This window comes from Battus philenor, unplaced genomic scaffold (assembly GCF_028537555.1).
Source record: "Battus philenor isolate CCGP_79_NKW_IND1 unplaced genomic scaffold, ilBatPhil1.0.hap1 SCAF_11, whole genome shotgun sequence".
Lineage (NCBI taxonomy): Eukaryota > Metazoa > Arthropoda > Insecta > Lepidoptera > Papilionidae > Battus > Battus philenor.
This window is the reverse complement of record NW_027181673.1, coordinates 11922348-12059938: the sequence shown is the minus strand read 5'-3', so window position 1 is coordinate 12059938 and position 137591 is coordinate 11922348. Positions and strand designations below refer to the sequence as shown.

The 137591-nt window shown below is 32.3% G+C and overlaps 3 protein-coding genes across 4 annotated transcripts; 1 reads left to right on the top strand and 2 right to left on the bottom strand.

Moving 5' to 3' along the window:
* Positions 1-7042: 7042 nt before the first annotated feature.
* On the bottom strand, positions 7043-71771 carry LOC137928523 (UDP-glucosyltransferase 2-like). 2 transcript variants are annotated; one of them, XM_068771423.1, is made up of 7 exons: positions 71657-71771; positions 55131-55281; positions 14546-14688; positions 13788-13971; positions 12612-13109; positions 11662-11890; positions 7043-7749 (listed from the first exon to the last, which is right to left on the bottom strand). In XM_068771423.1, the coding sequence occupies exons 2-7, from the start codon at positions 55131-55133 to the stop codon at positions 7172-7174; spliced, it is 1635 nt and encodes a 544-aa protein (XP_068627524.1). In that variant the 5' UTR covers positions 55134-55281; positions 71657-71771; the 3' UTR covers positions 7043-7171. The 2 variants fall into 2 exon arrangements, with proteins under 2 accessions (XP_068627524.1, XP_068627525.1); XM_068771424.1 differs by lacking the exons at positions 55131-55281; positions 71657-71771 and adding an exon at positions 24927-25003.
* A 5139-nt stretch (positions 71772-76910) lies between these two features.
* On the bottom strand, positions 76911-82871 carry LOC137929207 (zinc finger protein 25-like). Its single transcript, XM_068772136.1, has 5 exons — positions 82616-82871; positions 81412-82435; positions 80636-80789; positions 79554-79700; positions 76911-77922 (listed from the first exon to the last, which is right to left on the bottom strand). Exons 1-5 carry the CDS (start codon positions 82760-82762, stop codon positions 77718-77720), a joined length of 1677 nt encoding a protein of 558 aa, XP_068628237.1. The 5' UTR covers positions 82763-82871; the 3' UTR covers positions 76911-77717.
* Positions 82872-83559: 688 nt separating this feature from the next.
* Positions 83560-137350, top strand: PCB (Pyruvate carboxylase). The gene is made up of 25 exons (XM_068776178.1): positions 83560-83640; positions 99244-99526; positions 107454-107599; positions 113714-113854; positions 115785-115900; positions 117487-117581; positions 118253-118421; positions 118517-118623; positions 121117-121241; positions 122700-122909; positions 123004-123094; positions 124029-124164; positions 124711-124893; positions 126029-126079; positions 128014-128263; positions 128766-128913; positions 129597-129856; positions 130329-130543; positions 131129-131339; positions 132209-132415; positions 133650-133758; positions 134105-134230; positions 135053-135214; positions 135352-135427; positions 136087-137350. The coding sequence occupies exons 2-25, from the start codon at positions 99437-99439 to the stop codon at positions 136257-136259; spliced, it is 3597 nt and encodes a 1198-aa protein (XP_068632279.1). The 5' UTR covers positions 83560-83640; positions 99244-99436; the 3' UTR covers positions 136260-137350.
* The last annotated feature ends 241 nt before the right edge of the window (positions 137351-137591 follow it).

Sequence of the window (137591 nt, the reverse complement as noted above, 5' to 3'; positions counted from 1 at the left end):
TACAAGTAAAAAAAAGTACATGTTAAATTCTATGTTACATTTTACGTATAAATAGGCTCGTACGACATTAAATAATTAAAGAAGCAAAAAATATAATTAAATTGAGAGTATTTATGAAATAATATTTAATAACTTGTATTTCGTTTATTAAAGTATGCACTAAAAAAAAAAAAAAACAATCACTTTATATTGCCGACACCGCCGCTTCTCAATGGTGACATACTCGGCACTGTATGTGTAATAAATGTGCCTGATATAGATTTTAATACAGTGAAATTGTTTGAATATCTTCAAAAAAAATTCTGGAAATTAATTAATATTATATTAAATTAGATTTATATTGTGCGTAAATTCAATTTTTATCAACTAATGTAGTATCAAAATACCGGTATTTTACATAAATACCGGTTTTTAATTACGGACAAAAATCGTCCGGGATTCCGGAATCCCGGTATTGTAAGTCCTAAGGTCAACAGACATGCTGAAATTCGCAGCACAACAGCGACCAGAAGCTTACCAGGCTAGGTATGATAGCATTTAAATTACTTATCCTTAACCTTTTATACAATAATTAAGTTCGAGAATTCCCTTAGGAACCGTGGTTCGGGTCGTTACATAATTTATTACTCCGGATTTCAAGGTCGTCAACCTCTTTGCTGGCTGAGCGAACGCTCCAGGGAGTAACAGGACGCTAGGAACTACAAAACAGAATCTCGGCGTAAGCTGTCAATCAAATGGCTATTTAATATTGTCATTTGAGGGTGGCCTAAACTGATGCTCATTACAATTGGTTGCTATTAGCAGAACATTGTGAAAACTTCTAAAAATAAAATACTACCAAATTTAAGTATGTTAATAGCGGGAGAAGAATGGAAAAAAGCTCTAAGAAAACTTCTATCATTAATCATAAATTCAGCTTGGTATGTAGGTTCATAAAGTGTAAGTAATATTTTAATAATTAAGGTAAAACCACCAGTAATTGACACTGTACTATTAGTTGACACTTTGAGGAAGAAAATAAAATATTAAGAAAAATACAGGTTGCCATAAATCGAGATCGTGTCTAAGGTATAGTATAGATATCTTGCAGCACCAAAACAAACTAACGTGGTGTCTTATACAACACCACTGGTTACCCCGTTTGCATGACGGCAACCGCACGTCTCGCACCATTTTTATTGTTATTTTCTTGTGAAGTTTGTTAAGAGCAAGCGAAAAGAATTTTAATGTTGGAAAGGTAATATTATTTTACATTGTCAAATAAACATTAATTTCTTTAATTATATTAAAGTTTGAAGCGTGAATGCATATTATTTAAAATCACATTCAATAAAAACTATATTAATAATTACTACTATATTATTAATTACTGAAACTCGAAATCACATAAATTTGAGTAGTTGACATGTGAGTGTCAACTTATGGATTGTAGTATAATTTGCTGATAGTGTTTTATTTATTGTAATTATGCTACTTATACGTTAAATTACTCTATTTTATCTTCTAAAATAATTTTGAACTATTTTGTTCAGTAGTTGACAGGAGGTGTCAACTATTGGAGCTGTAAGTGTCAACTATTGAATATTTAGATTAGATTTTTTTCGTTATTTAGATGCCACCGACAAAAGGAAATTTTAGAAATTATACACAAGATAGCCGTAATAGATAAAACAGATTCTGGTTGGATGACTTGTGAGGCGTTTTTTGAATTTATTGCTGACATTTTCGATCCTTGGCTAGAGAAAGAAAAGATTCCTTTGCCGGTCATTCTTTTTGTAGATGGGCATCAGTCTCACCTAAGTTTACAAGTGAGTAAGTTTTGTGAAAAAAATGGGATTATCCTCATTACTCTGCACCCCAATGCAACACATCTATTACAACCAATGGATGTTGCGGTTTTCAGAACGCTGAAAGAGCATTGGAAACAAAAGGTTCACGAATGGAGATTATCTAATTAAGAATCTCCAATCTTAAAGAAAAAAGATTTTCTAAAATTACTAAAAGAAGTTATCAACACTATACAGAACGCAACAATCTTCGAAAATGGTTTTAGGAAATGTGGGCTATTTCCATGGAACCCAGAAATTGTCTCTGTCCCACTAAACAATGAAGGTGATCAACTTACGAATGTTGAGGAACGTAAAAGATTTTTAAAAGAAGGGCTTCGGTTTCTCAATCTAAGTATTCCACAAAGCAAACTCATTACATTTCGCAATGGAGATAAAAATGAGTTGGATGAAAAAGATATGTCACTGTTTGAACTATGGAAAAATACAAAATTAGAAATAGAAAGTGGTTTGATAAATACCTCTGTTATCAACTAGCCTACCAAAGAAAGCAGTAAAGATATTAATCTGTTATTATCTACAGAAGCAAGCGGTATTACTACGCTCGCTTCTGGTGGCATCAATGAGTGCAATAACTAAATTAACGAAGATAACAACCTAGCATCTGAAAACAACATTTCTACGGTTTTTGAAGAATCTTCTGAAAATGGTACGAACCTTTGCTAAGCTGGACCTTCTTCAGTGTCAGCGGAAATCCCCAGCCCTTTCAAAAGACATTTCTATTACAATAAAAATCAAGAAGAAATAAAAAAAAATACGACCTATAAAAGAAAGAATGCCTGCCATAGTTTCGGGACATCTGTGTCAAGAATACTTTAGAAAGAAATTAGCAGAAAAGGAAGAATTAGAAAAAAAAATGTAACATGCTGCTGAAAGACAAAAGAAAAGAGAAGATAATGAAACACCAAAAAAGCGAAGATTCAGAAGTGTAAGAAAAAGACTGAAAAGAGGGTGTTAAATTTTGGTGATAGTTCTGACACATACTGATGGCATTACTCTTGACAGTGAAAATGAGTCTCAAAATGAGAGCGATGGAGAAAACATATCTGAAAACAATCTTAAAAATCCAGTACAGAGAAAGGTAGGAGAGTATGTAGTATTTTATTACGAAGAAGAGTCATTTCCAGGGGTTATTACTCATGTTACCAAAACAGCTGCTTCTATTTCGGCAATGCAGAAATGTGGAAGACTTTGGAAATGGCCTCAAAAAGTGGATCTTTTGGACTATAATTGGGAAGACGTGTTGTATCATATCAACGAGCCATTAAACACGAGTCAGACAAGACATGTGTACTCTGTCCCCGAATTAGATTTTTTTATGGAACTAGCTGATATCTTTTTTGTATACATTTTATACCTTCATATTAATTTAAGCATACCTATGTCAACTACTGAAAAAAAAAAGTGTCAACTACTGAATATTTTAGTTTCCACTAGGTGTCAACTACTCAACATAGTACTTTTATGTTATTAAAAAATAACATAAAAATACACATTAGTTTTATTGCTACAATCTTGTCACATTTTGAAAGGGGAATAATTAGCGCATCCAGTAATGACAAGCAGTTCCGTCTAAGATGATTTCATACCAAACCATCTCAATAAACATCTCGATAAATCGTTAAGGTGTCATCTACTGGGTACTTTACCTTAATAGATCATAGAGGAAAAAACTAGCGAACAAAATCAATACTTTTACACAAATCTACGAAATGATCCGTTCATTCATTTGATCATTATTATCATGGGAATTCCAAAACAGAGCTCTTCCGCACAGATTATAAAATACGAAACATTTCTACGCCGTAAAATTTCTACGCTTAATCTAGGGACGATAGCTTTTATTAGGTTAGTTACGCCTAGTAACAAGCAAGAAATTTAAAAAAGTACACAAAACAAACTATTAAGTAAATCTACTACAGTAATATAAAGCATTTAATAAATTTGAATACTGCTTTGGAACGAAATATTCAAACCGCTGTCAAAGGATATTTGTGAAAAAGACCACAAGAAAAATGAAGCTTTATCTTCTTATTTTTGTTATTTTCTTGCCTATTATTGATTTTACATCGTCAGGTAAATTTTTTTCACAATATTTTAATTTTATTCATCACTCTCCTGTCATTTCTATTTCTTAAATAATTTCCTTCTGCTTTTCACATACTCTTTCTACCCTTTTCTTTTATATCTTCTTTAAAACATTGCCTTTTTTACCTCGTTCTCATTACTAGATAACAGATTTATTACAGTATTACAGATAATTTGACTTGTATATCACTTTTATTTACATTTAATATTAATTTGTAATAATAATTTTCTGTCCGGTAAAACTCTTTTTATATCTAATCTTATTTACATTATTATATATACACAAACCTCACTTTGAATAGTGGTTACGTTCCAAAAAAACACGACGCAAATTGAAACGCCGCAAAGTGAATTAAGATTTTCTATAGCAAACCATGTAAAGATCGAAGATAGGTTCCGGGGTCACAAAAATACTACTTTTTAAAAAGAATATTGAACAAAGTAGATATTTAAAAAACAATCATAATACCACGTTGTGATCGCCAACCCGCCTGCTAAGTGTGGCGATTATGTTATATCCCCTATAGATATCTTTAGGGAAGACCTACTATGGCTTGCTTTGGGTATCGATGGGCTGAAATTTACAAGATGATGATGAAATAAATAAAAATGAATATGTCTAATTATGGCATTTTCTCACTTAATCTTCGTAAAAGAAATTCGTTATTGTATATTGACTGTAACTTGGGTGAATAGTTATATCGAGCCCGTTCTACGCCACTCACACAAAGTTCAGTACAGGCATCAATAATACGCTGACATAGTAATAAGACAGCTTGAAAAGGTCACATGCATTCTTTAAGTGAAACTAATAGCGCCTCCTTAGACATAGTACAATAAATGTATTCAACTCATATTTTATGCCCATTTTAACTTGCTGTCTTTTAAAGCTATGAACTACCTGAAGTAAATAATTTGACAACACATGTCATTGGTAAGCTTTCTGTATAAGATCAATAGGCGCTGGAAGCAACTTTGAAACAAATATCAGGAAACTGAAATAGAGTACCTTGGGAGTAGAAGGAGGTTCTCTATCCTAAATGAAGTAAATCGACTGACTATTCTGTAAAGTAGACCGCATGAATTTTACATTACTAAATGCTCATATTTGTTAAAGATGAAGGCTATTTATGCGCCTGTAGGAATAATGTCACGGAAAGGTCCCACCATCACGCAGAGAATTAGTTACAGTCCTGTTGCACATGAACCGTTGCTAGAATTCCGTCCTTTTATCAACAAAATGATTATTTTGGTGTCCGACAGGAATATGGTTAAAAAGACAACGGATTAAAATTCTTGGTTAAAGTGGCAACGACATGTGTCTTAACTACTAATATAATAGGTAAGTATTTGTAATACGTCAATGTCTAGGCTTTGGTATTTTCATGAAAATACTAACGCATCTATGTTCTGTAACAGAAAAAAAATTTCAAACCTTCTCTTGTATCATAGTAATCAAGTTAATTAAAAAATCATTAGCAAAATGTGTTGCTCATTAAAATTTGCTACTATAATTTAGTCAGGAGACAAAGTTTAATTTTCTTACCCAGAGGCTTGACTAACGCTGCTACAGAAAATGATAATAAATGTAAAAACATTAATATATTTCGTTAACTCAATTTGATACATAATAACGAAATATTTAATAAGAATTTAATCAATTGGAGGGAGCTATGTACGGTATTTCACTGCGAGATTGAATTAGAAATTTGATATAATTATTATAACATAATTGCCGAATAAAAAATATAATTCACTAGTTTTCGATAAGCTCCGAAACATCTTAGCGACGACGACCAATAAAACATATTGATCCAGACGTGATCGCTTACGAAGGACTAGTTGAAGGTCACCCAGAGAACATTGAAGAGGGCTTTGCTCGGAGTTTCGCTGCAAGATCTAATCAGAAATGAAAAAATCAGCAAAAGCTCCAAGGGCACCTGCGAAACTGTTAGAATTGCTCGTCTGATGTGGCAATGAGCGAAAAGGTTATCGAGTAGCGATCACGAGCCGGAAGACACGACGTGAGTATGTCTCTCACTAGGTGAGATAGTTCAGATCGTGGAAAATCGCTCGATGCGGGAAACCTAAGTGTGGATATCGTGGCAATTCTTAGGGGTGGCCTTACAGTGGCTGTCTTTTCGCTAAAAAGAAGAAGAGGAAGTCATCATCATAGTTTCAATCGTTGACAGCTGGACATAAACCTCTCCTATATATTTTCAATATGACCAGTAGGAAGCGGTTTGCATCCAGTGTCTTCCAATAACCTTAACAAGGTCAGCTATCCACCTCATTTATAGACGTCCTATCGTTAACCGACAAGCAAAAGAGGCAATGTCTAACCTAATCTATTGGCTCCAACCTGCTCCGGCTATTACGACTTTAAGACACGGTCTTGGACACGGTCTTCGACGTGGTCTTTTTAACAAACATCTATTTACATTAGGTGTTACAGACAGTCATTTGTGCAAGGCGAGCCTATGGAACAGCTGCTCACATACTATTTCGTTGTTGTACGGTACCTCGATGTTCGGAGATGGAAAGCCCTATAGAATGCTATCCCTATGTGCCTAGCCAAGTTCGCCGGCAACATTAAGGGTCTGCTGGGTTTTCTCGATGACTTGGCTTGAGTAAGGCCAACCCCGACGCAAAACGAGTGCAGTACCGCTTGGTTGCGGAAATCGGCCCGCAGAGACTAGACAAGTCATATAGTTCTTCAGCGAGTCTGCTCAAAGCTGATTCCGGCTCCTAGAAAATTCCTGAGCTTCTTCATGCATTCGTTAAGGAACTGCGAGTTTGCCAACAAGGATTGAATTGTAAAACCAGTTTTCAGAGCCATAAGTCACCACTGATAACACATTGATTGTAGACGTTTGTAGCAGTTATATTTCAAAATAAATACAAAATAATATAAAAATCAAACATATTTTATTGGTCATAAAACTAATTATTTACAATATTATACAACTTAACTAGATAAAACTTATATTAAGTTTTACTTTTAGTTACATATATACGTATACAATTGGTAACAATCTCGTACATGGTAACTTTCTTGATAAATTTTTGACAACATTAACGGACAATTTAGGTATATTTAACTTTAATATTTATATAATTTTGACTCGAAAATACAAACCTTAAAATAGTTATTGACTTTTTAAACCGAAAATGTTTAAACATTGTAATAAATATTCGTCATATACAAAATATTTGTTTGTATATACAATTGTAAATTATAAATTCTTCTTTACTATCGAACTGCTGTCGATGAACTTCGAACTTTTCAACAGACCGTTCGACTTGTATAGCAATTTATTCATACGTCTGCCTTGTATGTAATCCACAAACCGTTTAAAACCTAGTCTCACAGCGTAAGTTATAAGTGCTGAAGTCACGACGAGAAGAAAGACAAACGCTAGAGCAACATCCAATAAGTAATACTGGAAGAAGTTCAGATCTTTCGCTGGGGACAACAAATGGTATGCACCTTTATGTCGTATCACATATTCAGTCCAGTATATAGCCCTTTCCAACGGTGTCTCTTTCTGATCCCTCAACAATATCTGTCTTCTTTTAACTTGAATTTTGTATTTAGGCTCATCGATAACTTCTCTTATAGCTTTATATAGTTTATCTGAAGTTAAATATTGAAGGTTGAGTATTTTCGCGTAGCCATCAACCTCGGCTTTGGCAGCGTTGGCGTCATGGTCGCAAAATACCGGAATTGATACTATAGGAACACCGTGGTAAACGGTTTCGAACATACTGAGAAGTCCGCCGTGTGTTACGAATGCTTTGATCTTTGGATGACCTGAAATAAAAAAGCGCTATTAATACAATGACGAGACAAGATATGATTTTGGACATTAATATACGCCGACGACTGTTGGAGATAAAAGTTTCTCGAATGGCGATCACGAGCCAACGGAGGACTGACGATATAGTCAAGATCGTAGGACCTCGCTGGATACTGGCAGCGCAAAACTGGTATGTACTGATATTTAGGGATGACCTATCCCTTGCACCGGGCGTCTATCAACTGATATAATAGTGATAAAGCAAAACTAAGGAATTATCATTACTTCTATGAATGCCATTTATTTATTCATTTAACAGTTTTACAATCAGCGTAATGGCGGACTTAATGCCTTTTTGGCATTCCGTAACGGATGACTGGTTTGCCCTGAAGTGATACAGAGATAATTAGTAGGCTATTGCCTAAATGTTACACAAAATTTAATTAGATATGTGAATGTATGCAACATATACATATACAACATATAAAACAATACTTAATATATAATTACTCAAAAAACTTGTATTGAAATATAAATACATAATATATATGTACATAAATTGCAGATGTATATATAAGCTATGTACGTAACTCATTAAAGACAGTTATGACGAATCTTCTGCGAAAAAGTCTACCTAGGACGGAAGTCTGTTCCAAAAGGAAAACGCTCTAGTCAGGAAAAGAAGAACATTTACTTGGTTGTCTTTTAATTTTCTCTACTCTCTAAAACCTATAGTATTTATTGTAAGGCAACAAATCAATTAATAAAGTGACTTTATAATACAGTTTATTGATATTTTTTTAAAAAAATACACATTGAAAGATCGTCATTTTGACAGTTATAAATCTATGGGGCCTGTTACGCATAGAAAACTAATAAGCATATTTCTGTAAAAATTATTTTAACTATAAGTGCTATGTTATATGTCATAGTCGTATATACTAACTGCCCTACTTCCGCTTAGCGAGGTCCTCATTGCCTCTTGTGAATGTGATTTTATAGAAACTATTCCTGGTAATTTTTAGAATGCCAAAAAAATATTCTTGTATAAAATTTACCTATTAAAGTAAGTTTAATAACAATAATGAGTTCTCTTCAATCAGCCTTGATAGCGGCATTTCGTATAATCCATTTTAAGCTACTGACCTCTGAGCAGTAAAGAATTTTTAAAAAATTTCACGTCCCTAAGATTTTTGATTCAAGAGATATCGTAATGAGTCAATACGTAGGCAGTTTTACATATTTCTAGAGGTATTACATGTACAAAGTTCATCGTAAAATTCAAATCAATTAAGAAATAAGTGCTATAGATATTCATCTTGCATCACAAACTGCACTAACGGGTCGCTAAGGAAATCTACCGATTCGAATCACAGTTATGTAAGTTTACATATACATAACATAACTGTTAAATACTTTAGAACCGGTTTTTAACTGTCACAACCACATGATGTTTATTAGATAATACTATTAGTTAACGAAAATATGTCAATATTTTGAAACAGAAATATGTAAATGTTATAAATTCCTCTTTCCTACATTTAAAAGATATATAGGATAGTTAGAAATAGATCCAAAAGCTTTGTATAGCTCACTTATCAGCAAAGATATTTAAACCTTTTACATCTATTTCGAATCATCCTGCATAAAGTGGTGATCACTTTCCGAAATATGTAACATTAATTTACTTTATATATTGAAAACGACAGGCCTGACAATATAAAATTTGCAAGGGTAGATAGTAAATATTAATTAATTTTAATATGCATTAATATATAAAAATTTTCTTCCTGTTTTTTTCTCCACAACTATAACACCTTGCGAAACCGAGCAGAGTTAAAAATAAAATATAATAAAAAATAAATATATAATAAGTTGACAATCAATATGAGTTCTATTATAAGTTCCAATGCTGAATAATTGAATTTTATCTTCATAATTAATTCGTATTTACAAAACACTTTTTTTTTTCGCTATATTGTCATTACGTTGTTATTCCTGAAACTACCAACTATTTATCTAAGATATCGTTAGGTAAGGTACCATACTTAATTAACAACAAATGGGTTATACATTTGCCTTTTTTAAGCTCTTATATATATTCCAAATCACCCCGTATCAAAACTGTGTTTCATATAGTAAAGCTTAACTAGATAAGCTACTAATGCAATTCACTATTACGTGTCAAATTTAAGAACGCAACCGCAGTTCGAGACAGTATTATTTATTTCAAAAGCCTTAGGAATGGTCAATTACGAAAACCATATTCGTCACAGTGTTATGCGTATTAAAAAATAAAAAGTTAAAGAAAATGAATAAACAGGAAATAAACGCAATACATATTCGCAGCCTCATTTCTTAATTATTTTATATTTTAATCAGAGTTATATGAATACTTATTTATGGAATATAAATTATCTGATATTATCAAATCATTGCTATAAAATGTGTAATTACAATAAGTGATACCTATTATTGACGTCATTGATAAATAAAAAATATTTTATAAGAAATCTGCTGAAATCAAATTTTATCGTTATTTGCTATTTAGTTTTGGATTTACATTTATATCGTGGCTCATAAATCAGTGTCAATCCAAAATCGGTCCATAAAACAATTAGTGAATATTAAAAAACCACGTATTTTTTAGATTTTTCTAAATTTTTTATTTATTTTCTTCTAAAACCATTGAATTTTGGAAAGGGTGTAGCATACATTAATTTACATCAAATGTGCCTTATATTAACCCTTATAAAGCAAACATCCTGTATTTTATTACAGTACATTATGTTTAATAAGCTTCGAAGGAAATATATTTAATCGCTTTCATTGCATTCTATTGACATTAATATCCTAGACATATATCCGACTACAAAACAAGTTGTTGTAAACAAATCTATGATAAATCAAACGCAACGGTTTCAATGACCGCGTTACATGTAGACGCCACCGCAAGGAGGATGTATATTATGTTATTAGCTTATTAGATAAACGGGTTCAAGGCTCGCAATTAAAGATATAACAACACAAGGTTCGTAAATAAATAATTCTTTAAATGCAGACAATGCATTATGCATGATATCTTTTGGCCAACAATGTATTGGTTTTATAATCATTGTTGTGCTAATCAAGAGTATAAAGAACGTGAACAGTTTGATAATTGTTTTAAACACCTTTGCTAGTATTTAATTAGAGGATACATATTTCGGCCACATTGTACTTGTGCTCGAATAATTTGGAAGGTAAAATGGCTAAAGAAGGATTATCTACTGGATGGACTTTTGAAATTTCAAACGCATGCAACGCTGCTGTGACCATATTAGGCTGCAACCCTTAGTCATAAAGAAACGACTACGGTGAACATAACATATCATCATTGTAGTCGTTTCAGCTCATAGGTGCTGACTGCAGGGCATACGCCTCCCCCATAGATTTCCGTGGTGGCATATATTATAATCCCCACGCTTGGTAGGCGGGTTGGCAATCATAGTGCTTAGATGACGCTGTTGCACATTCTCTGGAAACTTATTTGTGTGCAGAGACAATTCTATATGCAATGCACAACGTGAATTATATAAAATTGTATCTCGGAAATCAAACCCGCTGACTACAATCGCAATTCTCAGTCCTCTATCGCTGGGATACCACTGCTCGACTCATAGATATACAGATAACAAATACAAACAAGTTGAATTAAAATACTACTATTACCTATTATGTCTGGTATGAATTTTTTTTTAATTTTGTAAAGATTTTTTTATTTGGTAGGAAACTATATGCATAATGCTAGTGACGGTAAAAATATTCATATATACTCGACTTCTAATTAGCTAAACACTTCATATTATAAATATATAAATACATATATAATATACATCTCCTAAATATTCCTTTAAACAGTTTTGCGGTAAAAGAGTCGTGCTTACCGAGCAAGTCCTGCTGTGGCAGCCATTTATACAGTCTGACGTTTGAAGGGATATCAGTCAGGTTTTGTTCAGCGTCTTGCTTCCACAGAACTCTTTGTGGTAACCGTCCAAGAGCTTTGACGATCATGTGATGGGCGGCAAGTGGCATTTTGTTAGTCCTCACCGAGGAGCCCATAGACACGTACACAAATCCAGCGTCGCCTGCACCAGCTATCCATTCCTCTATATCCTGAAAAAGTTACATTAATATTTTGGAGCGTTACAGAAATGTGATGCAGAGAGAACTAGAATGTTTCTCTAAAACGTAAAACTAAGTAATATTTTTATGAAGTTTTTTTTTTATTATCATCATCATCATAATTTCAGCTGCAAGACATCTCCTGCTTAACATAGACTTTTATCTAATGTTCCCAATAAGAACGGTAAGCGTCCACCTCCGTTCATTTGTACAACTTCAATAAGATCATCTGTCCACCTTGTGCACGGTCGTCCTGGGCAGTGCTTATCATAGCATACTCTTCAGAACCTTAAGGTCATAGAGGCCATCTCTCCTGCGCGCTATATGTCTTGTACGCTGCCATTTCAACTTGCTAAACCGCAAGGCTATGCCGATTAGTTTCATTGATGTATGGATCTCCTCATTCCTGATTCGAGATCGCGGAAAAATCACAAGCTACTGAAGCGTCTCTGAACTTGATACTGAGGCGCGAAGTGATAGTCCATATTTCAGCGCCGTAATTTTATTTGTTATAAACTATTGTCAGAAAGCTAAAGATATATGAATCTCCTAGGATCCTCGTCGCAGGTCGCTGAATTGTGTTTCATCTAATTCAGAAAGATCGAAGCGATTCATAGGATTATCTCGATGGTATGCAAAGATTTAGATCCTTTAGTTAGAAGAAACTTGTACTGCCGTTTTATCAATAAATATAAAAATAGATTATACTCACCGCATTAAGTATTTTCGGTTCTTTACAATGTATACAAGCGACTTCCGCGACGTTTGGCAAGTATGGGCGAGGGTATGACACTGAATAATGTCCATTTTGTAAAATAAAGCTTACATTCTTGGCCATGTCGTACACGTGTGGAATTTGAGGTCCGAAATGCTTTCTTAAAACACCCTGCAGTATAGTCATACTGAACCGATGAGCCGCCAGTGATCCAATCAACCAGGCAGAGTTAAGAGCTCTATCCACAAATCCCATATTATCTGTGAACGCTCTACCAAAGAATGGTGTTACGGAATAAGGCGCCGGACTTCCGGACATACTGGCCGGTCCGGAATAAAATCCGACGGTGTTTATGTACATGAAAGGTACTTTTAATCGATAGACCACTCCTAAAGCACATTCGGGGTAAGCGCCGTCAAGTATGATAAGATCAAAGGTTCTTCCGGAACGAAGGAAGGATCTTGTCTCGAAGTCTTCTAGAAACGCTTCACAGGCCTGATAACACACAAAAGTTACTTTTTTTAACTAACACAAATACAATCAGTCTAATACTAATTTAGCTAATAATAAGAATATATTGGCCATTAAAAATGTTTTACTTCATCATAGTGATAGTATATTGGTTTCAAGGTAGGTATCTGACCATTTTTGTTGCTTTCTATTAACCCTGACAGTCTGGTATGTAAAAGCTCTTACAGAGCATGTCCCAGTTTAATTTGTACCTATCTTTTGGTTATAGCATACACACGCGCGCAAGCAAGCACGCATGTACTCTTCGACTCATAAGCAGACACACATTAATCTTAATTTTCATTTACATTACTATTTATTTTTAATTTGTCGTTTAGTTTTTTATTTTTAATAATACACATTTTTTACTATTTCATTTATATTTTGTCAATAGATATAATTACTGTTATTTTTAATACATTTTACATACCTTTTAAATTAACATTTTTATTGCACCTCGCAGAATATTACATATTTAAAATGTGGCTATTATCAAGGGGGATATCCACCTTTGCCACATTGTATTGAAATGATACTAATATTGTTATGACATATAGTGTTATTTGTGTACTATTAATAATAAATATATATCTAATAATTTTTTTTCTATTCAAGCATTATTTGTAAACTACATACAATCTTTAATAAAGGTCACCTGGGTACCTCATATCCATATCGAAGAATGTCGTATAAGGGAAGAGGTTCTTCACCCCTCATCTTCGCTCCCACTAGATCAAAGGTCATGTATCCTCGCACGTATGAAGCCAGTCCCTCTGGAGCGATTTCTTCCAAACCAGGTATGTGGAAGTCAGGTGCGAATGCACTGATTAATGTGATGTTGTGTCCTCTGAAATGTCATAGATATATGTATGCTATTTTTTATTTATGTAAGCTGTATATGAATAGTTATATGTATATTTAGTTTTGCTCCGAAGATAAGAATGGTTTCGGAAATAATAAAAAACTCAATGAAAATATAATAAGAAAATGCGTTTTCGAAATTCGGATTATTACTATCATTTATTCTGTGCGCTTTGTCTGCCAACTGCCAGTTTTGACAACTTGCCAATTCACTAGACGACTTGGTTACTTTCTTTCGTCTACAGATCTCCTCATTCCTGATTTGACCTCATAGAAAAATCGTGAACACAGTTGTCTCAATGGCTTCTTAGATTTTGACTTCATTAGCATAGCTCCAAGACCATGAAATTATGCCAATGGGACCGGAAGTGAGAGACCATGTTTCTGTACGGTTGGCCAACATTGGTAATTCACATTGGTTGTACTCTTTCGTCTTTAGGCACTATTGATATTAGGTCTTATTTATGAAACTCCCGTACAGAAACAATTAAAAAAATATAATAGTTTAAAAAAATATGTAAAAGTTTTATATAAAGAAAAATATATAAAACTTGTAGTACCTTCTAATCATTCCTCTGGCGAGTTCCCAAAATGGCATTTTGTGTGATTTCGTGCCTCCCATGGTGATCATGAGGATATCGCTGCCGCATGCTGACGCTGCCAGAAGCAAAGGCAGCCAGAAGATCGGCCACCGTGACTCGTGCTGGAAGAAAAAAATATGTATTAAACTAATATCTCTTTATGTAGGTTGTACAAGGTAATTGACTATATTTTTAAAGCATTATAAAGGTGATACAAAGCTCATTTTTAACTAATGGTATGGTACTCCCTATCCATAAGTCAATGGTTTCAAAAATAATATATAACGATATGATAACACGTAGTTTAAAAAAAGCTTTTACAAAATTCGAATACAAACATATTAAAATTTATCATTGATTATTATCTGTCTCTACAGCCTTTGTTTTTTATTATTAATTCTAGTTTGTATCGCTAGTGTTTTTTACAATATTTTTTTCGCTTTTATTAAACGCAGACAGTTATGAGAGGGTTGACGCTATTTGGTACGGATCTTTCTTCTCCCAGCTGCAACGCATGACAGCTTTTATAATTATTTACAATTTTGCTTACACATTTTTTTCTTATGGGTAAATACAGCTAAAATTTATCCATATTAACAATACAATTTGAAAGTTTAACCCAATTATATATTAGTTAGTACATTATTTTATTTCAAGTCGCTGCCCAAGCGCTACAATACTAGAAGTTGATCTGTCGCATTCTGATAGAAAAAAATAAAGTAATGTAAGTATTTCAAGGTGGTCACTAAATACAGGGTGATTGGAAATGGTTGTAAAAAGCTTTTGATCACATACACACACTCCTGCATTCACCTCTTGAAGCTTTTATACTAATAACGAATCATCATATTTATGTTAATTTAGACAGAAACGCAAAAAATTTAGGTGAACAAAATGTGTTTCGTGATAATTACAGTTTTACTGCATTATAAAAGTTTCCCAAGTTTTAAACTATCTATTAACGTAGTCAGGTGTAAACCATACATTTACAACCGGTTAATAATGATTCAATAAGACAATGCGAAATAGGCATTTTCTCACAATCGGAAATTGTATAAAACACAATATTCACTTCGCACTATTGTCTAACAATTAGCTATATGATTACCTGCTTAGTTTTAACCATTGTCGAATCTTATTTAAACGTACGATATGTGATTGAATTTCATATGGTTTTATTTCATATCTAGAATGCGCTATCACTCTAAATCCACATGTCCAAGAACCATTATGCGTTTAAAGCGAAAGTTCAAATACTGTTGCATGACAAGCTGTCAGAATTTTCCCAATAATTAGATATTATTATGTTACATGTATGTATTTTTATTAAAATTAAGAAAGGATATTATACTTTATAATTATATTAATGTTGTGTTATTCTGATATTATCTCATTTTTCTGCTAATAATAATAATGTTATATGAAATTATTAGGGTTAGTAAAAAACTTTAAATCATTTTTCCTATTTAAAAACAACCTATATCAAGCGATCAAAGCGATCACTCAGAAATATGAAATATTTATGTGGAGATGCGAAAAGCCAATAACTTCCTTTAGTAAAATTTAGTAAAAAAGATTTGTTTTTAATATGTAGTAATTCGAATTTAGAATACGCTTTTTCTTCCTGCCACAATGTAAACAGACGGCCTTGTTAGATTCGTCGGAAGACGCCAGGTGCAGGCTGCTGCTCGCTGGTCCCTAAAAAAATCTTTAGGGGAGACCCTCGTCATTGTACGACTGGAATAATGATGAAGGGGATTTAAAATTCAGTGTTTGTACTATAACGCAAGTGCCAACTACTTCAGGAAGCCATAAGTTTTAGTAAATCGTAACTTTACTAAAATAATATTATAAAAATGATTTTTACATACATATGCTATATTTATAACAACTAGAATATATTTTCACAGTAGTGAGACAACTTTGACAACACCAACCCTTAGCCAGGCACATCTAAACTTTAATGATTACTTTGGTTCGAACTTCCTAGTCGGTTTAAAAAACAACGACAATCTGATTCGAAAACTTCTTCCGTTATTAGTTCTGTTTTTAACATTATGTAACGTTCAAATAAGAAATATCTTTATTATAAATATTGACCACTAATGACATCAATACGTTTTAGTGTTTATATGTTATTGTTCGTTGGAATTCAAATTCGCACGCTAATTAAAATTTGAACGTTGTTAGTGAGTAGCTGCTATTGTTGTTGCGTTAATCATCGTTGTAATATAGCATCATAATAAAAAGGTGAATTTGTTTATAAAACGTAAATTCTTTGTTTACTTTTTAAAATTGATTTTTTCTCCCGATAAAACGCACTTTTACCAACGCTTTTTCCTGTCCACTGAACAGAAGGAATAGTCTTTTTCCGGTACAGCCTTCAAGATTCGAATCGGTTTTTATCTTCTCATTCTAATCAAAATGGCGCCCCTGCGTTAGCCTTTTGAGTTTGATGAATAATCACCAAATCAGGCCAATACGATAGTTGCGAAACGGTATGAGTCAATTTTTGCCAAGAAAAAGTCACGAAAAACCCATGGAGTATGGGAAAAACCAACGGAGACTTGACGAATTCGAAACATGAAAACTTCTTGAAAATTGTTGAGCCAAACGCGACAATGCCAATTCTAACAAACAGCGAGGTCTCTAATTGTCAATCGACAATATTCAAGCACCAAAACATTTTTTAGACGTAGCTCTCGTCGTTTTTAATGACAATTTCACTATACTTGTTGATCACAGTAGTATATAAAAACTTTTATTTTCTCGCCAACGAAAAGAGAAGAAATACGTTGAGTGGTTTCCCACACGCAAAACAGTAATTTCATCTTATAAAACTATCGTCTATAAGAAGTGAAGGGAAAACATTTACGTTATAAATTCTACAAGAAAAAATATAAAAAAATATATATATGATGTTTACCGTCTCTTTGCCGTTTAACTTTTAAATAAACAAGTCATTGCTTCAAAATCATTTGCAACAAAGGGATAAGGTACAGAGTGATAACTTACTTGCGTAACTTATAAAACGTGCTGCTGGAAAATCAACGCAACACAAACGTAGTTATTGCGAAGTTTAACTACATATAAATGTTTTGCAATGTTTATAAAATAATATTGCTTTGATTGTAACTAAAAATTAATTAATAAAATAAAGAACAAATAAAAATATGTGTAGCTTGTCGTGAGCAGTTCTTTTTTGATTGTTTTTATTTTGTTGACGGAAAGTAACTATTCATCTTAGTAACATTTTCAAGTACAACTTTGTAACTACAACTAGCCTGTATTGAAATTTAAATGTGTTTTAAAAAAATCGATATTTTCGACAACATATTTTTCCGAGGTGCCATATTAAATGCCGGATACTTTAACACGGATTGAAGGTGATAGGGTATTGAAGGAACTTTACTTAAAAATTTTACCAGCATACTGATTTAACTGTATTAACCTTTTAAAGCAAGAACCAAAGCCTGCTCTCAAAGGGTACGTAAAGTTATCTACAGCGCGAGCCCATGATAAAAACACGTTCGGAATTTAGGTCTATGCAAATTAGTTTCAACATCTTTCTTCATCTTATATGGGAAGTGACAAAATATTTGCCGGGCATCGAACCTGCCTATGATCTGCGATTGCAAATTTCTTTTTCATAAGACTACCATTGCAATAAGCAGATTCGAATGCGAGATTTTTATTAGGGTACCTTCAGTGGAGGTAACAGTGTGAGCCATAATCTTGTGTAGGATGGAGATCTGCCGAAAATCAGCTCATTTCTGGACGGATTTTCGAAGAAACATTGATGAAATTATTGACGTTTGGATAGGGAGAGGATATGAGTCTAATCGGCGGAGGTGAACGCCCACGTATCGCGAGGATGCCACCTTTAAGCTGCTTAGGGGGGTCGTAAACCTCGACCACCACACCCGACTCCCGGCTCTCCCTACAATGCGATAGATCCGACACACGATGAATCCTTAGAACGCCGAGAAGTTACATGTCATCACCGCAATATTCAGCATCTACTAGTTACCACAAACAAGCGCTCGAAAGTTGATAAAATAATCCGCTTGAGTCTCCTATGGCTCTGAAGCAGATATCACGTATCGGTAAGCACAGCGTAGGACATGCACCCTCAGGGTGGGAAAAAGGCGTTCCAGATCTAGAAGGAGGGCCTGTGACCAGCAGTTAGGGCTTACAATACCGATCTAAAATCTTAAAACCGGTATTTGATATTTGAAATACCGGGATACCGGTTTAAAACCGGTATTTTTAATAAAATATTTACTAGTTATATTTTTATTTTAGAACGATTTTCCTTTATCATGGCTTCAAGCAACGATGTAAAAAGATTTAAAATAAGTTATTGATGAAGCATCAAAGGGAGTCGCACATCTAGGTCAACCAGGGCTTACAAAACCGAGCTAAAATCTGAATAGCTAATACCTAATAGTATTTGATATTTGACTAATAATATAACGAATTCAATATTAAATTCTATGTTACATTTCACTTATAATAGGCTCATATGGTATTTAATAATTGAAGAAGCAAAAAATATTATTAAGTTTAAAGTCTTTATGCAATAATATTAATAACTTGGGTTTTATTTATTAAAGTATGCTCTTTGAAAAACATAAACAATCAATCGTTAAATTTTTACTTATAAACACTATAGTTGATTTGGAAAATTAAACAATCTAATCTAAACAATTTTATAATTTTCGTGTTACATACTTTATGTATTTGTATAAACGAGATCTATTCATTAGGCAGTAGACGTGAAACAAAACCAATCGCTTTATATTGCCGACACCGTCGTTTCTCGATGGTGCTTTACTCGGCTATATATGTGTAATAAATGTGCCTGATATAGATTTTAATACAAAGAAATTGTTTGTAAACCTTAAAAAAATTCTTATAATTAATTAATATTATTTTTAATTGGATTTATATAGTGTAAAAATTCTATTTTTATCAACTCATGTAATATCGAAATACCGGTATATTTACATAAATACCGGTTTTGAATACCGGTCACAAATCGTCCGGGATTCCGGTATTCGGAATCCCGGAATCCAGGTAAGCCCTACCAGCAGTGTACGTTCTATGGCTGAAATAATGATGATATGCGCTATTTTTTAAATATTACTTTTTTCCATCAAAATTGTTGATCAAATATTTAAAATATTTAACGACTTGAAAAACTTTACTTGGTTGACCTCACCGACTATCTTAACCGCAGTAACAAGTGCTCGTTATATGTTGCAATATCTTACAATGTTTTCATCGTCGATTCATTTCGTAAAATTCCATTAATGTTGCCAATCTAGTATGATCGGTGATGTCGTAAAGTTTAATCATTTGCTCACACAGTCCGTATATATCTTTAATAAATTGACGTTAATAAATCATGTAACTTAAGACCTTATCATCTTGATAAAGGTGCACTTTTTACTTTAATGAATACAATGTATGAAGCAACCACCTGTGTTTATGTACATACAATAATTCCTTATAATACGTACGAAAGATCATAATTGACATGATTATAAGACGAGGGGGTGCACGCGGTGTAGCTAGGCCCTCGACTAAGTTGACCAACGACATAGTTATGGTCGCGGGAAGTATATGAATGTGGGCAGCGGAAGACCAATCATCGTGGCGATCATTTCAGAGAAGCCTATGCAGCAGAGGGCGTCTATCGGCTAAAAAAAAGAAGAATTAACGCACCTACTTTATTTTGTTTAAATGAACGTTTGTACTATTCTTGACGGCTTACTGTTATTTCTGATTCTTAACTCTCAAAATTCGATTTCCTATAACATATAGCATTTTCTAAATCAAAAAGTTCAAGGCACATAGTTCGTGCAGACGACTGCTGTTGGAACGCTAAGATTCTCATGTGGCGACCACGAGCAGGTAGACGCGGCGTGGGTAAGCCCCCCACTAGGTAGACCGACAACATAGTAAGTCAAGGAGTCGGATATGAGCTGCACAAGACGAGTCATTATAGAAATGTTTAGAGCAGATTTTTAACTTGCTATCGTAATCGTCCATCCGCCGACATGAACAGAAAAACTGATTTTCACATCACATGTCTTCTCGATAAACTTCAATCATTTCAGAATACTACTATTTTAGTTCTATTAAAGTAAAAGGACATCAGGTGAAAGACAATTGCAAATCCAAACTAAAATGTCGTGCCAAGATAAGGTTCGTTAAAGGTATACTCAGATGGGACCTTTTCAATATCAGACCCTTTTCACAAAACCTCTAACATAAAATAATTTATTTCATACGACTTCATTTCAAACATATTTCATACATCTTAGTAAGCCTTATATGAAATATAACAAGAGTAGATCTGTTACGTGTGTACATCTTTATAATGTAGATGCAAAATAGTTGTATATCTATGCATATGTTACTAAAAACACATTGCATATATTACTGAATATTTTGAAATAATTGGTCGACTAAAATTTAATATCAAGGACTAGCAAATCGCAGAGATCTTTAATATACATTTATTTATTCATATAATTAATGTTAAGGATAAATATGTAACCGTTCTTGATAGAGCAAGCAACTAAGAAGAATTATCTGCCCCTGACTCTTGTGCCTAATGTTTTAACCCTGGTGTGATTTTGGAATTAATGCGTGGGGATAATATTTTATAATCTGTGCACAATCTTCCTTTATCTCTTCTTACATGGGATACTCTCTCGTTGCTCTTGCATTATGCCAGACTTCTTTTTCACGCCGTTTATTTATCTACGGGGATAGTTACTTACACTACCGTAATTTTAACAGCCCCCAGCCATGAGTATGGTACGACTGCGAAAGTAACAAAAGAGTATTTCATGTAGGATTTACCCACAAAAATTGTATGGATATGAAGCGAGACTTTGTGTAAAGTAATAGAAGAATAGAAAATTAACGTTAAATCTTTGTACCAAAAACTTAAAAGGCCGCTAGTTTTTGTACAAGCATTAAACATGTACGCACTTCAACTCTGTTAAATATACATTATACAAGAATAGAGTGCGAAATATCGATAGCAATTTACAGATAATAATATACCGGAGTTTGCAATAAAAATTACGACATCGTTGCAAATAATTTCACAGCTAGTTTATCTGTTTTATTTATAATGAAATTGCAACAAATTAGTTGTCTACCTTCGAAGTGTCGCAAGTCGCTTTTTGGAAACTGTGCTAAGGAATTTCACGATTTAATCCACGGTTCTCCTTGATAGTCGGATTTTAGGAAAACTATTCATCCTTTTATTATTAGTATCATTCGCATTTAAAGCCTTTCCTTTTACCTTTTCGACAAAAGAGTCCAATAGTTTATTTATTTTACTTTTTGTTTATGTAATATTTAGTACGTATACTGCTGAAGTAATTACAAATTTTCTTCTATGAATGACAGATCATAACTGATATTATCTTATTTGGTAAATCATCATGTAGATTCCGAAACATTTGCTCAATAAAGCCGAGTGTATCTTACCCACTTTACTTCATTCAGATTACTATAGTTTATCAAAACTTGTTAATTTTCTTGTTATTTAATAATTTAAAAGAAAATAATGACACGTACACGAGTGGGAAATGTTTCTTTGACCAAAATGTTAAGGCTTTGGCAAGATAGGAACATCTCCTTCGCAACTGAAGTGAGAGTCGTGGGAACTCTAGTATTCTCAATGTTTTCATACTCCAAATCATGGCATGGATTGTAAAAGACCTGAAAAGGCTTGAAGCCCTTGAAATGCGGTGACGGCAAGTCCATTTTCGACCAATTCAGACTGAAAGATCAAGACTAGATTCTGCATAATAAGTCACCAAAGTGCATAAGTTAATTTGCCCACCTCGCCCACAGATAAGCAGATAACTTGAACAGGTTGTTGGTCAGGGAAAGCTAGCTTTTTTTGTCTATGTAAAGACTGCGCGATCGATCACCTATAGGTCTGATGAATTCACGGCATTAATTAAATCCTCTATTACTACAGCTCTTTATCGACTTCGTCAAGACGTTTCAAAGATGGACAGGCCCTTCAGTAATGAAAAAACTATTATGAAGAAGAATGTAATAATATTGTTTATATTATACATCGAGTGAATAAGCAGGTTCACCAAAATTTCTAATTGGTTATCGTCTCTTACTGTAATTATTTTAATGTATGTTACTGATTAGATCTAAAAATTCATCATTGTCTTATGTTTTAAAATCGAAAGTATTTTTACGATTTTGTCTAATTTAATATTACTTAATATTGATTTTCCGATGACTGTCCTTTTTATTATAGGTATTTCTAGCAAAGATAACAAATAACTCTTTCTCAGTATCCGTTTAAAACCCACATTCGCACGTATTTCAAATTGAATGATGTTATTACAGAAGAGCTCAATTTGATTCTCGACTGTAACTAATTGAGTTTTTCGACATTCTTTCCGAAATATACATAATTGATCGCTATAAATAATCATTTATAGATAATAATATGAATTAAAGAATTTTGTGTTAAAAAGGTAGGTATATGTTATTCACATTACATTTTAACTGACAATTCCAATTTCGAATAAGCAATAGACAGGTATTTGCACGTAATACGTTGTGTATAGTCAAATAATAGCCGAATTCAGTAAGAGCTCCGTCCATTAGGATTAGAACTCAACGTTGCGTAAATTCCCTATGCTTGGTGGTGCTTTGAAATGCATTTACTAAAATATGTCTCCTGTGCATCGCTTTTAGTGTATTAATAATTTCTATTACGTTTCGGGGAAATAATCTCTTTGACGGGGCTATTTGTACCTATCTGGTTTTGATGACATCAAAAAGGTTACATATAAAAAAGTAAGAATAAAATATATTTGTGGAGCTGTTTTTCATTTGTTTTTCTTTTTAAGTCAAAATGAGTGAATCTTTATGATATTGAAATTCGATATGTTTTAAATAATGTTTATAAAAAATTCAACGCCGGCCGAAAAACACTTGCAACGTTTATGGACATAATGTGGTGTCAGTGTCTTTGAGATTTACCAAATATTATATAAGTAATCGCATACTTTTAAATTTACTTTGCAATAGATAAGAAAATTAATATGATATTAATATTGTATGAAGATATTATTTATTTACACTTTATTGTATACCACAGATAATAACTAAAACATAAAAGAAACAATTAATAGAAGGTTACAAGAGGCGGTCTTACCGCTCGAGGCGATCACCAGACAATCTTTGGATGGAAATGAGAGACATGAAGGAGAGGGCAGCTTACGATGTACGTACATCCAAATATACACACCCATATTAACAAACATACTCACATTAATCTATATACTTGGCGACGTATACGTATGTAATATAACTTTGCTAATGGGATATATAATTAAAAATCATTGGTCATTCACTTCGTACACAAAGTACTAGCTAAGCACGCACGTGAAATAAGTCCGTTTTAAGTAACAACATGTAATTTTAATATCATTTATAGCCGATGACGTTATAACAATAGTGGTCATAGCGAAACGACCTCCAAAACTATTCAAATATAACACATTTAAATGTAAACGAATGAAACAGGTCAACGAACTTACGAATAAAATTATAAAAAATATTACTAATGTATATATAGAATACATTATATTTGTCGGGTTTAAATGACATCATTATGAAAAGTTTTGACAAGTAAATATGGTACTAAATGCACGAACCTTCCTTGTCGAAATATTTGTATAAATATTTATGATCGGAATGACATAAACGATGACTTAAATGAAACGTGACCTCGTTCTCGACAGCAAAATTGCAAAAATAATCACCATTCCGCCATATTACAGTTGTAATCGACATAAATACGTAATAACTGAATTGGCCTAAAAATTCCCACTGAATAATTTAGATTCATCGGTATACATTATTTAAGATTTTCTCAGAGGGAAATGGAAACGCCTATGCTAATGCCACAGTAGGAACAAAGTCACAACCGCTGGTCGATGTGACCGAAAGGTTTTGGATCCACGTACACAAGCTGGTAGACCCGACATGGAAGGTTCCTCGCTATGTAGACCGATCATCTAGGAGTTCTTTGGCGGAGCCTTGCAGTGAGCGCTTATCTGATGATGACGATGAGGATTTATTTCGGAAATATAACTGTGACACCTAATACTCTAAATAATGCTGAGTGTACGGCCAAGAATTTGACAAGTAATAAAAAAAAATTCAACACTTTGGATACAATTTTTTTAAAACAAACAATATTTTATAAAAATGATATAAAGAAAAATAAAAATGTGTAAATGACGTCAACAGAAACTAATTACAGCTACGACCACGTTTTAACAATACTTACATTAAACCAAAATCAAACGACCAACAGACCACGGCAAACATTTCTAATTTGGTTTTCGTAAACACGTGACGGAGTCATCACTTCAAACCACACACGTGATGTATTGGTACGTGTCGGTGGTCCGTACCGAAAAAGAATATCGATTATATTAACAAGTACATCCCTGTTATACAGAGTCGCATTCAAGCTGTTTATTATGCAAATAAATCGTTTACAAACATTAAGACGGTCGTTAGAGACTAATTCAGATATATGGTTGTTTACGATCGCAAAATAAACTCTGCAAGTTATTTAAATGCATGTCATATTCATTTTAATGATAGAGCATGCCCTTATATAGTGCATTACTGAACTAACTACGTTCTATATGAGTTTCTCGTATAATAAGCAACGCTTTATTTATTTTATTTTATTTATTTACTCTTTATGCACACAAAAATGTACAACGGCGGACTTAACGCCGTTCTATACCAGTCTACCTTAGGGCAGATATATACATATTATTATATTATTATATATTATGATGATATATTATATTATTTATATATATACGCTTTCATAGTATATTATAAATATTAAAGCATTTATTGATAGCATAATATTTTTGCTTATGGCTGTCCACAACAAAAATACGTATTAAATAGTAACCACAAAGATAAATAAATTAAAAAATGAGAAAATACTTTTTTGGATTTTGTCATAGTTACAAATTTAATTTAAACACTATTTAAATGTTAATTACATATATCTTAACATTCATCAGTGCCGTGGTCACAAAAGTATATTGCATCAGCTTCATTTATTGATCTGGAAATATATTTTAATATGTTAAAATTTAAATATTACTGTTTATTAATGGTTACTATTTTCGTTGTTCGTCGATTCAAGTCATAGACACCCATTGCAAGGCAAAGGTCTTCCCCAAAGATATCTATGGGGGTATAACATAATAGAAACGCTTAGCAGGCAGTTTGACGATCGCAGTGGGGTATGGTATACAGAGGACTCTGCTGTTTATTCTCTGGAAACTTGTCTGTGAGCAGTGGTAATCCTATATAATTAATTCACAGTGTAAATTCTATAATATTGTATCTCGAGAATCGAAGCTCCGACGTGCGATCGCAGGTTTAGTCCTCTACCACCGGGCTACTACTGCTCATAGCTACCATTTTACAAGCTCATATTTACTACCAACCATTTACAAAATGAAAAACATTTTTTTTATATATTAAATTCGCATTCGCTCAATTGTTCAGTTTTATAAATTTTACAATATTGATTTATTTTGTTGTATTAATTTTGGTATTAAGTATAATATTAATGTAATAACATCATCATTGTTTTAGATTCAAGACGTCGATTGTTAACCCAAAGATTTTCTATAGAAACGGTTGGAAGCTGCATGCCTCTAGCAGCTTCCGACAACCTTTTTGAGATCGTCTTTCCAGTTTTCGGGTGAATGTCTTACGTTACGCTTGCTTAGTTTCTCACCCCTGGTCTTTAACATTATATTAATAAAACTTACAGCCGGTAAATAAGAAGATCAAAATAAAATCGACACAACCTAGTACCTATATTTTTTTTAAGTTACATCACTGGGATTTTCTTTTTTTAAGAGACCTCTTTTCCAAAATAAATTAACCACAGATTCTATAGCTAAATTACTACAAAAATCTCCAGTTTTTTTTTTCACATTATTAGTAAATACTTATCTAATTTAAAATTTGCTTTGCGGTTGATTAGGCAAACTTACATCATATTTATATCAAAATTTATCTCTCATTTTTTACTTTTACGAACTTATGCACACTTGTCTACTTGTTGAGTTTTTTAAAAATACAACCATGATATTTCCTGCTATAATATTAGTCATTCTTGCTACCGCTTGTGTTCCGATTACCAAAGACGTAATAGAACTCGTACATGTTTTAAAGTTCGAAAAAGAACTTGTGTTTATTAATTCTTCTGCTTATTCTTCTTTTTAGCCGATAGACGCCCACTGTAAGGCATTAGCCTGCCCTAAAGATGGTCACGATGACCGATCATGCGCTGCCGGCACCCAGCGTCTTCCCACGTTCTTATCTATGACATCGGTCCACCTGGTGGGCGCCCACATCGCGTCTACCGGCACGTGGAAACCTTTCCCACGGCTATCAGTTGCACGAGCTATGTGCCCACTGTCACTACGGTCGGTGATCTATATTCTTCCGCGGATCACCTCATTTCTAATTCGATCTCGCAGCAAACTACGAGCATAGTCATGTCCATTTATTATTTAATCAAACGTCTTCATTATTTAATTAAACGTTTATTCATATCTTTAATTACTTTTTTACGCATTGTGTAATGGCGGACGTAATTGACTATAAGAATTCTCCTGTAGTCAAACCGAGAATTAATTTTATAACGAATAATCATAACTACAATCTTTAGATCCTTGCAAGAAATTTATAAGGTCAGTTAAGTATTACTTAAAAACATCGAACACTTAAATGTTTACAATTAAAATATAATCCATTTTAATTACTATTTATGACATTATAAAACCTAATAATCTGTATTGTTGTCGACATTCATTTCTTTTCGATTCTTCACTGTGCGTTTGTCGTATTAGTATTCTGAAATTGTATCCATACGAAGTGATGCATTCGTACTTGACGCGGGCACGAACTAAGTTATTTATTTTTATTGCGCGTTTCATACGCTCTTTGTTCGCGAAACGTGTACCCGTACACTAAGCTGTTAAAGAATAAATCAACAAGTGACATATTTAATGTTCCGTCAACAAAATTCATTTTGTTTTACATAAATACATGATTTATATTTCACCAATTTAATACTGATTTACTTGCTGAGTAGTGATAGCTCAGTGGTAGAGGTTCTCTCCACTCGGAATCGTGGGTTGCGAGTTCGGTTCCCGGGATACAATTTTTATGTAATTCTCATTTTGTACACTAATTACTTAGGATTACCACTGCTAGCAAACAAGCTTTAATACGATTGGCAGCAGCATCCTCTGCATATCGTAATACCACTGCGACCGCCAGTAATTCCCCTATAGATATCCTTGATAAATGACAAATAAAATACTCATACGATGTTAATGATACTGAAAGTTTTGATAACTATTCCGCTTCAAAATAACATGAATAAATTATTTAAAAATTCGAAAATTTATCTCTCTACTAACCATTTCACATCATCATCAATATGATTGATTATAGGTGAAGAAGACTTAAAGAGGTGAATGTTATAATGATAATGATTAAGTGTTATCAATGAATATATGTTACACCCTATCAAAAAATTAATGGTTACTGAAATAATAAATAACGTAATGAACTGGTGAGAAAAAGCCTTCGCAAAATTCGTATTATATTAAAATTTATTATTGTTAATTACCTGCCTCTGCAGCCGTTGTGCTACCAGAATTTATTGGACTGTCGAATTCATCGTTCTTTCATTTATTTTCGCAAAATGGCGACAACTTAAAAATTACGTTTTTCAGTGTCATTATGGATTTCACAAGTAAAAAATGATTTAAAGATTTTTTCAAGTCAGCGATAAAGTAACGATGAACTTCGATTATCTTATAATGATGAAGCTCCATCTCGTGCTACTATTTAAATCTGGTTTATTGAATTGAAACGTGGTCTTTGACTTTAAACGAGGCGTGGAGTGTGAAGATCCGGAGACGAAAGAAATTAACTGATATGGCCCATCTGATTGGCAAATTGAAATGGCAGTAGGCAGGCTGAGTAGTGCGCTGAAGAGATGGCCTCTGCAGGGTCTGGATTGGAGACCCCGAATCGGGTAGCGCAGCATAGTACATCCACCATCTTCCTTAGAGTAAGATTATGGACCCTTTAAGGATGCAGTCGACATCCATTCAGCCCTACTTAGGATGGACTTCCGCAAGGTAACGCCTGATTCCATTAAATATCCATTCAGGCTTTTGAAAGCCTGTGGGGGAGGGGATGATGTCCAGCAGTGGATGTCCTTTGGCAAGAATTATGATTATTATGATGATAATGACGCATCTTTGGTAATCCAATTTTTATAAAAGTTTTTATTAAAGTTGACAACACCTCTAGAACTAATCGGACGAGTGACAGATTGAGTAATAGTGAGACAATCGATAAGTATGTGTTATCAAACGATCCAAGCGAATCGCTTCCTGTACCCAACAGTATTTTCCTCAAACTCGTTGCCGGCAAAGGCGATATGTTACGTGTTCTGAAGCCAACCTTACGTCACTGCATAGGTGGACTCCATAGCTTTGGATCTTACGAAATAACTTCTTCGAATCAATAAGATTTCGATTTTATGTGAAAGACTAATTAGTAAATTAATTAAAATTTAAATACTGACCAGTCTTCCCACGCTAGATTCAAACGGTGATGAAAGAACATTTTTTTTTTAAATAAGGCTTCGAATTTTGAATTTAGAACAGTTTTTGAGCTATTCATCTAGAGTCTTACGTTAACATTAACTTGTCTAATGCATTTATAAATAGATGATTGTTTTATTTTGTTTGAATAAAAAAAGTTCGTGATAGAAAAAAATAGAGTTATACGCATGTTGTCTATGATTATGACAATGAAAAGCACATGATGCCTATGTGTATTTATGTGTACTATTAGTGTCTAGTCTAGTCTATTTAATACGTTTATTAACTAACGTACAGGTTGAATAAATAACAATGAAATTGGATACAGACAATCGACAAAAATGTATACAAAACCTTTTCCGAAAAATTTACGCGTTTTAAAAATCATTTAAAATTCAATTAATCGCGTAAAAATTAAACAGCTAGTTAACTGGGCCGAAAGGGAGAGCCTTCGACAAACTCGATCAAAACCTGTCGCCCAAGGCCAACCGGGGGAGACAACACAGTCCATGTATTTACACGCAATGTTTACACTGGCCATATAACCATTTTAGGTGGAAGTAGTAAAAAAACGGATTAGTATTACACTCAATTAACGCACGAAGTTGCTAACCGAATTTTATTTAAAGATTTAAGAGGATTACGTCATAAGATAGCAGGCCAACGTTGATGTGTTATATGAAAGCAAGCACAAAACATAATCGAAATAAATCTAAGACACAGTAACACACGGTATCAATGAGTTAACAAGTGGGACATAATCCAAGAACGTTTGTTTACCAAGGGTTATTACACTATAAATGACTTCATATAAAATATCAAATTTTGGATGTGATATGTTTGCCTCCAGTCTCTTTTTTTTAATAGTCCCCACTATTGGGGACCTCTCGTTCCCCTATATCGTGTGGGACAGAGACTTTTTATTTCTAATATTTTATTTATATAATTTTTTTATTATTATCATTCTCCTCTTTCATGTATCATATTATCTGTCGTACTGTTGCTTTCGTTCTACAATTTTTCTCCGGTCTCTTTGAATGTAAATAAAATATGTACCTTTATATTCATTGAAAAAATATATAATCGAGCATAATTTTTTACGTCTTTTGTTTTTAAGTCTAAAGCATTTATCATTCAAACAATTGATAGGCTAAACTTGACGTGAATAAAAAATGTAATTTACCTTATGTTGCAAAGAGAATATTATTGAATTTGAATCTCTATCTTTCAAATGATGGATTTGTATCTAGAATTATTTTGTCACTAGCCACATAGCGCTCAGAATAGATAGCTGCTGGGGCCTTAAGGTTTTGTAGAAGACTACAGAGAGGCGAGCGCAGCGTTGAACGTTCGCCTACGTCGTGGCAAATACAGGCCGCTTCCAATCAGTCTTGTAGGAGATCTCTGGGAGAGCCTATTTCCGGCAGTAGATGTCTTGCAGCTGAAATGGGATGAATGGAAGTATGGATTTTTCCCTTGATAAATGTCGTTTGACTGTAGACTATTGCAGCTTCATCGGTACGGTAACTTTTAATATTTTAACGGATTGGGAGGCCACCAGGTTCTGTGGGACAGGGTGCAAAAGCACCCAATAGAGAACCTCGGTATAGATTGTCAATTAAAATTCGTTCAAAATTCATATTCATAGGTACCCTAGAAGGATTAACTGCGGGTCATCCCTAGTAAATAATAGCTTTGTGTTACAAATATCTGAATGGTTCCAAGATTTTAAAATACAAAATAAAAATGATACATCTTGATAATATTAACTCTTATCAATGTAGATGTGCATTATCTTAAACTGCATACACCGGTTAAATGTTTTCTGTACTATTCCTGAGGAAATAGTCGTATCGTCTTCTAAACCAGACTAATCATGTAAAAGAATTTACTGTTACCTGAGACACAAAAACACCTAAAATTATAAAACAAAGGTCAACAGGTACTTTTACCTAGTCAACGAAATAACGAAGAATAAATTCATAGTGAATTCGTATGCAGTGGAAATGGGAGCCAAAATATAACAACGAAATTTCTTTACAACCTGCGTAAGTATTTAGGCGTGTAAAAAGCGAATATCGACTCATTTTTGTAACGGACTTCTGAAGAATCATTGGTAGGATCATTAGATATTAGATAAGGAGAGGTCTACTTGAAACTAATACTCAGGTCTTCAGCCGTGTACACCCCACCCCATTTGTCTACATCGCGATGAACCCGGCAACCGCACATAGGGTCAATAATGTATTTAAATTTACGTCTATTTATATAAGTTACATAGGTAGAAACTATTTAAAGTAATTACAATACATAACAAATCCTTGACGAGATGAAAACGGTCGAAATGAAATAAAGTATGTATTGAAATGTTAATATGTTACTCTTTGATAGCCAAGGTCGTTTCAGCACATAATCGCCAACTGCTAGAGATAAGCCTCCACCAAGAGATCCCCCTGTATATCTAATGTATAATGTCCATACTTAGCAGGCGATCGTAGTGTCATATAATGGTATGCAGAGGATATGGATATATTCACGCTTTGTGCATTAATTATGTGTATATATATATATATATATATATATATGTGTGTATATATATAAATATATATATATATATATATATATTATAAGTGTGTATAATAACATATTTATCTAAATATCTCAGAAATCGCACCCACGACCTGCGATCACAAATCTCAGTCCTATCGCTGGGCTCTTGCTGTAATCAAAGTAATTTCATATAAAAGAGCTCTAACGATTTAGCTCTTGTTATTTTTAAATAATTCTACACCGGAAAGGTAGAAAGATTTTCTTTACTTTTCTTTTATGGTATCCCGATACTTAAGATGACAGTTCGTATTACCTACTTATTTATATATTTCCGTTAATAACCATTTTACTGACAACGAATTCAAGTTTTAATAAAAACATGCTTTAAAATTAACAAGGCTATATAAAACTTAAGAGTAACCTTATTAAAGTGAATGTAACAATTATGTCCTTAAACATATGCATATCAGACACCCCGGGTTGACCTTTCGCTTGACAACCCGCCATGTTAGTACAGCACTATTGTATCGATTTACGTAACGTTCGCCGGTTATTACTGGCATTTATCAATAATTTAATTCGGCTATCGGGAGATCACATGTTGTAACCACAAAATGCGAATTGATAACTAGAATTTTTAAATTCCTCTTTTTAGTAACAAATGGTCACTATTTACTTTCCTGTCACTTACAGTTTTTAAATAAATCCTTTTAATTAGTCCAGACATCCAGGGTTCTTTGCAGAACCTCGGCCCGAGTAATCATAAGTATTTTACTTATTGAATTGCTTAGTCAACGAGGTTTTAGTTTGAGTGGATTCTTTTTGTATTCCACTTCAAAGTTTCTGGAGGAGGGCAAACTTCGGACAGCTGGATCTGTAGCTATTGTCGGACTAACATTATTTCGTAATACGTTTCTTAAAAAGATGAGGTGGCAGATTTTAAAATGTATCATATTTGCTTTATGCTCTTATTGGTCGTTTATCTTCATTGCTGGAAAGCCTTGATCGAGGATTCGACCAATTACCTCCACAGGTCTTTTTAACCTACTTTTCTGTGTGCTTCCTTTATTGTGAGACCCGTCACCACACGCACAGATTCCGCTCATCGGATTGACGATAGCCCTCTAAGTTTCCTGCGACAACAAGCCTATCCACACCTTTTGGTTGCCTCTGAGCTATGTAGCCGAAGTAGCCCAGAAACCGCTTGTAGCAGATTGACGAGAGCCTGGTCTTTATACGACATTGATCTAGAACAGATCTGTTGGTTCTTCTGGCAGTCCACGTTATCCCCAGCACCACATTTCAAAACCGTTATTCCTTCGGTCTGCCGAGCAAATTGTTCAAGATTTAGATGCATATAACGTTTAGAATATCAAAGTTCTTACCGGTCTCATTTAAAATGCATACTATATATACTCTACTAAAACATATAATACCTAATTAAGTACTATATATTTTAGTAGATTTAATTTTAATTTACTTAAATTTATGTGAATGTTTTGTTATTAACGCAAGTGCGCTAAAGCGACATAAGCCTTCTCCATCTTATTCAAGAGTTCTTTATCTAGCTGAACTTGAACATGAATTTTCCGCAACTTTTATGATGTCAGCAGTCCATCTTTTTGATAGTTGATCTTACTTTGTAAAAAGAAATCCAATTTGTAGTAATTTGTGACTACCTAACGTCTTGTGCGCTTTGTATGTGGCCCACCCACTTTTAGTAAATGTTTTACAACATCTTTGGCTTTCGTTCTTTAACGTATTTAAGTGCTGTTTATCTTGTCTCGTAGCTTGACATTCAGAAAGCTTTTTTCGATACTTCTTTGATAAGACCTGATTTTATGTAAAAAAAATGTAGTCCATGTTAGACATGCATATGATTAGGCACATATTCAATGCTTTTGTTTTTAATTCAACTGGTAAGGTTTCTTTAAGCACTTCCCTTATTGATCAATACTTGTTTTGTATAAATTTTATTCTTCTGCGAATTTCTATATCCTACGAAATTCTAATGATATTTTAAATCCTAAATATATATACTTTTCTAAATCTTAGTCTGAAATCATTATCTTAAAAAATTTGTTATTATTCCTACTAATATTGGTAGCATCTAGTAAAGTTACTAATCTTAGTATTAGCAAGTAAACATAACTGTTTTATGTGAACAACAAGGGATCTTTAGGTTTAAATTATATTTGATAGCTAAATCTAACGAATCCGATATTTATAAAGTTTAAGTTTTTTTATCTTAATTTTAGCTGCATTATAGTTTTTAACATCTATGTAAACTTATAATATTATTATAACAATTTGCGATGTTTTGATAAGAATATACATCCGATAAAACGATTCCGCATACGATACTTGAATTGTTAACAAAAAACAGGATTTCAACGAACAATCAGAGCAATAAAAACATCTAGTATACTTATAGCAGATTTAAAATAACATCCTTTTAATATGCAACCTTCAAACTAAACGCAAAAATTAAACACGCAATCCCGTGTTTACTTTGTGTAATCGATCGAATGATAAATCGGTTCACTAATTGAGATTCTATTAACATATTTACGTATAAAGATTTACTGGCATTAATTGTAACATATGAATATAGACCGTATTGCGATTCGAAGGAAATATTGACCATAAAAAAACAATTATTTTCGTTGTGCAATACAGTAAACCCCTGATTAACATGGGTATTTACCACAGTTTATGATGGACTTCAAGTATTGTACATTGGGTACTTATAAAATTAAATAAATTCGATATTTTTCCGCCTCTCTACAATCCTCTGTCGCCGTTTGGCAGAGACCTTTTAAATAGGAATTCATGGGTTCATCGGTGAAAGTTTTATATATAATTTCTATCTTCATTTTTAAGTTTCAATTTTTTTTCTCTTTTATACCGATGTGCTTTTTTGCTTAATCTTTTACCATCATTCATTATATTTAATCGCGTTATACGAAGACAACTGAACGCGGTATACGGGAATGTTTGACCAACATGTTATCTTATAGAAAACCTAAACTTCAAACTGTAATCCTTCTTTATTAACGAGATCAGATATTTTTTTCCAAAGAATGATGGCCAGTGTTACACGATTATAAATACGAAATATCATTTTTAATTAACTAAAAATACAGCGAAAGCGACTCATGACTACAAAATTATATTAAATTTAATTATATGGACCGAATAAAAATTTATATGCGTCATATATTCGTTTCGTTTTATATTCTAGAAACAGCAACGTTACTATATGCAGCAGTTGCAACTGCCATTTGAGTTTTAAGTTGCCATTTAAGTTTTTTTGTTTTTTACAAATTAAAACACTTTTACCTCTTATATCATAGTTTATCAATACTTTTTTTGCGAAATGAGATGAAATAAACATTTGTTACACACCACAATTTCACATGGCAATTACAAAAAGATGGAACTAAAAACTAAAACCTTAACCATAACCGAACGTGATAAAATAAACATTTGTAATTAATTAAAATGTTTATGTATTGCAGTAATGTATTGCACCCAGTGGGTGAAATCCTGATTTACAATAATAATCCTGCAAACCAGGTGATCATTAAAAAGAGCAGGGTGTGTAAGTGCTTAGCCCAGTCTGGTATAATGGGGTGTGCATCTGTCGTATGATTCGTGAAAACACCTGTAAGTCAAAGCATATATCATCATCATTTTATTGTATTAACTATATATATATATATATATATATATATATATATATATATATATATATATATATGTATGGATGTATGTAATCAATACTGTAAGTCGATCCGAGGTTTTTATTTTATTCTTAAACCCTCTAATCATTAAAAAATTTTGAAATAACAATACTCTCAATTATACTTATATTATAAGATTGTTAACTTGTCTGCGTAAAATTGTGAATTTTATCAAACCAATAACATAATTAGTGAAGTGTTAAAATTGTATCCTATTTCAATTAACACTTCAAAAGGCTTTGGAATACGAAATCGCGACAAGGTCGAAAATATCCTGTTTCTATCGTAAATTCACGTCTGTCTGGGCTCGTTTTAACCAATTTATCTCATGTTGACGCCTTATATTCTTAAACTTCTTAGGTTTTCTTCAACGCTAAGCTAAAAGGTCATTTTATCGCAATATTGATTACCGATGTATCAGATATTATTGTATTTTAATTTACAAACAATTTTAGTGCAATAATATTTCATATAAATTCTGGCGACCACAATTTGTTTTAGAACTAGCGAAGCAGCTATCACAACTTCTGTTAGACAACACAAATATCTGATCATATACAACAGTACAACACAAACTAATCGGAAATTTTATTCGATATAACAAAAGTTTTTTTTTTTTTATTAAGAATTATTATTTAAATACACTCATAAAAGAACTTTAACGCAAATTTCTCTACTCTCTACTCTCTTACTCTCTCTACTACTAAGTACAAGCAATAGGAATACAAGCAATAGGAACCAAACAAAACAAATATTCGTTCAGATATATCATCTACAACTAAATGCCTTATCAGAAGAGCATATTGTTCTTAATACAAAAAGCTACTTTTTAAAATATTTTCAAAAGGTTATATAATATCAAAAGGTTATATAACATTTTCGAGTGATCACTTTATTAGATTTAAAGTAATAAGCTACTGAACTAATGAAAGTGAATTTTTGTAATCGAACGAAACGTCAATATAAATTTGCAGCGCGTGGACTGTCAAACGTGCTAACTTCGAAACGATCCTCAAAGGCGAGAAGTTTATAACAAACTTGAAAGTTTCACTAATCCTATTTTGTAAATATCTGTGCAATTTTTTTGTGCCTACAAAACAATAAAATATTAGTCTTTATCCGTAAAAATCCATAGATTTATTTATTAATATTTATTTATTACAATTTGTGCACTAGAATAACAACCTATATTGACGAGAATCAATTCAATTGCAAATATGTTATTGACTATGCTTTCTATATTTTATTTTTTTATAACATTTTTTTATATTTTTATATGTATTTTATATTTATTTATTTTTATAATACACGGTTTTTTACCTAAAACATTTTGAAAAAATCAAATATGATCGTACCCAAATGCAGGTTCTTACAATGAAACAAAAATACGCAAGTAGGTTAGTATTTTTAGGAGACAAGTGTGTACAATGACACGAAATCGCGATATAATCCGTCTGTTATCTTAACTTGCGATCAAAAGACATGTCTCTTTTGTCATTTTAAAAGCGAAACTTGTCATGCGAATCCTTCACGTTGCGTTCATCTTACACAACCCCGATCCTTACGTATGCATGGTTTATAAAAATCGTGTAACAGAAAAATTTCTTGAGTTTCAGAAATGTAAATTATTTTTTGCAATACCTCGACGACAGCAATGAAACTATTACATTTTTTATGTTAAAAACAAACACACGTTACACACATTAATGTATTTAAAAAAAACTTTTTAGTATTTACTATGCAAGGCTGATTGATGTCTTCCGAAATCAAATGTGAAAATTATTTAATTAATAATTAATCTTCACTTTTTCATGTTTTGTTTTAGTGCAGCTTTGTTCTATTTTGTTTTGTAAGTGAAATAAATATGTATACAGTTGGACAGCCATCTATCTGTCTAAACAAACCTGAATGCACTAATAAATTTCATTACACAAAATTAAAAACAATAAATCATTGAATGACCTACATAAAGTAGTCATCATAAATTTAACTTACAATCATCCACAGAGATACAGTTTAAATGTTTTGTATAAACCCTTATTTGGGTCAAGGGTTGTGAACAGAATGAACAGTGTTACAGTTCTGGCTCACGTTAGCCGTTTAACCAGCTATTGCTAGTTTAATGAGATCTAATAGTGCTATAAACGTGATGAATATCCTCCAATTACCCTTTGAGGTTAACCGGAGGCTATGTTGAATTATTTACACGTATTGTTTTCCTTATTTATGTTTATTTTCCATTGTTATCATATTAAAATTTTATTCTCGACAAATTGCCATCGATCAACTCTTGTATTTTAGTTATTTTTATAGCGTTCCCTTTTACAGTATTTTATAATGGGGTAAGACCGGCCATTTTAATTCTTTACAGAAAAGAGCTGGACGGAGTATTTATATCTTAAAAACTAGATATCCCTTAGGAGATATTTTAGGGAAATTGATATTCTAACAGTAGCTTCAAAATACATTTTAATAACATATTAGTTTTGAAAAATTGTGACAAACACAAGATAAATGCCAGAAATAAAAATAAACTCGTAACGCCTTAATTTCTTCTTCAAAAAGTTAACACATCATTCATGGGTATGAATGTACGCATATGTAATAAAGTTCCACGAGATATCTAAAATTAAAAATATTAAATAAATCATATCACAGCGTTCAAGAGTTTTTAGTTGATCGAAATGTGTGGAATCTTGTTTGTTAACTCATTTACATGACTCATATTAAAATATCGACATGAAAAAATAATGTTTAATTTTATTTAAAAGAGCAACTGTTTCTGGTATGTTCTGGCTTTTCTCGACAGATAAGCATTCCGAGTTGTTGGTAGCTTACTTACTTTACTTACTACTTATAGTGTTACAATAATCGAGGATTCTAAATTTTGAATTAATAATAAAATAAAAGAATGAAATGAAAGAATTAATAATCCAAGATTATTATATATTGAATTTTATTAATTTTACTATCATCATCGCGTTTAAACGTGCTTTCTCACTCAGGACCTCATTGACAAGCTCACGTACGCTGATCGAGCCATGGAAAGGAGACCTTGAGATTTCTCTATCCGAATAGTAGATGAATAAATTCGAAGACGAACGAAAGTAACATACATAGTCCAGCGGATTGACAATATGAATTATCGATGGGCAAAACACATTAGCGCGAGCAATAGATGGCAGCACGGCTCGTCGTAAACCGCATTTATTTATTTTTGGAAATTTATGAGAAATGTCTATGGCTGAAACGGTTGATGAGACATTTTTTATTAAAAGTACGATGTTATTGCTAAATAAATAAAGATAATTGTTTGGCTCTATTCCAAATATTTCCGTTATTTACATAACATAAATATCGTACGACCCAAATCAGGATCTTTCGATAGGGTAATTTATATTTTTATAACATAGTTATGGATTCGGCACAACGCCTGTCTAATACAGTAATACCCCGCTTTACGCGAGGGATACGTTCCAAAAAAAATCGCGTTAACTGAAATTCGCGTATAACGAGGTTTATGATTAGCATAGTCAAAAATTATTACAAAAAAATACAAATCATTTTAATCAATCACTTTAATTCTAGGAACACTTTATACAATACATACTCTTTGTTTTTTACGGAAAAATACATCTATTGTCTTTTGGGTAACGTTTTGTTTACGTTCTTGTAAAATACTTTCATAATACCCATATAATTGTTTGACAGATGGTCGGTGTCTTGACCATCTGTCGAGTGAGAAGTTGATGACTCGTTATATTTATACGCACTCTTTCGCGTAATTATCGAGGCATTTGAGCGCGAAATTTGCAATTCGCGTTATAGTGAAACCGCGTATAACGGGGTCGCGTAAAGCGGGGTATTACTGTATCTCATAGATATTACTGTATTAACTTTTAAGACTACAATGTATCTAAATTATATTTTCTCGTAGAAGCAAGGGTCAAAGAAGTCCCTGATTTGTTACATAAATTTAGCTCGTAGGCTTCCGTGGAAACCTAAGGGTCCATCCATAGAAGGGCGACCTGCCCTGTCTGTATAAACGTTAGATATTTCCACGGATTGATAGATCGTCAAATTTTTAGGTCATTTTGTCACAGACTGTCATTCAATGCCCGTTTAGCAATCCGATTCGTTTCCCCGAGAGGATTAAACCTTTCTTAATTTTCTTTAGGTTACTATACTAGGCCTCTTTTTAATAAGCTTCAGGGCTCTCTTAAAGACATGGTATATTATCAGATTTGAAAGTCGCCAAGCTCTTCTGTAGCTGGTGATTAATACATACATTCTACCTAATTTCCAAAGATAGGAAGCCGTTTATTTTGTACTTAACATAATTGTTTTCTGACAATTTGTGTATCATTTAAATTTAATCCTAATATACGAATCTTAAGAAGATCATCGTCAACGCAGCCGTAGGGTGTATCAATGAACTTAGCAGTCTAGACATAGGCCTCCAAGGAGACCTGTTGGTAGTGGCCTTGTCGAAGTCTTACGCTGGTGATCTCCACTCCAGAAAATTAAGACTCCAGCGGCTACCTGTTTCGTGTGCTATATGACCTATCCACTATCACTTCAACTTGCCGATCCACTGAGCTACGCCATCACTTTCCTATATCTAAAGATCTCATTTTTTCTAATTTGATCTCGTAAAATTTATATAAACAAAAATATTTTTAAAGACTATACTTTAGAAATTTAAATTCAATTCGTGATATAAACATGAATTAAAATCAAATATTTCCCTTAAACGGAACAATCTGAGCTGAATTCTTTTCATAAATATCGTAAATGTTCCGCCACAAGCACCACCCTTTGACCTAGTAAGAATGAAATAGAGACAACGTAAACTAACAAGATGGAGTGATCCCGGGAAATTGCTTGGAATAGACTCATATATATTTTTCTACCTCCTTATTTACTGTTTCGTATATACTAAACCCGTAGATGTATTATACAAGGGTTGTCAGAAACCGGTGTAGTCTTTAAAAGGATTATGGATGTATAGCTCAATCGCAGTCAATTAATAAATATGATCTAGAAGTCTATCACCAGATTTAAGTTCTTTTTAAAACTGCAGAGGCTTATTATAAATACCAGTATTATAATGTATCTATGACCTATCTCCATTAATTAAAACTAATTAATAACAAGGCGTTAATAAATATTCTTTATTACTATATTTAATAATGAAATATATTCTAAATAAAATAAAGCAGATAATCCACAGGTTAAGATAACATTTATAATTCATTAAACATTACGGCATTTAAATATTTATAAGAAATATTTTTGATAAAAATTTCTTGATTTACTGGTAGAGAAAAATTATAATGACAAATTCAAATTCAAATTGCGAATTATTCACACATAATACACACGCAAATTTCACACATTAAAACGTAAATAAATAATAACTACAATTTTTAACTTAAATTTGAATTATTTGTTTACGTTTATGTAAAATTACTACATAAACAAATAACTTAGTAGCTATATGTATATGTGTACACATGTATCTTATACCTATATTTCGTTATACAAGGAGATATTCGCTGCCGACTATAACATAGTTTATAACTAGTACACATGACAATGACCTACTAGAAATAAATAAATTATAATTTATAGTTTTAAATTCATAAATGTGTACAATAAAACTTAAAGAGACGTTTATAACGTTAATAAAAAATAGCGAAAAAAAATAATTTAAATTTGAATGTCTTCAAGATTGACGCTGTTAATAAATTTCATATTCTTATAGGATCTAAGGCCGTAAGGTTCTGTAGTGAAGACATTTAAGCGCGGAATAGTGAACAAACGATCTTGTTAAAGTCATCGGAAGCCGCTGAAAACAACTTCCAATATAGAAATCTATGGCGAAGACCTATGTCCAGTTGTGGACGTCATATGACTGAAATAATAATTATGATTTGCTCTATAACACAGATGATCTCCACAAAAAATCTGATTGTATAGCTCAATTAATCACATGTCTTTGTCTTACAGTGCATTGTTGGCGTTAAAAAGGTGACCATGTTAAAACAAGAACGGCCATCGTGCGCAGTGAAAGTAAGTAATTATTCGCATGGGCTCTATGAGGCATGCGGACAACCGACAGGGCTGAGAGAGTAAGAAGTTTAAATGAAACAATGTTTCTTTTTTTTTATAAGATCTCTATTAGCATGTATAATATATTAGTATGTTTGTTGTATATACAATCGAAATGGGAGAAACGATTTCCATAAAGCGATATCAAAAGTGTTTTATGCGATAAAGTGTTTTTAAATTCGTTATCGCATAGGCGCTATAAAAATAAATATATTTTCTATGACTAGCGATATTGTCTAACACTTCTGAATATGTTGGCAACCACCAGTGAATAGATTGTCTACCACCTGCGAATATACTTTCTGCCACCAGTGAATATATTGTCTACCACCGGTGAATATATTGTCTACCGCCAGTGAATAGATTGTCTACCAACTGCGAATATGTTATCTTCCAATAGTGTATATATTACCTAACACTTGCCTATATATTATATACCACCAGTGAAAATATTGTCTAATAATAATGAATGTACTTTCTAACACCTGTGGATATATTATATACCAGTCAGTGAATATGTTATCTACCACCTCTGAATATATTGACAATCACCAGTAAATATAATGACTAACACCTGCTAATATACTATCTACCTACAGTAAATATATTGTCTACCACCAGTGAATATATCGTACATCGCGACAATTTTAAGGCTGAGGAATATGATTTTATGTTGATTCCGCGTTTTGTAGGCAGCAGAGCGCTGAAGTATCTTTAGATCCAACCTCTTATTTGTTAACTAAGGTCGGCGGTTCCCCCAGCAATTCGGTTCAGATCATTACACTGAAGTATCTTTAGCCCTAACCTCTTATTTGTTAACTAAGGTTCCCCCAGGAGATTTGGTTCGTATCATTACATAAATATATTACATGCCAGTTATATTGTCAGAAAATAAGATTTCTAATGCAATTGTCTAGCAGAATGAAGACCAACAGACCAGAAAAGATCAAGGGAAGACCACAAGTACAACGATAGGATGATGAAGTGAGAAAGGAAGATATAAAAAAAATAATGTTTAAATTAACGGACTATTAAATATCTAATACATTAATTCATATTATCATTATGTCAACCGACAGAGGCTTGCTGCAAGACACAAGCCTTCCCCATAGATCAACACGATAATTGGTGTTGGGCTGCGTGCATCCGACGACTTCCCACGATTTTTAATAGGTCGGCTGTCCACCTGTTGGGGGATCAGCCCACGCCTCGTCTACCAAAAGCAGATGAACAAATTCAAAGTTTTCGACTTATTACCAACTCGCTGGTATGACTAAGTTAAATCAATTACTAGACACTCCATTATCCTGAGGAAAGCAGAAGATTCAGTGGTATGGAGAGCTTGTAATCGATTCTGTCAAAGCGTTTCAAGACAGACACGACCTTCATTAATGTCTTCATATGTCTAAGACGATAATATAACGATGTCCATTAAAGTTTAATATCCGTATTTGTTTAAAAATAATATAAAGAAGATAATTCGAATGAGGAAAATATTTTTTATGCTTTTGTTTATGAATTATTTTCCAATTTCCTCAAAGGGCATTGATCTTTCGTAACTCAATACGCAAAATTTTTCTTAAGAGGATTCGCGAAATTTTGCAAATGATCATTTCGTTTCCTTTTTAAAAGGATTTCAAGGGTCAGTCTAATAATCATTTGGTATTTTTATTGAGTCATTTATGTATATAATAAAATGAAAATACATTCGATGTTTGTAACTGTTTACTCAATAGATTTTCTTATTCCTTGATAATAAGGTTATGATATTCCTGTTAGGTTCTAAAGATTTTATCATATTAGTAGTAAATATAACCTTAATCTCAATATATAATCTTGATATTTTAAATATTTTTGGTGATTTCCTTGAGAAACTTTTCGTAAGCAATATTAATATAATTTATTAATTCTTTGAAAAATTTGTTTACAAGCTAGTTGCTGGAAGCCCCTTTTATACATAGGTGCCTTTGTTAGGAGAGTTCAGATTTCAATGCCACGTAATATATACCAGCAAATATATTATATTTTATAAAAAATTTGAAAATTAAATATCATATCGTCATATTTAATAAATATACAAATTGTCATTTATATATTTTGAATCTTACAATGTAATTATACCGTTTTTATTATTATTAGTGCCCGTGTTTGTGTATGAGAGTGTGAATAACAATAATAGCAATCACACGTCAATTTAATAACTTCAAGTGCTCGGAATTTTTTGTAAGACACGGAATCCACATATATACCTTTGTTTTTTTTCTGTGATTCACACCTCTTGTACTATATAATCACGTATTAATGTAGACATTTATTATGTAATATTTTATATTATATTAAGAGTATATATAGCAATGAACGTGCAGGGGCTTTTTGACTTTTGTACACTATAGAGATTTATGAGTATCTTTAACGTTTCATGTAGTTGGTGCGACACGTGCTTGATTTGTTTTTTATTTATTATTTTCGTCGCATTACACCTCTTCCCTGAAACGGCATAAACCTTAGCCTTATACTACCTTATTTAGAATTTTTTCCTTGATAAGTTTCCTAATTATTATATCAATTTTACTTTACTCTATATATAATCATTATTTTATATAAATCTTGAATTTATTGTCATATTTATTCATATGTGCCATATATTAGTCTAATAAATTCCATTTAGCATCAGCTATTTATACCTAATTTATTTACTTAAGTTCTATTTTATATAAAATTAAATGCATTTCCTATATTATCTACTTCTTTTTTCCATTTTTTTCAAACTATTTTTAACTTTCATATTTATATTATACAAACTTAATCTGCGGCGCCTAGCCATCCGGCTGACGGCGCCGTATTTCCGCCAGAAAACCTTGTGTAACCGTTCCTAGCCAGAATATCCTTCATTACCTACTCTATGAAAGTGAGAAGTGGCGAACTAAGTCTTTCACCGGGGATGATCTTCGGCAACCAGCCAGGGTCTAACCTTCTCCCCATCTCTGACTGTAGTCGCACCTTGTTCAAAGTGAATGACCCACTCATTCATCTACATCTAAATCACTGCTAACGACAATCTCTGTTCATAACTTATTAAAAATTCCTTAATAACAGGCCAATCTCAGATTAACAACATTTAAACTACTGCAAAACATAGAGTTGCGTAATATCTAATTTGTCTTATAATTAGAGGTACGGAATTTTCGCAAAAAAAATCACCAATTTCGCATTTATATTTTTCAAAATTTGCAAATTTCGCATAAATTTCGCATTTATACTTTAAAATTATAAAATTTGCGTAAATTAGGCATTTATTAAACAAAAATCTTTGTTTAGTAATTTTATTGCTAAATATGAAAGTAAAATTTAACAAAATTTTAAAGCACAAGTCTTAACATCAAACAGTTTAAATTAATTAAAAAATAACATTGTAAAAAATAAAGATTCGACTTTTTAAACGTCGTTTTTTGGTCTGTACGACGAGATTTTAAATGCAGAAGAAGCGTTAAGCGTCCACGCTGTTAATTGCACTATGTAATGCTGCTTCAGCAAAAAAACGAAAAGTTGCATTTGACGGCCAACAATATGTCCTGCTCATTGGGGTTTTTATTTATATTAATGGACCGAATAATTAGCCTATGACAGTGTGCATATTCATCAATTAGCTCATTTTGAGGAAGACCTTGGAAAAAAGAAAAATACCATACATTTCGCATTTATTCGCATTTATGAGTAATTTTCGCATTTATTCGCATCTATTTCGTAAATACGAAATTTCCGTACCCCTACTTATAATGTATACGTGATTGCTATATCAAAAAGTGTAATTCATACTTCTCTACAATAAAAGCTTAGCTACAATTAGCTACAATGAGACCTTATAACAAAAATAAGGCTAACAATTCTATAATGTGACATTTATATACGATTGTTTATTTTAATTTTCACAGATTTTCCTCATCAGAAAATTTTGTTGTCTTATAATAAAATATTTAAAAAAAAATCGTTAAAATTCTGATTGATAATAGTTAGTAACAGAAGCAGCTCATAATAGTATAATGTTACAAATAATTGCATAAAATCTTGCACAACAATACAGGATGATCGCTTATAAAAGTAAATCTGTAAAGAGATGATATATGTATATATTTATTGCTCTTATGATATCAGTTAATGTATGATACACCTTACCCAATAATTATTAGTTTCCGAAATAAGAAATAACCTAATGATAAATATAATGGGAAAAAAACTTTTTCAAAACTTGGATTACAACATTTCATAATTAATTTTTGTTTACTATTACTACTTCTACAGATCTTGTATTGCCAAAACTTATTGGTCTATTGCATTACAAAAAAATATAATTAATGTAACATATTTCAGAGTGATCACTTTATACGTGATACTTAGAAACTGTTGCAAAAGCTATGAAGCTTTTTACTGAAACTGAGTTATACATTCACTCAATTAAAGCTTTAGTACCTATCTCTCTATTTTTGTGATCACCGTCTTAAGTTTGACGTGACTTATTAACCATTATTTATTATAAAATTACAATGTCTTCAGATAAAATACACGTTATCGTACCTATATTTGTTGGTAAACAGACACCACAGAGGTTCCTGTCTTTTCTATTTCAAAGTAAACTCTCACCAGCTAATTAACGACCAATTAACAACATCCACGAAGTCAGATTGAACTCCGATACAAATATTACATATAATTACACCTTTATCACGACAAAATCAATGCTCAGTTCTAGATATAAATTCGAGCCATAATATCCTTTTAATAATATTGTAACACATATAATTAAAACATATTCAACAAATATAATTATATTTATGGAAACATTAGCTTTAATCATGGCCATCCTAAATAAACACAATACAAGATTTATGAAATAATGTAAAACGTTAATTAAACATAAAATCTTCCAAAAATTTTAAGGTTGTAAAATTTAATATAATTAAACGAGAAGATCAGGTTGTATTACTTGAAAATAATTGTGTTATTATCTCCTGTAGTCCGACTAAGCGACCTTACAATTCATTAAGAATTCTAATGTAACAGTCGAGCCAATGCTCTAGGCAGTGTCAGGCTCTTAAAAGGTCTAAGCTAGGTTCTGGAGCTATCGTTATAATATTGACTCATCATGGGCGGAAATCTCTTACATTTTTAAATGTGTATATATGTATATATGTATGTATATATATATATATATATATATATATATATATATATATGAGTGTGTGTGTGTATATATTTTTATTAAAATTTTTTGTATGTAATTTTATGATTTTTAGTTTACACATTTTCGCTTTTACACGGTTTTCCGAAGAGATTTTTTGTTGACTTGCTGCGCACTGTGCCTTTATTTCTTTGCATAAAATTAAAGTTTTATCTACGGAAAATTGTATTTGAGTGAAAGTTTCACAGTTTCAGAAAGTTTTAATTTTCCATATTCGTAAATTACAAGTGAGTACATAATTCAGATTATTATAAATAAAAAAATAATGTTTCCGTATTATATTAAATATTTTACCTTGTCGATGCATTTTATTTTTATTTCGGTGTACACCTAAAAATATTGAAAAAAAATCACAAGTGTTAAATAGCAAAATTATGTTTTTTCTGCAAGCTATTCGATTTACACGGTTTTGACTTGAAAATTTAATTTTCGATAATCATGTTTTTCTCAGGAACTTATCTTCCGTGTAAATCGGGGAATAGGTGTATGGTTATTTTATTTTAAGTCGGTTTATTTTCGATACTTTCTATGAACTTTTTTAATTTGGACCATTTTAAATCAATTGGACCAATCCGAAATACGTCCTCTATCAGGTGGACCCACGGCATATTTAAGACCGCTAGATGCGAGCAGCGCAACACTGATCATCTTGGCTATCTTCAGAGGAAGCTTGTTCCTTGTAGTGGGCGTGTTTCGTGTGATATAATGATGATGACGAAATACGATCGAAAGTCGAAATTAATACTACGAGTAATTAATACAAAAAATTATATTTATCAATATTTCAATCAAAGCTCCAAATCAGGTAGACAAGATAATTCACCTATATATTAGAGAAAACGTCTGATTTTCTCATATCCTGTTGTCGGAAGGACGAATATTCTTTTTAATTGGCCCTTTTTGAGCTAAGCATGTAGCCTATCATTATTACGAGTATAGCATTTATGAAACATTTCCTTGTTTTCCTTATTTTAATTTATATAATATGTATGTAGGTATTAAAACATCTAAAGATTATTTCTCGAATAAATACTGAAAATATAGTTTTCAAATAAATTAAATTCATCTCAATGTTATATAGCTGTTTAAACTCTTAGTTTATTTAGTTATTACGTAAATAAATTATATGTAGCTTTCATAGAGTTCTATTTTAATTCTAATATTCAAAGAATTACTTTTTAAATTGCTGTTATCAGTAACACCTGTTATTAAATAAAGGTTTATGTAATACACTCACTCCGGCCACTGACCGACATCAATTCAATTTAACAGTGTCTATTACTAAAAATTGAATATTTTATTGTATAGAGATAAAATATTGTACATAAAATTTTGAAAAGTTATCATATCACGGAAAGCCCTTTTGCAGTGAAGAAAATTCCGGAATGGGTGAGAGAGACGGATTGTTATACCTGCTTACGCGCGAGTAGAAACGTAAAAAATTCATTTGATTAATTTTTCACTAATAACTTTTAGAAGCCGACTCCATACTTTCTTAACCAGTAACTTAAAGCAAGTATGTATCTAATTATGTTTAATCGTTAATAGACAACATTTTTAATTAGTTTTGAAGTGAAACAATCTATAATAATTTCTCTTCTTATCTTTTCCATTAAACTGCTATCATTGAATTAAATTCTTAAGATACAATATACCAAGGTAATAGGCATGCATTTATTTTCATTACAAAAGATATTTTCAACAATGACAGATACTAATAATGTCAAAATAGTTTATCGGTAGGATATATACCAAAGTTTACATTACTTTACACAGAGTTCTACCTTGGTGTTTTTTATTTACAGTCTTTAAACAATATTTATTTATTTTTGTTAATCTTACATAATTTCGTCGTCGTAGACGCCGACTGCAGGGCAAAGGGCTCCCCCAAAGATCTATCTATCGATTCTATAAGAAGATATATCATAATCGCCACGCTTGGCAGGCGGGTTGGCGATAACAGTGTGAAGTTATGGTACGCTGAGGACTCTGTTCCCTATCCTCTGTAAACTAGTTTCTTAGCAAAGTCAATCCTATATAATAAATGCATAAAGTGTGAATTACGTAACACTTCATCCCGGGAATTGAACCCGCTGCCTACTATCGTCTCAGTCCTCAACCGCTGGACGGCCACAGCTCAACTATTTATTCTATTACAACTATTTTTATTTATTTTATTGTATTGAAGTTACAATGAGGTGTAACGTTGAGAAATACACAGTTTGGTATCACCCTTAGATTTCTATAGACCACGTGGGTTCTAACCTAAAAGTTCAAATTTAACTGGTGTTAATGGCACGACAAATATTTTAAATAATGTTATCAAAACTATTTGCAATTCGAAATTAGAAGGAAAAGATGTATTGCAAAAGAGCAAATTATGTTATATTTTCGCGTTGTGAAAACATACGTAAAATATAAAAGCGCTATTTCGTTTATGAATTAATTTGCATGTTTATCTTAAAGTTTACACATTACGTAACAGAAACATTATTACTACTACATTCGCATCGTAATCTTACGCATTCTCCACTATCGGATACGTTATATGTTGCTCCGGCGAGTGTTATATAATATAGACAACTAGAACGGAACCTAAGAATGATCCAGAGATTAAGTAACAAACGTAATGTCCACTCCACAAGCAATATGGTACATTATATAATAAATAAATATAGCAGTAAAATTCCGCTTACTCACCGTTTTGACACAGATAATATAATTATTATTTAGACAAACAACTGGTACATGTCACAGATACCGATAAAGACTAAATTATAATAAGCATATACAGCTATTATTTATTATCTTTACAATTGATTTAAATTACTAGGAAACATAAAAAATAGATAAGTCAAAAAGTATTTATTTCTAAAAAAAGATTTTATTTCAAACGTCATACGGCTTAGTATAAAATAATTTTTTTTTAATTTGACACATCATTGTAAGGCACAAAATTTGGGCAGCCCGCCAAATTGTTTTCTGTATCATTATGTATATGTATACTTTTAAAAATTTTATAAATATCAAAATACGTGAAGGAAGAAAATAAATATAATATTAGCATTTTCATTTTTTAGTAGATCTTTCCAATCTTAACCTATTTGGCCTATCATTGATGTACAAAAGTGCAAAAAATAGCTTACCCGAAACAAAAATTTTGAATTCAAACTAGAAATTCATTATTCAATTAGTTCTTATTTATGTCTCTCCTTTAACTTATCTCCTCTAGTTGCTAGAAAATATCTCCAAAATTATTTTTAATTAAGATTAAATTTCTTTACGATAGCACACCGTTCATTATACTCGGTATACCGCAACATTATACTTCTGTTCCAAGAATTACACAAACATTTTAATCTCTTTTTATACTTTCCATTATATTTTTAATGAATTGCTCAATTACTCCTATATTACGTTATTCCTGTGTAATTTAAATTAAGTGCTTTATTATAATTATTTATGTAGGAAACGTTGTAATTTCTTTTTGGTGATGAAATTTTAATTGAAAATGTAAAACGTTTAATACGTATTTACTCATTTCATTTCTTTCTAATATTATTTCGCTTATTAATGTATACTTATATATTGTCTCTATTACGCCTTTATAGGCATAGTACAAAAGTCTTAGAGAAATTTAAAAAAAGGAATGTGAAAACAAATTATACATGACTTTTTACCAAGCAATAATACATGAAATGTATGGTCTAAAAACAAAGCACATGGGAAATTCAATTGTGAGTAAAGAAAGGAGAAAAAACGGGCAAAAGAGGGAAACAAAAGAACTTAATAGAATTTTTCTTTAGTTTTTTTGTAGCCGGATATATTTGATAAAAAAAAATAAGACCATGACCGTCATTAATAGTGAGAGTAAAATGTGAAGCGCTCCAGCTCAAGCACTTTCGCCCATTGCTTAACTTTGCCAATCATTTTAAGCTAAATCGAACTCTAATATCTAAACGTAAAGTATACTTTACATTGCCATAATATAGTTTGCGGACATCCTATTTCATTTATACAAAATACAATCTAGCTTTATGGAGATAGAGTTGAAGATCGAAGTAAATATCGGCAATTATTGCATAATGCGATCCAGTTATCGTGCGATCTATAAATAATACGACAGTAATATTACGTACAGTGATATAACACAACTTATTGTGTTGATTAAAAATAAATAATGACAACTAATTTCGTTTTTCTAGATTTTAGATAAAAAAAATATAATTTAAATTTGCGATAAATATAAACGTTAATTACAAAAGTGTAATTTAAGAATTGGAAAGTTAGTGAAAGCGTTGATTACTTACTGAATATTAAAACCGAGGTCACGCATTCGAATCCCCATTGTGTTAAGGATGAACGCCGTTTAAGTTTCATATAATCACGAACGAATGACGCATTCCATATCAAAACGCGAGTATCACACCAATAAATTATTTTAAACTTAAATAATATCAATAGTACTTTATTGTCTGTTTTTTATTAATCTCATTTCATATAAAACTACGTTACATCAGATTGTATAAGCCTTCGGATATATAAGACGAATCAATTAGGCGAATACCGTTACCATCTCGGCGCTATATTTAATAAAAAAAACTAATCTATCAAATTAAAGGCATGAAAAAACACTCTAATGTTTCATATAATATTTATTGCGCCGAAATATAGTCTAAGAAGTTACTGTAAAAATTTCGTACTGCGACCCGTCAAAACATATTGAAATGTTGCAGTAAAATAAAAAACCTAAATAATAAAACGTATTTTAGAGTGATCACTTTAAACGATATGTATTTAAATCTTTATGATCATCATCATCATCATCATTTCAGCCGTGGAACGTTCACTGCTGAACATCGGACACCCCATAGATTTCCAAGATAACCAATACTAAGCATGCATGTAGCATCTAGGTACATCTTGGGTATGGAGATCCAGCACTGTTTACCATTGTCGTCTCGACTCCAGAAGCTAAAGGACCCAGCAGAAGTGGTGTCCTGTCCACAGATAGTTCAATTTGCCAATCCGCTGGGTTATTTTCGTTCGTTTACAGATCTTTTTCCTGATTAGATCTCGTATAGAAATCCCAAGCACATCCCTATCCATGGCTTGTTGTGCGAATGTGAGCTTGTCAACGAAGCCCGTCATGAGCGACTCAATGAGGCCCAGTCTTCATAATAAATGACTTTTACAAAAAGTTTTCTATTTCGTACTCTTCAAAACTTTAGTAATAAAATGTTAATATTTTGATTACACTTTATGATACACTAGTTTTTTTATTTCATTATATTTTAACTTTTTTTTCTAACTTTTATTGACGACGAAATATAGCTAGCGAATATTGTTTTAATATCAATTTACTCTGTGTTATTCACAGAAAAATATTATTGATATTAACTAACTTATTTGATTATCTTTATTTTGAATTTCTTGACATGAAAAACCTTCTTCGTGTTGTAAATAAATATTAGAAAAAAGACTAGCCGAATTGTAGAGGCGTTCTCGAGTTTTAAACTTACCAATTTTTGAGCGATTCATTTTAGTAAACATATTCGTTTCTTTTATAATGAAACACTATTGCAATATAGAAAAGTCATTACAATCACTAGGGGTACTAAACGTACCATCATTTGACCGATAAATAGAAGAGCAAAGATGTTTAGTATTTAAGAATTTAGACGTAAAATGTTGTACACCTTTTTGAAATCATAGAGGAAACGCTTTTTTCATTGTGTAAATTAAAAATATTCATACATAAGTTTTATATATAGAGCGATTGATCCTCCGGATAAACTGATTAAAGATGTTACTTTCTATCTATTGGGTATATCTTAATAAAAGTGTTACAATAATATAGAAAATTATTAATATAAAGATCATTACAAAATTCTAATAGTTATGTTTAAAAATAACGTAACAAAACAAACATTAAAGTGGCAATTAACATAATAGAACTAAGTACATCGATTATATAATATTTGATCACTTAATTGTGCAAACATCAAACCAAACCACCGTGAAAAATTAGTTATACTGTTTAAATTACGTATAAACATTTAAATTGCAACAGTAACGTGATGAGCAGTGAACGCGCATTTTTAATTATTTTTATTCTGTTTAATTTTATAGCCGTGTTTTTTTTATGAATTAGCCTCCTAATTTATTTTAATTAACTATTTTATTACGTTATTAATAAATATAGTAATTAATCTGCAACGATTCGATTCAATAATATAAGCGTGAAATAAAAACATACTATAAAATGTCATTATAGTTGTACAATGTACTTGCATTTTGGCGCGAATGAAATTGCCAAAATGGCGGCAAAACTTGACCTAACCTTAAATGTCAAGGATGCAAATTTGACACAAATTTTATTTTCGCGTACTATACTTCACCCGATGGTCGAGATACAATATAACTTCAGTTTTAAAACAACAAAAGGGCCTTAATTATTTAATAATACTACACTAAAATTTCATAGCCTGCGTTACTTTAATCATATTATGAAATTATCCCTAACTCACAATTTTAACTTTATTAAAATTAAATTTCCGGTACGTTTATTATATTAGATAATAAACTTAACTAACGAAATGTATATTACATCATCATAGCACAGGTCCGATAAAGAAAATTTCACTTTCCCTTTACTTAAACAAATGAATACCTACAACCTATAAGATATCGGAAAAAGTTGTATACATTTATTATATTGCTAAGTCTTATCTACGCCTTCGATTGTATATTTTTCTTGTTCGTTTTATCGTGTTTTTCATTGTAAGTCTTTAAAATTTAAAGCGTTGAGAGCTTTATTAATGACAGTGTATTTGAATAACCAACGGAATTTTACCAACCTTTTGAAATATTCAAATCGAAATAAGGCGCAAAATAAAATAATTAAGAGACGCAATTATTTGCCACCATGACCTTCAATATCTTATGTTCTTCCTTATCCCATTTCATTGCGATTGTAGCCATTATCTAAATCGTATAAGGGCAAGTAAGTATCCATTGTAAAGAAACAATTGTTAGTGGTGCTTAATGAGCAATAACAGCTTAACGGAAGTATCAATACGCCACCGGACTTTAAAGTCAAGGTCAACTAATAGATTTAATAAGTAAAATAAGCGCAACGGAGTTCGTCCACCTACAAGTACAAATGAACTTGTTAAGGTCATTGAAAAATGTATACAATATTTTAATTTGACATGGACGATTTTAAATACCAATTCATGTACTATACAATATAAAGACGAAGGTCTCTCCAACCATTGATGACTTGCGGTAATGAATCTTGGTCTCTCACTTCACGTCTTATTGGCAGGCACACAGTTGCTAAACAATCAAACCAAACAGCACGGGATTTATCTACGATATCAAGTAATGCGATCTATGAAACAAAGTGACAGACAGCCCATCGAAGTGGCAGTGGCAGGTCATATAGCGCGATTGATTACTAGATACATAAGGTTTTGGAGAGAAGACCGCGGTCGAATTTTTAAGGTCGTCAGAAGACGCTGGATGTAAGCAACTTCCAGTCTTATTGTAAATATCTGTGGGAGATCTAAGTAGAGAAGTGGACGGCATGTGGCATAAATGATGATTATTGAATTGACACCTGAGTGTTTCGAAAAATAGCTTGAATAAGAAAATATTCTCCTAATTTTCGATTTTAGTATTTTTTTAAATATTTTTTTTGAATAATATTTTCATTATTTATTTATTTTTAGCCTAAAATCATTTTCTTGTGATCTACTATCAAAAACACAGGAATCTACCCGATTCTATATTAATGCTATTAGAGTTGAAATTAAATGGAAAAAAAGTAAAATAAATTAATTTAAATTTAAAGTTTTGTTTGCCGGTAATATTTTTTTCATGACATTATTCTATATGTTAATAAAATAATACAGTGATTTTAAATAAACAGTAGTAATAGAGAATTAATTAACGAAATTTAATAAACAAACAATTATATCGTGTCTGTTTTGAGTTTTTTATTTACAATATTATCATGATTAATTGATCATGAATTCTGCTTATTAGTTTAATTATATTGCTAGTAATAACAGACAAAAACTTTTATAGGCAATATTAACATTAGAGGTTACATGGCTATTGATAAATTGAAGATCGTTAATGATTAAAATTAAATTGCTTACCATATTTAACAGCAAATTTTCAAATAACACAACACCATATAATATCACTTTATCGATATCACAAACTCAAATGCTGTCAAACACTATAATTTTCACAACACAGCCTCTCGATAGAATGCACCGAAAGCCTTACTTCTGAGGCCACTTCGATCTGTAAAAGAAAAAAAATTGTCTTAGTGAAAGTGAGAGTTGTTGAATCGTTGCGCCTTGTTGAGATGATTTCGACAATTCTAGTCGCTTTTTGGCATTGTTGGTAAATAATTAACGTCACGGTGCGATTGTTGCTTTATGCACCAATTAGTTTTTGCGCTGCTATTTTTATTCGTTATAGCAACAGCTATAAATGTTATATTTTTATGTATAAACATTTGCGGAAAAATATCAACCGAACATATTCAACATTTTCAAAAGATATCATATCTCCATACTCTATTCACTAAAAACCTCTCGTGAGTTATGCAAAGTAGCTTAGGAAAGACTACAAAATGTACATAAGAAATACGAAAAGATTTTTTTTTAATTTCTTTCAGTAAGCTCTTCAACTGAATCTCATATTTCAGGCTTACACTTACAACACAACCTTACAAATTTGCTTGGTTTTTTAATTCAAGAGATGGTTTGGCTACGTTTAAAAAAACCTTGTGAAAAACTTAACGTGGCATATTAATATAATATGTATTAATGGTATATTAATAAAGTCGTAAATTGTGTATTAATTGTGTAAAATTCCTAAACCTCCAACCTACAATCGCTTTCTTTCTTCTTTTCTGTCCCAGTCCTTGAATGTATGTAATTATAATAATTCACATATCTTCGAGTGTACATCTATCACGATCTTAAAACTATCTCTTTACATAGAATCAATAAGATAATATACCCACAGAATAATATAAATTCTAAAACGAAATCGCCTACAAATTTTTATAATTTATTTTATTTTCGCTATATTATTATTGCGCCATTGTATTCTCAATGTATCTGTCCCCACTTCTGTGTCAAAAACATCCACTCAGAGAGGACCTATGGGTCTACCATTTACTTATTGGTGAAGGTCACAATATCATTCAGTCTAAAAATACGTCCTTCCGTCCTTCCCAAAGATATCTTCCGTCACCGTATTAGAATAGCGTCAATTTTATATAACACAACACAAAATGTGTGTGAATCCGAACGTGTTACCTGGCATCGTTAAGTGCAGTGTAACTACTAAAAATGCACTAATCATTTTTATCCCCGTGCCAATTTAAAATACATTGTTCTGAAATTTAAAACGCAAATAAACAGTAATAAATATTGTTAATATTTACACATAACTAATTTTAAATAATTTGTTAAAAATAAAAAGACGTAGTTAGCTTCTTCCTCGCATGTATTTAGCTTAATGTAGTTACCAACATTAACAGTTGCAGAAACTGAAAACAGATAATGAATAATAGCGAACTATATTTTAAACTCAACGTTGTAACTGTAGCTAATTGAATATTTCTTTAATTTGACACAGGCTGGTATTAAAAACCAATTCTAAAATTTACTTTTTTTTAATTTATTATGCTAAGCTTTGGACATATTACGTAAAAAAAATTCTAGTTAATTTTTTTTTTAAATTTAACATTAAAATCTTTTCACACATTTAAGAATTATTTTAGAACTTCCATCAATTAAAATGAAAATGGCGTGTCGTATTTAATAGCTGGGAATGAATCATTAACCCAAAAAATACCGCACAATTTAACCCTCAAATTCAGAGTATTCAAATTAAGAGTACTTTAAAATATCCATTATAAAATTAATGAGAACATGGTACGCCGTGTCAATGTAACAACATTTTTGAAAAGTAAAATGTAAAGGGAAATATTGTTAGAAGTTAATAAAGTCTAATACTAAACATCTAGTCAAAAAATCCGTCAGTGCCTTTAGACGAAAGTACCACCAATCTGTATTGACTTACGGCGATGAAACGCAGTATCTTACTTCGGGCTTCATTCACTTTACTTGGCATTTCTTTATGAGATTCAGGAAGGAAGAGATCTATAAGCATAGCGCAGTGGATTGGCATGTTGTAATAGGTAGGTCAAATAGCACGTGGAACGGATGACTGCTGGGGCATTTTGGAGGGTTCAGATTTTTGAGAACATCGACTGGCAAGCGCAGCGTGTGAAGTCCACGCACAAGGTGATCATGTCAAGGTCAGTGGACAATGGCAATGAAGAGGATATTTATAAACTTTCATGTAATCTTTAAACTTTAGGCTTTAAAATCTATAATGTATGATTTATAAGGAAACACACTTAACTATAAAATATTTTTTCGGTACATTAATTTCATTATAAATATAATTTTTTTCACAAAACGACTATTCGATAAGACGACTAAACGTCAAAGGATGTCAACGATATACATATTGTTCATAACTCTCCAAAACTCAAGTTGTCTTTTACAATTTTCATATCAGTTAATTCGAAGTTAAATAACTAACGTTTAATAATAATCTGCGTTGAATTTAAACTTTCTAAGTAAATTAGCCAATTGATCGCTGTTTGACACGAATTTTTCCTCGCGTGACCACGCTAGCGGTTAGGCGGTTTGCCAATTTTTATGTTCACTTACATTTTTTTAAGTAATTAAGTAATGTAATCGTACTCTGGAATTTTATAGCAACGAGTTTATTTATATTACTTATAGCATCTTTATGGCCATAACGACTTCCATCGCTAACTATTGGATTCCCTAATTAAGTCAATGTTTCTTTGACCTCCTTACCAAGGTCATCTGTCCACCTTATGAGTGGGCATGCGCAGACCGGTCCGTATCTACTCTCAAAAACCTTAGGACCCCAGCAGTCATCTGTCCTGCACGCTAGATAGCATTCCCACTGCAATTTCAACATGCCAATCCACTGGGCTATATCGGTTACTATGCGTTACTTTCGGACTTTCTTATTCTTGATTCGATCTTGCAGAAAAATTGCAGGCATAAACATCTCCATGGCTCCTTGAGCCTACAATAACTAACATAACATCGGTCAATGTTTCCAGAGCTAGGAAAGAAGTCTCCTAGACTAGAGATCCTAATCATAGAGAGTACACCATACCCGCCACCTAGCTATCCACGTGCCCCAATCACTTGTTTTTCTATCCGTGTTTGGTTCCTAGTGCCCAATGCTACGAATTTGCAAGTAAGCAAAGGAATGCAGTTGTATAGTTATACTAATATATCGCTGATTTTATACATTGTTTTCGTTACAACGCTTTAAACCTGACCAAATTCCGTCTTTAACTTTTAGTATATCAGTGGAATAAATTATCATGGTACTCTTACCCGACTTTCTTTTTGATTTTTGTTTGTACTGTTTGCATTTGTTTTTGTTATTGATTTAAGATAATTAAACTTTATATTATATTACACTATAACAATTGAAAGTGGGCGAAATTAAAAAAATAATAAAATAAAAATACTTTTTACTTACCTTTTATTTATCTTACAATTGTATTTCATTTAGAAATACAAAATAAATGATCCTTGCAAAAAAATTTTGTCTCTTAAAACCATATCTTAACTCACCTTGAACCGCGACTCAGGCTTTGGTTGTGTTTAAATTATTAATGTGACGGCCAATAAAGTTTTGAATAATTTTGGGTTAAGAAAAAAATGCTAAAAGCGTGCGTTTGTGATTTAAAAGATTCATCTTTAAGATTAATTTATTTATACATGTTGTTATTCACTCAGGATCATTTACAATGATCACAAGATTCTCGAGTGGCGACCACGACACGAAAGACGCAGAGTGGATAGGCCGCCTACTAGATAGGCCGATGTCATAGTAAAGGTCGCATGGAAAGTCGCAGGAAGGAAGATGCAGGTAACGCCAGGCCGATCATAGCATCATTCTTTGGGGGAGAACAATACCTTGCAACAGGCGTCTGTCGGCTGACATGGTGATAATAACAGTGATCATGGTCATAAGAAAAATGCGAGGAGGACTCAATTTGATGAACTGGAATTATAATAGCATCTTTCCACATCAACTTCACACGTACTGATCAAAGGTAAGTCCAAAACTAACTCAGACGGATTTCCTATGTACTTTCACTATATAAATGATATAGTAGTGATATCAATTCATTCCCTAGCTTTAATAACACTTTAGTATCCTTTATATTTTTATACAATTTTGTACAGTTACAGTATACAGTTGCCCAAGAGAAGTATAACACGCATGTATTTATCTTTAGTGAAAACCTTAGGCTTGGGAACAATTTAAATTCACAATGTTAAGCGAACGTATTGTTCGAATATTAACAAAGTTTTTTAGACCTTTACTAAGACACACCCGTATATAACAACCGAAATACTCCCTTGTAATTAATGTCTTCTGACTTTTTATTCAACAAGTTTTACATAAATATACATTATCTGTTCAAATAATATTTCTATGGAGAATCTTTAAAAATATTCTAAAGAGAGGACATCAAATTCGTGTGCATTCGGTGCACGGTGATCATTTCACGCTTCTATAACACAATAGTGTTTATCTGAACGACTTTCTCGCATAGGAGTTACGTACCGTGCTATGAACACTAAATCCTTTTAGCGTTTACAATGCCACTATTTTTAAATCGACCATTTTATGTTTTCATACATGGAAGAGTGAATACAGGTGAACGCTTCTTATATCTCTTGACTTTCTTGTATATAAGTAGACTATATATTGCTGTGGTTGGCTAGTATTTTTTTACGTAAAACTCATAAAATAAAACATCTGAATATCTTAAGATAAGTTGTATTAACGAAAAGTAGCACTTAAACGTTACAGTGTTTTGTTCAAAGTCACCCTAGTAAAGTTCTGGTTTATTAAACCTGATGGTATGTCCATAATTATTAAAAGTCGTGGTTTTTCTGATTGTTCACTCCTTCAGATGAAACCTACGAACGAGTAACAACAACATGGCATACACCTAAAAGTAATTGTCAGTCATTATTCTGAACAATATTATATTTTTATTAATAATATTATTTTTTTAATATTTTTATTGTAGTCTCTTAACTTTTTTTTTAATTAATGCGTATAAAATAAAACGCAGTTTTCATTTAACAAGAACCAAATGATTACAAAGTTATTATTTAATTACGAAAATATTAAATTAATTTATAATAATTTGCAAAACGGAAACGGACGTTCTAGTAATTTTATTAGCATAATTTAAAATGCTTTCCAAAATTCAATAATGTGTATATGTATATTCATTTAATAATAAATTAAATTTAATTGTTAGGAAAGTGGGAAGATTAAATGAGGAGATATTTAATACTAGTAATATGTCCAAGTAATATATCCATGTGGCATCCAGATCTATCTTGCAGAATAGAATCAATCCCGCTTTTCCTGTTCTCTTCCGTGAAGGTCCCATACCCGGATGAAAAAGAACAGCAGTTGAACAGAGAGAGACTAAACTCGTCCGGTAAAACAAACCATGCCGACTATCGCGCGGCGATCAAGTAATCGAACAACATTATCGCTATGTAAAGGACGAAGTCCAGAGTCTGAAAAAAGGAAATGAACACGGAGGAAGCACAAAAACCAAAAATTTGTTTTAAAAGAGCACAAGGTGCGGATTTACAAGCAAGGGGATGGAGACAACGATCATTCAGTTTGCAAAGCTGGCAGGGATCAGCTAGTATATTATATACAGGATATAAATAACGTAATAATAAAATAGTAATAAAAACCGTTATCATAGTTCGGACTACCACCAATTAAAAGTATTTATTGTTTACTTATCCCTGTAGACTGTTATACGGTCGGAAGACACTAGCCACTACTAAAAAAATGTAACATATTAATCACTTTATACAGAGTGTTTGGAAATAGAATAAAAGCTTTAAAGCTTTTTGCTGACCCAAAAAACTAGACATTAACCCCTTAATGTTTTAAAACCAGTCACCCTGTACATGCCACAAAAAATAGTTAAGAAAGTTTTTTTAAGCAATTGATATAACAGCTAAACATGGGTTTTATAACCAGATTCTGCAAATAAATATAGTCTAATAACATTTTGTATGTGAATAAAAATCAGAAACAACCCCCAAATCAGATGAATGACAAAAAACTATGAATTTATGTTATCTATTTAAGCGTTTTAGTTAAAACATTATGCTAATAACTTTAGCGACTTTGACGGCCTTGGCATCTTCAAAGTTCTTAAGCCGTAATATATGGCAGTTCAAAGTTTTGGAATGTCACGCAAAAGTTCCTTCGGAGCGATTAGGAATCTACCCAAGGCAGAGAACCGTAATGGAGCTTTGAGTCCATGTGATTGTCAATTCAAAACGGATCTTACTTTAATCAGGATTAAAGTTAATTTATCCCCTATTCCGTTAATGTTTATAACTTAAACTTAACTTTAAAAAAATTATGACTGTTTCAATTACTAAATTAAAAAAAAATTGAAAGTACAAATTACGTTAACAAAAATGAAATTTATTATACACAGGGTGATATTGGTTATAGGTGTAAAAAAATTGAAGAGGTGAATGTACTACATAGAATATTTTCTGTCAATTATACAATTATATTAATCAATTACGTACGGTACCTATCTAAAAATCAATGATTTCATAAATAATAATCAACGTTATTAATAATATAGTAAGGGAGAGCGATTTAAAAGTTGAGTTACTACGTATTAAAATTAATTATTGGTTGAATCCATATCGGTTTAATTCCAAAAAAAAATTAAAGTAAGATATTTTATCATAAAGACTTTTTCCTGAAAAATAAGATATACATTAACTTCTTTAAATCGTTTACAAATATAACCTTTCAACCTGTATAATGACTCTAAATTGAGTGTAGTAACATATTCCACCTGATCAGTTTCGTAATAAACACAATACCGGAACAGCTTGATCTACTCTCTCATTTATTATGTTCAAGTTATTGATACAATAGACCAAATTGCGACCTCACTCGAATAATATTCCCGTCGAAATTTATTACGCATTACTACATAACCGAAAGCGGTGTCAGTGTGTCGAGTTCTGTTACGAGTTTTGTTTACACCTTATTAACATCCTTTCACGCGATGTTTATGACGTCGTTCGAGAATTGTTAGTACGGGCCACAAGCTTGCGTCACAGAGTAGGCACAGAACAGAGGCCCACATTTTGTACTTTATGAATTCTTGTTGTAGAAACTGTCACTTGTCAACCTATTTAATATGAAATTAATTACACTGTAGCGAAATTTTTGAGTAAAGCAAACGTGATGTACAAAAATATTAGAAAGTTTAGATAAAGTGAATAACAAATCAAAAGACAGGCATAACAAATTAATTATTAAATAATAATTTTAAATTTTTATAGCTAATTATTTTCTTTTTTTAGTATTACTTTTACACTAATTAATAATTAAATGTTTTACTAGTGTCAAAATAACTGTAGCCAAACTTTACTATCAAATTTTAATTTATTTGTTTTAAAAAAATATTTAAGTATAATAAATCTATCACGCCTTAGTTATGCGCATCTTTTTGATAAGTGTTACTCATCTGACCGAACTTATCTACTACGCAGCCTTTCTTCGAATTGTTGGATGTCATATACCAAATTTCCTTTTATGATTCTAGGTTTCTATCGATGTTTTAAGCTTCACCGTCTTCGGTAAATGTTAATGTTGTATAATTGAGATATACAACGAGTTCTCTTAAAGAATGCAGTACATCATCGTCCGCTAGTCTACGATGCACTATAGTATAGTAACCGTTTTTTATAATTAGTGGTTGCGGAAATATGCCTATCGACTGGTTATTATAAACTTGACTTTCTAATCAGGAACATTTTTTTAAAGATGACAGCTCAGATATTTCTTAACACCTAAATAGTAGTAAGCGAGCCCCGAGAATCGAACCCATGTTTGTTAATCATAATCCTTAACCGTTGGGCTACTTGAGTAAAAATTGCTCGGCAACTAATAAAAAAATGCTGAAAATGCTATAAAGAATATTCAATCGTGCAATCAGCCCTAATCACCGTTCGACTGTGAAACAACGAAATATCTTGTGTTCTTTTACTTCAATGTAATTGAAGGCGCAAAGCGGAAAGCGCGTTATTGTTTAGGTGTGAGACGTGGAAGGTCATGAAAGCCATCGCGCGCTATTTATAACTCATCATCTGTTAATTTGGATTATTTACAAGATTTACAGGACCAAGAAAATCACCGACACTTACGAGAACCATGCAACAAGACCCAGATCAAGAAGCATGTTAAACACCGGAAATATAAGTGAATAGAGTATACGCTTCGGAAGGCACAACATACCGAAGTTACCTGGGCTTGAATTCCCCAAGAAAGCGCAGACGTGGTTGTCCTGGCGGATGCAAAGTATACCTGGCAGCGGACTAAAATTGAAAAGGCGTAACAAATAGGGAAGACGATCGAACTAAGCCGCGCGATTTAAAACCCTCCAAGATGGCAAGGTATTGATGAAGTTTTTTGGGGAACATAGGAACTTAAATCAAGTCAAGTGCTTCAATATATGTAAACCAAAGAGTACTGCACTGCGATTTAGCAGAGACAACATCAGATAAGTTGGATGGAATAATTTTTTTCTTTTTCTGTTTTTCCGAGGTAATTTGCCATTTGTTTAAATGGAAAATTTTCGCGAAATAATACGGATAAGACGTTCTTACGTCGAACATATTATTAAAAAGTCCGATCATCATGACAACCTTATGAATTGGACGTATATTCTTATTGCTAACGAAAAATATAGCCCTATTTTAAAAACGCTATCTCCTTTTTTACAATTAGTGCCCCGCAAGATGTCGCTACGGAGCTTATGAAACGTCAACCTTGATCCTTATTTATTACTTTGGTGTGGCCAAAACACGTTGAATGCCTAATTTTCTTGAGATTTTATAAAACGAGGACCACTCCGTCTAAAAGAACGAAATACATTTTTATATGCATAGATACAATAGTCAAAATGTAAATAATAAGATGATAAATGAATGAATTATATCCCATAAATCAAGGTCAAGCTGGATCGAGTTGCCAGATTCAAATTGATAGATGGCGGTAGTGTGGCTAACTACAGAAATTTCATTTAAAAATCTGAAATGTTTATGAAAAAAAAGTTCTACGTAGTAATAATTTTGAATACATGATTTGACAAAAAGTGATATTTTCTTTAATTGGAATGTAAAAGCATGTAATAATAGATATATGAGTAGAAAAAATATCACATGTGTATAAAATTCCTTTATTCAAAATTCATTCACTTTGATTTGAAATGATTTTTGGATTGAAATTATTTTCCTAGTTAGGCTATTCCATGTTATTTCGTTATGTTTTTGATTATTAACGTATCAAATTATGAATTATCAAAACAATGTGTAGAAAATTGTAAAAGACAAAACTGCGCTAAATATTACACTTTTAAATGAAACATACGTGAAGAATCATATTTAACCGATATTTTTTCCGATTCCTAAATATAACATTATAAGCATAAACATTATAACAGCATAAGCATTTAAATTTAAAATCCATTGATATACTCATTAAGATAGTTTCATATAAATATAATGTATAAGCAGTTAAATATACAGTGCCCTTCAAATTCCGTTAAAATTGGCAGGAAATATTAATCAAATAGAAATCCGCGTAACGCAGTTCATATGAACTGTTTCCATTTTCAAATACTGTTATTTACCCTCAAAATTTAAATACTTTTTTAAATTATAATATATATTTAACATATTTCTCGGAAGATGTAAATAAGTTGGTATTATAGTAATATATATATATATATACGCGTGTGTGTGTGTGTATGTGTGTATATTTGTGTGTTTTTGGTCGTAAGAAAAAAAGCAAGAATTACAAAATACCTATTCAAATTAACCTGTAAATCTTTCGGCGATGTTTGCAAACAAAATATGAAGATATTAAAACAGAATATAAATAAATATTCTTTAATAAAAAAAAAGACTGGTTACTATACCGATCCATAGAAATAGCAGAAATGAAACAAAACGCTAAATTACACCTTAAAATTACAAAGAGCAAATTACACCTAAAATTTATTTAAACAACAACTATGCATATGATAGCGCAACGGAAAGCAGTATTTCTTGCTTATACTTGCTATCGTAATTCGCGGGTTCGACTTCATAGGTAATTTACACTTTATGCGTTAAATATTAAGGATTGCCCCTGCTTACAAACAAGTTTTTACAGGATGGGTAGCAGCGTCCTCTGCGAACCATAATACCACACTGCTATCGCTATTTATAGTATATCCCCCGATAAATATATTTGGGAGAGATCTATCTATGCCCTGCTGTAATAAAGACAGTACAATGAGTAAAAGTAATATTTATTACTTTAAGATTATTTGAATATCGAACAATTTAATTATTGATCTGCGAATCGTGATTAAAATTTACTACTTTTAGAAAAGAAACGTAATTTCTTAATAAGTTTTTAATCTGTATTATCGCGAATTAAATCTTAGAATGTGTATATTAAAACATCACAAATAAACTCCTGTTATTACCGGTGGTTTAATTACACTTATTTACTCGATGTAATGTGGATTTTACACAACTCGTTACTGCTTCACATTTACATGCTTTTAATGGAATAACTATCTCTAAACAGGTACAAATATGTGACTAGATATCTAGATTGGAAACGATTATAGAGACAACTTAATTAATCAACGAAAACTTGCATAAAAGTATAATTCATTTCTCTTATACTTTTTTGTATTAAACTTATTATTTACACAAAGAGAGCAATAGATACTATGAATAATTCTGTCACATTAAACACACAAGATGGCGAAAATTTAAAGTTGGTACACAAAAAACTGCAATTATATATAAAACAACAAAGTGAAATTTATTCTCAAATAATTTTTCTTTGTTATCATAAAAAGGTCTAGTTTCAAACAAAACATCTGTCGTGTAAGAACTTGAGAATCTATCACGATACTTTTAGCACGATAATTTTTTTTTTCAAAAATAGTAAAGATTCTCATTAGTGAGGCATTCGACATAAGAAGAATAATAAAGAGAACTCTACCTATTATATACCTTTGCAATTGTCAGATAATCTCATAATTTTGAAAAAAGAACAAACGCACGCACGCGGCCTAATCTGTTTTGAATCTCTGAAACTGTATAATTCTTGTTTTCGATTTTTTTATCGATTACGAATTTCCCTTTGACAACAACTTGCCTTTTCTTAAGCGACGATGTGGTCAAAAGATGAAGCACGCAGCCTTAGTAAGTAGTAACTCTAATCTTGAAGAGACCAGGGTAATATTTCTTAGGAAATAAGAAATATCTACACAATACCGAATCTAATATGATTTTAAATAATTACTATAGATATTTAAACATTTATATTTTATTATATAAAAAGTAAAAAGGTACGAACAAAAAAAATGGTAATATAGTATAAAAAAAATTATAACCATCTTTAGTCGTTCATTGTGCTAGTAATGATAATCCCATAATAGGCTGATTTCGGAATGTAGTTTATAATTATATGCTGTCTGTTAAACCGTCAGAATAATTTGAAATATTTTTCACATTCGTATGATATTCTGCAAAATTATAATCACAAAAGAAACCGTTATTTCATTAAATATTTCAAAACTTCTACCACTTTTGAAACCACTTTTTAATTTGCTTTTGCTCTACTGCGACTTTATTAACATAACTAATATTTTTTTAAATCTGGCACACTGTAAGTATAATTAAAAAAATATATTTCTTCCGCTACCGGTTGTTTATAATTTAATTAACGAACGCAAAATGTCCTTATACATAAAACACGTCAAAGACTTGACTTTTTTTAGCAAATAACCTTAAAACCGTATAAGGAGTGAAATGAAAGTAAAAATTGTTAAAAATAAATCTTATTGAAAATTATATATATATATATATATTTATATATATATATAATTTACTGTTAAGATTACATTAATAATCATAAGAAAAACCTAATCGTAAAGACTTATTTTCATTGATCATTCACTCAGTCGTGATATATACGAGAGTTCCGCGAACTCAGTCAACCCAAAGAAATTGGTCAGTTGATGAAAAGTAAATTTAGCGCGGAGATTAAAATTTCAGAAAGTGACGCGAGTCTGTTAAAAAACGATTAAAGCGCACTGGAACGAAAATCTCTTGTAACCCGAAATTTAGTTCCAACAACCACCGCAATTGGACCCTTATAATAGTAACTAAACTGATTACTTATGGCATTGAAACGTGGACTCTTACTTTTGGTCCTATTGGTAAGCTAACAGTTGCCCAGCAAACAAAGGAGTGATCTTTTTACGAGATGGACACAGGAGTATAGGAACCCGAAAATAAACGAAAACAACTGTTATAGCGCTGCCTGATTGAGAGATGGAAGTGACAGTGGGCAGACAGTCGGCAGAATATATAAATATACATATAGCCATAGGGCCCAAAGATTTTTTTGTGGAGACCACGGAAAGGCTAGCGCAGCGTATGACCTCCACTCACAAAGTGAATAGACGACCTTAGTCAGGTCGACAGACGACACTGGACACCAGTCGCTTTCAACAGTCTTTTCGTACATCTTATAGATGCAGGCAGGCCTATGCCTGGCGGTGGACACGCTGCGTCTGACATGATGAACGATGAAGAGCTTACTTTGAGATATGAAATGTTACACATCTTTAAGTCATTGTATCAATTACTTTTGACGCCCAAAAATCGGAAATCAATAGTGTTTAACCATTATTGAGTAGCAGCTTTTCATGCCTCGGAAACCTTCTCAGCAATAGAGTAGAGTAGGTATAGGGGGATATACATTGCACTCTATCTAGAGAGTTAATATCAATAAATACACAAACATTCTATTAAAGAACCATTACTTAGTGACAAATAGCTAAGGATGCGTTTACATATATATTATTTATGTATTATTCTTTTGTACGATACCGATGTGTTCTCTTACTTTTGTGTCGTTTGTTCCTGATTGTTTATATCTATATAACCAATGTTTCGGCATGTACTTATATTGACTACTCAGTAATGAATGAAACATACTGCGTTTCTAAGAAAGCAATGGCAAGCACAACGGAAAACCCACTAACAAAAAGGTTGTAACTACTTTTGTCATTAACTAAAAGAAAATGATAAATATAAATACACAAAAGGTTAGTTACACACTTTTCTATTTAAAAAAATAGCCGCATGTAAACACGTCAAAAATTTTCCAATATAGTCTGTAACTTATAAATAAAAGTGCGTTTGAAGATATATTAATATAGCACCCACCTTCTGTCCGCGAATAAACTTTCGTTTATAGTGAAAACTACAAGTAAATATTTCTTTATGTATGATATTTCTTGAACAATAAAACCAGAAGTCATTAATCTGATGTGCTTGAAAACTAAACATTTCCTTATATCACAATAAGTACAGTGTTTTAACGAAACTTCTATATTTAATAACACTATATCTATTACGTAATTAAATTTTAAACTACCAACAAGATGCGATCTTTTAAAATATATGATAAAACTCAAAAACAGTACTAATATTTACAATTTTCCAAAAAATTATTTCAGAATTTACTATGTAATAATATACAGTATTAAAATAAAAAAGCTGTATTTAAAAATGTGAAGCCAATTTACGATTTTGTCACAAATTATGCATATTATATTGGCCTTTAAAGTATGAAATGTAAACAAGGTAATATAACAGAGAACATGTTATAGAAATGCTTAACGATTAAAAACGCAATCGGCACAGGTGGAAATCCTATTCATTAATAAGCTTAATTTTGCTTATTCAAATAACCTATGAGCATAATTTATATACGACCAAGATATTTGATAAAATATAATAACTTTTCTATTATCTCCATTCCGAAATCCTCACGAATTATTAAATATTATTTCTAATACTTCTAGAACACGTATTATTTTTTTACAACGTTTCCATTATTCGCTACTATAAATAATGAAATAAATAAAATTATAACCTAAATAAAATATCTCATATTTGCGTTTTCTGTTTGTTTTCCCTCAGATATAGGGAAACTATACAAGTGATTGGTTATAGGTGTAAAAACTTTAAAGGGGTGATTTGTCAGCGAAAAGCTTATTTCTAATCATCCTGTATATAGAAAATAATGCTCGTCGATCCTTGACGTGACGGTGAGGGGGCGGGTTCAATAGTCTTGCATTATGACCCGTAGCATGATCACTGTAGCTATGAAGGACTAACATAGCTTGCAAAAAATAAGGATAAGGTTGCCTGCGGAGCTGGGTTGTGAGCGTCTGCTTCTACTAAGGCGGAGTCCCAGAGGGAGAAAAGTGATAGTATTACGGTATTCCACTCTCCCTACCCTTCGCAACCAAGCAGTATGGTTCTCCGGGTGCGGCAGCGATTGGGTTGTGGAGTATAATCATCGTCCACAACCGAATTATAGTTCGCGATGAAGCTAAAGACCAGATCCTCCGGAAGGAGCTGATAAAGGCCTGTATTTATGAGCTTTAAATTCGCCCACATTGTCTTACAGGACCCAGGGTGACGGGTTCAAGGGGGTATTGCCCGCTTGAGATGAAGAGGCCGTGAAATGAGGTGTGCTAGATTCCAGCACGCCTTTTCATGAATAAGAAGACTGCAAGTGTCTGAAAACATTCTCGGGCACCCGCCTTGTAGCGATGATGGAGAAATTCGTGTGGCTTTAGTCGATGCAAGATTGACATAACCTTGTCCGTTGCTTTCGCAAGAGCGGTTATGCTGAAGCATTTCCACCGCGAATAACAAAATAAATATGCATATTAGTACCATTGATAAATCAACATTGATGATAGTATCCCAGTCAGACTTCTGTCGTCTTAGGTAACATGGATTGTTCCCTTTCATTGCGCCCGATCACTAAAGTTGCTTACACCTTAGTCTTAAATCTAGGCAAGACGAGCGCCGAGCGCTCTGCAAAAGCCCGAAGAAGCTGTATTTACAGCGGTGAATACGCGGCGTTTAAAAAAATGTATGTATTCTTCGCGAAGTTTTTTTTTTCATAGTTTATTAATGTACCTAACAAAAATCGAACGAGGAACCTGCTATCTAATGTCACAGAAGCAAAAAAGAGGAAAAAAAATGAAATATGAAGTAAGCTCACCTTCACTCATTACAATTCGGTGTTTTATCTCCCTTTTGATCGCTTCAGGGGTAGCTAGCTTCATTTTACAAACGCTTGTAAAATGTAGCTAGCAAAGAAGCGGGCTAGTTCATTTATTTTTTTGGTCTTCAAAAGATTAAAAAAACCCTCATGGGTCTAGATAAACGCCTATATAATTAAGGTGCACGAGATATCTTAGACCCTCGTTTTCTTAATTTTAATTCTAAAATTAAAAGTATTGTATAAATCTTATTATATATAAATACACAAGACTATAGATATAGATATATATATATATACAAGACTTTATAGTTGATCGAAATGTATGGAACTTGGTTTGTGGACTCATTTACATGATTGATATTATAGACATATATAGATATTGTAGACATAAAAAATTGTTAAATTTCATTTAAAAAACAACTGTTAAGTCTGACCGCCTTTTTTTAACTGATCACCGTTCCAAGCCGGTGATAGCTTGCTACTTATAATGTTAAAATAATCGATGATTTCAAAGTGCACATCAATGCCTACATGAAAAAAAAACTATACAAATTAGATGTTCCACTAAATACAAGAAGTAGATTATTTCCACTCTGTATTGCTATAACTTTTCTATACTACTTTTTCATCTTTTCGTTACGTATTGTAAGATGGTATTCAAGAGTTTGTTTCCTAAAAGTCGAGTAATACACACAAACATTTTTTTTAGTTCAGATCCGTAAGTGCTTCTTGCATCTTATATATACAACAACTATAATATGAATTAAGAACATTATAACGTAAAGAATTACAGCTATTTTCAGACAATATATAATATAAGTTAAATCATACAATTAGAAGAAATAATTACAAGTAAACAAGGAGGCAATTAAAACTGAATCTTTCAGTATATGTCGTTGTCTCAGTTTTTGCTCAATTTGTTAACTGCCTAACTTTCATTCTCTATTTAAAATATTGCACAATTAAAAACTAACTTCTTCATTTTAAAATAAGAAGTGAATTAAATAAATGTAATTAAAAGACAAATTTAATATACCCTATACATAAAAATGGCCTTTTTTTATATTTATGTACATAATTCTAATGTTAAACATTTATTGATAAACTGTAATTAAAAACGAGAGGCATAATATGACTTTAAAAAAAAATAAAAGTTGTTTAAGTTATTAAATAGAACGTGAATATTCAACAGCTCAGTAAATAATAACAAGGTAATTAACCAAAATATAATATTTATATATATTATCCGCTATTTTACTTTAAAAATATTTTGTAAATAAAGAACTATATATTTCGTGAATAAAAGATGAAGAAATTATAAGAAAAAATATCTGACACTTACTTAAAAATTAAACAGTATATATACACGATGTGAGAACCGAGCGAATTGCAAATTCAAAAGTATCGAAACAACGGCCTCAAATATATCGGTGGGCAAGCGCGTGCGCATAGCTCAATAATTCGCGACGTTTTGCGTCCCTTCCACTTCGGCTTCTCTCACCACCATGCCATTCCACATGGCGGTGAAACTTAATGCTTAATATTTCAAACTTAATAAATGTTACCTCTAAGATCATACTTATGCTACAGTCACGACATAATATCTCTATAAAGCCTACCAATGCCTTTCAAAGGCCTCTACTTTAAAATTTTCTGTATTTATTTATTCTTAGATAAATGAAGTGTTCGTCCATTTTCAACAGCTCGTAAAATAGTTTAAATAAATATGCGCTTCTCTATAAACACGGCTTTATTATTTGTAATTATATAACTGATACATTTTCGTTGCTTTGTCACATGTTTTTGCTACTTTTTACTTTCTATTTCTTTATATAAAAAGATTACATAATTATTGATAGACGTGGCCTAGACAGAGTTTAGAAAATATAATAAAATGATCTCGAAAATAAATTCAACTACGTGTCAATAATATAATAAAATCTTTTATCTTTTTTTCTAATATACCTCACTATTGAAGATTGGGAACCTCTTTGTCGCGTACTATGTTACGTCATTTGTCTTGTCTCTGGTCGGACCTGATCGAGCAAGCTGGACCCTTGGGATCACCATCCATCCATTTTTACAGTAAAGTTTTTTCTAAATTACCACCGAAATATTCATAAATCCGCTTATTGCATAAAGTGAAAAATCAATTGGACACTGAATTCCAATCGCCTTCAGTACCACATCTCAAACGCGTCAATGAATGATCCACTTTTTTTAAGATCCAAGCATAAACCCCTTTGAAGAACATGACGAAAATCATCGTGTTGATAAGCCTTAGTTTGTGTTGGTGCAAGTGTTCCTATCGATAGTTCCCACACATCTGATGCAATCGAGACATGGCGTTGTAAATCATATCAATGCATTGACGTATGTCTGGAACATAGATACTTGTATTGCTAATGCCTGGCAAAAAAGCTACTGACTCTTTTCTCTGCTTTTGAGTCCAATATAGATAGATAAGCGATGCGATAGAAATGTGTGTTAAAACGACGATTCCAATACTTTTTCGTAACGAAACCACACCTATTCATCAATAGCATTTAAAGATTCCACTTACAGGAGATGAAAATGTTGAAAGCGCTTTACTTAAATCCCTTTTTACGTAATCCTCCTTTGTGAACATTGGCACAAGCTTTTACGTACATATATCAGCTGTTTGCGACTCGTCCTAGATTAGGCAGACGTAAGGCCCTCCGAGAGGGGATCACGAATTAGTCTGACGCGTTTAGAATTTCAATTCGTGGTTGGGATCTGTTGATAGTTTTGGATTAGTCAAAACATTATAAGGCTCGCATTGTTCAAAGTTAATTAAATAATCTTAATAAGCTAATTGAATATGATAAAGTTATACGATAGACGTATCGAAGTGGAAGGATATCATGGAAAAGAAAAGTAGCCAAAGATTATTTATAGTCTACAGTCGGTAAATATTCTTTTACTAATTTGATCTTAGACTGACAAATCAGAGTTCGTTCATTTTTCTTTTCCTGTCATTAGAGAGATAGCCATTCAACTCATGTTTAAAAAGAAGATCCAAGACCTATTGGTAGAATAATCAACGTAACTTCTCCTTAATTGTATATACCAGGGGTGGCCAAACTGCGGCTCGCGTGCCACATGCGGCTCTTTGAAGGCTTATTTTTTGCTCCGATTGTTTGTCGAATTATTTCAATATTTAAATTTATAAAACCTATGTCAACTTCTAGGAAATTGAAACAAATTACTTGTGTGAATAATTATTCTTATTATTTCACCATAAAAGTATTACTAAAAGTGTTGCCATATACGCGTGCCATTATATCTAACTTCAATACACGTATTTTGTACTTTTGGTTATATGATATTTGTTAAAATTTATTCTTTCAGTTGTTAGCAAAAACGTGGTTGCGGCTAACAAAAAAAATTATTTTTCGAAAAACGGCTCGCACAATCAAAGAGCTTGGCAACTTCTGGTATATTAATAATATTTGTATATGTATATTTCATGTACATTATATCATTGTTTTTAAAATGTATATTTAAGTATGTGCTTATTAGTAATTCGATAATAAGTACAGTGTTTACCATGTACATATATTTTTAGCTGTCTCACGACCGCTTTGCGGACTTCATGAAAGCCTCCTCGACAATCACTTGGGGTTAAAATTTCATAACATCCCAGCTTTTTCGTTAAACCTGTTGTTCTCTTGTTAGCGTAAGGAATACTCCTACCAAATTTCATGTCTCTCAACCTTATGAATCACGAAACATCACAATGAATCATCACTTACCTATGATAGGTTGACTGATAGAGAATGCATTTAAGGTGTTAAGTCCGTCATTGCAAATGGTAAAATATGTTAAATAAATATTTAAATAAATAACGCTTTATTGCCAAAACCTTCGAGGTTATTTTTTAATATTATAACCCTTATATTATTATAATAGTCGCAGGAGTCTGGTGGAAATTGGCTCCCACCATAGATTTCCAACAAAACCGGGTGGAAGAGGCCAGCATCTTGAACGTTCCAACGATCTTAACAAAGGTCATTTGTCCATGTTCAGACGGACGTCCTTCGCTGTGCTTGCCATTCCGTTGTTTTCATTCCAGAACTTCCTAGTCCGCTGGGTTCTCTTCATTCCTAATTCGAACTCTAAAGGAAATTTCGAGCATAGCCACCACAACTCGTTGGGCGACTGTAAGGTTACCAATGAGGTCAGAACAATATAACAACTAATTATTAAATCAGTGGCACCCAGCTTAATGTTCAACGACTGTGAACTATGTGATCGTGGCTTCGATTCCTTAAATATAATATAAAACCTTTTTCGTGTATTATATAACATCGTCACCAATTATTATTAAAAAAAAACTATGTGGCACTTCAGCGGTTTGCGAATTCGAACAAAGTCAAATTGTAAAAACCGACTGACAACAATGATGCGTAAAAATAAAAAAAACTTTTTTATGAATGAAAAACATTTATTATACATTGAAATTTTTTTAACGTCCTCTTTATAATATCCATTTATTTATTAATAAAATTATCAACTTATTTTGTGCTACTTATTCTCTAATAAATTTCTCACTTAAGTCACATTGCTAAATAATGAATATAAAAAAATAAAAAAACAGTGAACGTTAAAGTATTTATTAGCTTTATAACGACTTATTTACACAAAACATATATTAATTGAAGGTATTATTCGTTATACTTTCCCTTATGCAGCATATAGTTTCAATATATTTAAATAATTTTTGCATATATCAATAATTATTTTCACTTAATATAAAGTTTTAAACAAAATACCACGAAATAAGCTCCCGAAGATATAATAAAGATTTGATATATATTTAATTGCTTTAGAATAATAATTCACGTATTTTATTCATTTATTTGTACATTCTAACGATATGACTTCCAGTGTTGGACATGGGGCATCCCATACAGATTTCCTGTAAAAACGGTAGGATGCGATCTGCATCCAGTCTTCCGACGATGTTGAAATGTTCGTCTGTCCACGTTTTTGTGTCTACCGTTTGGTCCATAGTTTATAGTCCAGAACCTTGAGGAACCAGCGGCCATTTGTTCTGCTATGCCGGTACTATGTACACATCGTGTTCTTTTTCTATTCAGCGGATAGATGCCTACTGCAAGGCCTAAGTCTCCCCCGAAAATCATCACGATCACCGATCTTGCACTACCCGCATACAGCAACTTTTTATCACCTTATCTATATCCCCAACAGCCATCGTCGTTCCAATAGCAAACGTCGGTTTGTACCATAGTAAAAATAAATTATATAATATATCCTATCATTAAACAGTCATAATAGGTATTTAATTTATAAATCCGAGACAAGAAAGTTTTTATATAAATGATAAAAATAGATTGAAAAAAAAGTGTTACTTGTAATACATTATTTTCATTTAATTTCACTCGTAATAAACCAGTGGTAGCTATTTTTGTAATACTATAATAATCGACGATTTAAAAACCCAAATACCTACTTAAATAAAGTTATTTTGAATTTGGAATTTTAAAAGAGCGCCATAAACGTGTGAGACTGGTTGAAGGTAGACAAGAAAAAAAAACGAAATTTTAAAAAATTTCGAAATATACTGTTGAAACTGCGCATTCTTTACGAGCATTAAACAGTTCACATGCAATAACTGCATCGATCATGACTTAGGAATCTCATTTTTTTTACATTTACATCAAGTTATTACTCGGAAATTATTAATTTATTTTTCCAGTGAGGTCAATAACTTTTGGCAGTACTATAAACTCTCTTGGGTTACCTAATATATAATAACAATATAGAATCGACATTATTGTAAATATAATTCTAAATTTAAAAACTTTTGACTTATTTTGTAAGTAAGGTAATCCGATAATAGCAATCAATCGAACAGAGATTCGCCCCTAAAACCTTTAAATCAGATTTCTAAATGCATTTTATGTTATAGCTGAAGTCCCATCTCAAGGGCTTGTGTGCCTTCACTCTATAGAGCAGAGGTGGCCTATGTGGCAAAAGCGTCTCGATTATTTTGGCTTCGATTGATTGTCGCATTATTTCAATATTTAAATTTATATTACCTATGGCAGCTAAAAGAAAATCGAAAGAAATCACAGGTGTGAATTATTGTTATCATTATTCTACCATAAAACTAGCGAAATCCAAACTCCGTTCATAATTAACTAGCTGCCATCTTAAATATTATTAGGAGTGCTGTCGTATATGTGTGCCATTATATCTAATTTCAATACACATATTTTCTACTTTTGTCAAACAATTTTAATAAAATATTTTTTGTAAAGAAAATATTCGTTTGCGTGTTTTAAATGCATATTAAATTGCGAATAGCGAAAAATTTCAAATTTCGAACGATAACTCGAACTATCAAGAAGCTTGGCCACCCCTGCTATAGAGCATTCGTCTAAACAACAAATAGGCGGCCCAACAATCTGGTGAAATTATTTAAGTTATCTTACTCGATTCAGTTTCACCATTTATTAACAAATAAAAACGTAATAACTTCTTTCAAGTCAATTAAACACTGAAACCTGCTTTTGAACAGTTTTCTTAGTGTGATATTTGATAATTTCAAAGTGACAGATAACTGAACAAGTTATAAATAAAAAAAATAGTAGGTAAAATACAGGCTCTCCATTTAGGCATGTTACTCTATTTCTGAGTATATCCACGATAATGATGTTTTGAAAATTATTAAATTTTAAAGATTTTATATGTTAATCAAAAAAAATTTACAAACCCCACTGAGATTCTTTTTGTTCCCAGTAGATGGCGCATTACGAACTAACACAAATTTAAAGCTCATGTTTATAGATTATTGTAATAATGTTATAAATCAAGCTATTTTTTTTGACATTGACTTTGTATATCTTGGCTATCGCGACATATACAAGAGTCTAGTGCGACAACAGTCGTCGTAAAATCTGATCATAGAATAAATAGTAACTAAAAAAGGTTAATATTGAAGTAGCATGAGATAGTATCTTCAAGTTACGAAATCGATTTTTAACCATTTTACCACAAGAAAGTTTTTAGTTTTTTTTTTTTCATGAGTTTTATTTTATACGTTCTTTTTTTCTGTGCGGAAACAATTTTTATAGCCACTGGAAAAGTTCATTTTTTGAAATATTTTTAAGCATTTTTTTACATTTACCACACAAAAACAGGTTTGAGTGTCTTTAATAAATGACCACAAATTGCAAAAGATTTTAATTCCAAATGCCAGTGTTACTACGTCATTATTATAAAAGTAATTCTGTACTAAAACTTGTCCATCTTGTCACTTATTGAATAAAATTTATAGTAACTCTTCACCATAATACGTAATAAGTTTTTATTTAAATTTACCTATAGTAACCCGAGATTCTAATATAACGAAATCATTTAACTTTTTCAACTTGATTTCCCTCTATTGTAATTGTGAATTGAGTCTCATTGTTGGTTGGTTCCACCAGATGAGGTTCAATCTTGCACTCTTTTGACTGCAATTGTTCATTTGCTTCCAGATATCTGGAGATGTAATGCTGTGACACATGCTGCCGGAGTTCAGTCTGCAATCGAAAACTCTCCTCGCACTGTGAACATCTGGAATTTAAACATATTAAATATTTTTAATACCTGAACTATGGTTGATTAGTGGTAGTTTAGTTAATGAGACTGTTAGGAGCCTGGTAGACGCGGAGAAGGTAAGACTCCACTAGATGGATGTCATGGGTTGCGGGAAGTCACTGGATGAAGAAAGACTGGTCATCTTGAACGTGAATCAAACTTTGCGGAGGCCTATCCCTTACAGTCGGCGTTTATCAGATAAAATAATGATATTGACAATAATTTTAGTGATGATCAAAGCCACCTTCAACTCTTACAAACTAACTTAAAGTAAACATGCATTGGACTATCCGATCTCTGTTAATCATTAAAATTTAGTACACGACTGCGGTTTCACTTGCTTATTTACAATATTATAGCTTGTAATATTATAAACTATATTGACTGGTCTGCAAGGATTTCGCGAGGAGTTGAGTTGGCTTGAGTAAGGTCAACCCCGACGTAAAATGAACGCAGTGCCAGTTGGTTGTAGAAACCAGCTCGCGGAGGCAAAACAAGACAAACTATATTGATAAGGAGGCCTATACCTTACAGTGGGAGCCTTTGGCTGATATGATGATGCTATAATTTAGTTTAACATATATGGAGTAATGAAGGGATCTTGTTGTTTAGGGAACAGTTATTAAGTAATTAAGAGTGATTAGGAAAGGCAGCCCCGCATACCTTGCTGCACTTGCTAGTCACTCCAACTTATCTCTTCAAGCTATGAACAATTCTAGGATAACTGCCATGCAATAAGTACAGTTTGTGTTATTATATAAAACTATTACCCAATAGATGTCTCCTTTACAATAGCATACCTAAAGTATTCGACACCTATTCCCCACTATATGATATAATGAAATAATACATCATGTGCAAGCAACATCTCCTAGAACATTCCTAAGGATTTATGAGATCCACCTATGCTGGGACAGCATGCGGGCTTACTATATACACTTTCTGTGTCCAAACAGCAAGCTTTAGCAGTACAAGCCTATTTAATCACATTATTTATGTACTAAAATTAACTATAACAATATTGATTTAAACTATTCAGTTTAAAAAGTCTCCGAATGGAGATAGTAGTTTATAGTAATGAACTATTTACCATGTATAATGCTCTCAATATTATTATTCTATTAACAATACTATTTCACAGTTGTAATATAATGATTATTATAGAAATATTATCTTCATTACATAAATATACATTGCAATCACGCAAATTGACTTTTAACAGATACAAAACAAGACAAATGCTATATAAGTGATTTGAGTATATCTTGTGATGCTTTTTACAATATCAATGAAACAGTCATGCAGTTAAAACTTTGGTAACAATCGGACTGGCGATCAATTTCAGATATGAGGCTGACTTTCTCATTACGCACTCAACAACACCCACATCTGTCCCTTAAACAATAGATTCCAACATCTCTTAAGTTTTTTAAACAGCAAGTATCCAAAAACATATAACTGTGTATTAAAAGAGGATTTTAAATGTCACCATTGAAAATTCAATGGAAATTGTAGAGAACTAAAAGTAATTATAACTTATACTGAACTGTTAAATAAAGAACCTTAAGGTACCTAAAATTTTTAGGAAAAATAAAAAAAAAACTCACTTATACAACTTATCACCCAAGTGGGCTCGTCTATGCTTTACTAAATCATTGCTCTGTGTAAAGGCTCTATTGCAAATTTCGCAACGATAAGGTTTTTCCCCTGTATGAATGCGGTAGTGACGTTTCAAATGATCTTTACTGGAAAACCTGAAATAAATGATCAGTTTTAAAAAAAAAACACACATATCAAATAACTAAACATACTACAACAGTTATACATAAATCAGAAGTAAAAAATGTTTGTTCTTAAATTGGTTTTTAAACAGTCAAATTTGAGTACTTGTTTGCTTTAAAAGCCATTTAATCAAATCCTCACAGGTAATGACAAAATTATCTCGCATGAATAGGAATAAATTTTAATAAATTACTTTATTGTATGTCCAAAGAAAATCATTACTATATTCTTGATTTGAAAAGTATTAAAGTTATTATTTTTTATTATTTTTTGTCAACATAGAGACTTTGATTTATAAATAATCAAACATTATTTGGGTTTACAAAATTTTTGCTGAATTTTCTCCTGTTCATATTTCATTGCAAATTTTTATTTAGAAAACTTCCATGCATCACCTCGAATCCTTCTCTACAATTCTAATACTAAAACATTTTAATTTGTAGTAGTGATTGTGTGGTCACTATCGCCATATTCCATCAGGGAGCAAATATCGCCGCTCTCTGTCCTCCTTCCGAGTTACATCTCACACTACTCTCTTTCCGCTAAATACGGAACATACTAAAGTTAATTAAAAGAAAAAGCTTGTGTGTGAAACTGCATGAAAAATAAAATTGATGTATTTATGATCTTATATGGTAATTTCTGTTTAGCTTTGATTTTGTTTAGCTTGAAGCAGGCATATGCTAGTAGATACAATATTTTAATAAGGTATTAGTAAAATAAGGTTAAAAGAGACTGCATATTGTCACCATTTGCATAGTATGAGATGGTGTGGGTCAGTGACAATGTATATAGGTGAAATGCTTGTCGGTTTTAGAGGACAGTCTCAAATATTACACAAACTTTCATTCAACAATCTTATTACATTAAAGGTATACCTTGCAGTGGGCATTTATTAAAAACTTACTTCATTGGACAAACATCACATTTGTAGGGCTTCACTCCTAAGTGTCTAAGTTTATGCTTCACAAGAGAACTGCGTTTTGTGAACTTTCCATTGCATTGATCACATGTGTATGATCTCTCACCTGTGTGAGTCTTAGCATGGGATTTCAGCTCACCTGGAAAATTAATAGGAAAATAAATAATACTACTGTCTTTATTACAATTTTTTTTTTCAACCTATTACATGAAATTTATATTTCTATTAGAAGACTATAAATCAATAACTTATCAAATTCTGCAGGGACAGAAAGTAAACAATAATGAATTTTAATATGTAGTCATATAAATTTTGGAAATGCTCTTTAAACAATACATTATTCATTATCACTAAAACCATTAAGTTTTAGATAAGGTTTACCATATGTTAAGTGACAGCAAATAACCTATATATTCACCCTTTTAAAGTTTTTACACCTATTAATTAAGTGCAATTTTGTTGTGAAGCTATTATTTCATATTAACCAATCAGCCAGTAGATTTTATAATTTATTTATTTTAATAATTAATTGTAATTATCAAAAGATATAGATATTACATGCAATAATAAAGTAGTTATTAAATAGCAAAGGTACACATTTATATTTTTACTATTATTATCTTAAAGTTATGATATTATTGAAATATAAATTCATAACTATTATATAACAATAATCATTTCATAATCATTGAGATTGTCTTCTAATGGCTTTGACACTAATTAAAAGTAATTAATAACAGAAGTAAACTTATCTTATTTACCTTTACTTATAAACTGCTTTGGACATAAATCACAAGCAAATGATTTATGACCAATATGCCTCTTTAAGTGCTGGTTAAGGTTTGTACTGGAATTAAACCTTTTCCCACAAGTCGGACACAGAAATGTTTTCTCCTTACTGTGTACTTTGATGTGAGTAGTTAATGTGGATAAATGGGAAAAGGCTTTGGGACATAATGGGCATGCATGTGGCTTTATACCGTTATGTTTGTCCATATGTTCAGACAAATAATTCTGAGTGATAAAAGTTTTGGGACAAAGTGTACACTTAAACGGACGATTGTCATTGTGACACAGTTCATGTCTTTTCAAGTGGCTCACTTTATTAAAGGTTTTATTGCATAAACGGCATGCCAGCACTCTACCCTTTTTAACATGTTTCCTCATGTGTGCAGATAATGAATGCATTGACTTGAAACCCGTGGAGCATATTCCACATTTGAAATTGTCATTTGATTCACTCTGATTTGTATTTGGTGCAATATCAACTTTATTATCTTGACTATGTATCATTAAATGGTCAACAAGTTTTTCTCTCTGCTTGAATGTTTTTGAACATATATTACATACATATAATTTTCCATCCAAATTATGTTTTTCTTTGTGTTGATTAAGTTTAGACAATTTTTTAAATTTTTTCTGGCAAATATCACATTTAATTGATATCTTTACTTTACATTCTCTAGTATCTTCATCTTTTACATGTGGTAAATCAGTAAATATTGCTGAATTCTTATTTTCATCAAAATCTTCATTTCCACTTTCTAGTTTTAGCACAGTATAGGGTTCAATAGAGCATTCAAAATTATAAGTGTCATCCGATTCAGTCTTTATATCAATTGGCACATCCCTCAGTAATGTTTCTGTTTCATTATTATTACAGTTTACTTGCCCTTTAAGATGTGTATCAACTTTCCTGGCCACTAAACAGAAATTGTAAAACCCGACGAGATGGTGATAGCAATTACCACAAACTTTCTTTGGTAGACAATCATCAACATCTGCCTGTAAATAACATTTTTTTAGTCCAGGGAAAGAAGTTTGAATTGGCATTTATTGAGGAAAAAAATTTAACTATCTAATTCAGATTCCCAATATTTAAATCGATTATCAATCATTACATTACAAAAGTAATTATAGTTATTTTACCAATACAATGTCAGTGATAAAATTTAATGCACTCACCTTTATGCCTGTACAGACCAATAACATTTGTGCAACATTAACAGAATCTTTTTCAACTTCAAAAATATTGAATGTTTTTAAGGAAGAATCGTTTAAACAAGTTCTGCAAGAGTTAACAAAGTTTTTGCAACTTTTTTCTGCCGCCATTACTTCTTTATAAATAAATATTCATTCATTACAAACCTAAAACTACAGGTTACTTGTAACAATAATTATGTCAACATCACTTGAACTAAATATTCATAATTGTAAAATATTTTTCCTAGATGCACAATACTATTTAGTATAACAAGCAATATACTTCATATACAGCCACTGACACTGACAATTAACACTGTGTTGTTATAATAGACGAATCAAAAACAAAACATTATCATGTACCGCAGAGGACTGTGGTACTGCGGCAGAAGATTTTTTGTGTTATTTATAGAAATAGAAAGTAATAATTAAGCTTTTAAATTAATTATTATGAGAAAATAGGTGCATTTAATGATCGACTGTTTTGTAATAATTTCGTCATCTAAGTTTTTTGCTACTTTAAACAATTCAGTTAGTGGTTAATCATTACTTAATATCATGTAATAACCTATAAATTTGTAATGATATAATCTCTACAACAAATTCTCTGCAATTAATTTACTTAACATAATTTCATTATTATTGAACTTACTAAAGAAGCAGTAATCTCATTTAACAAAAAGATTTGGTGTACGATACTTGTCAGTGTTTTTCGGTTGAGTTGTACAGGTGTTTTTTCTTTACCGGCTATGAAATCTCTGTTGTATTTTTTTCTTAGGTCGATAATTATCTACCACCACCATTATTACCATTCAGATAGGTGGTGCATGTTCTAATGTTAACTCTGTTCAGCGAATGTAATAGATGTTGCCATTTCTTATCATGCCGTAAGAGTATCTCACGATTTCTGTAATTTAGTTCCCTCTGTTCCATCACAAAGTATACTTGAATTGTTGAGTTTTAGTTATAAGAAGTTTTAATACATATTATGTTTACCAATTAAGAAGGTAAGAATTAAATTACATGTCTATTTTTCCCGCGCTATTTATTCCACTGATAAATTGTATAGACTTATGTCATAATGCTTTTAATTCATCTGTACGATATTAAGTAATATGAACAGCGTAGTTTTTTGTTTTTATTATTTAAATTCTATTATGTAACAATTACACAAAAACGCAATATTAATGTGTGGTATGTAGAATTAATTAATTTATTTAAACGGTAATAAGGTTTTTCACTCTTAACTATTTGCTTTTTTGAATTTGTTAGGAATGTGCAATGCGCTATTTACGTAAACCATTTCTGAAATTAAGTAATTTTTCGTTAACATTTTATTGTTTTAAATAATTTACAATTGCATACACAGTTATTAGTGAGTATTCGTAGATTTATACTTCAAATGTACTATTTTTATAGGTTTGATTTTAGTATGTATTGATAATAACCCTTGGCTACAATTTGTATTTTTTCCTTATTAAGAAAGGACATTTTAGTAATAGAAGTTGTGAATTTTTAACTAAAAATATTGACATATTTAACTGTAGAAAATCTAAATAATCCACTAAAAATACATTATCGTAATTATGTATTATAATGTAAGTTTATAAAATTTTCTGACTCATGCAAAACATATTTTCCATACTTTGACAGTGAGTGTGTATCAAAATCAAAAGAATGTATAGTGTTATGGTATAAGGTACATTAAGAACTTAACAGATTTTTTAGATTTGTTTGTTGCTTGAACTATTAAACAGGTCTTAGAAATTTTTACGAGATATATAATTTTTAAAAATTATTTTCATTACAAGATAAAATATAGTGTTAAGGCCTGTTTCTTGAGTTACAAAAAATATTTATATAGTTGAAACTGTTTATTTGCAACTGAAAAAAAATATTCAAAACATTAAATTATAACTACATAATTAAGTTTTAATACATTATTAATAATATTATTGCAACTTGGAAAGTTTTAAATCTTAAGTTAAATAAAATTGTTTTAATAAGATCAAAATTATATTGCAATTGCTTAGAATTAAAATTGTATATACCTCACAAATAAGTTATATATCATTAAATGAGCTATTAGTTCATTTCCCTATAAGTTAGTGTAGGTAGTATTTGGGTCATACAATATATTCAGCATCAATACACTACATTTGAAGTGTTTAGCATTGATTTGCACTTATCATGTGTAGTGAGTGTTAATGTATGTACATTGTGTTTACTCATTGCTTCACATGCAAGTTATGTACATGTATGTTATTTTTCATGAATAAAAATCTGTTCCAGTTTTAATTAGTAAAGCCCACGGTTCAAGGTTTTTTTGTATAATTTAAACCATTTTGGCATTCAAAAAATCAGAACCTAATAAATTAGCAATTTATCTCCATTTATATGAGATTTGCACCCGTGATCTGGTAACTTTTTTTATTTATTTATTTTAGTGACTCTTTTATTTACCATTATAAAAAAGAGTTAAATTTTTTTATAAAAGATAGCACAAGAAACCACCAGTGATCACTGTATATATGGAGCCATAACTCTTCAAATTTGGTAGGAAATATTCCTTTTGCCAAGTAGATGTCAGCTAAGAATTAAATAATCTGGCAGAATTCCACTCAAAAAGGTATTGTAGGACTTTTCAACTACGTCATAAGATATATAATATTAAATGCAGGTATAAAAAGTTGCCACAATAATTTTTTGGCATATTAAAAATTATCTACAAATAATTTTAAAACATCAAACACAAAATGCAAAAATTTATTTATTTTTACAATTAAAAATAATTATCTTTTATTGGCTATTTAAATTTGTTACTAATCTATAGTAAGTGTTCATCAGGAGCATTTATTTCCTTACCTAAATATAAGTTATATTTAATCATTCGAATTTTATCACATTGCTTTCCTTTCCTAGTCTATGTCTGCATATCGTCAAAACGCACAAAGATGTAATTATTCACTATAGCTATAAATCTTTTCTGATTTCACGTGCGGTTAGAACGTCGTATATCTATCAATAACTATAAAAAGTATATTTCATCTGTGTGTTACATTTTACAATTGTATATACTTTTAAAGTATACTTTGCCTTTTTTGCCCCGGAGTGTTACTACTACCCATATGGCTTTTGTAGATTGCACGGGTTTGAAGTGGTAGACGCCTAGTCTACTATTTTATTTAAAGTAAAAGGCTATGTAGCGTTCACGTAAGAACGCTTCGTATCGCTGGCCAGTAAAGCCACAATACTTTTTGTTTTAAATCATTCTCACAAATTTAAATCGGCGTTCGAATTCAAATTTAAACGTCGTCAATGATTTGACGGTTATTGTATTTGGGTTGAACAAATACTTATACAGATGGTGACACGTGCTTAAGTGGTAATTTACCCCCACGCGTTTGGCGGGTACTATAAGACTTAAATTACTTACTTCCATTTACGTTTCTCTTTTCTTCCGTCTGTAAATAGGAAAGGCAAAAATCAGTCGCTAACTTTATAAGTTACTCAGTTTTTTTTTTTAATTTGGAAATATAATGAATGATGATGAATGTCCAAAAAAGTAGAAAAAATAGTATAGTAACAAAAATATAATCTGATAATAATTACCGATCGACCCGATTGTTCAGCCTTCCTGGACATGTGTGCCAAATCATGGGCTTCTATGGGATGTCCGCTTAGTAACTCCATGGAATTTACCTTAGCGACACAAGAGCTTCAAATTATATAACGACCCGAGCCGAGGCTGTGATACTGTAAAGACATGTAGTTTAAGCGCCTTCCATTTTTTTGTGACATCAACTTTTACCCAAGTGGCATTAGCCGATTCCGCGGCTTTGAGGATGCAGAAAGCGCTTACCCTAATGCCGATATATGGTAGCAAAAATCGAAGGCCTCCTGGGGTGTCTCGGTTCAAAGCTTAACATATAGTTCCACCTGACTGTATCTGCGACTCGAAGCTGTAAATACCAACAGGCTAAGTATAGGGCAATAACAAAATAAAATTGAATATTCTGAAAATATTAACACTATGCTAATTTATTGCAAGGGCACGTAGGAAAATAGCTTAGAAAACTTTGATTTTTTACGCATTTTCACTGTTTATCGTACCTATATTTGCACAGTGTATCATCGGTTTTTATTTTCGCATGTCATCATGGTTGATGCGGCTTTACCACTGTTAGATTTTTTTTCTATGTGAATAATTATCGGTTGTTGCTTAACTGGAAAGATATCTAGATTCCACTTGGAACACATCTTTTACAAAATACGCAGAGGACAAATATTTCTACATTACTTGCTTATTACAACTTTTGACAAAAATTACATTGTCATCTTGAAGTCGTCCATTTTAAGTGTTAAGTGTTATATTTTAAGCACTTTAAGTATTACATCTACTGCCAATCACCATATATAAAGTTATATCACTCTGATATAAGTTACATAAATTTATTTTTAAAATTTTATTTCGAAAGGCCAAAAACTCCTGGCGGTATAAAGTCTACAGGGACAGATAGTAACGAACTTTTTTTTATATGTTGCTTGAATTTTAAAAACGACTGTTTATACCATATTATCATTACATTATTTAATATATCTAAAACTATTGATTTTTAGATTGGGTGTACTATACATCAATTAATAGCAAACGCGCACATTCACCCATTTCTAGCTTTTAAACGTATAAACATCCTGTATACTTAAAGACGACACTTCGTATCTATGATTTATATCTAAATTAAAAAGGAGATTTGGTACACTAAATTAAAGAAAACCAAATTTTACTTAAGAAATATTATAAGAAATGAAAACATTTTGAACGGCAACAATGAGTTGTGTTTCTGAATCGTGTGAAATGTTCATTTGTTTAACCATTGTTCACTACCTTCTTACACGTAAACATTCACTGTATCTTATGTTTCAGGGCTTAGTATGGAGTGTGAGATAATACAACGCATTATTTTATTTACATTCATATAAATGTTATTGAATGTTATCAAAAATATTAAAATTCATTCTTCTTCGTTCCGTAGTTTTATAACATTTTATGCTCATTATAAATATAGTTAGAAGGCGTAAAAGTATCACGCTACGTAAAATGACTCTGTCATCACCATGATCATCATAATAGCGATAGGACGTATAATTTTGGACAAAGACTCTTAAAGGTTTCCAATAAGACCGGTTGGAAATGGCCTGAATCCAGGGTGTTTTGATGATCTTAACAAGAACGTTGGCCTATGGGTGGACGTCTGATGCGATTGCCGGTCCTACTGACCCCACAGATCTACTGGTTTCTACCTTAGAACCTGGAAGCCCCGGCGTCCACCTGTTCTGCGCGCTATGTTGCTAATTCGTTGAACTATGTCGGTTAGATTCGTAATTGTCTTAGAACATATTTTCAACTTGTAATCAGCGAACCGATTTGATCCCTGTTAATTCTTAAATCTGGAATTAACAACGCGTATTTTCTAATAGAACCTTGATATATAGAATCAAATCGCTTATCCTGGTACAACGCATTTTTTTTGTTCATCAAAAGTATCTTTGGCTAATTAGCTACAGTATATAAAACAAATGTCTTTAATTTGTTTGTATTAACTTATCGCTCACATATTACATAAATTAAATTTTAAAAAATATGTGTAATCAATAAAGTGACGTGTTTTTCTTGTGAATTTCCTATAAGACGCTGTATTTACATAGTTAGGGATACATCACTTATTAAAAAAAAAACTCATTTTTTGGCTGTATACTATTGTATACCTTATAAATAAATAAAAATCAAAAAAGCTGTTTAGGAATATCTTTAAAAATAAAACTTTCAATTAAAAATTCCAAATTTAAAAATGTATCACGCGAGAGCCTCAAAGATACTTAATTACGAAACTGATAGTGGTAACCCGTACTTGGTATTGAACTCTCTGATAAGCTTTGTTAGAGGTCGCTCTGACCCGCTTAGGACTCATATACAAACATAAATACTCAGTGTCGCTTACAACGCCGTGGTGTGTAGACGTGTAGTGTGGCTGTCTAAAAAATATTAAAAGGTATTCATTTCATTTTCTATTATTCATTTACCGATATTTAAAATTCTTATTACAATTAAGATAATTTGTATTGCTTTAAAATAAATTGATTTAATTATTAATTTTAAATTGTAATTATATATCTGTATATGTGGACGATAGATTAGTGTTATTATTATTTCGTTTTTACACAATTACGAAGTAAGTTATCTTATATGCATTAAATAATTTATAGATTTTTACGCTAATTTATATAGCGAATCAAAGGTACATGAAATGAGATTAAAAACAAGTTATGTTAATCTGAATGTATTTCTTAATTGGTAATGTTTCTCGTGTTAAATCCAGACGTCTCGTGACCCGGGTATTGATAACCGTCGGCGTCCCATACGGTTACAAATTCTGTCTCTTTGGCGTTTTATCTAAAAAAAAATCTTTTATTCGAAAGTGTTTCGTGCTGCCATAAACTGGGCAGGCATTACGCAGTCACGAAAAGTAATAAGCACGTAGGAATGCGGCTCGATAATCTAACATAACATTAGCTTGAACGTTCCTCTTCAACATCTTTACGCAAGACGGTTTTGTTAAAATATTTTATGTGCTTTATGTAAACTCTAAATGAAGAATATTAAAAAGGAAGTATTACGTATTTAATCTTACATTTTCACATTGCAGCTCAAAAAGTATTTGTCACTAAATCAATTGAAGTATGAGAAAATGTTGAGTTATATCTATGTGTTATTTGACATGAGATTGTCCCAGTTGTGGGATATATATTTTTTGTGTGCTTATTTATCTATTTGTCAAAGTTCTTATTAGATATTCAGTTTTAGAGATGTGATAATTACATTTCAGTGCTTAGAGATTGATCTGTTGTCATTGTAAGCAATATCTGCCGAGTACAAATCGGAGGTTCCGATGTTTTGATTATATGTAGTGGTACTGAAACTACGCTTTAGGAAAGCGCGAAGGGGGTTAGTAATGAAACCACGAGTGCCGCCGGTGATGGCGGAGGACTGGCGGTACGGTACATCTGATCCCCGTCACCCCCCGCACATACCTTAGGAGCGGTACTGTGATCGCGATTTATGGTGCACTATTCTTTATATTGATTTTATTCAATAAGTTGAATAAAACCATTTTTCTGATACTATTTTGACAGCGACAAACATTGAAATAGTTTTAATATTTTTACTAACCATTACATGCATCCAGTGATAGAGGTTAAACGAGGGGCTCCAAAAACAGAGCCATGAAAAGCCATTACGTGAAATTAAGAAATCAATTGTGAAACATAACCATTTATTTTATAATTCGAAGAAATTAGCAATTTTTTGGTACTTATACGGCCTGCCAATCCCGTGAAATGGCACTATGTAGCGGTCCGAACCGAGCCTCTCTAGGGAGCCCATGAGTATCGCCGCCATATAAGAGGTTTTGGACTTAGCGGCTTCTGGACTCTGCCGCGGAATCTGCGAATGCCACTTGAATAGCAGTGTAAAGCCTGCATATTATTAGGAACATATAAAGTAAAGAACGTAATATTATTTTAATGAGTCAAATCGAAAAGCCTCCTAACCTAAATATGTAACACATATACCTGTTAACAGTATGTTGTTATTATTTATCTGTTTTTAAATTAATCTAATAACAAGGTCGAAATACTTTAAATACGTGTATAGTTAATAATAAAATGAAGGTTCACATTATTTCCGGCACTTTGAATGTTGTAAACATCATTGTGTTTATTTAAAAGCCGCTTATTTTTTTACGTTCACGATGTTCTCTGATAATGATAATAGTCATTACATTGACCGATAACATTGAGATTGTAAGGTAACGTAAAAATTGTTTATGGTTCCGTTTATTTTATAGGATTAAAATAACGTACAGAACATATTTATTTATTTATTAACACTTTTTGTACACCATAGACAAATATAATAAATAGAGGAAAAACAAATCATGTGGTACAAGAGGTGGTCTTATCGCTCGAGGCGATATCTACCAGACAACCTTTGGTCGGAGATGAGAGACATGAAAGAGAGGGCAGTTTAGAGTGTACGAACATACAAATTCATTCATGTATATAAAAACATACTTCACTATATACACATAAATACAAGAATACGTACATATACATAGGATATATATAAAATTATTTACTTTGGAAAGGTACTACAGAAAAACGAATAATTAAGAGATGCTACACAGTATTCTATTGAGGAACATGGGCATATAGTCATTAATATAAAGGGTAAGGCCAAGTCCGACGGTGGACGTCTTACGGCTAAAACATGATATTGCGTATCCATTTTTTGATATCGTGTCATATATTTCTCAAAGTATAATCATTAAAAATAATACAGTAAATGAAACTAATTGAGATGAAGTTCGGCTTTTTTGAACCTTGTTGATTTGAAATCCAAATTTCATTTAAGTGATTTAAGACCTCAGCGGCTTCATAAACTCTGATAATATGTAATGTAACGGCATGAGACTCCCGGGGACTCCCCCGTACGAAGTAATACAGAGGGTTACTTAAGTGTCTCAAATGATGATAATAAAAAAAGAGTTATAGTAACTGGTTTAATCATAGTATTAAAATCTAGGACAAGATTTTAAAATATCGGTCAAGTGGTAGTCTTATGATAAGGCACCGTGACTTGCAGATATAGGTCCCGCGTTCGATTCCTGGTAAACGCGTATTTGGACTAAAAATTCGAAAGATTTAACGTATTTACCAACCGCAGTGTATTAAGGACTCCGTGACTTGGCCTTGTTTCTAACAGTAATAATAAGTGTAACAAAAGCTAAACAGGGTCGACTTGACTTAAAAAAAAAACTTACATGTAATTAATAAAGTTAGACATACCATAAATATTTATAATAGTACAATGGCCGAATGCACAAGGGAAACTACACAGGTTTTCAGTAGTAATAACTCAAGTAATTGAACGCGGCGACTAAGTTGGCGCGGCGTATTAATTTTAGGTTTAATAAATGTTTATTTAACGCATTTTAAAAAATAAACTTTTCGTTTGTTATGAACGTATTCATAGAAAGACCTGAATATAAAATCGAAAGGGCTAAATTTAACTTCAAAAAAATGGTTAAACTAAAAACTTAAAAAAAATGGTTAAATCTATGGATCACCGTGATCATATCGACTACATTGTGCGCTGTCTTTTGACATATTTTATTTAAAAAAAATTATTGTTCAGAGAACCCTGACTCATGTTAAAAATTTTAATGTTATCTATACCTATTACATCACACCTGTATAAAGTGACAGTCAATATTCAACTTTATTCTTTTATCATATATTCGAGTTAGAACTATCTTTTAGATTATAAAAAATGATTATTTGATTAAAAAAATACAATAATATATCATTGATGCATACGTTTATCTTTAAATATTAATCAATATGATAACAATAGTGACAGTTTTATTCCAAGTTACATTCTTTTACATTCACAGTGAACTTTCTGAAAGGTGATTTCAAAGATTTTGGCGTTAAAAGTGAAATTTTTCGGACATGATATATTGTGAGTGATGATAATCGAAGGCATTTAGCATATACACACATTTATATATATATACATATCGCTATTTACATCTTCGTCAGAATTAAGGTTCTGTTAGATTACAGACCAGCCAGGCCACATCGACCCAGAAAGTGGTCTGACAGGCTTGTTAAGGTTATCGGAAGATGCCGAATGGAGGTCACTTCTTAACCGGTCGCAATGTAAATCTTTTTTTAATATAGTGTATATTTTTCTCAACGTATATAATAATACTTTAAACTAATTGAGATAAAGTTGGGAAATTTTGCCCCTGTTCAGTTCGACTCCTAAATATAAGTGATTTGAAACTTCGGCGGCTTCTTAAACACGCAGAATATGCAATGTAGCGGCACAAAACTCACGGGAATTCCCCCGTACGAAGTAATAAAGAGGTTCATATTGTGTCTGAAGTGTCAACATTTAAACAGTATTTGTCAAAACTATATAAAAACTAGTTTTCGAGCTAGGTGACGAATATCTGATCAGGAGGTCGACAGTCTCTCTATTGGTTTATCAACAAACCGGTAAAAGATCAATGACCGGCATTGGCCCAAAAGTAACTGTCAACCGGAGTGTCATGGTCGATAGCTTTCAAAGTTGTTTCTGCGAATAGTGGTTAGTTTCGTTTTATGAAATTCATTAGTCCATTTTAAATTATGTTTTTTCACGGTGTTTTATTATAAGCATTTCCAATATCATCTATTTATTTTTATCTTATCACATCAATTTATTTAATGTAAAAAAATTGTATTAAGCTACCTAACGCGATAGAAGTTTTTCCTGAAATCCCGGTTTAGTTAATCACATTGAAACAAAATAAATCAAAATAATTCATTTCAGAAACGTAGTGTTTGTTTGTGTAATGTTCAATTAAAAATAAGAATTTATATAATGTTGATGCTTTTCCAACACGAGAGCAGGCGACTTACAATAGACCACGTGAAAACCATCGATTTTCAAGATTGATGCTACAAGCTCTTAACAAATTTCTTTGCCAATGATTTATAGACATTACAATTGCAAGGCGCATTGGAAAATGTATATTTTTCCATAAGAACCTTCTACAAAGTATTACGATAATTATAAAAGAAAGATGAATGAAATGACCAAGGGGAATATGTAATAATTTTTGTATGTGTAGATGTAACAGAATTATTGAAATAATTCGTTAGTATCACAGAATATATATTTTTTTATTTCGGTATTTATTATGGTGCAGTGTTGCCAATGTCAATTGTATATTTATTTTATAGAAAAAAGCTGTACGGGTTATTTATAATTCAAGAGTATATTCCCTGAAGATATTTAAAAAAAATGATATTCTAACTGTTACTTAACAATACGTTTTTAAATATCATGTTCATGCGCCATGATTTGAAATCTTACAAGAAAAACAGAGACAGACGCGTAATATATACAAGAAAAAAAAATAGTCTCCTAAGCCGAAATTTCATCTTAAAAAAATAATTCCTTCAAGCGTGTAACTTGGTTGGTTGACTCATTTACGTGATTGATATTATAATGTACACGTGAAAAATTGTTAAATTTAATTTAAAAGAACAATTGTTGAGTTTTTGGCCGGCTCTTCTCAACAAATAAGCGTTCCGTGCTACTACCTGAGCTTTCTTTCATTTAACAGTCATTATCATTATGGTGGAACATAGGACGTCAACTACGGGACGTAGTCTAAAGAAAAGCTGTTCATTTAATCAAACACACTCTTCAGTAGTAGGACTTCAATCAGTACGAAGCCGGATAATATAGCAGTTGACTGAAACATTGCGATTTAATCGAGTCAGCCGTCGAAGGAATAATGACCACGTTTTGGTTATAAACATTTTTATGACAGCTATTAACAGTCATTGCATTATTCTAATATCGCATTTGTTCGAAATTTGATCATATTCTTTGCTGCAACATTACTGTGATTAGCTTCATTGCTTAGTAAATACGTTTTACTTATAAATACTATATCATCACCTACGTATCTCGAAGAATTGTTCGTCTATAGTGGCAAAGGCACATCGCTCGTGAATTCGACGACTGTTCTGGCTGAAAGATTCTCGATTGGCGACTACGAGTCGATAGACGTAACGTGGCGAAGAATCAAAGTGGTTGCTTGTTTTCGGTTGAAGTTGATGCTGTTAGCCCGGGTGTTTTCACAGCTCCATCGGAACTGAGTTCACAAAACTTTAGGATCCGTGAACTTAAAAGTCAAGGTGGTGGGAAGTAGCTTCATGCGACATGTGCAAGTTCAGCCATTATGACGATAAATAGGGGAGGCCTATGCCTTGTAGCGGGTATCTAACGACTAATACATAAATAACGAATACACATTTACGAATATCATATAGTTGAAACTAGAAGAAAGTTGAAACTAGTAGAAGTTTTGTATCGATAAAAACATTGAAATACGAATGGGTCAATTAGACAGAGAATATACCTGCTGACATTACGAAAATAATTTTTCTTTAATTATTTTCCACTGTAAGGCATAGACTCCAAAAGATATCTGTTAGTTGACATACCATAATCGCCACGCTTGGCAAGCGGATTAGCGATTGCATTGTGGTATTATGATACGCAAAGGACGCTGCTGGCTATCCGCTGGAAAATTGTTAATAATCAATAACAAACCTATATCATTTATACACAGAGCGTGAATTACATAAGATTGTATCTCGAGAATCTAATTTAGGACCTGCGATCACAAATCTTAGTCCTCTACCGCTGGGCTACGATTGCTAAATAGCTGCTCTCAATTTATTCATTAGTAATATATTAAGGTCGCCTCCATAGTCTTGCCCTGCCTCCTACTTGTGACACTCCGCACCGGAAATCGCGTCTTTTACAATATAACAAAACTACTCACCACACCACAAAACCAGTTCTTGGCGCCGCCCGCGCCCTAACCGCGAACATCTTACCAAGCTGTTCCTAGCCGCATACACAATATCGACACTACACAGCTCTACTCTGGTAGAGCGGTTTACTACGTACCATCATCATTGTACAACTGGAATGCGTCTATCCAGCTTCTGTATTATTTTTTAGTTCACGGACCCTTCCGCTCCGAGAACTCAATTTCAATGAAGCTGTAAAAGCCCCCGGGCTAACAGCATCAACTTCAACCGAAACCAAGTAGTCCAAGTTTGGAATTTTGCATCTAAATTTTTTATCTCTGGTAATCATTTAATAGCAAGTAAAATGCAATACTATGTTATATCTTGTAATTATATCGTTCTCATCTATGGTATTATACATTCAAAGTAATAACTCTCACTTCTCTATATAATTAACTTCTGAGAGATTGCGACACATTGATACTATCTATTTGCATGTATATGTAAAAAGGGTTTTTGAGTTCGATTTTGTTCAAGACGACCTGGGCTTTTACATCTGTGGTAATAATGTATAAACTAAGGTAATCAAATCTTTTGCGGATGAAATTATTTACGGTCAGCGTGGTATTGTAAGCAAACGACCCATTCCAAGGTCGACTGTTTTGTGTCGAAATCGAAGAAGGAAAAATGTTTTAGTGAATAAAATCTTAACAGACGCTCGGCTAGGCTACTTGCCACCAATTAAAGAAACAAAAACAGTCGAGCCGTGCAAACGATCTGCAATTTAGCAATGGCGCCAATTGATATGTCGTTTCAAGGTGACAAGCATGACATGCATATATGTATCATTATCAAATAGTCCAGAAATAGTGTTTACAAAACTATAACTTTGTAGGAGCATTATTATTTACGTTATATATATATATATATATATGTATGTATGTATGTATATATATATATACATACACAATGTTATATGTTATATATATACATACATATATATTTCTAATTCGTATCGCTAGGGTATTTTGCTTACAATGTTTTTGCATTGCGCAGACCGGAAGATGGATTGTCGCTATTTGATACGGATCTCTCTTGTCTCCGAGCCACGTGACAGTCCTTATAATCATAATTTTCTTGCGTGACTTGTGATAGCGTATTTCTTCATTAGATTCACTAATTTTGATAGAAAGAAAAACAAATGAAAACATTAAATAGAAAAAACAGTTGAAATTAAATCTTACTCGTTTCTTTTTAAAATTTGTTATCTTTTTGATATCATAAAAACCGGACATACACAAATGGCACAGCCAGACACTGTATTACACGTTTGTACAAACTATTTCGAAATATAAAGGCTGGTAAACCTTATATAATTCACAATTTGTGGCATTATTTATATAGGATTGTTACTGCTCTGGATTTGGATTGTTACTACTGCTCAGCAGCATCCTCTGCGTACCATAGCACCATACTGCGATCGCCAACCCGTCTGAGTGGCGATTATGATGTATCCCCCCACAGATATGTTCAGAGGAGGCCTATATTTCCACCTATAAGGTGGTCGGAAGGCCCATATCCAGAAGTGGACGTTCTACAGCTGAAATAATTGTTTTCTACCTTTGTTTTGCGTATTTATTTGTTGTAAATTATATATCACAAAGTTAATTTTGAAAACGGATCACGACCGTAGATCTCAATAGTTGAAATAATTCTCAGTCATGTTAACGCAAAATATTATCACTCTTTGTTTATTTTTCTCGTCTTAAATTTCAATTTACAATTTCTTTAAAATGTGTTCAGAATTTTTAGGTATAATCTATAACTAAATTACTAACCTCACTGAATAAATTAAAGAGGGATTGTAATACAGTCGAACAAGGTGACCTAGACGCTATTTTATAATCAATAGGTGTGCCTTGAAACCATTCAGTGCTAATGTATTTATTACCTGGAACATTGTGCTCTTTTTTTTTATAAAAATTCTATATGTAAGATCTGTAACATGATGTGATTGAATAATAATTTTTTATCTGTTCATTTATTTTGACCTTGTTAATTATATGTTGTTGCCTGACTACCACCACTTCGTAAAGCGTTAGCGCTGGGAGAAGAAATGGAGGAAGAAACTCCAGCAACGCTTCTTTCTATTATAGTAAGATCGAAGGTTGGTCTCCCTTTGACATACCAACCGACATCGACGAAGACCGATTTGTTGATCATAATGAAACTGTTATATTGCTCTATAGCAATAGGTCGAAGCGAAATCGCATGCTGAGGATTCTTTCAGGGAGGTTATGATTTGACTAACAAAAAAGTCTTTTATTGATTTGACCTTCATATTTATACACGCAAAAAGGATGGTTATAGCTTTGATTTGCAAACATTAATAAAAGTAACGATTCGGTGTTTGTCGGAGAAATAGTGCAAATCATTACGTAAAAATTTTCATTCGGATCTTTGCCAACACTGCAAATATTTTCGTGTGAAACATTTATATTCTCTACATGCTTTTATAGAATTTTTTTTTTGTCTGTTTGCTTTGTGTCATTGACTCAACAGTTTTTCCGTTGGTATAAAAGGTCATTGGACTTGAGGTGTCAGAATGCTTTCTTAAGGGCTTCAGTTCGGGCGATTATTTATTTAAACTTATGAGGAACAGTCCATATAGTGTCTGTTGATGTTAGTGCTGTTAGCTCTGAGGGTCTTAAAGCTTCGTTGGTCATGAACTTGAGGAACTGAATACCGACATCTGGTCGTTAAGTAATGACGAGATAAATTAACCAGAATGATGGTCGTGAATTTAGAAATGTGAATATATTTAACAAGTTCTACTAGGTGGTCGAAAGTGAAATACGGATCCAACCTCACATCGCCGATGATAGGGACAAAAAAGTGGGGTAGCGTCGGCTGTGACCGAGCGTGAAAGGGCTTGAGATAACTGTGGCGCTTGACCTTGGTTCACCGCACTCGTGGTGGCGTGCGATTTAATAAAGCTAGGGTTGCTGAGGTAGTCGGGTCTGTGCGTGAACTGTCTTAAGTGTCTGAACAGATGATCTTGCGAGTCGTTCTTTTTTTAAATGACCTCCGCTATTGGGGGCCTCTCACTTTCCCCTATCGTATTTCTGGAACAAACTCTTACAATCTAATTATAATATATAACATCCTTAATTAAACTACTTATTTATTTTCACAATTAAACATTTGTTGCAAATTTACATAACTTTCTATTTTGTTTATTTTACCTTTATATATTTCACAATATATATTTTTTTCCTATTCATTTAATTTCTTATCCGACCTGGACTTTTTTCACTTTCATTCCTATTTATTACTTCCTCAATTATCGCTCTGCAACATTTGAGGAACGCAGGTCTGTCTTTGTCACTATTTATTAGTGCGGCGATGCTGTCTACACTAATCTTTGTTCCTAACAGGAGCTCGAAATCGCAACGGAGTCCTTCGAATGCGGGACAGTTGGTCACCAGATGCATGCGAGTCGGTTGTGGAGTCTTTGATGTTCGAATAGTAAGCACTTTCTTAGGACTTCTCCTTCTGGTGATGAAGGCGGAAGGGAGAGTATAGCTAGATGTGCTCGTTATCAGACGGGTTGTGTGAGATGGAACCTTTTACTGTTAGTTCTTCTAAACGGACAGATGGTTTTACAAATTGAGCGTATGTTTTCATTTGTAGCGATCTTTGGAAGAGGTGTATGTTTTACTGGGAGAGTCTAGCAGCTAAAATGAATGAATGGTTAAATTTTTGTAACAGCATCATTCGCCATATCGTTCCACACCACTTCAAGCACAAAATGTATACACATGTTTTGATTTTCACCAATGCGAGCGTAGAATATCACTGAAGCTTGATACCGGCCATTTTAATTAGAGGTATATGTACATAGACGTTGATAGTTGTGCCTATGTAACATGGTTAAAAAACAATTTATATTACAATATATAAATATCCTAGTAATAGATATGAAAATATGTTATCCAGGAAAATGTACATATTGATTTAAGTTTTGCATTGTTGTGTGTTACTATAATAACTTTATTGCATCACATTTAATGACGTATGTAAATTTTAATTACCATAGTACGAAAATATAGGTAATATATTTTTTTTCTGGAATAAAATATTTAAAAAAGTTTGTTTATTTACAGGTTTAAATCGACCGAGGCAACACGAAACGAATAACCACAAGTGTGATCACGTTGTAGCTTAATCTAGTCATATTTTTTATTATTATTTTTAAAACGAAAATGAAATAAATAAAAAATAACAGTTTTTTTTATCTGTGTGATTCAAGCTGGTACTTATTAGATAGTTTATATAATACGTAGTTCCTAAATAAACATGCAGATACTAAACGCTAGATGCGCCTTGAGGGCTTCGGCGTCACAGCTGCAGGCATGGTGCTCGGTTCGCAGTCGGACAGCGACAACCGTAAGTAACAAATAAACTACAAAGTAACATGTTCTGTGCGGCAATTTTTGAAGATTTTCCTTTCAGCACACGTGGGGCATATACGACCTACACTTTAAAAATTAAAAAAAAAGTTGTTTGAGACATATGCTTTACACTTTTTCAATACTGCAAAGCTATAATTGGCGGCGAAGTTTTAAAATTTAATATACATTACGTACGTGTATACGTGATGTGAAGTTATCTATATTCGATCCTACAATTAATTTTCTAAAAATCCTTTGTTTTTCAATGAGAATTGCAAATGGCCTGAACGGATAGTGCAGCGAGGGTCGTATACGCCCCGCATGGAATGTGTAAAAAATAAAAACGAACACGGATATTACTTATATAATCATCCATTTAATCATCATATCAGCCGATAGAAACTCACTGTAATATTTAATGGAATCAGGCGTTACCTCGCGGAGGTCCATCCTAAGTAAGAAAAGGACCAATATTTAGCCACTTCCGCACATGCAGTGGTAGTCGTGCAATGAAATGCACCGCCCGCCAGCCCTCTGATAAATCCAACACCGATTAGGGCCAAACACAGAGTCATTGACTCTGTGTTGGCCCTAATCGGTGTAACAAATAACATAACTCCTGAAGATGCCTCGTGGAGGGGTGAAACACGTGTTGAGTAATTTGGTGGTGGCGGTTGTGTGATTCGCATTGTTTGCCGCATACGCATTTATCAGCGGGCTGACGGGCGGTGCATTTCATTGCACGACTACCACTGCATGTGCGGAAGTGGCTAAATATTGGTCCTTTTCTTACAAACTCACTATAAGTCTAAGGCTTCCGCCAAAAATCCTGATATCATGCCGCTTGCACCGAGCGATTTGACAATTTTTCTCTTTCCAAAAGTCGATGTGCAATATTTATCGCCTGTACGCGTGTTGTTGACGTTTATAAAATCCGAATGTATGCACATAGTCATTATATATCAGAGAAGTATGTCATGGACTTTCTATGAAATACATTCTTTTCTTTATAACTATAATATAACTATGTTTATATATTATAACTATATATCTATAATTTCTCTTGTTTACGGGAGTGTCAAACATGAATAATCTTTTCATTGTTCTTTTTCCAAGTATTCTTTGGGTTTTTATTTAATTGCGGCTTAGAAAATGTTGTAGCATACGTTAAACATATTGAGGGACTTTTTATATGAATATATTGCTTCTGGAGCATACAACCCTCTAAAATTAATCAGTGTATTGATTTGTATATATACTTAAAAAAGGCATATGTCGAATCGCCGTTTATATAATAGGTGATATATGACTTTTTGTACTGAATTTACTTATTAAAATATTGCTGTTATGGTATATATTATAATTATTTATATTAATATATATTATCTGTGGTTTCTGAAAATGCTTTGTGCGTATCAGTTTGATAGCATGTATACATCTTCAATTTTTTTACAGTACTAATCGCCCTGTAAGGTTATTCACCGACAAATTATTGTCCTATGATAGTCAATGGAAATTATAAATTAATAAAACATATTTCAATGACATCCTTTGTTTATTAATTTAAGTTTTTTATCATAAACAATTGCTTTTAAAAATAAGTTTCAATTTCGTTATAAATTTTTTAGTACCTAGCTTTCGTTTCGTTTCGTGTTATTACTACACTAAGAAATAATTACATTCTAAGAGATTTTTTTTTCAGATTTTATTAATGTAATTTTTTATACAATCTCTAGATTATAGTCAGATCTAGTCTACTAGGTATACAGAGCAGTGGTAGCCCAATGGTAGAAAACTGAGACTAGCGATCATAGGCTGTTGGTTCGATTCTCGAGGCACGCTCTTATATAATTCACACTTTGTGAATTAATTATATAAGATTGCAACGGCTCACAAACAAGTTTACATAAGATGGGAAGCAGCGTCCTCTGCCTACTATAATACCACACTGCGATCGCTAACCCGCCCACCAAACGTGGCGATTATGGTATATCCCCCCCATAGTTATTTCTGGGGGAGGCCCACGCCTTGGCTGAAACGACAACTAGGTATACTACCCAAAATAATTTAGGTAGTAATTAATTTAGCCGTACCTAACGCGCGGTAGTTTTCTTTTCTTTTACGGGTCGTGGAAGGTTCTTAGAGGATAGAAAAAAATGGAAAATTTGAAAGGAAAATTGATAAAACATCACTTCTCTTTCATCATATCACAGAGTAAATTAAACTGCTTGCTCTTGCTAAACATTTCGACAGCATGTAAGTCTATCGTAATAACTACCTCGGTTGTTTTTGTGTGATGACATATCTGACATATGCAAACCCAAACATACACTATTTTTTTTAATTCTAAATATATTCGCTGGAAATTTACAAGTCTTCCATGTAGCCGTTAATTAAACATATATCAAAACTGTACTTAGGCGTTTTAGAATGTGATTTAGTTAAGTCACTTTTGAGTCTTTCTATTAGTGACAAATTTGCACGTAAATTGCCGATTAAAAAGTTAATCGACTGTTTTCTTAAGATGCGTTCTATCTATAATTAGGGTACTGTATAAGATTATAAAATACAAAACCCTGCGTGACTATGATGACATTGTAAGATAGTGCAGTACATTTATTACCTACGTCGTTTAAACCGGAATACAGTAATGCAGTTGTATTAGTACATCCACGAGATTTCAGTGACGCCGCTGACTAAACCCGTCTTATCCGGTCATACGATATGGGATCGGAGGGTGGGTCATGCGCTTTCAGTCACGTGTTATTAAATCTGTTGTTGAAACCGTTCATGGTGCGAATAGTTGCAATTTTTTTTAAATATGAACAAAAAGACAACATAACCTTGTGAATTTATACATACTTTTATCAAGTTTCTCTATTTAAATTTATTTTTGGCTTCGAATTATATATTATAGCCGTTTTGATTACTAATTTAGGAAGTTTCTCCAAACAAAAAATATATGATATATTAATTTTGTCTTTCTTAATATGATGCAATTGAAATTTGTTCAATTATTAATACAAGTGTAAAGCTGCTATTTTTTACATTTAGTAATGGCAACTGATTATTTTTAAACAAACTACAAATTATTTTTTATTATTTTTAGGATTATTAACCTGGCAACTTTTTTCATCTGTCACTGTGCATATGCACATAAAATACTGTAATTTTGTATAAATTAAAACAATAAACAGCAGTTTGATACCACACATACTTGTTTTACTTAACGAAAATTTATTTTTAATTATTTTTGTTCTTGTGCGTGTTGTCATTGACAATATTATTTTTTTTTTAATTTAAATCTATAGACAAAAAAATACCAGGCGAAAGAATAGACAAGAAAATTAAAGTCTTCATAATTAAAACGAGTAATAACAAATAAAATTTTCTTTTTTCTTACACTGCGACATTTTAGTAATATTTATTATTGAATTCCTTTTATTGCACACGATATAATACCGTGAACAAAAGTAAGGTAAAAATTTCATTTAAACTCGCAGGCAATTAGGAAGGCAGATATTTTATTCCTAGATTGGTAGATCTATAATATTTGACAAGCGTCTATTTGTCAAAAGGTGGAATATCATTTGGCTCATTCCAAACCATTTTGAAAGACATTTTGTGTCTCAAAAGCGTCAAGCCTCGATTGGTGCCAAAATCGCAACGATAACTTTAACAACGGATAATGCTTTATTTTCTTCTTACAAATAACATGACATCTATCCTTCACCACATCGCGCATACACCTCACCTGATGTACATCGTTTTTTGACAGTCTTAGGGATACTACCCTCATAAAAATAAATCTAACTAATCTATTACAACATAATGAACTATAAACTTAAATATTTCCACATATATAAATACTGGGATAATTTAGTTTAAATGTCGTAGAATCACTATGTCTAAAATAAATAATAGGTAACCTTTTTATGGATATTGTTGATAACAGAGATAATTGAGCTTGTTAGCGCTTCGTTCAATATCAGTATAAGCTAAACTATGCTGATCCTGACCTTATTACGCGAGCTAGTTTGCGAGAGATCATTTTCATTTATCAATCATCTGTACTTTGCAATGTCGACGCTATTAAGCCGTTCTAAAAATATCGCTGGATCTTCTTAAACGTGTAGCGTTCACGTAAGAACGATTTTTATTACTGGCCACTATGGCCACAGTACTTTGTTTTAAATTATTTTTACGACTTTGAATTGTTCACATATATATACTTAGAAGAGGATTACGCGCGGAGATGACTATATATAAAACTAATATGAAAAATATTTATATATATATATATATTGTAATGATTAAACAAAACCAATGAAATTGAAAATTAAAGGCGAATTTTGCTAGGACAAATCTAAAAGGTTTACTGGCAAAAAAAAAAACTAAATTAACTAAAAAAATAATTAAAAATACACCAATAACTCACGTTGCATCGTGGTTACGTTCCAAAAAAACACGACGCAAGTTGAAATGACGCAAAGTGAATTAAGTTTTTCTATAACAAACCATATAAAGACTCGAACCCAAAAAAACGCAACTTCGAAAATCTAACGACGCACACTGAAAATTAGTACTAATTAGGCAGCGACGCAATTTCGAAAAAACGCAAAACGAAAAGACACTAAGCGAGGTATGGTAATGACATGTTTCATTCATAGATAAATAACTATCCGTTGAAATGAACATGAGAAAATACAATGTAAACCCGGAAATAACCGAAGAGAAATCTAGAAGGATATTTAATAAGGGAATAAATTCTAACTATGGTAAATTAATGCATGTTGCTAACAAAACTGTCATATTTCGTTAACACGTTGACTGCCACTGCAATTTTCAGAAATCTGGCCTAAAATAAAAATTTGATTTAATAACAATATATTATTAAAAACTCTAATTTTAGTGTATAGTTATCATAAAAAGCATGAAAATAGTGTTTTTTTTTAATTTATTATTAAGGTAAAGTAGTAAAATATAGTATTATTTTCTGATTTGGAACTAATTTTATGCTTACATTTTTGTTCGTATTTTAATAATTTAATTTTTTTGTTCGTGCAATGCTGGCTTGTATTGATTTTTTGTCCTATTCCCTAACGCCGTCTATCGATATTAGCACTAATAACCGTAGCTGCAAAAAAATGACAAGCAAACACAGGACGAGATAACTCGTAGTTTCAACTAGTTCTAGTCTAAAACGCAATCTACGAGTTATCTGGTTGTTGGCAATCCACCTGTTAATAAACTTCTACTGAAATATCTATGCGACGTCAATGTATCAAAGAGCTTAGTACTCTAAGTATCGTCTAGAATATAGATTACTGTATCCATATATGTAAGCTGTTAATGTAAATTTGATTTTTTTTTCTGAATTCGCAAAAGAAAATAAATGACAGTACCTGTTGGCGACTCACTAAGTCTTTTAGAACTTTCTTATATTTTTATTTGTTTTTATACTTTTATCTTGACAGTTTATGTTGGTTGGCAGTTTTGCCTGTTCGTTTGTACACGTCTATTGTCTTTATATTATTAATTCTAATTTGTATCGCTAGTATTTATTTACAATATTTTTTTTCGCTTCGCTAAACGCGGTCAGTTGGGAGAGGGTTGCCGCTATTTGATACTGATCTTTCTTATCCCAGCTGCGAGTCACGACAGTTTTTAATCATTATTTACAATTTTTCCTATGGATAAATACAGCTACAATTTATCCATATAAACAATACAATTCGGAAGTTTAACGAAGTTTAAGAAAAGTTACTAGGGATCCGGAATGTTGGCGATTCAATGAGTCATTTACAACTTCTTATGTTTTTATTTGTTGTTTTTTTTTATACTTTTTATATTGACAGTCTGTGTCACGATGCAGTTTTGTTTGTTCGTTTGTTATCAGTCTATTGTTAGTTATTATTTTACTGTTACCTATTCTTATAAAATTATAATTAAATTACCACCATAATTTTCATTTTTTAATCCATTTGTAAAGTCCACACGATCGCCAACAGTATCATCGACATAAAATAATAAATGACAAGCAGCAACTAAGACCGATAATGTAACGCTGCCCTGAAAGTCAAATCCGTTTCTTTGTTAAAGATATTAACAGTCATCAAATCAAATATTAAATCGTTTAGATTTGCCACTCGTTCCAAGTGACTAAGGCAAATTTGCTTTGAATAAAAAATTGTCGTCCCAATTGTCAATTCTGTAACGTATGTTATATTGCATCGAAAGTAGATATATATAGACTGTATTAAACTGTCAGGAATCTTAAGGAAATATTCATATTTGTTATGTATAAAGTAAAAGTTTTTTTTTATATATATATTTTGGTTTCCTTTTAGATTTAGCTTTTTCAATTTTTAAATATGATTTTAAAATCTCGTATTAATTATTAAATCAATTTTAAATTTTCAGTCAGTCATAAACAGTAATCGTTACAATATATTGTATTACATGTAAATCACCTACACAACATTAATTTAATAAGGCAATTAAGTATTATGTGGTAATTTAATCATTTAAGTTTACGGAGAAAGAAATGCGCCTTTACGAGAATCCTTGATTGACGATGCAAACGCGATTCGAGTGGCAGCTCAGGTCATGTTCTCCTCTGGGAGACCTTTCTGCTTTTCACTACATGGTGCGCCTGTCTAAGTGACTTGATAGCATGAGAACTTTCCATTCTTGAGAAACTAATAATGTAGTGGTCCGGTCCTTGAGGCAACCCTTGACCCTTAAGCGATATTTCACCGAGAAATCTATAAAGAAATAAATTCTGATAAAAACTTGGAAAAATGTTCATTGATAGAAATTAAAATTGTGTATATGAAATAATATCTTGAACAAAAGAAAACATCAGTAAAAGCTGTATGTAAGAATGATTTTACCATTTGACAACGTAGCGCAAAAGCGTTGCGTTATTTTGTCTTGATAACTGCGACACAGCGTTTTTGCGCTGCAAGTTTCGGCGTGTTTTGGTTGACCTACATTTGCGTCTTCCCCCGAAGCTACACCTATAACATAAATTGTTATTTTTTACTAAATCCCCGCTTAAAACTATAGTATGAGAAAAGTCGTACAAAAATAATTAGTTAATTAATATTTGTCTAAATGAGAGTGTTATTTGACAACAGCAAGTTAAAATATGTCCCGCAGTTATCGTGCGTCCTTGCAAAAATTGCTTAGCAGTCAAACGAATAATTATCAATATAACCTAAATACGAATATAAATCCTACAACCAATGTGTGCGTTACTAATTTTGTATTAGGGCACTGAAACGTGGTCTCCTTCTGGGTGTCGTTGTCAAGCTCACATTCGCTCATCGAACCATGGTCAATGCTCGCGATTTTCTTTAGTAGATCGAATTAGAAGCTAAGACATCCGTAGGCTAATGAAAGTAACTGGCATAGCCTAGCGGAATGATAAGTTGAAATGGCATTGGGCAAGCCACATAGCGCGCAGAACTGATAGCCGCTGGATCCTTAAGGTTCTGGAATGAAAACCACAGATTGACAAGTGCAGCGTAGAACGCCCACCCACAAGGGCCCATATGACCTTAAATATTTAATGGAATCAGGCGTTACCTTGAGGAAGTTCATCATAAGTAAGAAAAAGACTAATATGCCACTGGTGGCAGTTGTGTAATTCGCATTGTTTGCCGCATGCGCATTTGTCAGTGGGCTGGCGGGCGGTGCACTTTGTTGCACTACTACCATTGCATGTGCGGATGTAGCTAAATATTGGTCTTTTTCTTACCATATGACCTTGTTTATTTTGAGTTATCGAACGACGCTGGATGTATAATTACTTCAATCTTTTCCTTTTGGAAATTTTCGGATTAGGCCTATTACCACCAATGACGACCTACGAATGAAATAATGATGATAAATACAATACTATTTTATACTTTCAGAACAAAACAGTGGAATACAAGCCGATAAGAAGTGTTCTAGTTGCAAATCGTGGGGAGATCGCTATCCGCGTGTTCCGAGCATGTACGGAGCTGGGGATCAGATCCGTCGCTATTTACAGCGAACAAGACCGACTGCAGATGCACAGGTATGGAGTAGCTAGTAACTAGTAAGTGTGCTGATAATGACTATGTTCCGATTGGAATCTAGATGAATATACTTATGAGATTGCGTTTGCGATTACGTGACCATTTTATTGTCTATAGTAATTTCTTCAAAACTTTACAAGAAGTCGTCTCAGACCTTAAACCAGGTTTTCTGATACTTGAGCCATGCGGCACATCTTCTGTGTTATGCCACATAGAATCTTCTGAGTTGGAGCAGCAGATATTTGTTTGTTACTTCTCATTTTATGATCTAAAGCAGTGTTTCCCAACCTTTGTGCTCATGCTCTGCCTTAATATTTATGAAATCTTATGCCCCCCTATAAATTGTTCGCTAGAAGAAACTTAAATGATAAGTTTTTGGAAGAAATCATTCAGAAATTGTTATCGAAACAGTACAGTATTCCAAATACTTTCTTTTAAGTTTTTTATATTGACTTATTACAATTTTACGAGATCCTTGCGTCTGATGTTTGCCGCACAATGTTTTATATTAGGTTTCTATTTCGATAACCGATTTCATTTCTTTTGTATCAGTAAATTATTTACAGGACTAAATCCAAATTTGACTAAAAATTAAGATGGAAACAGTATCAATAGTTTTCTTGCACATTTAGTGCAATTTCGGCATTTGATTTCGGTTTTCTCAAAAAGCCATGCCGTCAAGCGAAATAATATTTAATAATTATTTCCCGCAGTTATTGAATAGTTGTCTTTTATTATTTAATCTAGTATTGCATTTAAATGACCCGGAGCGAAAGAGTTAAACTCTTGTTAAGTCTATTTTCGAATTATCTCCTTGTGGGGCCCCCGCGTTGAGAAATACTGATACTCTACTCTACTCCCGTTTCTGTATTGTCTTTTTTGTGTCCGGTTTTTTATCCACCATTTTTAACCTAACCTACCGAAATCCTTCTTCCCCGCGCTTCTTCTTTCTTTCACTTTTCAAATAATACCAGGCGTTATCATTATGAAAACAAGAAGAATTGTACTAATGACTCCGTAATATAGATCTTAACAAGCTTAGCTGTAGATCTCACGCGATTTACAGCGAGGAGTCTGTCTCGCGCCGGCGTGAGATGTCTTAGGCAACTTTTATGAGTCAGTGTGGCGCCAGTATCGCGCGAAATAACATGCTAACATTTCTGCACTGCGCTTAAACTTTGTAAACTTCGTTACCGAACTAATGATTTTTATTTATATTTTTTAATGCACTTGCATTATGAGTACAAGAAAGAGTCCGCCACGTGCCAAACAAAACGAGACCCGGCACTGATAGAGAGAATTTCGTTCACAGTGCCGGTCTCACGCCGGTGCGTGATATTTTTGATTGCTTTTTGTTATATTTCAATTACCTTTTTATACAAAAGGATTCAAATGTAATTAATTAAGTACCAAAAAAATAGTAATTTGACTTCTGACTGACTCCCATGTTCAAAACACAGTGAAGCTGTTAAAAGATCTTTCACAGAATAAAGATTGCAGCTGTATGTTTTTTTAATTGCCTATGTTTAAAATAGGCGCATCTGCCCGTGTGTTGCGCGAAGTTTAGTCTCAACGGACTATTATCCGCTAATTGGTACCAGCTACCGGTGCATTACTATGTCTAAGCGATAATATGCAAACATCGCTGTGGGTCGATTTACAAACACTATGCCTTGCAATAATTTGAATTACAAATTTACTCCGCACTGGCGGGCGAACGACCTGCTGTTAGTTTTATGGTGCGCAATAATTCAAACCTTTTATTACATAAAATGAAAACTAGCAATAATGTGTCTCCTATTTTTTTTATTAAGAGAGTGGTAACACTATCATGGCGTGCACATAAGTGATACGAATCGCCTATAACTTTCGTATTCGAATTTTGAATATCCAGAGCAGAGGAGCTCAAACCAAGCCGTTATTTTTAAATATTTCGAGTCATTATTGTAATGATTTCAACTATAGAACGTCGACTACTTGAATTAAGTCGCTACCGTATATTTGTAATAGGATCGGTTGAAAGCAGCCTGCATCTAACGACAAAAAAGACAATTATATTCACTGTATATTGGTGTTTCTGGAACGTGGAAGCCACGCCCTACAGGGGACAATTCTAAAGTGGACTCGTAACGAGTTTAACTATTTCGCCTTAATATTAAAAATATATATGTTACATAGAGTGGCATAAGTGGCGTAAGGCTTTTAGAAAGGCTAAATTGGAGAGTGACACATAAAGGTTAATTGCAATACAGCAGTTTGTATGTTATTAGTTTTTACAATCAAGCCTGAAATACATCACCGAAGATAACACCTATAGATTTAGACATATTTCTGTCTTGCCTTGCCCCACCCTCTTCCCGTGGTCCGTACTGCCTATGTAATTTTATAAAATCCATTCTTGGTAATTATTAACACGACAAAAAACATATTCTGGCCAAGTTTTTATTTACCTAAAAGAGCCATGTTTCATTATAAGAATTTTTTACGAAGCCACTTGAACTTCTCTTTCGGGAGGAATGTCGTATTATATTTACTTTGTCAGAACAATTAACCTCTATTTGGTGAAAGAACTTTGAAATGAAATTTCAAATCTCTATGCCTTATGGCTTACATTGGTTGCGCCAGACATACTCGTACAAAAAAGTACGAACAGTCACAACAATTTTGTTCTCCTTAGCGCCCTTGCGCATGCGTCATGTTGTTATTGTTTTTCATGATTCGCAGTATTATCATAACCAGTTTTTTAATAGTGCAACCTTTGCAGAGACGCTCTCGTGGTGTTTATTTTTTGAATAAACGAAATTGGTTTGCCTTGTGCCATTAACTTAAAAGATTACTACTGTAGTATTTATCCTTGTATAAGGCATACAAGGATAAATACTTTTACTACTTGGCGAACAAGGTACAAATTTTATTTTAAATTAGCTGCCCGGATAAACTTCGTACTGTCAAAGTTATTGGTCTATCGAAGTTCAATGAAAAAATATAAAACGTTTCAAAACAAATAGTTTTGCACTTTTTAGATAAATATCGCCCCAACAAGAAAGAGGCTGTATTTAGCGGGCTTTGAAGTGGTGGATGTTACATGTTTTGGATTCTTACTCCTAGGTCATACCTTTGGTTTCATTACTGTCTGTCTGATATGATTGTTATTATTTCTTCTTTGATGACGATTCCTTTCAATCATTTAATGGACAGGCTACCAAGTAAGTTATGCCTACCGCTTCTATCAATATCACTATCACGAAAGACGATAGGAAACGGTTGGAAATGCGATGTACGTAAATATTAAAATACAGATTATTTATAATACACATACATAAAATTAAGTATATATAATTATAATATATAAACCACTGGGAAACGAACCTGCGACTTATCAAAGGCCACAATTCTCAACTATTAGTTTATCACAACTTAATTTAAGGTTATGTTAGCTCTATCAAAATAACTACTAAAATGATTAAAAACAATGTGTATCGATATTTAAGAATGTAATTTTGGCTTGTAGATCTAGTGACATTTTTACGCGAATCGCTATCTTTTGCTCGTTCCGCGAAACACTTTATAAAATGAACACATTTGTATGACAAGATTTGTTCTGTTACAGTACACCTGTATTATATTGGCTTAAAAGCTCACCCTATAAGAACGGGCGTGTTCGGTTGTTTTTAATATGGAAATGTATAAAACGTCCCCTTTAGCTTCTGAAGTACGAGCTTTTCAAACTTTTAAGACGCAATGGATGACCTTCGTAACAGTTCATTCCACAATTAATTCATTTATTTTACTAACAACTGTGTATAATACACACACAAAGCAACAGTTAAGAAGTAACTTTAAGTTAAACAAATATATAACAAGGGGCATTGGCCAAAATGCTTTACTGTAACTTTCGACGCGACAGCACTAGAAAAATTCCTTTTGCCAATTTATAGAGGTTGGTTCATCATCAAATGTCTTGAAGTTATCGCTTGCTTGAACAATGTTTTGCCTATAGTTAATTTATATATTAGGTAAACATATTACTTTATTATATTGAAGGGATTTTCTAGATAAGATTTAAGGTATTTATAGTAATGCATCTCCGTCGTCATGGATCATTAATAATTTAACAGACGCCAGACAAACAATACGACTATCTACAATGTGTATTTATTTAGCAAGCGATAACAGCGTTTACTCCTTGATATATAAAACTGTTGAGAGATATCTCAATTAAGAAAAAAGTGATGAAATGACAATTGACTTTGACTTTATCAACCGCTATTCTTGTATGACAACAAATTTTTTTTAAATAATCTTATTCTTTATTTGGATTATCATTATTTTAGCTATAAAACGTTCACTGCTAAAATTAGGCCTCGTACAGTGTTTTTCAAAGAAACTTCTGGAAGCGGCTTCCGTCCATCGTCTTCAGACGACCAAGGACAGCAGTAGTTAGAATAACTAACAATGTCTTAATAAAAAATTGACATAGGAACTTAGTTGTAAAATATTTATAAACACAAAGAAAATTATTAAAAATATATAATTTTGAAAGCATAATTAGTTACACAAAAAAACATAAATATGTGAGAATGTATTTATGAGAATGTGTGAGCGAAATAAGAAAGGTTATTACAAATTAAAACAGAACACGCTGTATAAGAGTTTTACGTAAGCATATGCGAGGGTCATTAACCATTTACTTAGATAAGTTAATCTTCCCGAAGTAATAATGATAAATTGCTATCGTTTCGGTTTTTCCTTACAGATATGCATCTATATTGTTTTGTAGTTTGACTCTCACGGGTATTCTTGAGTCGGAATGTTAAAGAGCTATCTTAAGCCCAGGTCCCTTCTCGGGAACTCTAGCGCTGACACTACAGAGAGTCCGCACAAGTAAAGGTCACTTGGCAGTCTCTCGCTGTGACACATATAATATATCCTCTCGAACCAGTTTAGGTTAACTGGTGATGTCGTACACACAGCTTTGAAGATGGTTAATAAATAATAACAGATATAGTTTAAAACGTAGTTAATTCATTCCAATCAGGATAGAGGAGATCCTTAGACAACTTAGTCCAACAAAAGCAGCGTAAGACGCCAAGTCCTCAAAAGCGAAAAAGTTAAACTTGTCCAAAAACGCTAGATGCAAGCCATTTCCAAGCGGTCACATTTTTAACCTATGAAGAAGGCCTAGATCCACTAGTGGCCATGTTACAATTGAAATTATGATGATGAATCTATCTCTATTCAAACCGAAGCAAGTGCTGGTAGTCGTCCAAAGCTGTTACAGTTTTATCCATCTCTCAACTAGCTTTAAATCACGGGAAAATACAATATTACATTTATTTGAAATAACAGAGATACATAACCCCCTTCCGATACAAAGCTCTGAAGGCTGTTAAGCTTATGCCAAAATTATAGCAACGTAGTTCAGAATGAATTTTACTGCAAACAGGCATTACGAAGTTAAATGTTTGTATTAAGGGGTATCTAAGGTTAGCATTGAGCCTGCCTGTGAAGGAATATTTGATACACTTATTTTAACAGTACCGAATAAATATTACTTGATCGCAGACAAAACAAATTGTGTTAGCGAAATTACATATAATATTTTAATATTATATAGATTATTACGCCCAATGCGATATGATATTCATGCAAAATTCGCCCCAGCCAGTTTGCTTATTGGCATAGTCGCATAGCTATATCTCTTTAACTAAGAGAAGCCTACGGTTCAAGTTGTTACTTATTTCATCGCATCAGAAGACTGACAATCTCAAGTCAAAGATCAAATCTTCAAATCGTATGACAAGACTACCCACTCAATTGTGTCAAACGCTGGATAAAGGTCGCTTCTAATCGATCTTTCCGGAAATATATGGAGAGGGCCTATATACAGCAGTAGACGTCTTACGGCTGAAATATTTCATAGTAGTTTAGTTTTAGTAAAATAAACAAAATCGGAAGAAATAAAATTGCAAATCTGAACTATGTTTTGTTAAGATAAGGTTCGTTAAAAGTATGCCCCGTTGGAACCTGTCAAGTATAAAAAGATATTTCGCTTAGTTATAAATTTCCAATTTCAAATCTAACGTAACTAAAAACATAAATCTTATTTTTAGACAAAAGGCGGACGAGTCGTATTTAGTCGGCAGGGGATTACCACCAGTGGAAGCATACCTGAGCATCCCAGAGATTATCCGGGTGGCCAAGGAGAACGATGTGGACGCAGTGCATCCTGGCTACGGTCTTCTGTCTGAAAGGTAAGGACATTTTAACCCTTTTCTTGATAATTTATCTGTAGAGATACATCAGAATTAAAAAAAAAATAGTGGCATTAATTTTGAACGCGGAGTAATCAATTATATGAGAATGTTTAGGTAATTTCTTAATTTTCGAACGCTTGTTCAGTTTTTTCAGTTGGCATCCTTGGGTCTTAAAAGTCAAGTAGTATGAATATTAATGTAATATTAAAAAAAACTGGCAAATTAAGGGTTAAAACTTCGTCTTTAAGTTGATTGATTTTATGTTAAAACTTTAGAGAACGATCAAAATATGTTATTTTATTTTTAGTTAATATTTAAATTATAACTAGAGAAAACCATAAAATGTAAAATTAAAAAATCGTTCTTGAAAACGAATTTTGTTTTAAAGTAAAGTAGTAAAATTTGAAGTACTACAGTTGATCAACGACAGTATATTTTAAATGTACAGCACGCTAATTGTCCAACGCGCTTAGTTCAAAGAGAATTGTAAAACGAGCTATGTTCCGTTTCAATAGTCATAATGTTCACATAAATTTTCAAGTTTTTGCAGAATTTTCTTTTTCCATTAAAAATATTACCATTTTACTTAATATTATAAAACATAAAAAAGATAAATGAAGTCTTTGTCAAGTTATGGCATGATCAAGGGAAAGAAATTCGTTTTCATATATATATAGATTATTAAAAAATTGCCAAATAAATCTTTATATTTATATATATAAACGAATGTATGTCTGTTTGTACTGAATGAATTCAAAAACTATACATCTCGCCGTGAAAATATGGTAAATTATAAGTAACATTGCCGGAAAAAATATTTTAAGCAGTTCGTGTTTGTGGTAACAAAACTGCCTTTTTGTTCACATTTTTTATTAGACGCATAACACAACAACACGTGAAAGGGTAAACTAAATTAAAAATAAAAACAATAAATAAGTATATCAATTCTAATGGAATATAAATCATTTTCGTCTCCCCTATCATATTTACGATTAAAATATCATAACTACAAATATTTTTAATTACATAAATGTTCGTACGTAAAACATTACGCAAATGAAATTAGATAACATGAATTTATTTCCATTAAAACGATAGCTAGTTATATAATAGCATGGTTTATTTATCACCGTACATGGGTTGATGGGGTCATCTTCAAACTAAAGTTACCATGCCAAAATATTTGTGACGATACGTGATATTTCTGTTATGAAAAAATATTCTGAAGCTTTTTTACCTAAGATTATTTTAAGGCACTATAGTCTGACAGGAACCGCTGTATAAGCTCGATCTGCCTATCGCACGGTACAGCAGTTCTGGTCAAATTATAACTATAAGAAAATAATTTGTACATTAAATATATCGAGTTCACTGGTAGAGAATACTTATAATATGTCATTAATTGCACCATTCGAACAGTGGTAGTTTAACGGTAGAAAACTTGCGATAGTATATCTCGGGTTGGATTCGGATAAAATTATATAGGATTGCCACTGCTCACAAATAAGTTTACATAGAATAGGCAGCGTCCTCTGCATACCATAATACCATACTGCGATAGCCAACTCGCCTGCCAAGCGGCGCGATTATTGTATATCCCTATAAACATTTTCGGTGGAGGTCATTTATGAGCTGTGGAAATCCTATATAATTAATGCACAAAGTGTGAATCATATAAGACAGTATTCCGGGGATTGAACCAGCGACCTACGATCGCAAGATTTAGTCATTCAGCGTTCGGCTACCACCTCTCTGTATTTAACATTGTTTATTTGGAATTTTATATCAGCTGATGTCTATTTTCCTCAAGTCTATTGTTGGTCTTCATAATATAACAAATTATGATAATAATTTTAATACCTTTATATGTAAGTGGATATTATACCGCAATAAAGTATTGTGAAATTTAGTTAATTTTTTTTTTTAGATCAGATTTCGCTCATGCTATCATTGATGCGGGGTTACGGTTCATTGGTCCCTCGCCGAAGGTGGTCCAGCAGATGGGTGATAAAGTTGCTGCCAGGAAAGCCGCAATCGAAGCACGTATGTACATACAATAATTTTTTTTAAACGATATAATAAATTATTAATAATCACAGATAAAAAATTGACGCACGATTAGAAAGTCGCGTACGTAATATATACGCTTGTATTAAAAAAACGTTGCCAAATTTATCATTAAAATTTTCAAGTATGTTCGTTTTTCCATTTTAATCTTGTTTATTGTTATTTTGCATAAAAAATTGTATATTTTCTTATTGTAATGTTTATTAAAATAAAGTTTTGTGCAGACCGCCTAAATATTTAAAATTTAAATTGGCTCGTTGCTTAAAAAGGTTGCTCACTCCTGCCATAGATTATCTAATATATAAAATTCTCGTGTCACGATGTTCGAACTTGAACTCCTCCTAAACGGCTTGACCGACTTTTACCAAATTTTATATATGCGTATTCAGTAGATCTGAGAATCGGCTACTTTCTATTTTTCATACCCCTAAGTGATAAGGGTAGTCCACCCCTAAATTATTTTTTTATTTTTTTTAGACAATTTTTTTGGTTTTTATTTTATTATGATACAGCATACAAAAATACATACAACCTTAAATTTTCACCCCTCTACGATCAACCCTTATTTTTTTTGTTAATTAAAACCCTATTTTTTTGGCAAAACAACGTTTGCGGGATCAGCTAGTATTATTTATTATTAATATTTTTAGTATCTCTTTAAGGATAATTTTGTTTAGTTATGAGATAATAAACTTCGTTACTCGTAACGTTTTTTCAAATATCTTATAGTATGCTTCTTGTACGTAACAAATATCGGTTTCGCAAACAAGGGTACGTTGTAGTAATCATTGTTGATTCATCTAGTTTACTAACTTATCTTAGCTATAGACCCCTTTCAATAAAAAAAACCAGTCGCTTTAAACTTCGCGGTCTTTTGCAGAGACATAACATGTACTAAAATTCTTCGACATAATATTCATAATTATGATTACAGCCATAGGACGTTCATTACTGGAACTAGGTCTCTCCTATAGATTCCCTATATGACGGGTTTACCTTTCAAATCAAAAAATGTCTGCAGCTTTTAGCTTGACGGCCGTCAAGTTAAAAGCAGACATTTTCGACAGACAGACACTTTTGCAAAAAAAATATGTTTTAAAATTTGTTACGTATTTAATATATTTCGATAAAACACCATAAATATCATTTCTGTCGTAAATGTCCACTGGTGGGAGCCTTCCCCATACGATGACGCCTTCTGACGACCTGAAAAAGGACGTCTGTCTACCTTATGATGTCCACTTCTTTATGAGTGGACGTTATAAGCTGGATGTTATATCGCTGGGTTGTGGCGATTATTTATTCATCTACGAATCTCCATATATCTGATTTGATCCGCGAGAAATCCTTAACAAAACCCTATTTAAAAATCGTCAGGCGGCTGTGAGCACGAAGAGAAACACCATGTTTTAATGCCGTAAGTCATCAAAGGCAATACACATTGGTCGTAGACATATGTCTTAAAAATAATTCATTGTTATGATTTCACCTGTAATGTCAATTGTACTTGTAATGGGAAATGTCCATTTTAAACTATAGTATTTACAATTATTCATTTGCAGAGGTACCCATAGTGCCTGGTACAGACGGTCCAATAACGACTAAGGAAGAAGCGCTCGAGTTCTGCAAACAACACGGCCTTCCAGTTATATTTAAGGTATTTATTAAAAACAGGAAATGTAACAAAGTAACATAGATAATAACTAAAAAAAAACTATTTATACACATGTACAAGACGGTCTTATCGCTCGAGGCAATCTTTACCAGACAACCTTTGGATGGAGATGAGAGATGAAGGAGAGAGCAGTTTAGGGTGTACATAATAAAAAAATCACATATATATATGTATATATGAAATGGTACAGTATCTTTATAAAGTTACACAGATTATTCATATTTAGCCATAATCGTTTATATTTTCAATTTAAAACACCACACTTTTTTAATAATATCTCATTTTGAAATAATATTTCGGCTTAAAATAATTGTGAAAGGAACCAAATAGATAAAAATACGTTAGTAATAAGAAAACTGAACAACTTTTTTTAAGGCGCTCGTTGTTAGAGATAATTACAGTTACACTTATCTGAGGAGTGATAGGGACTTTATTTTTCAATTTAATAATATTTTCAATTATTTCTTTTGTTTAATTCTTCTCTTCTATGAACCAAATTTTCTTTCGATCTTTTTTCATTCTTTTTCTCTATCCATGTCTCATTTTTCTCTCTTGTCCACAATTTCCGCACTTACAATTTACCTTATTCAAAAATCTTTGGTCTACTTTGTATATCACTTTATATTTAAAATACAGGGTGTTTTTTATTGCAGGCGGCGTACGGAGGCGGTGGGCGCGGCATGCGCGTGGTACGTGAGATGAGCGAGGTGGCGTCTGCCTTCGAACGAGCGTCATCAGAGGCGCTGGGAGCCTTCGGCAACGGTTCCATGTTCATTGAGCGCTTCATCGAGCGTCCCAGACATATTGAAGTCCAACTCCTGGGCAAGTATCCAAATTCTTCAAATAGTGATCAGCATATTTCTGTAGGAGCATTAAAATGCTAACATTACTTTAAATATTTTTAATTTAATTAACAGGTGATAAGGCTGGTAATGTCGTCCATCTATACGAGAGAGACTGTTCAGTGCAGAGACGTCATCAGAAAGTTGTGGAAATTGCGCCGGCGCCGGGTTTGAATCCAGAGGTAATTGAACTATTACTTGATAGAATAATATCTAAATCTAAAATAAGTATAAGCTTTGCTTATCTATGATGCAAAGTCTAATTAGTTCTATATTAAACTATTTCTTTCCTTTTTCAAAATGAAATATGTAACGGTTGTTTATAAGGGAAAATGCAAAGGTAGATCCTAGAATTCATTCTCCAAGAGTCCTATCATTATATACTCAAATAATGACAACTTTATTTTTATTTATTTTGTAGTAAGTTCACTAAAGGATTAATTATTGGTAAACATTAAAAAAATATGGTACCAAAAATATGTATCTTTAATCTAAGCAGATAGAGCATTCGATAATGAATGAAATATATGTAAATAATGTTTTTTTTTATAACAACTGATATAAAAGTCTTAATTACAAATTAAATATTTACATATTATATACATTAAATTATATATTAACACTTTTTACATGTTGTGTTGTTAGAATTTTAATATTTATTTACTTTATTGGAGATAAACAGTAACAAAAGGCAATCAGAAAGTACAAACTTAGAAGCTTAGAAATATAAAATTAGTTACAATTGTTACCTTATAACTATCACACTGAGAACATATAATGATTTATAGTCAAACAATGAAAAAACAAATACATATATATAAAAACATTACTAAACAAGAATCAAAGATTATGGTTTTCATATTTATATTATGAAATTAATAAATTTATTAATAAAAAATGATAGACATCTTTTCGTGACAGAATAAATCTATAAATAATAATTTTATAGCTTCTAAAATACCGTAATGCCTGAAGACGCAGGTCTTTGACCAGTGCGTACTGAAGCTGATAACTTATGGATTCAAGACGTGGTCAGTTACGGTGGACTTTACGAGGGCCAAACTGAAAGTTTTTAGAACTGGCAACTTAAAAGCATTATATTAAAAAAATAAGTTTAAATTTTGAAAATAGAACTCTTTACCAATAATATTGAGTATACATTTCATTCATTTGTCATTTGTTTTACGATTTGGCGGCAAATTGAAAATTGTCTGTGCACGTCAGAATGAATTTAAGCCGAGAAAATTTTCGTGCAATGTGTTTTTATGACTTTCGATGTCATATAAGTCAACAAGAAAGTTATGATAGACTTCGATTGGCTTTTCACGATGAAGCCCCATCTCGTGCCACAGTTTACAACTGGTTTAATGAATTCAAACGTGGTCGAACTAATCTCACCGATGATTTGCGTGAGGGACGGCCTTCTACAGCGACGACTGAAGACAATATCAGTGTTGTGCGGCGTATGATAGAGACTGACAAAAGAGTGACCTATCAGCAGATTCGGACAAGTCTAGGCATAGGTATGAGTCAAGTGCACAAAATCCTCCATGAACATTTAGCGGTCAGGAAGCTTTGTGCCCGCTGGATACCGCATAATTTGACCGAGGCTCAAAAACTCCGCCGTGTTGATTGGTGCCGAGAAATGATCCAAAAATTTAACGGAGGTGACTCAAATGCTGTGTTCGACATACTAACGGGTGACGAAAGCTGGATTTACTGTTATGATCCGGAAACCAAAAGACAGTCTGCTCAGTGGGTGTTTCCTTCCGAAGAGTTGCCAACTAAAGTGAAGAGAGGTCGAAGTGTTGGAAAAAAGATGGTGGCCTCGTTCTTCGGAAAGACAGGTCATTACGCGACAGTTGTCTTAGAGGATCAGAAAACGGTTAATGCAGAGTGGTACACTAACAACTGTTTGCCACTTGTCTTGGAAAAAGTTCGAGAGAAACGACCTCGCAGCAGGATCCTCCTTCATCACGACAATGCCTCGTCGCACACCGTCAGGCAAACGATCGACTATTTGGCGACCTCAGACGTGGAATTACTGGGTCACCCGCCGTATAGCCCCGACCTCGCACTCTGCGATTTTTATTTATTCCCGAAAATAAAAGAAAAACTTCGAGGAAAACATTTTATGGACGCCGAAGAAGCAGTGGCTGCGTTTCAAAACGCCGTGGAAGAGACCCCTAAGGCCGAGTGGGCAAGGTGTTTTTCTCAATGGTTCCATCGAATGCAGCGATGTATTGATGTAAATGGACGCTATTTTGAAAAGTTATAATAAAACTAATAACTTGCTAGAATGCTTAGTTTTTGATTTTCTAAGAACTTTCAGTTTGACCCTCGTATAAGAAGCCTATAGATCACCCAGAGGGCATTGGAGAGAGGCTCGGAATTTCGTTGAAAGTTCAAATCAGAAATGAGATCTGAAGAAGTAAGGTTATTGATGAAGCTCGAAGAATTGAATGAAGTAACAGTGGGTACATCGCTCAGCCAGTAGACGCGGCGTGGATAGATCCCCCACTAGGTGAAGTAACAACATAGTTATGGTTGTAAGAAGTCGTTGGATGCAGACAGCGCATGCGTGATCTTAGGAAGTGGCCTATGCAATGGGCGTGTATCAGCAAAAAAGAGAAGAAGATATTAAACATGTATAATAAGTTTAATGTCGTTAACAGGTTCGTCAGAAAATGGTTGACTGCGCGGTGCATTTGGCCAGACACGTCGGGTATGAAAATGCGGGCACTGTTGAATTCCTTCTAGACGACAAGGGCAACTTTTACTTTATCGAAGTGAACGCAAGGTTTGCTAACATATTATCTTTATTTGACACACATATTATTTAAACACATATAACAAACTGTTCTTTTGTATCTAATACTTAAATTTCGTTTCGTGAATCAATTATTTTTGCTTGATAAACTTCATTAAGTTTTATATTACTTATTGGATCCTCTGAGGGCCTCTTATCGAGCCTTTTGCATGCAGATTAAGCCATGCCTCTTATATGATGTAATTATACATGTTTATATATGTATATATGAATAAAACGTTACTCTGATATTAATACTGCTAAAATTATTCTATGATATAGGGAACATATTTGTGTTGTCAAAAGAGAGCCATCCAAGCAATTTACGGCTTAGGGTCGCAGATTTCCCTAATAAAATGGTGTAAAGAAATCAATATTCTTTCTGTGACCTCACAATTATAAATAATGTGAATTATAAAATTCTTTAAAATGAGGGAAGGTCTATAGTGTATACTATATATTTACTAGGCACCATGGAAAACTTATTATACTAAAATTTTGACTATGAAAAAATGTTTCTTTTATTAAACTACCATTAATTAAATTCGAATAACATAATTAAATTAATTGACAAAAAACATTGTTCAATGAACAGCTATTTAAATGATAAGAATCCCAGGCAATGACGTCAATAGATTATTTTGTTTTCATTAAAGTAATATCTAACATAAATCAATATTGTAAAGCTTTTATTTAAAGGGTGTTTTGTTGTGGAGTTTCTTCATGCTTCTTCTCCACAACTATAACATCTCACCAAACAGAGCAAGGTCAATTATAAAATGTTGTTGAAAAATATGGTATCAAATAAATTTGAATGACAATAATTATAACAAAATAGCAATGTTATTGTTTTGTATAACGATATAAACGAGCGAGAGTGCGATCCGTCGCCCGCTTTAGAAAACTAAAACCTATGCTATATACTAAACCTTTCCATAGATAATTTCTTAGAATAGTAAAATTAGCTGATTCTTTTGATTAACTGAAATTTTAAGTCTCTAAGTTTTATGGTTTGAGATATTTATATGAGACTAAATAATTGGAAATCCAAATATTCCGAGTGATTGCTTATAGGTGTGAAAGCTTCATAAGGGTGAATATATATATTATATAGCTTATTAGACAGCAAAAAGCTTGAAAAATTTTACACTTTTTTCCAATCACACTCTATAAAGTTATCACTCTGAAACATTTCACATTATATATTTTAACGTCTGAAGGGACAGAGAGTACTTACTTTATTATCATTGCGTTATTTATAATATCTTAAATCATTGATTTTTGGACAGCATGTATAATACACTAACTGACAGTAAATGAGTTATACTTTTAACTCTTAAATATTTTACTTCTATAACTTTAGTTAATTTCTTTGTGACCCTGTATAAAGATAAAAAAACATTATCAAAATGAATAACTTTTCAATTATTTTATAAAATCCATAAACAGATTGCAGGTGGAACATACAATAACAGAAGAGGTAACCGGTATTGATCTGGTACAATCACAAATACGTGTAGCTGAAGGTCTGACACTACCTGAAATGGGACTCACACAGGACAAGATCAAGACCCAAGGATATGCGATACAGTGCAGAGTCACCACTGAGGATCCTGCTAATAACTTCCAACCTAGTACGGGTAGAATTGAAGTGTTTAGGTAATTAAATAAAATCAAATCAAACTAAGATTTTTTATTAATATCTATAATATAACAAATACCATTAAAAAACATAAATTCTTTTTTTTTTTAGGTCGGGCGAAGGCATGGGTATTCGTCTCGATTCAGCATCAACTTACGCAGGTGCAATCATCTCTCCTTACTACGACTCTTTGCTTGTTAAAGTGAGTATTGAAATTATTTAATATATATATATATATATATTTCCAAAGAGAAATATCTCTTAACTACCTACTAACATTTAGGATATATATTCTTTGACAATCAAGTATATTAATAAGGTTTTATATTTGATTTTTTGGTAAACGCTGGATGAAATATATAAGGAAGACAAATGTTCAACAGGGGACGTTCTAAGGCTGCGATGATAATGATGATGGCCTATTTTCAATCACTAATCACACTCTATATAAATGTGATCACCGCCATAAAATGTTTTACATAAATTATTTTTTTCTATTAGAATACATAATGTTTATAACATCTGCTAGTACAAAAAGTAAACAATAATTGATGTAAAAATTTGAATATTGAAAACATTTTCTTTGTTACCATTACGATGTTATTTGTGAAATCAATGATTTTTGGATAGGTGAATCATTAATTAATTAACCAAAAATAAGCTATATATACACCACTTTAAAACCACATATAACCATACATCCTGTATATGGAACAGATTATACATGCATTTAATTTGTTTTATTATAAATCATAAGAGATTTAATATTCTGCACAATTACCTAGGTCGATACTCTAAGATGTTAATAAATATGTAACAATTTTTTTAATAACAATTTATTTGTTTAAATGGTACAGCCAAAATACAATATCAAAAAGTTTTTTTTTACAATAAATATATAAAATTATTAAAAACAGTTTATTTAGGTACGAATATTATTTATCTAGCCGACATGTAAATAACATTACATTAAATGAAACTTTTATGATAGAGGCCAACTTTATCTCTAAGAAATTATAAGCAAATATGCATTAGACCTTCTAATGTGTATTAAACATTACAATTTATTGCCCAATTGCATATTCACTTTCTTTATTACAATATTAAAGCCTGTATTAATCGATGATGTTTTTAAGGTGATTTCACACGCGCAAGACCTTTCATCATCCGCTGCCAAAATGAACCGAGCCCTGCGAGAGTTTCGTATCCGTGGTGTCAAAACGAATATACCCTTCCTTCTCAACGTGCTCGAGAATCAGAAGTTCCTAAATGGTAAGAATTATTTAAAATAAAATTATTAAAATTATGAAATTAAAAGTTTCAAGGATACCAAATTTATTATTATAAATTATATTAATGGTTTCAATTTATATATACAATAAATTCACACAGTCTACTGAATGCCTTGCAACAAATTTGAAACTCGTAACGCCATAATTTCGCATTCAAAAAAATAATAAATTCTTCGTGGGTCTGAGTATATTTTATAAAGTTCCACAGTATATCTCAAATATTCCTTTCCTTAGTTTTATTTTTTTATTTATCATAGCATGATTGATATAATAATGTACAAATTGAAAGTTGTTAAATTTCGTTTAAAAAGCGCAACTGTTGAGTTTCTGGCCAGATCAGCGTTCAGAGCCGGTGGTAGCCTATTACTTATAACTCTTTTAAATTTATACAGAATATAATAAAACTATATTGGAAACATTGAAGTAAACTCATCAATTTATTTTATTATCTGATATGAAGAAATTGGCACTTTATTCTTAAGTCTTTTATTGTTCCTTTGTTTACACGTTTATCCGTACTTTCCAGGCGCTGTAGACACGTACTTCATTGATGAACATCCTCAGCTGTTCATGTTCAAAGCGTCACAGAACAGAGCCCAGAAGATACTCAACTATCTCGGCTACGTGCTAGTGAATGGACCAGCCACACCCCTGGCTACCAACATACCGCCCTCTGACGCCAAACCCTACATTCCGCCAATACCTCTGGGTCAGTATTCATCCTGGTTTAAAGCCAGTACATCATTTGCTAACAGCTCAACATTGTGCAATAATTAATTTAAGCTGAGTGTATGAAATATGCTGAGTCTGGTTTATTGAAATCTAATCATATTCGGTTCTACAGCATGAGTGTTGTTACAAAGAGAAATTAACCTGAATAATATTTTATTAATGAAAGCCGATGTTAACACATCTTGGATACCCTGGATTATGAACGTTAAAGGTGTACTTACTAACTAGGTAACGAATATGATAGTTTATTATAGGCAGAGACGGATTTACAAATTTGCGGCCCCCATTCAGAAATGATCATTATTTCACTCAATTTAAAAACCACTTAGCTTAATAATCATCAACCAAATATGTATTAAAAACTTCTTTTATAACTTTTAATGATTTTAATTATTGTATAAATATAAATGAAAACGAAAATTCTGCAGAAAACACTTAATTTTTAGCGACATTTTAACTGGCCTTTTTGGCTCATGCCATATGTATAAAATCATCATACTATCTACATAGTCACGTTTAGTACTAGACAAGTACTCATTGTCTTTGTGTAGTAAAAGAATATATCAAAAGATTATACCCTAGTTGGTGAAGCCATTGTTTTAATTTTTAATGGAAGATGAAATTTTTGTACAAATCCATAACAATAAGCAATATGCATTCTGTCTGATATTTAAATGTTTTTTTCAGTCCGCACTGGTTATGGTATGTGCAAACTGTCTTTACTTGTTTGCTGTGAATTCTTCCTTAACAAATTCTATTTTATTTTGGGTATATTTATCTTTATATCTCTATAATAACATTTGAAAATAAAATGGGTATAATTTTATTAAGAAATTTGGTTATGGTTACGTTTAACATAAATTTTTTTGGAAAAATTTCATATTTCATAAAATACGTTAATAACCTTTGGGTTTAATAAAGAATAAATAGAATTTTCTGGAAGTTAATAATTGTGTTTATTATTTGCTTTTTTAAAACTGGTTCATCTAACCTTACTTCTATTTACAAATCCTTTTATTTCGGATTATTTTTCATTTGTTTTGTTTTAATATGTGCACGCCATAGAAACATCGTTGCACATTTTCATTTTTTTTACTACTAATATTTTTCAGACCTTTCACCTGAGGCCGTTAAAAGACAGGAATTAACTGGTGAAAATACAGGTAAGAAAAAAAACATTAATTTACCCTGCATAGTCATATTTAATTATATCTAAAATTGTAGAGTAAAAACACGATTCATATTTTTGCTTGTACTATTTAACTAGACTTTAGACCACAGAACACATTATGTATAACACATCATTAATTTCTTTATCCTATACATCATCTAATCATAATGCATTATTCCAAATTAACTTGAGAACAATATACATGCATTGCATAGACCAGAGGTGGTCAAACTGCGGCTCGAAAGCCACACGTGGCTCTTTCAACGATTATTTTTGGCTCCGAATAATTGTCGAATTATATCAATATTTAAATTTATATTACCTATGTCAGCTCTTGGGAAATCGAAACAAATTACTGGTGCGACTAATAATTATTATTATTCTACCATAAAATTAGCGAAATCCAAATAACGATCATAAACTAACCGACATCTTAAGGATTACTAGGAGTGCTGTCATACACGTGTGCCATTATATCTAACTTCAATACACATATTATGTACTTTTGTGTAAATTATTTCAATAAATATGATATTACAGTTGTGGCTCGCAAGAAATTTCAAATGTCGAAAAATGACTGGCACTATCAAAGAGCTTGGCCGCACCAGGAGTATTGAATAAAGTTTATATATTAAGAGCCTGTAGTCTTAATAATTTATAATTAATATAGCATTTTTATAGATCACGTACTTATTTATCTGTTAAAAAATACAAGTTAATAATAGGTGTTACATGTTGCTATTAATTAATATCGATACATTGATAATTTTCTTCAAAGACAATCGGATGTTAAAGTCTTGGCTGCTGCAAATGTTGGAAATGTTATTAAATAGTATATTTTAAATAATAATAATATATTTGCTTTGAAATATTTTCAAAGTAATAAATATTCATGGATTCTCATATAAGTATGACAATTTTCAGTTAAAAATTTATATATAATTTATATTAGAGATGGGAAACTAAAGCGAAACGGCCCGTGGGCCTCTTGCGTACTTTCTCCATTATTACAGTGTTATAAAGTTACTTATAATAAAATGTTATAGTATGTACACTAAACTGACAAAATTATGATTTGTCGTGAATTTAAATATGCAATACAAATGTCAGCCCGATTGTTTTGTATTGAATTTGTGTAAGAAAATTTCACTCTTTATTTCTACATTTCTTCATTATAATGTTTATTAGAAATAAAGTTCCTTAAATTATTAATAAGTGTTACATTATAAAAGGCTCAACAAAACATTTTAAATTGGCCCGATGTTTAAAAAGGTTGCTCGCCCCTGGTTTAGTTTTTTCTATTACATACATAATTATTTTACATATTTTTAGAAAATTCTTAGAAACTTTAGTATGTAGTACGATATATTTTTAAACTTAGTGTTTATTCAGTTGTCTTTACTAAACAGTACTATTCAATAAAAATAATAGTCTTATTAGTGAATAAATAATAAATAGCTCATATTCATTAGAAACCCGGTATTATGTATTTTTAATTAATCGATAATAGGTTTAAGAATAAAAATAAAAATCTAGTTTTTTTTCTCACTATATTTTTAATACAATGTAAGAATTTATTTAAAATTTCAAACAAAGTCGAATCCAAAGTATACATGAAACGTGCAAAAAACAGCCAATATTATGCAGTGTTTTATGTTTTAAGCCAATATTCATAAAAATACAATAAAAATATAATGTTATAATATTTAAATATAAGTTTAACTAAATAATTTGTTTTATTCCTAAATATAAAAAATGACATGTGCAAAATTAAATTCTCAATATAGAGATAATTTCATATATATTTAAATACATTATTCTAGTCGATCATGATATGTAAGATTGCTATTTGTCTTCATAGTGTATATAGTTTACAATTACAGATAATATGTAAGTAATGATATTATCAATTTTTTTTCTTCGCAGCCGTTCAACCACCGAAAGGCTTCAAGCAAATCTTGGACGAGGGTGGTCCGGAGGCCTTCGCTAGGGCTGTCCGACAGCACAAAGGTCTCCTGCTGATGGACACCACGTTCCGGGACGCTCATCAGTCTCTACTGGCAACGCGTGTTCGCACGCACGACCTGCTCGCCGTGTCGCCCTACGTCGCACACAACTTCAGCAACCTCTACGCACTTGAGAACTGGGGCGGGGCCACATTCGACGTCGCACTAAGGTCACTTGTATTCATTTTAATACATCCTTCTCTGTCTCACTAAGATCTCTTGAATTTATTTTTATTGTGTTAGTGAAGATAATTTTAACTTATTTATTTTTAACTGAGTTCACCATCCAATATATGTCATAAATTTAATTTATAAAAAAATACAATCTTAATAATTTATAGCTTTTTATTACTAGTTAATTACGAGGAAAGTCAGGCGTTCAAATGGTGCAATATACTCTAGTTCACTAGAAACTTTCGGTATAAAGTCTTGCATGTCCGAAGCAGTTCATTAGTTCATGGATATCATAGGAGAATATATGTTTCACGTACATTGCTTACGGCGCCCTCTATTTATATATTTATCTATTAAAAGAAATACCATCATCACCATAAAGGCTGTTGATTGTGCAGTGTTGGATATAGGCCTCCCCATGGATTTTTTATGAGGACCGGTCCTTGTGGAGCTTATACAGTTGTAACTTTTTTAAAAAATCATGAAATTTGTTTACAGGTTCCTCCACGAATGCCCATGGGAGAGGTTGGAGGACATGAGGCGTCTGATACCCAACATACCATTCCAGATGCTTCTCCGAGGCGCTAATGCCGTCGGATATACCAACTATCCCGATAACGCTGTTTACAAGTTCTGTGATATGGCTGTAAGTTTAGTCCTTTTTTTAAGTAAATAAATTTAAATATTAATATTTTTAACAATTCTTTAAAGGTATAGTTCAATTTAATATACACACCTAGTTTATTAATTTATATGTTAACAACATTGATTAATTCCTGTTAACAGTTTGCCATGCCATTCTCGCCTTAAGGAGGGATGGGAGGAAACGCGCGAGACGCCCATCTAGTTTTGAGGCGGGTTCACCGCGTTGCGAATTCTATGTTCTTGTTCGCTATTGTTTATTAAGAATTTTTATTTTATAATAAATAATTAAAAATTCTGGATAACTTTTTCTCGCCTCAAGGTGAAAAAGGCACCCAGATTAAAAATTTCATCTCAGATGCCTTTTCCGCCCTAAAGCGAGAGAAATTTTTTTTAAATAATTTGAAAAAAATATTTTAAAAAATTGATGAAACTACTTATTTTTGTACATTTTGTCAAAAAACTGACCAAAATAAGAAATAAAAACTTGAACGGCCAACCAGCGAAGCCTCTTATCGGTCAGCAGTCAAACTGTTAATCTATGCATTTAAATAGATGCCTGTGTTTGAAATAAATAAGGGCATTAACATGAAAATTTATATGAGTAGTTTTTCATGGAGAAAAATTCTTCTCCGTTGTTGTAGATCATTACTAGCTTAATTACTGTATAACTTATTCTTTGTACAGGTGAAATCTGGTATGGACATCTTCAGAGTATTCGATTCCTTAAACTACCTTCCCAATTTGATCCTCGGCATGGATGCCGCTGGAAAAGCAGGAGGTGTGGTGGAGGCTGCTATATCTTACACAGGAGATGTATCGGATCCCACTAAAACGAAATACGATCTGAAATACTACCTGAATTTAGCCGATGAATTGGTGAAGGCCGGAACTCACGTGTTGTCCATCAAAGATATGGCCGGGTTGCTGAAGCCTCGTGCAGCTAAGTAAGTAGCATTAAACGATTTTTTTAAATAACTAGCAAACATAGATCATTTGTGTACTTGAGATTAATCGTTCACATATATAAGTCTAACTTCGAGAAAGATCGTCTTCGAATCAACTCCAAAATATCTCGTCAAAACGCTGCTGTGTCTTAAGACGAAGATCTTTGAGAGATGAGATTTGACAGATGTATATTGGTAGTGCCTATATACAGATATGAGTCGTGGTCGCTTAAGATGGTCCTCATAAGACTCAAAGTCATCCAGAGACGTCCACTGCAAGACGTAGGCTTCCCAAAAAAGCCACGATGACCGGTCTGATGCAGCCCACAGCCGGCGATTTCCCGCGACAACTAAGAATGTCGTAACTTAACTATGTCATACATCAAATCAAATATTATTTATTCGTTAATGTATTAATGTTTGTGCGTTTGTTTTTGAGTTTGAGTATAAATAACTAATATTTATATTTCAGATTACTGATAACAGCGATTCGTGATAAGCATCCATCCGTGCCTATCCACGTACACACACATGACACGTCCGGTGCGGGTGTGGCAGCCATGTTGGCTTGCGCACACACAGGAGCCGATGCTGTGGACGTGGCTGTTGACGCCATGTCCGGCCTTACCAGCCAACCTAGTATGGGCGCTCTAGTAGCCTCCCTGCAGGGTGATAAACTAGACACTGGTAAGTTTATATCGCAACAACATGTTTCTAATTTCATTCATATGAGCCGATAAACTCACACTGCAAAGCATAGGCCTATAAAGTGTAACGTGTTTATGTCATATTGCCTCCAACTTTGTTGCTAAATAAAAAAAATCAAACATGACGTAAAATTTTTAAAAGAATCATAATTACAAAGAATCAAATAGAAAAGATAAGAATTATGAGGGACTGGCCGTACCCAGGTCTCTCTTAGGGACTGTTACACCATAAAACCTAAGCGACCTAAGAACTAAGTTACTGCAAGGCAACTTTCGAGTTATATTACTGTATAGAGTGCCGAGTAGACGCGGCGTGGGCAGACTCCTACTAGGTGTATTGACAACTGGATGTGGACAGTGCAAGACCGGTCATCTTAGAGATCTTTGGGAGAGACCAATGCGTCGCTGTGGGGGTTTTTCGGTTGAAAAGAAGAAAGAATGCCATTAGCCGATATCTTAACCCTGGTAAAACCGTAAATGCCAACCTTCAAATATCATTTCAATGACAAAAATCTATGTATTGTCTGTATCTAAGTTGCTGTTCTTATTATGATTGTACTTACAGGCATACCACTCCAGAAAGTGTCAGAGTATTCTGCGTATTGGGAACAAGCGCGAACGCTCTACGGGCCGTTTGAATGCACGGCCACCATGAAGTCTGGTAACGCTGACGTGTATATCAACGAAATACCTGGAGGACAGTACACCAACCTGCAGTTCCAGGCCTTCTCGCTTGGTTTGGGCAGTCAGTTCGAAGAAGTCAAGAAGGCTTACAGGTATAATTATGTTAAAAACTATTTTGACACCGCTCTTGTAACAGAGAAATTATTGGCCTATCATCAATATAAAAAATAACTAAATCAAATATGTTGTGAAGTGCTATATGTAATAATTTTAAATTGTAATAATAGACAACAGTAACAGAAATATGTTTTTCTTCATATGTTGTACAAAACCTTAGTAACAATGTGATTATATTTAATTTTTATTCTGTCATCATCATATCAGTTGATAGATGATCATTTCAAATCATAGGCGTCCCCTATAGATTACCACGTTAAACAGTGTAGCACTTCCATCATCCATATTTTTTGTTTCATTACTTGTTCACCTTTGTTTCCTTTCGAGCAGTGGTAGCCCAGGGGTAGAAGATTGACACTTGCGATCGTAAGTCACGGGTTCGATTCCCAAGATAAATTCTTAAATATATAATTCACACTTTTGTACATTAATTACATAAGATTACCACTGCTCAAAATCAAGTTTCTAGAGGATAGACAACAACGCCCTCTACATATTGTTATACCACACTGCGATTGTCAACCCGTCTGCCAAACGTGGTAATTATGGTCTATCCCACTGCAGGGGAAGTTTGTGCCTTATAGTGGGCGTCTATGGGCGGAAATAATGACGACGATGATCTGTTTACTTAAGTCAGAGTAGGAATTGAATATTTATTAACGAAGCAAATGATCTAATTTATCAAGTCAATCTATAGTTTGGTGACTAATTTTTATTTATATAGATGAATATGTTTAATAAGTTATTGGGAAATTTATATTAAAATAATTAGTTTGCATAAGTTTGATATTTTATACAAATTATTAGTAACAAAATAATATAAGATTTTTTTTTTGGTTTCTAGGGAAGCCAACCTCTTGTTGGGCGATATAATCAAGGTAACGCCTTCATCAAAGGTGGTTGGCGACTTGGCGCAATTCATGGTGCAGAACAAACTCACTGCCAAGGACATAGAGGAGAGGGCTGAAGAGCTTTCCTTCCCCAAGTCCGTCGTCGAGTATCTTCAAGGTGCAATTGGTATTCCGTACGGCGGTTTCCCAGAGCCTTTGAGGTGATTAAGTAATTTTACTTAATGTATATATCATATATAAGAACAAACCATCGGAACAATGATATTTATTAATTAACTCTATATATAAAAATATACATTTTTCTATTTCATTATTACTTATGGATTTATTTACATTTTCATTGTTATATTTATGAATGAAAAGAAAAATTATCACATAAATTTATGATTGGTTATATAGATGTAAGGCCGGTTTAAAACGAATTAAACCAATCGGTTTAAAACGAAAAAACCCGTTTAAAACCGAAAAAACCCATTTTTTTCGATTTTAAACGTTTAGTGTTGACGACTATGTTTTTCTTAAATATAAACACATTATCTATTCCAAGCGTAGACATTACCTAGCTAAGTTGAAAAACTATTACCTAGTTAACTATATTGGTTATTTTGAAAAGATTTATCAATCAGTTTCATTCGGTTTAAAACCAAACTCACACACACTTGCACTTCTCACGCGGAGAAACGTCAAGATGCAACGTTGCCAGCTCGCCCACTCCACACCACACACAAACATACATGTTAACGTGTTGCGTGCGGATATGTCAGTGTTGCCAGTATTTTAAAAAAATGTACAAATTTGGATTCAATATAAAGGTACTCGTACCAAATATGCCAAACATTAATAAATAACTAAAATGTAATGAGCTGTTACAAAATTAGATTATTAGGTACCCGACTTTTTCTTGAAAGTAATAAAAAAACTGGCTAATCTTACACAGTCCACTCGACAACATGATGATCATACAATTTCTTTATGATTTAGGTACATATTTTAATCTATTGTATGTAATATTGTTTCTTTATAATTATAGTACTTTATATGTAATATACTTACCTACATAGGTATAAACTGCATAGGTAACTAACACAAGACCAAGTATTGTCGATAATGATGTGTAAAAACACCGTTCTTATGTTTTAGTAGGTGAGTTTTAAACCGTTTAAAAAGATTAATTTGGGGTTTTAAACCGCCACTTTTGGTTTTAAACGTTTTAAATCGGCTTTTTTACATCTATAATTGGTTACAATTATAACGAGAATGTATATGAATTTGTTATATATCATATCACAGATCTAAAAATTTAAGTATAATATGAAGGCGGTCTTAATTCAAAACACGTTTCTTCACACAAATTTTTTTTTTTTAAATTAATTAATAGATAGCTCTTAAGTAATTATAAATTGCAAAAGTTAAAGAATATTTATTTATTTTTAGATCTAAAGTATTGAAGGACATGCCCAGGATAGAAGGACGGCCGGGTCAGGAACTTCCGCCTCTAGACTTTGAAAAACTAAAGGCAGAATTAACGGAATCCTTCCCAGATGTAAGCATTTTTTTTTAAATAAAATGTCAAAAACTAATATCAGTTGTCAATAGATTTGACATATATTGTTTTAAAATTTCACTAATTTAATATGCAGCTTGAACGCTTCAATAGCAAATATTGGCCAGCCAAGCTGTTTTTGTAAAACATTTTAAAATTTTTATTAAAAGCATGCTCTGAAATGTGAATTGGTTAATGAAATTACAAATAAATAAATTGTTTCTGTTGCATTCAAAAACCTTTTGGATCAAAATTAACCAACTTATCTATTGCGTGAAATACACTACCAATGACTTTAATCGAAATAAACCAATATGTGATAACATGTAATTATTTTATACTACAGGTGACTGACAGAGATGTTATGTCGGCGGCGATGTACCCTCAAGTTGCGAACGATTTCTTCCGCATTCGTGATAAATACGGACCAGTGAAGCATTTGGACACAAAGACTTTCCTCGTTGGACCCACGGTAAGTGACACATAGTATATAAATTAATATTAAAACCCAATTTTTTATTTCAACTTTTGTGTGATACAGTTTGGATTCGAACCCGCTAAAAATTGGCTCACACGCTACATCATTCCAAATACAAATGTCAAATGTCTCCGAAAAAAGTTTAATGAAGAAATATTACAACGATCATATGCCATACCATATCAATGTAAAGGGAGGGTCATGAATATAGTTAACATTCTAAACATTATTAAAAACCAAGTGTAAGTTACTCCTATAGGCAATTGTATTACAATGCATCCCCATGTTTCTAAGTTATCATGTAACATCTAAAAAGTTAATTCTATTTATAAAATATATTTAAATTTATTCTATCTCAAATCTAAAAATTCTATTATTGTACAAAGGATTTCTTGGTAATAAAAATTAAGTAATAAAGGATTTCGTGATAATTAAACTTGGTAACAAATGCTGTTCTACTATATTAAATATATAAAAATGTCCAAAAAATACCCGTCTGAGTTTTTTTGTGAGGTCTCGTCCGAGGCTCGTTTGCAACTTTCGTAGCATTAAGTTGAAGGATTCCAATATTGGGCAGTTCAATCTGATTCTAGTTTCTATCAAATTTGGCTCTTCTATCATTTTTCTCACGACATACACAAGTGGGCATTGTTAATCCTATGTAGATAGTAATAATAATAAATAACATCCTTTTGGTTTCATCTTTGTAACAGGAACTCATTACTGTGATACTTTCAAAGTGAACGCCTTCCTTGAATATACCTTTTAAGGACGTGCTTTAAAATATAATTCAAATGATGGCTTTTTGTTGCAAAGGTTGGAGAAACAATTGAGGTGAAGATCGAACGCGGTAAAACCCTGGACATCAAAACCCTGGCCGTGTCAGAGGAGATGACTGCAGCCGGCGAGAGGGAGGTGTTCTTTGAACTGAACGGACAACTCCGCTCTGTATTCATAAGGGACGAGAACGCTAGCAAGGTAACTATTAGACAAAGTTATGATTTTTTAGAAAATTGTGATTTTAGTCATCGAAAATTGAGCCGTAGTAAAGACGTCTTCTGGATGTTGATGTGAACACTGTTGATAATATAAATAAATAAAACCTTGTGTTCTAGGAAATGAAAATCCATCCTAAAGCAGTGAAAGGTGACAAGGATCAAGTTGGAGCACCGATGCCTGGCACAGTCTTGAGTAAGTATTTACAAGTCTTCCTTAACTTCCCCAATAAAAAAATTACAATGTCGTACAACAAGAAGGTGAACAGTCGGATTTTTTATGTATATTTATGTGTGTATATATATATATATAGTGGGAGGCCTAATCACGCTGCGTCTATCGACTAGTGGTCGCCACTTGAGGACCATTTGACTCCAAACGGCCATCGGTTGGACTAGCGATCGACATTACTAGCGATGTGCCCCGCTCATTACCACTTCAGGCGAGCCATTCTTCGCTAGCTATGTCGGTGACTCTGGGTAACCATTAGCCTGTGTAAAGCACACTGTCTAAGAGTAGGTCATCACCGACAACACACACTGGTAAAAGACGGTCAAAATTAGATTGAGATATGATAGCAACAAAATTCCCAGCATAGATCTCTTGCTCTCTGAATGACCATGAGCCTTCTTGTTAAGCTACGTAAGCGTAGATCATCACCGACAACACGCACCTTTGTCTCGGGCGAAGTAGATTAAAATATAATATTTATACACACCTATTTCATAATAATAGCCTTATGGTCGACTAAGGAAGAAAGAACACTTCTATTAAACTTAGTCCTAAATGCAAATTTTTCAAAGCTTTTTGATTATAAAGTTGTGGATTAATTAAAAATGTTATATTTATTATAGCAATCAAAGTCAAAGAGGGAGACACCGTAGACAAAGGCCAACCCATTGCAGTTCTCTCCGCTATGAAAATGGAGATGATTGTGCAGGCCCCGAGAGCTGGAACAATCAAGTCTGTCAGCATTACCAATGGACAGAAACTGGAGGGAGACGATCTGATTTGCACCATTGAATAGAATAAACATTAAGCCGCATCTTGCATGTTTAATTAGGTATATATATATTGTTAATTTTTTTTTTATTTAATATCTACTCAATTTGCAGCCGTATATTGTGCACAAAAGTCTTCACCGCTGTGATAAAATGACATTTAGTCTGTCCTAATTATGTTAAAAAGTTTAACATTGTCTGTGGACAAAAAAAATATTTAATTTTTTTATCATAGTGCTGTAAACGCTGATATGCAAAGGTACTTTTTTCGGACCACACGGTATTTTAGACCCGGTCAACTTGTATCTGTCAAAGTTAAAAAATGTTATGTGTGTTAGGAAAACTATACTATTAGTGTTAAATATATGAAATGGTAAATATAAAATTTTACTAGAAAATTATTTTGAAAAAAGATGTTATTTTACGTTACTTAAAAAAATTATTCAATGTTTTTAATTAAATTGAGTTAAACTCGTCAAATTAAATAAATACGATTTTATTATTATTTACATTGTGTAGAATTAACTGTGATAAAATCAAATCACAAATAACATGTTTTTAACCTTATAAATATATTCATACGCAATATGATTCAATAGTCTATTTAATAACAATGGTATTACGCCATATGAAATTTAATTTTTGTTATATAAAATTAATTTTAATGTAAATTTTATCATTATCATTTTTTTAGGAATTTTTTATTTTATATGTTGAAGATATTTTATAAGGAAAATATTGTGACTGATTGGTCGTAGAAAAGACATTGAGAGCACGGTAGCGTGAAAGACGCTAACATCATTTGAACATTAATTATTTAATTTTAGTTATTAATATGCTCCTACATTATGCGTCCATATTAGTTTTTTTTTCTTCTACAAAATATTATCACGGATAGAGTTTAGTGAACCTCTGTCCTAACCTCTGTCGAACCTAATTTATATTTTTTGAAAATTTATACAAAAATACACAAAATCAGTGATTATTTATATAAGGTGTGAGCTAATATGGACGCATTTTATATCGTGTGATTTTCTTTTAAATATCGGTGCTCATTGTTTTTATACCGCATTGTTAACTTTTTACGTTTCTACATTTAACAATCGAAATAAAACAATTACAAAGTTTTATTATTGTATTCTTATTTTTATACCTGATCCTTGAATAATTTTAAAAATAATGACTAATTCCATGGTCTCTCTTGGTTGATTTTAAATTTCGAATATATTGTGACAATAGTTATTCACACTGTCTTTCCCGTCCGCTTTGCAAATCTAATGAACGGCCCTACTGCAGTTTGAATTTTGTAAAATTCGATCTTTGCTAACCTTTATTCCGCGAAAGGAATATTTCTACCA

Coding starts and splice junctions, on each gene's coding strand:
- LOC137928523 (XM_068771423.1), bottom strand. Junction 13,972..14,545: donor GCCAGAGGAATGATTAGAAG/GTACTACAAGTT, acceptor ATGACATTTCAG/AGGACACAACATCACATTAA. Junction 11,891..12,611: donor AACCGAAAATACTTAATGCG/GTGAGTATAATC, acceptor TAACTTTTTCAG/GATATAGAGGAATGGATAGC.
- PCB (XM_068776178.1), top strand. CDS start 99,437: ATGCAGATACTAAACGCTAGATGCGCCTTGAGGGCTTCGGCGTCACAG. Junction 128,914..129,596: donor ACAAGTTCTGTGATATGGCT/GTAAGTTTAGTC, acceptor TTCTTTGTACAG/GTGAAATCTGGTATGGACAT. Junction 130,544..131,128: donor GGGTGATAAACTAGACACTG/GTAAGTTTATAT, acceptor TTGTACTTACAG/GCATACCACTCCAGAAAGTG.
- LOC137929207 (XM_068772136.1), bottom strand. CDS start 82,762: ATGGCGGCAGAAAAAAGTTGCAAAAACTTTGTTAACTCTTGCAGAACT. Junction 82,436..82,615: donor TGGTCTGTACAGGCATAAAG/GTGAGTGCATTA, acceptor TGTTATTTACAG/GCAGATGTTGATGATTGTCT. Junction 77,923..79,553: donor TTGGGTGATAAGTTGTATAA/GTGAGTTTTTTT, acceptor TTTAAATTCCAG/ATGTTCACAGTGCGAGGAGA.